The 110,620-nt window shown below is 37.3% G+C and overlaps 1 protein-coding gene and 1 long non-coding RNA gene across 4 annotated transcripts; one reads left to right on the forward strand and one right to left on the reverse strand.

Annotated features, from left to right (window-relative positions):
- Positions 1-31,213: 31,213 nt before the first annotated feature.
- On the reverse strand, positions 31,214-32,061 carry LOC122155224. The gene is made up of 2 exons (XR_006167177.1): positions 31,943-32,061; positions 31,214-31,824 (listed from the first exon to the last, which is right to left on the reverse strand). It is a non-coding gene; the product is annotated as an uncharacterized LOC122155224 (long non-coding RNA).
- An 8,987-nt stretch (positions 32,062-41,048) lies between these two features.
- Positions 41,049-109,525, forward strand: ZNF236 (zinc finger protein 236). 3 transcript variants are annotated; one of them, XM_042837668.1, is made up of 33 exons: positions 41,049-41,128; positions 49,625-49,767; positions 51,139-51,303; positions 52,931-53,109; positions 56,464-56,588; positions 59,177-59,349; positions 60,639-60,785; positions 61,973-62,044; positions 65,654-65,857; positions 67,340-67,700; positions 69,607-69,879; positions 71,713-71,916; positions 74,794-74,938; positions 76,087-76,347; positions 76,539-76,789; positions 77,199-77,300; positions 82,063-82,214; positions 83,340-83,446; positions 83,540-83,691; positions 83,805-84,017; positions 84,530-84,809; positions 85,316-85,419; positions 87,506-87,871; positions 89,164-89,309; positions 90,429-90,672; positions 91,069-91,248; positions 92,147-92,299; positions 92,534-92,724; positions 94,832-94,963; positions 99,116-99,313; positions 100,735-100,864; positions 107,074-107,250; positions 107,724-109,525. In XM_042837668.1, the coding sequence occupies exons 1-33, from the start codon at positions 41,068-41,070 to the stop codon at positions 107,849-107,851; spliced, it is 5,919 nt and encodes a 1,972-aa protein (XP_042693602.1). In that variant the 5' UTR covers positions 41,049-41,067; the 3' UTR covers positions 107,852-109,525. The 3 variants fall into 3 exon arrangements, with proteins under 3 accessions (XP_042693602.1, XP_042693610.1, XP_042693621.1); XM_042837676.1 differs by having other exon boundaries at positions 89,194-89,309; XM_042837687.1 differs by having other exon boundaries at positions 67,340-67,568.
- Positions 109,526-110,620: the final 1,095 nt, after the last annotated feature.

Below are 110,620 nucleotides of genomic sequence, written 5' to 3' on the forward strand. Positions count from 1 at the left end.
AAAGAAAAGAAAAGAAAAGAAAAGAAAAGAAAAGAAAAGAAAAGAAAGAGTATTACTGAGGTAAACCCAGCCACAAATGTATGACTCAGCCTCTCAGTGTCACATCTGTATTCACAACGCACACTGTCCATGAAAGGCTCCCTGAGCAAGGAGGTCACACATCTGAGAACTGTAGTTGCTGATCAACAGACACTACACAGAGAAGCTAGGTTGCTGATTTTACTGGAGTAACAGTATTACTGAAAGATGTCAATTTTTTTGGCCAGAAGAGGGTGAATAAATACAATACAGTGCAGCTTAGACACAGTTAATCTGCAATTAAAGTGTTTTTAGTAGAATAACACCTTACTGGAATTACTTGTTCCAATTGTTCCATTGCTACAGTGAAAACTGCAACAATTCCCCCTACAAGTAACACTGAGAATTTTCTACTGCCTTTGTATTGCTAAATCAATAAGAGACGAGATTTATTCCTGGAACTGCTACAGACATTTTTGAATTCTAATTCTGTTCCACTTGGGAGAGAGCACAAAACAGACTTCAGGTATTTCCAATACTAGCTGGGGCAGGAGACTTCAGGAACTGAGCACAAAATCCAGTTTTTATACAGTTCTACTCACTTTTCCTGCAATAATACCCAAAATACAGACTAGCACCTCTAATTTCACTAGATTTTCAGTTCTCAGATCTATAGCCCAGCTCATGAGGAACGTATGCTGTGATGCAAATTTCAGGATTTTAGCACAGGGGCTCCTATGCATGGTCAGTTGTGATGGTAGTATGGCATGAAGAAAGCTCTCAGAGCCCCAACAAACTCATTTTGTGAGCCTCAGGCATATTTGATCCTTGGAGACACTCAAGGTCAGACTGGATGGAGCCCTGGGCAACCTGATGTAGCTGTAGGTGTCCCTGATCATTGCAGGGGAGCTGGACTAGATGACCTTCAGGATCCGTTCCAACTCAGTCAGTTCTATGGTTCTGTGATTTCCTCATTGCTTTTAGTTAGAAGGAAGAGAGCTAGAATTCGAGCTGCTTATTGCTCAAAATGGCAGCTGAGCAAATTGCTGAATCCTTCTGGACAAATGTGCAGGGCAAAGCACCGTGTGGCTCAGGAGATTTGGTTTCTTCCAGCACATCTCAGAGCTTGATATTTCTCATTAGCTGCCATGCTGCTGCTGTTACAACGTCGCTGGGAAACAGGGTTGATTTTATATTTTTTTAATAAGGTTTGTACCTGCAATATTTAACACTCTCCTTGCAGCAGTCATTCAGAGGCAGCATGGCAGCTAGTGCACAAAATTCTGAGGTGGGCCTCAATTGAGGAGCGTAGAAGTGGGTCAGTTGTCTGATCTGAACTAGAGTGGCAGATTTCAGCCTGGGTGTGAATCCATGATTTCCAAATGAACTTTGCATCAAACAAACAGACTAGGTAGTCAGAATATCAGAATATTTCTCTGAAAAGCATGCCATAGTCATTCAAATGTATGCATTTCTGCATGTCTTTTCAGAGAACTTCTCAGGGATCTTGTCAATTCATCAAAAAAGTCTGAATGGAGAACATAAAATAAGCACTTTACATCAAGCTGACATATTTTTTTCTTGTGATATGCTAGGTTTCAAGATAAATAACAAAAAGTGGGTGGTAAAGCAGAACCCTACAGTTTTATTAAGCATAAATGACATTAAGTGTTGGCGTAAACTACAGAGTGAGTCAGTGCTGCTAACTGCAATTCATTATAACCATCTCGTAGTCATATGATAGAATAGGAATGCTGCTCACAGTGCACACAGAAATGACTTGTCTTGGCAATGCTAGAAAACGCACAGCCCCAAGACATTACTGTGTAATAATTTCCCCAGCAAAGGAACGAAAAGTATGACTGAAACCTTTCCTGACCTTAGAAGTCAAGTCAGTTGGTTAAAGCTGATCTACTCTGCACTTCCATTTTAAGCTTTTAACCAATAGCTTTTGCTCTGTGATATTGGTTTCAGGTTTGAGATTTGTTTTTTTTTCCATTCATTTTTGTTTTTCTGTTTTGTCTTGTTTGATCCAAAGAGCAGCAGTTGAAGGATAAAGTTTTTAAGCACATTAGGAGGTGAGTGGAGAAGAATTTGTCTTCATAGATTACATGTTTTCTTATATCATGCTTATTTACTAGTGAATTTATCCTAAAGATGGCAGGCAGCACATTTCCTTTATTGCCTATAATACCTGTCATATAAGTTTGTGAATCGTAATACATATGAGTGAATCCCTAAGTAAAGAAGAAAACTGAATTGCCGTAATGGTTTGTGTCACTGTAGGGTGCCTCAATCATGTAACAGCCAGGTATTATACAAAACCCCAAGTATTAATTCTTATTATTTTACCTGTAGATTTTAAAGCTCTTCAAAATAAATCAGAATGTTATTTTTCAGTTTTTATAGAAGAAAATCAGGGCAGCCTACACTGTACAGTAGCCAAGGTTTTTTCTAACCACCCAACACTGTTGTAGGAAGATAGTTTAGCTACAACAACTGGGATATCCAGAACTATAAAACTCCTTCCTGGATTAGAGAAAGAGTTCAGAGTTGTATTCTCCATCCTGCATTCCTCTCTGGGAACAGGTTGCCCAGGGAGGTTCTGAACAGCCCCTCCCTGGAAGCCAGGATGGGGCTCTGAGCAACCTGGTCTAGAGGGAGGTGTCCCTGCCTATAGCAGGGGTTGGAACTGGATGATCTTAAAGGTTTCTGGCAACCCAAACCATTCTACAATTCCATGAGCTTTGTGAATGAAACTGCTATAATTACTCAAGGACATTTCTAGAGAGCACTACTATTCAGCCTTTGGAAACATGAAGACTTGTGCTTCAGATGTGAGACTCACTCACCAGTCCCTCACTTCCCACACTTCCACTCTGGGACTTCCTTTGTATACATGCAGCCAATGACCTTTTAACCAGCTGCATCTGGAGCTGAAGGACACTGTGGTGGAGTGTTAAACAAGGACCAAGGAGTAAGTTTCCTAGCAATTCTGGTGCAGCAAGGAGCCCCCTTAAAGGGTGTGTCATTCAGTCATAGTTTTACAGCAACAAAATTCTCTCTTACTAAAAAAAAAAATAAAATAATGCCAGTAAACATAGTCAACTGTGACTAAGTTCTTTTCCTTCCTCCCTGGCTTGTGTTAATCGGAGGACACAGCAAATTCAGCCATATTTAAGAGCTTCATATGTGTCACTGTAGAGACTGGTGACCTGATATCATCAAACCTAGAGACAGAGACAGATAAAAAAAGTGCAACTCCCACCTACCACCAGAAATGTTGCATAAATACTGCTGTCCTTATAGCGTGGATATATATTATGGATATGAGGCTAGCATTTGAGCATGAAAATCATGCGTACTGCCAAAAAAGGGGGAGGGCTGTCACCTAGAACAGGCATAGAAACCCTGTAAAAATGAGCAACAATGGTCGCCTTCTTATGGTAATCTGAGATACCTTGAGCAATGCTGGAAGACACTATATAAATATTTCTGTTTGCAGTATGCTTCATATGGGTTAGCAGCCTGAACAGGATTTGGAGCCAGGCCATTGGTTCAGAAACTGTGCCAACAAAGGAGCAATAGCAATGTTAAAGGCGCTGAACCAGCCGAAGGATGGTTACCTCACATCCATACCAACCACCTCACAACTGCTGGCAGGAAGAGAAGTGTCTTACTGAGTGCTATTAACAGCTCAAGGTAGAGCAATTACAAGCACTGACTGTATCAGCAGTTCGATCAGTTACTAGCTTCACCCGTTGTATCCTTGTGCGAAGAGTAAATCTACATGTATTCATAAGGAGCTGCAGTAGGCACAGATGAGCTAGGTCCATGCTACAGGCTCAGCACTCATGCTTTGGATACTTATGCCTACACCATATATATAAAAAAATACATATGCATGTATGTATATATATATAAACCAACCACTGAAGGCTGCTTTAAAATTTTTTCTTTCTATCAGTTTGCAAGGCTGGAGAAAATGAGAAAGAACAGGTACCAGGGAAAGGTGAGGGTTAAATGCTTCTCTCCCAAAATGTGACTTTTGGTTTGTTCCTTCTATATTTAGGATGGATAGTGCATTAAACTTCCACCAGATAAAACCAATCCAGCATTCCCCATGCTAACATAGACTGATTTGTTCTTCTGTTTCTACACTAGAAAGAATTGAGATCCTCTGGAAAGAAAAGTTGTTTCATGACTAATATTTGCATTCTCTTGTCCCATCACTGTGCACCACGGAGAGAACTCTGCTTTTGCCGTATTCTCCCTTGAGCTGGCTGAAGAGAGCAACATCATCCCCACTTCACCTTCTCTTCTTATGGCTGAACCAGTCTTTCTTACTATGTCATGGTTGCCAGACCTCAACCATTTTGGTGGCCCATCATAGGAAAAAAACTGGACACAAGCTTGATTCACTTTAAGCATTATAAAATCTAGAAATGGGAGAGGCCCATTGAGAATAAATCAGTCAAGGGACAAGATTGGAGTCTGTTAATTACATGAAGATGTGATTGTACAACTTTTCATGAATCAGAAATACCTGTGTTTTTTTTTTTTTTAAAGGATTTTAAAGTTTAGCAACAGGATTCTCCTACTGGATATAAAAGTCTTTGAACAAGAACAGCAGGACTTAATAATTTAAAATAAGATTATGGCAGAGTACTGGGCAGAAAAGCACTTCTCTCATATGCTAGAAGTGCTAACATGCAGTAACTTAATGAGGACAGAAGGGTGCCAGGAATCTGTATGGTCTGCAGCACTTTCCACAGTGCATTGTGAAGAGAGGAACAGGTCCCACCGACTCATTATGTATTCTCCTCATGCAGGCAAGCAGGAGCCTGCAGGTAGAACTTAAGGCTGGAGGGAATTTTGCCAGAATCCCAGTCAGTGCATCTTTTTTTACTTGGCATTGAGGCATTTACCCCTTTTTGGGACTGTAGGGGAGTTGGAAGGGGTTTTCCAGGAGGAGCACGGCAGTATGTTTCTTCTTGCCCTGCACTGATCGTAGAGCCCTAAGTGCTGTACATATCTGGTGTGGTCTCCCCAGATGGCAGCTCCAAGTTCATGCTGCAGTCACATCTGAACTCTGCATAGCTTGAAACCACATTTCCTGTTCTACTTTCAGGTCTGTCCAGAAAAGCGAGTTATGTAGCCTGGAAGTTGAGGTGTAGGCACCTACCAGCTTGTTTCTTAATTGGGAAAACCAAGACCAGGATACCTGCCTCACAAATTGGATGCCACTTGTGTAACCCAAAGTGTATATCTGCAGTCTCTAATAAGCAATGCCTATACAATTTACAGATCATTTACACTTTATTTAAATACTCTTCTACTTTTCTTATTGAAATATATGTATATTCATAAATAAGAAACCAAAATGTACTAAGAACTTGAACGCAGTATTAGGAATACAGAATAAGATAGTGTAAAACTTAGTTCTATGTTGTAAAACTCAAAAAAGTATTCTTTTACTATAGAAAAATCAATTCAGTCTCTTTAGTTCTGTTCAATATTGTCTGTAACTATTTCACATGACAAATATAAATATTAACATATTCATATTCATATTCATAACATATTCAGTGCATAACAACCTTAAAGTAGATAATTTGGTGTGGATAATTTAATGTGATTGGAAAAAAAAAAAAAAGCCTAGGATGTGCTAATGAGTAAGCATGTGACCTTATATCTGCCCTTTTATACCACCACTAATTTTTCATGTGCAAGACACTCTGCATAAAAAGTGACAAGCAGTACTTTGTTTTAGGTTTTCAGCAACAAGTACTTTCTCTACTACCAAGGGACATTTCAGAGAGTCACTTCAGAGAATGCAAATTAAATCACAGAGTAAATGTCTTTCATCTTCCTTCACGTCAGAGGAAAAGTGCAGTCCTTCTAGCAAATATTCTATTTTGGCATCATTTGAAAAGAAAGCTTTAATTAACGGTACGTTCAGTTTTCTGATGTTGAGTACTATTCAGAATTGTAGGCATCTGCAGCCAGCTAGAGGCCATTAAACAAGCTTTTGCGCTCTGTTGACAGGGTTTTGCTTCAGTACAAAAAAAAAAAAGCTTCAACAAAGGTCTCTCCAGCAGCTACAGAACAGTGAAAGAGTAAGAGAAGGCTAGGAAAGCATGTTAATATAACAGGTAATACGTAAAGATGATAGAAAATGAAATTGTGCATAGATGTACTTAAGGGTTTATGTGAAATGAGTACAAAGTAATTAATTTCTTTATTTGCTGACTGAATGATGTTTACTTCAAAATTAATGTTGCAGAGTTGTTAGATAGGAGGTGCAAAGCAAATTGAAACACTAAAACAATCCATGTCATCTCTTAAACCAAACAAAATTGCTGATGTGCCGCTGTACCTTTTCTGAACAAATGTTATCTGAAAAATAAAGTGCATACATCTACATTACAATCAGTTCAGTCCCTGGTGATACAGGGGACTAGCCACTATCAAAATAGGAATGAATATGCTATGAACTTGATCCAATAAAGTGATCCAAAAAATCCTATAGTGCCTAAATTTGAAATGACCCACTTAATCTATCAGACAAGTGAGAACATTCTGAGCATCTGCTGCAGGCACTTGTACAATTGCATAATTCTCATGAACAGGAACCTGAAAAGAAGGGGGAAATCTCCATGCTGAGCATTCCATGTTGTGATTCTTAGTGTGTTTTTGTTGTTTTTAAGACAGTGCTGAAAACGGTTTTGTGCTGAAGCTTGGTATCCCCAGTGTTTAACTCTCTTCCAATGAAATGCTTTGTGCGCCACTGGAAAACTCCCATGCAGTTTTGAACGATCCTAATGCTTGTGCATGAGCACAGTGCAGTGCTGGCAGGCGGTTGCTAGGACTTCTTAACAGATTCAGCAGCAGCCAGGGATGCATTCACAGCATAGCTGATTCCATTGCTATGCCTGCCAACTAGTGGACAGATGGGCAGTGAGCTCCTTAATTAGCAAAATCCACATCAAGAGTACATTTTCTGCATCTTTTTTATTTCCCCTGCATATGATTAGGATTGATATGGTGCTGGTAGAAATTTGATTTTTTAAAATTATTTTCTACCTTGAGGTTGCTGCCTGTTCCTGGCTACATCTCTTCTATTGAACTTGATAGAAGCTGCAGGTGCCTAATTATCCAAAAACCAGGCCATTTATTTGAGTGCTTATGGGCAGATTTATGAGTCTCCTTATATATCATGATGCTTTAATTTTAAATTTATATAGCACAAAATTCAACCACTGTGTAAGATAAAAGTCTAGCAATATATCCAAGGCCTGCTGACCCCATAGCAATTGTAAAAAATTAGTCTGATGTGGGTAATGGTTAGTAACATTAGACAGAATGATAGCGTGTCTTCACATGTCCTGCAGTATTTCTGTTTGTGCCACTCATTCTTTACAAAACAGTTTTTGGAAAGCATTAAGGCAGGAGCAGCTCTCCAGCAACACAGGGTCAGAAAGGTGTCTTCAGTTAGTTCCAGAAGGTCCCAGAAATGCAGGTTCATCTGTGGGCGAGAAACACTGGGGTTTTTGGTACGTGTATTGGAGAGGGTTGGCACAGTGTGCAGAACCAGCTTTAGGACTTGCATGGTTTGCTAAATCTGCAGGGACATGTCAGTGTGACTGCAGTGATCGTAAGTGCAAACAGAAGAGGCCTTAGAACATGTAGGAAATGGCTGTCTCTCCACCCATGTCTCAAAGCTTCCTTCTTTTTAAATCAGATCACATCTTTTAACACACATGAAATAAAAGAAAAATATATGAATTTGAGTATCTGCTGCTATGAACATTAATACAAGAGCGGAGGATATCAAAGATGAGAATTTTACCAAACATACCTCATGAGAAAAGAAGTCATCCTCAATATCAGTCATGTACAGATTGCAAATAATGACACTGAGAGCCATTTGGAGATGTTAGTTCAACTGATCCAACCAGCACAAACAGGCCTGTGTCCTAAACAACAGTCTGAAGACATGAAGCTTGCTACGATTATATCCTTTAATGAGGAGCAAAGAGGCACTCACCTGACTCCCCAGGGCTCTGATAGCTTGAAGTGGTGGAAAAGAGCAGAAGGCTGTTTCGGCTTTTTTTTCTCCACAAATAAGGTCGCTGCTGTCTTCTGGCATACAGCATACACATGTGCCATTCCACAAGAACACTTAAAGAGAAGACTATTGTAGGAAGTATGTGAAATAATCTAGAGCAAATCCAGCACAGCTAACAGTGATGAAATTCTGAAAAACTGCCACACCTATTCAAAATAGTTGGAGGATGTGAAAAAGGTGTTTAGGACAGTTTTACGAGCATGTCTGACTGTGTGAAAACTGAGAAAGAAGCCAGATAAGTATGGATGATGTGACTTATTTGGAATGTAGGATGAGAAGAGGTCCGATCAGACAGGAACTGGCTACACTGGAAACTAACCTGCCAAACGAACACCAGATGCTTCTTCAGGACATTATTCCCTCTCATGGTAAATGCCTATTGCCTAATTGCCCAAAAACCTACATTAAAAGCTCAGAGGCATTTTCTGTTTGGGGCAATACAAGAGGTGATCACAGACCACAGCACCTTGCTGGGGATATTTCATCACCTATAGCATGAGTACCAAATCATGCTATAAATCTTTAGAAATACTCATTCTATGTTCTTCATTAAAGTTATTTGAAAAATAATTAAACTCTAATGATATACAAAAAAAAAAAGTGAGTGGAGCAAAACTCTAGAGTTATCTGTCTATGTCAGATGCTCTGTGATTAATTTTGTGACTGCCACATAGTTACTTTTATTAACACAGGAATATCCTTTTTTGTTTATATCACATCTACTGATCTCCATTGTCCATCCTGTGGACAAAAATTTCCCACCTAAGCACACTGGGCAATATCACTGCACTTCAGTTGAACAATAACTGGATTCATAAAGTAACGTTTGTTTTCCTGGATTCATTCTAGGCAGCACACCATTCAAACATGTGATCACCACTCCTAGCCAAGAGAGACATCAGAAACCTCTTTCTTTATCATATATTCATTTTTCTTGGACAGGTGATCCCTGATTTGAAGCCAATAAGAAATTTCCATTTTAAAATAAAGAAAAAAAATCCAGACCTAAACATTTATTTATTTTTTTTAACGCAGAAAATTTCCAAAGCTCCAGCACACAGCCCAGTCTTCATTCAGGCAAACTGCTCAGTAACATCATAAGAGGACATAAAAACCATGCAAAGAACAACTGTAAAAATAAGAGAACTGACTTATCATAAAAGAAGTTATCTGCCACGTGAATTAAAGGAAGCTAAGCATGCTGTTTCAGATAACACAGACAACATAGTACTTTCTAATTAAATATTCTTTCAGTGGATCTGTTACTGGGTGCAGGTAAAGACGGCTTCCTCCAGGAATTTCAAATATTTGCAAAGCGTGAGAGATAAAAAAGAAGAATTCAGAGAGGAGCATGACTATGCGAACACATATAGCTGCAGGGTTCCACCACTGATCTGTATTTAGAGCACATCAAAATTGTTTTTGTAGTAGATAAAAAGAAAAAAGAAAAGAAGAAAACCACCGCCACGAACAAAAAACCAAGAGTGCCTTTATATGTTTTGCTTGTAGAAAGATGAAGTGCACATTAATTGTCACATCTCAATATACAGAGGACCCACAGGCCTATCTATACCTGCGCTGAGATAGAGGTGCACCCCCTAAACATGCACCCCTCATGTTTCTTTTTCTTTTTTTTTTTTTGATACAATTTCATTTTGATAAAATTAAATTAAACAAGCAAACCTTCCGTATGTCAAGATGGGAAATTTTACCACTTGTACTTTGTACTTTACATTTCTTCCTCCTGACTGAAGTAATTTTATCAACATAATACAGGCAGCAGGGCAACACTTCATAAGCCAGATGTTTATTGACCTGCATGACACTCCAAGTGTTTTCCTCCAGCTTATTTGTGGTATGACCATAACAGATAACATCTGAAGTAATGTGGGAAAATAGGTCTATAAATTCAGTTGCTTTTGATTTTTGCTTCAGATCATTTTGATTTCACTGGATTTTGTTTCTTGCAGGTAAGAACCATAATTGAAAAAAAAAAAAAAGATCAAAAAAACCCAATTGATCTTTCAGATAGTCCCCGAATTTCCCTGTTGAATGCTAGAAGAGGGCATTTCAAAAGGGGGTGAAACAAGAAAAATGTCAGTAATTCAATGAAAGTAAGGAAGTTAACATAGCAAAATAAATGCTATGTATTGTATAATTATCATTTTATTGGAAGATATTGCCATAGTCATTAAAACATTGTATGAAAATAATTGTTCTGAACTAAAAAGCTGGAAGGCTAATTGGTATGATGCTTCTGAAGTCAAAGGTATTACAGAATAATTTAGGCATGCCGGAGGTTAAGGATGCATAAACATACAGGAGAACCCTTTGGAGAGAATTATGCCAAACAGTAATTAGCAATGACCAGAAAATTGTATTTTTCTTTCTGTCTGTCATCTGAAGCCTCTAAGATCCCTTAAGCTACAAAATGAACACGGAAAGGAAACACAGAATAGATACGAATGGTCAGGCTTATTTGAAGAAGGATGCTCAGATGCATCTGCTTTTTTGAAACAAGCAACATGCAGCCTTTGGCTGGGAGCTTCCCAGTTATTAATAAAGTGACTGCTGTAGAAATAACTGCAGCATCTACTCTTATTCCCTTACCCCCTGATATTTGAATGACTCTTTAGCTGGAAACTGTTGGCTGTACAGCTGATTTAGTGAAATGATTTGTGAGCGCCCCTCATTCTGTTCAGTGCAGTTACCTGGATGCCATGAAACTCAACAAGGCTTTAAGGGGCAACTCCACTGGTATTATCCTGAAACATTCATAGAATCATGGAATCACATGGTTGGAAAGGGCCTACAAGATCATCCAGTCCAACAATCCTCCCATTGCCATTGCTAGAACAAGCCACTAGACCATATCTCGTAGCTCCTCATCCAGACACCTCTTGAACACTGACAAGGACATCAACTCCATCACCTCGCTGGGCAGGACATTCCAGTGCCTGACCACTCTCTGAGAGAAGCTGTTTTTCCTTATGTCTAATCTAAATCTCCTCTGGTACAAGTTGTGGCCATTCATGATAGCGACCAACAGACCTGAGTCATCCGTCTCAGATGAGGATGAAGCAAATGAGCAGAAAGATGGTGAGACTCGCACATTTTTGACTGGAAGATATTTCTGAATTTGGTATGGCATCAGGCTAATCTTTCTACTACAGAATGAGGCTGTGGAAAATTTATGTTATCCGAGTGATGCTTTGTTGCAGAACAGAGCTGTCCAGCGAAATTACCTTTCTGCCCTCTGTTGTTACTCCTAGAAAATAAGTTTCTGTATGATTTTTCAATGTAAAAGTAACATAAGTTAAATAACTGACTTGCTACTAATTTCTTTTTCATGCAAAAAACTCAGCTGAGATTTTTTTTCAGCTTACCTCAGAATCAGAGTATTTCTTGAATACTGAAACAAATTGCCCTCAAGTACTATCTTTTTAATATTTAAATTGAGAGCACAGGGTTAGGCTGAAATATTTGCTTTGCCCTGTGCAGTGGAAATGCTGAGTCATGGCCAGAACCAAATTGAGCACCTGGTGGGAAGACAGGGCCAAGTCAGGAGAACTCAGGTGCATGCAATGCAGCTGAGTGATGGGAATGGGGTGGAACCAGGACCTGCCCCTTCCCAGACCTCATTTAAGGGTTGGCAGTGCAGGTGAGGGTCTCTTCTGCTGGAGATCCTTGCTTACTGGAGGTCTTCTAAAGGTAAGCAGTTCTTTTTTCTTTGTGTCTGTATGTAGGACAGCTGTGTTTGGGTTTGTTCTCATCTGCTGCAACCTAGGATTGTACTCCTATTACTAGATTGTACTGCTATTACTAGTGTACTTTCCATTGTGTTATAGTATTATAACCTGATTCTCATAGAAAATTTGCAAGTCTTTGATAAACATTTTCAAATGCTATGCTCCTGGGGCTAGAGAAGATATCAATAATTAATTTCAAATTTTATATGAAAAAGTATCTCCAATTTACAGAAGAGGTTTCTGTGATAGTGTTTACCAAATAACATCTGACCTCACTTTAGGTGACTGTGTTTGACACTGTTTTTGAAGTTATATCTTTCTCTATCAACAATACTGTTAATTGTTGGCTCTGTTATTAGCTTAGGACCCTCATCCAGAATATAGGATGTACACCGATGAAGGAAGGCATGTATTTAAGTAGCCTGTGGTGTGATGCTGAGAAGAGCCACGTATGAGTTAAACAAATTCTTTCAAGGAATATTTCACTATTTATATAAAGTAGAAGTGGGCGCATCATTTCTTACAGCTTCCAGTTCCTTCAGGCACAGGAGGAAACTAAATAATAGAATCATGAAATAGTTTGAAGAGACCATTAAAGGTCATCCAGTTGAATTCCCCTGCAATGAACAGGGATGCCTACGGCTATGTCAGGTTGCTCAGAGCCCCATCCAGCCTTACCTTGAATATTTCTAGGGATGGGGCATCTACCACCTCTCTGGCCAACCTGTGCCAGTGCCAAAATTTAATCTCTCTGTGTATCTTTCAGTAAGTAATTTGGATAAGAGATAATCATTCTGTTCTCTGATAGCTTTGGGTCTCCAACTCCTTAGAGATCCCCAGTGAAACTGTTAGCTGAAGTCAGAATTTCAGAACAGTTGCACTTTTTAAAACTCTATTTATTGCCTAAAAAAGCACAGCTCTAGATATCGTCTATTGGCCAGTTTTCACATAGGAAAACTGTGCTGTGTCCTTTCTACTGTCCTCCTTTTATGGATCTGAATAGATCTGTCTTAAAATGATGTAAACTGAATCTCATTTTTAATGATTGTTTCCTATTTTATCTTCAGATGGTTTAGAAATACCACTAGTGTTTCAGTCTTTGGTACTTAAATTGGATATAAAGAAAGGCAACAGTATATCTTAGTTAATTTCCGCAGATCAGAATTACTAATATTTCTTAAATGAGGCATTAGAGAACTTTGCCTGGGGGATGTAATTTATAAACTTCTGTAGCCAATAAAACTAGGATTGAGAGAAAGCTTTAAGTGAATAAATAAAAGTAGTAGTTGGAATTCTTGTTTTAGTATTAACATATTTAAAATCAGATTATAGATAACATGCAGAGGGATAGAAACAAAAAGCACTTATGTTGCCACAGAGTCTCTGTTCTGCAGCGTGACTTCATGCAGGTTACAATGTACCCCAGTAATGTAGCAGCAAGGCACAGTTGTGAGATGTGTCTGAAAACGCCAGATGGGCTCCAGAAAACTGGTCTTAAAAAAGGATTAAAGTAGCATGTGGGGGATGGGATGTGTCTAGTGGATAATAATAAACATTGCAGTGTGAGTGCTGCTTTGAGTTGGACAAAGTGTTAGCAGCTCAGGTGGTGTAACTCTTCTTGCCAAAATCCAAATGCATGGTGCTGCCTGTGGGTAAGAGATATTTTCTGTATAAAAACAATTATTGTATGACAAATGCTGAAGTTGTTTCTCCTACATGGAGAACTACCTCTTCTAAAGTCTCTTCCGTGTTTGTTTGATGTCAGTTGTTTAGAACAATAAAGGGAAAGGAAGCAAAGCTTGGACTAAAGCCTGTAATGTTTCCCAAAATGTATGTATAAGGAAGTACCAAAGATACTTAATGAGCATTAACTAAGCTGGAAAGAAACTGAAAAGAATGAACAAGAAAAAAACAAAATAAACAGCAGCTTTTGACTGTCTTCAAAATTTCACTGCAACTTAATGGGATTTAGAGGTCCATGTGATGTGTGCTATCTATCTGATTGACAAGAAAAATACATTTACATTCTTCTTGGTTATTTGATTTCAAGAAAAACATTAAATGTTATTCAGCAATGATATGTAGAATATATAAACAAGCTATTAAATATTCATTTGTACAAGCTGGAGTGGTGGCTATCCATTTAGTATTTGTGGATTCCTATCTGTGTGTGTAGTTACTGTGAGCTTCATGAACAGAGAAAATAATATTTTGTTCTTTGCAGTAATGATCTATCAAGTAAATGTTTTCAGGTAACTTCACCTCTGACACAGTACCAGTCTCTACGAAAGAGTTATGCTGGCTACCTGAGGTCTAAATGTGTGAGGTCTTCTGAAATTCCTCACATTTTGTTATTTGTCTATATTGCTTCCTCCATTGGTGCAATATTATAGAATCACAGAATGGTCTGGGTTAAAAAGGACCTCAAAGATCACCCAGTTTCAACCCCCCCTGCCACAGGCAGAGTCACTAATCACTAGAGCAGGCTGTGAAGAGTCACATCCAACCTGGCCTTGAGTGCATACAGGGGTAGGGAATCCACAACCTTCTTGGGCAACCTGTTCCAGTTCTTCACCATAATCTGTTTAGTGTTTAATTTTATTGTTGATAGTTTTCTTCCACTATGATGAGTGGTAACAAAATCATGAAATGTTTATTCTTGCAATGAGGCTTTATTTAAAGAGATGCAAGTAATGTAAAGTTTTAGGGGGCACAGATGGTTTAGCTCTAACTCTTCCTCCAGTCTCTATTAACTGCTCTAATAGGACATTCCTAATGCAGATGAAAGAAAGGCTTGCCTCAGGCTGCTTCTGATTTACCTTTATTTTACTCAGTTTGGACAGTTTTAAATGTTGAATGTACGTTTATGTCTTACTAAATCACATGCACAGCATTTAAGGGCATTATTTTAGTCCATTGGCTATACTCAGTCTACATCAAATGCTGTCTCATGCATTTCAGGTTCACAAGTTGCTTGAAGAAGACCCTTATAGGTTTCATCTTATAACTTAAATATGTTATTCATACCATTTCTTTCCTGGGCAATCTAAGAAGTCCCAGAACATCTGTAAATATACCTAATTTGCCAACCATGGTAATTTCATGCTCTCCACTGATGTCTGAATGCAGTGGTGGTTCTGACTCCCTAAAATTCATTTCACATACAAGAAGAAAATGACAGCTCCATTCCTTAGGATCCAGAGCTATCTGTAGGACCTCACTCTTCTGGCTCCATCAACAGAGGTGTACAGAAACCTACCGGAATGCTTGACTGCTGAGTGGCAACATGAGGGACACAATCCAAAGTCTTGTGAAATTCACCTTGAGTATTGTCCCAGTGTCTCTACCAACTTGCTTGAAATGCTTTGTGTATATGCTAGGATCATTGCTCTTTAAGACAGTAAAATTAATAGATTTCTAATATTAGGTCCCTTCCAACCCAAATCTTTATGATTAATTTGTCTTCCTGTGCATTCACCATAGCATTTTCAGTTTTAAACAAGATTACCTCTTTTTCCCCAGTTAAGAAGAGTAGTATTTAGGCTCCCTCCACTACTACCATTTTTTACTAGTAAATTTCTATTTTCGCTTTAATACACTTAGATTCATCTATAGTCCCTCTCTACACATTATATTTTATTTTTAGTAAAACCATGTTTCATAGCTACTGATTATGCATTCCTTTATAATTGCATCAAACATGACAAACGCAATTCCTTCTGATTAATTGCCAGATTATTATTATTATTATTTTTAGGAAAACAAATCCTCTGTTTCTATAGAGATCCTTAGGGAGAAGGGTGTATTTTTTTACAAGAATTAATTATTCAATAGGCTGAATATCAACTCAGTATGAAGATGTCTTGTACTTTAGCATTTTTGCTTAACGTTTACAGTTGCATCAAATTTTCAACAAGCAGTGAATTAAATACAGAAATGTAATGTTCTCTACTTCGTATGTTTCCACATTCATGTTTACTGTGGGCTTCACATATCATAGTAATTTATTCTGTTATAATATTATAATATTTTAATATTTTTTTCTTTATTTTCTACTTAGTTACTCTATGGTTTCTTTTACACTGAAAATCTAAACAGGCATGCAAATACAACATGCACAAAATGACTTGTTTTAAGCTTCAGGGTATGTGGTCACAGAATCAAAAGACAGCTGGGTTGGGAAGGGGTCCCATCTGGACTCATCCAATCCTTAAAGCAGGGCTGACTAGAGTAGGTTACTCAGTGCTATGTCTAGCAGGCTTCTGAGTATCACAAAACAGGAGGACTCCAAAGTATCTTTGGACAGCCTCTTTTTGGATTCAACAACTTAAAAAGGATTTAAAATGTTCAAGTGTTATTTCCTGCATTTCATTTTGTCCCATTGCCTTTTCTCTCACTGAGTATCACTGAAAAGAACACAGCTCCACAGTTTTTATTTTCCCTCTTCAGGTGGTCACGTACATTGGTAAGGTTCCCCTGATCCTTCTCCAGTTGAACAATCCCAGCCCTCTCTCTCTCCTCCTATGTCAGATGCTCCAGTCCCTTTGTCTTTGTGGTCCTTCATTGCACTCCTTCCTGTATATCTGCGTTTCTCTTGTACTGTGAAGACCACAACTAGATACAACACTGTATGCTGTCTTCTCACCCCTACTGAGGAAAGGGGAAGGATCATCCCCTCTTGACTTGCTGGTAATGCTCCCTTTAATGCATTCAGGGATGCTTTTAGCAACCTCTGCTGCAAGAGCACAATGTTAACTCATGTTTACTAGTATTCCCTCGTCCTGCTCTAGGAGTCTGCTTTTCAGCTGTCCTAAAGTTATCTTGTCCCAGGGCAGAATATTATTTCCTTTTGAAGCACTTGACCTGGTTTTCAAGTTTAAGGCCCTTTTGGTATATCAGAAACTCCTATTGGTTTTCTACTGCCAGCTTGCTGAACATGTGCTGTATCCAATCATGCAGCTGAATAATGAAGTTAAACAGTCCTGGCTCCAGTATTTGAGGCCTAAGTTATACCATTAATGATTGACCTCAGGATGGAATTTGTACTTCAGATCACAATTCTGAGCCTAGTGGTTCAGCCAGCTTTCAACCCATCTCTCTGTTCCATGTATCTATCCCATACTTTATTAGCTCATCTATGGGGAGGCTATGGAAGACAGCATCAAAAACTTTTCTACAGCCAAGACAAACCACATCCACTGCTTCCTAATCCACTCAGCTGTCTTATTGCAAGGCTAACCAATCAGCTAAGCATGCTTTCCTCTCTGTGAATAGCTGCTGGCTACTCCCAGTTACTTTCTTATCCTTCATATACTTGGATATATCTTCCAGGATTATTTTCCCCAACAGCTTCCCAGGAATTGAAATGAGGGTGACTGACTTATAGCTCCTGGTATCTTTCAAGTTTCCCCTTCTAAAGACAAGAGTGACATTTGCTTTTTTTCAAGTCCTCAGGAACCTCTCCTAGTTATCTTGATGCTTCCAAGATTGCGTGTGCCCATGCAATGACATCAGATCAACTAGTCCTTGTGTAAAGCCTACTGAGTAGTCATTTTTTCTGCCCTGCCAGCTGCCAATCCATTTGTAGAAATGATCTTTTTTTTTTTTCTCTTGCTGAGGTATCCTTTTATCTTTCTGCTCAGCTTGTAGTTTATTTTTTGCTTTCTTCTTGGTTGTCTTTATTAGGTCATGTTTATAACAAAATATTACTATATCAAAGGTGAAAATTTACTATCTGGTGTTATAAACTTCACCAGTAATGCTCAGTCATTCTTCCTGAATAAATGGAAGTCTAGGTATGACTTTACTTTTGATCTACATTTCATTCTTTGTAAAAGAGGCATGGGATTTAAAGGAAGAAAGAAAGCCAAGATGCTGAAGTTGATTCCTGTACTTGATATAACCATAAAGTCCTATTAATATCAGGTTGTTTGCTGAAAGTTTTATTTATAGCAATAATAACTAGACAATACGACAGGATTTTGGGAGTGAGAGTCTGTCAATTTTCTGTATAATCAGAAACTTCTTAGATATGAGTAGTGCTTTGATCAGCTATAAAATAACTTGTGAGGCATGATAGCATCACTACAATATCTTCTGCCTGGAAGTTTTTATGACAAGTATTTATACTGAGCAGCATAAAATTTAATTTCTGAGGATTTCAAAGCTTGAATTTACTTTGACTATCTTTGTGTATCACACATACAAGGTGCTGTTAGAAATTAAATGTTTTAGTAAAAAAGAAACACTAAAACAAAAGGACATGCAGCTGAATATGGAGCTAGATGTATGCTGGCACTGGTGGACACAATCTTTACAAAAATTAAACCCAGTTAATACATACCTTGGTTGCTTTTGCTGCAACTTTCATCATCAACTAAATTGTTACAAATGCTCTTAAGTCTTCCCACAGTCAAAATCTCAAGAGACAGTCACTGTAAGTCTGGCTCACCAGTGACTTCAAGAAATGAATGTACAGTCAGTTCAACGTAGAGAATAAAAATATAACAAAATATCAGTTTAAAGTCATAATGCTTTGACATGCGAAAGTAGCATGGGGCCATAAGTTGCCATGTGTCACCTCCCGTGAGGTGATCTCCACATGCACATTTGCAAATGTAGCACATTTATAGGTAGTTTTCCTTACAATTAAAATGTGATAGACTAGTTCATTTTTGCTTGAGGTAAAAGACGCACACTGAGAAGTTCACATGGAATTGAATATCCACCGGATATAAACAGATCAGGTATAGAAAATTTTTTTCTCAAGAATATTGCTCCTCCTCCAGAGAGCTGCTGGTTAAGCAGATCTTGTGTCAGTCTTTACTTAAAATCACAATGGACTTATCCTTAAGTTTGTCCAGTCCCTTGTGTTTAATTCCCTCATCCTCCCAGCTAAATACTCAATTATTATTAGAACTGATAAAGCAAGCTCAGCAGCTGGCATGCTTAATGTGCAGCACAGTATGTTAGTGTGATAGCATCAAGATACACGTGAAAAGAATGGGTGTTCTATCCTCCTCATTCTGCTCCAACACTTAGATAAGGGCTAACAGCTCCTCCAATGTAAGTGTGAGGACAATGAACAATGAGTCACACTGTTCATTTATGAGAAAAATGCAGAATTTTGTACTTTAGATGCTGATAATAGCTGTTTTCTCTGTGATATAGGCAAGTAAAATTAGAAGGGGACATAAACTAGCTTTTGAACAGACTAACTGGAAGGAGCAAGCAAGAGCCTCTTTGGGGAATGGTAACTAAGTAACTAACTAAATAGGATGCAATTTAAGAAGATGAGAGAGATGGAGAAGGTCTCCAGGGTGTTGGGAAACTGATTACCATTGTATGTAAGAAGAGCAGAAACACAGAATAAAGCAAGAGATGTCAAGAGCATACCTATGAGAGAAAGACATGTAAGGTTATTTGGGAGCAAAATTTCTGGAGAGCCAGGCAGGCTATGATTTCTAAACAAAGAATATGCCTCATGGTGACTTTCTAATATTTCCTAGAAAGTGAGATGATGTTTACTTTCTTTTGAAATACCAAGGTTGCTACTAGTGGACTGCTCTCCTTTTCTTTTCCTGATGCAGTGGTGCCTCTCAATACAGCTACCCACCTCTTCCAAAGGCAATGAATTTGCTTTTTACAAGCAGCATTGGAAAAAATCACCTTTCAAGTTTTTACAGAACTACTGCCAAAGTAATATCTGCATATTTCACAATACAATGAATCTTTTTTTTTTTTTTTTTTTTGTCATAAGGTTCCACAGTGTGATGTAATGTGAGATTTATACAAAGATGTTAACTCCTGAAGATTTGCTGCCTGAGTCAGTCTTTCTAGGGCACCGTTTAAAAACTAAGAATGCAACTATGCTTCTAAAGTGAGAAAGGATCATGAAAGTACAACTACGTGTTAACAGTTTAAACTGTGGTACGACAACTGTTTGTAGTATTTTTAACCCCATGCCTTTCTAAAAAATCTATTATGCCAACTGCTTTTATGAAACGTTTACCCCAATCTGGATATGTTTGGGCAGTTCACCCAAAATGATCTACTCTATGCACTGACTGATAATCTGATTAGTTTTTCCCCCAAACACAATTTACCTTGTAAAGTGCCAAACATGCTTTGTCTGAGACAGATGTGGAGAAGTATTCATGTTCTTTACAAAAAGAAACAAGGACAGCTGTAAGCCCAGGCTGTCTGTCACTAATCCCAGCTCCTACACACTGGTTCCTGGCATAGTTTAGGCTGGTTAAGTTATGACTATATCATGGGGCTGCTCTGTGGTTGGCTGAATTACCTGAAATCTCCACCATGCTGAGCGCTGCATCATTCTTTACAGGGCATCCTGAAGGTGAGGCTGTGGTTGGGTTTAGGATGTGCACAATGGTTTGTCGTGTCCTTAAGCCATTTTTGATGTTGTATAGCAGGGAGATGACAAGGTTTTGGTAGTGGGTGGGTCACAAGGGTGGACTTTGTGAGAAAAGGGTAACCTCATGTTGTTTCCAGCCAGCTTCACCACAAGATGCAGCTTAGCCCATTGGGGTTGGAGAATCAGTCAGAGGAGTTTGTGGTGCTCCTGTTAGAATGTGTTTAGAAATGGCAATAAATGCCAGAAGGAAAAAACACCAGGGCCAGAGGAGCATGCAGTATTCCGTCATGAGCATAGTAACATCCCTGGATGAACTGTGGCCCATGTTACTACCGTGCCAGAGCAGGTACCCCAAAGATCTGCTGCCCCATGAATAACCCATGCCAAAATTGAGCAAACAAGAAGCAGTAGAAGAAAATAGTGAGAAGGAAGGCATGGCGATAAAGGCATCTGTATATCCTGACCCCAACCTCCTGCGCAGCCCACTGCATCACCAATGGAACTGAGCATAACCAGCTGTGATAAAAAGGGTAGTGGAGATCAGAAGTGGGGAGGAGAAGTAACTGGCAGGAAACTGAGCCTGGAAAAGGGAGGAGAAAGGTGTTTTCCCAAAGTCTTTAAATGCCTGCCTCCTTTGTTTCCTTCCTAATACCCAAATCAGTAACTGAACATTTTTAATTAAATTCCCTATGCTGAATCTGTTTTGCCCACAACAGTACTGGTGAATGATGTCTTTCTGGGCTGGAAGCAAGCAGCTGGGTGGTGCTTGGCTGACAGCCAGGGCCAACCTGCTACAGAGATTCCCCCCCAAATGTTGCCTTGGCATTTTAAACTAGCAACTGCTCACTTCATAGTGCTTTTGTACCACAGTCTCTACTTCAGAAGCTCAATTTTTCCGAGCTGCAAAAAGGCAATGTGCAACTTAATTCAAAATGAAAAGTATACAGAAATTATTGTTCGTCTCTTATTAAGATACAAAACACTCAAGAAAGTAGGGTTATGTTTATATATTTTGTTTATATATTTTTTATTTATGTAACAACAGAAACTGATGTAGTGCCAGAAAGCTTCAGTTTCAGGTGTCTCTAATGTTACGGTAAATCTAGGTTTCTACTACCCAAACTGTGCAGTACTACTTAATTTATTTATTTATTTATTTATTTATTCCCTTCTCCTATTACTTTACTGAAGCAGTTCCAAAATAACATTCTTCTGGTGGCCAGAATCCTGACTCAAAATTTCTCAGTTCGAATTTCATTATGATCACTTCACAGATCCATGCTATCCTTCCAGCACTGCCCCTTAGCTGAAGTTGGATATGAGGAAGAATTTGTTCTGGTAATGCAGTGGCACAGGCTGCCCAGGAAGGTGGTAGAGTCATCATCCCCAGAGGTGTTCAAGAACCATGTGGATGTGGTAGGTGGGGATGGGCTGGACTGGGTGATCTTAGTGGTCTTTTCCAACCTTGATGACTCTGTGATTAGCTACACAGTTCTTTTTTCCCTCTCATGATTACCTCTTCTTATACATTTATGTCATAGCGGTTAGTAAAAGAGAGAAAAAGAACAGTACTAGGATGGAATCTTTCTGGGGCCTGCACTTCCAATCAGTATTAGTTACTATTTTCTTCAATGATTATGGCAAAAGCAGCATAAAATGTGTTGATTTCAGACACTTGGGAAGCATCAACACTGCAAGGCAGGACTAGAAATATCATTTAAATGTATGATTTTATGGAGTGGAGAAACGGTCGTCTAATGAAATGTAAGAGCTTAAATTGCAGGATGCTGTGCTTAACGACTTTCCTCTAAGTTGGGTACTTGTAGTTGAAAATGTATTGATCACATTTGGACCAATGGATAAAGGGAAAACAACATGTGAGTAAAGGTACTGCAAAGGTACTGACTATCTCTGCCATCTCAGAACAGCATTCTCAAGGATTTTATTGGGATTGCAGCTGAGCAGTGTCTGGCACTATTTCTTTAAGGGAGTACAGACAAGGCCTAGTAAATCAGAGAGTAAAGAACACATTTTCTGAAACATTTATTTGTTTAACCTCAATCTGTGTTTTCTTTTCCAATTCCCCATGCAATTACCAAACGATATACTTCAAATCTACTGAAAATCAAATGTAAGGGTATTGAATAAAGTTGTTCTGATTTAATTTTAGTTTTTCTTCCCAACACAGCGTCTTTATTTTTCTAATTTTCTTCTTCCTCTGTACTTCTGCCAAGTATGGAAATCAACACGAATCTCCATGTTGCTGCTCTCCTGCTGTGCAACTTCTAAACATCAGGTTGAAGTTCATAAGCAAACTAATCTTGTGCTGCATATTGCTGTAGCCAGGCTGCTTCCATGATGTGAAATAGTATATGTACAGCAACACTGCTTTGTAACTAACACACAACACAGATTTAGAGCTTTTATTTTAAATCCAAGCTGAGCCATGACATCACCCAACATTTAAGTGGAGTTCACTGGCAGTGAAATTCCTCTGCTTGAAAAACTGTTCAATGACTGTGACTGAGCACTCATAACCAAAACTCTCCTCTAAAAAAAGCAACCTTTAAGATCTGTTTGATTTTATTGCTTTCATGTATCACAGCCTTTCCTCTCAAAGGACTAAAGAGACTTCCCTGTATCCTTGTGGTGATAAAGGCTAACCACATCCTTTGTTGTACTAGGAATGGTGTAGCCAGCAAGTCACATTTAAGTGATTTTTCTTCATTATTTTGTAAATATGAGGCCACATCTTGTGCCTATGTTCAGTTGTGGTCCGCCCAGTAACAGAAGGATATGAACATAATGGAATGAAGGGAATGATGACCACAAGGCAGGGACACATCACATTCAAGGAGGTGATGAAGCCATGTTTCTTCAACCTGGGTAAAGGAAACCTAATGGGGGCCTCTGCTTTATTCTTGTGTAGGGTGAGGGGGATCATTTCTTAGTATACAGTGAAGAAGTAGGAAGCAATTATTCTAAATCACAGTAACAGAAGTTTTGTCCCAGTCTTAGAAAAGATGCTTTCATGAGAGAGTAATCACACACTGAAGTTAATTGCATGTGCAAGTTCCAAAATCTCCATTGTTAATGCTATTAAAAACTCAGCTGGACAAGGTCCTGAGCAATGTAATGTACCTTCAGATTTGTCCCTGCTTTGACCATGCTACAGACAACTTGACCAATGGAACTCCTTTCCAATCTGTCATGATTCCAGCCCAATTTGGCCTGCTTCCATGAATAACAGGATGCAGGGACCCACTCCCTGGGAAAGGGGAAGATAGTGAGATAAGCCTAAAAACAACAGTGGCAGTAAGCTAAGGGAAAAAACTAATTTACTAAATATGAGCACGGAATGCAAGATAACACAATACAGTACAATATAATTGGAACTGAAGCTAATGGATTAAATGAAGGAGAGAGAGTGTGTCCAAAACCAAAGGCCTTACTCTAATGTTGAAGGTGAGATGGCTGGAGAGCACAAAAGCACACACCACAGAGATGAGCAGATAAAGGAGAGCCAGTTTTGTGACATCCAAACAGTTTTATACTTCCCTCTGAAAAAAAAAGAAAAAAAAAAGGCACAGTGAAGTCTTCTGGAAGCTGGACTTCTCTTCTGAGAAAGGTACCTGGAACTATTGACAATCCACAAATCTGGAGCTTTAACTCTCTAATTCCCAGTGCACTACATGATGTCATGATGAGGAATATCACCCCTTATTCCACATCACAAACTATGACACAACCTAAATTAACCAGTGATTCTAGCACAGCTTGCCACTGTAACTCTTTGGAAATCTATGAAAGAGTCTGCTAGTGTTATTTGTTTTAGAAGCTGATGAAGAGATGCTTCCCATCTAATGTCTTACCTTCATGGAGGAGGGCTGTGTTTTTTTCTTTTTTTTTTTTCCCCTCCAGACCCACTCTTGTGACACACCAATCCATTCTACTTAAAAAGGAGACTTCACTCATGTAGACCTCTCTCTTTCTGGCACTGATATTAATCTTCTGCTCTTCCTTTCCAGATTTTAAAATCACTGAAATGCCATCTGGGGGTGACAGAGGATGCCAAGTTGTCTCCGCAGGAGAAACAACAGTAACCACCTGGGCTGCATTAAGAAGTGAATGGCTAGCACGTGAAGGCAGGTTGTTATTCCCCTTTAGTTGGTGCTGGTTAAGCAGTACCTAGAATATGGTGTCTTGTTTCACCCACTCCACTTCCTGGCTGTTGAGAAACCATGGCAGGGGGGCATGAAGATGGAAAGGAGCCCAGGGCATAGTTCCTCACATATGCAAGAAGCACTCTGCTTGGTTTTGTAAAGAAAAAAACGTGGTATGATCTGATAGTGGACTACAACCATTTGAAGGGGAAGTACAAAGATGACAGAGCAAAAAAAAAAAAAAACAACAAAACACCAAAACAACTTGGTGGATGATACTGCAAAGGGCAATAGCAGCCATGTGCAGCATGGGAAGTTCCAGTTGGGCATCATTATAAATGGCTTCACTGGTAGTGCAGGACTGGAGCTGTGAAATTGTGCAAAATCCATTCTTGGAGGTTTTCAAAACTTGGCTAGACAAACTCGTTGCTGACTTTATCAGTTGTTGAAAAGTTCTGCTTCAATACAGTAGGTGAACAAGGTGACTTCCAGAGGTCCCTCCAACCAACACTTTCAGATCTCCAGATCCTAGTTCACAGATTCCTGTACTGCTTTGTTATCCATCCTGTTGCATTCCCTGATGGTGTTTCCACTTCCCACCTCTTCCCAGAAACAAAGCTTCTATTTCTACTTTTTTTTTTTTTTTTTTTGCTCTTCAGTAATTTAAACTTGTTTTTCAGCTGGGCTCTTCATCCACTGGTGATCTCTTTCTCCATTCTGACCTTTTGACATATGTGTTTTGGGTCATCCAAGTCACACAAGCATCTCTTCTCCATGTCATCTCATTTATTAGGTGTCTGTAAACATCAAGTTGTCTGCACAGCCTCCTCTCTCCTTTCCTTTGCCCTGTATTTTCATATCACTCTTTCACTGATCCTCCAGGTGCAGTGCTAATCCTCAGATCTTCTCTTCTGTCTGGCACCACTTCATCAGTAGGTAATTTCCATCAGGTACCTATTCAAGATTAGAAAATATATCCTACTGCTTCTGTATTGAATGCCTTTCACATCTGTTCTATTTTCAGTCAGATTTTCTTGCATCAAAGACACTATTTTTCTATCCCTTGCCTGTTTTTAATAATAGATCATGAAGGTTTTTTTTTTTTTTATGTTGAGTCAACAACAATTTACGTGAACATGAAAATATACAGTAACTTATGAAGGCTACTAAGTTTCTGATCATTTAAATACATGTGGTGTTTAAATTTTTTTCTGTGAGTAAAAGATCAATTCAGATCAAATTTCCTAAAATGTAAAGAGAAAGTTGTGCCTGCTTCAACTCACTCTATAAAAAACCAAAACCAAACATTTTTAATACTCTTTCTTTGATTTTATAGTCACTGTACTTTCCCCATCATCCACTACTTCCATTGTTAAAGCTCAGCAGTTAATTGTCCATTAGCTGCAATTAAAAGCACAATGTTTCAGCTACATGCTGTCTTCTTTACTTAGCTCCCCTGGAGCAGACCGTAAACTAAAAACTGCAACAAAGCACAGGTGACACAGACTTAAACCAAGCCACTTACCACCAGCCATTGAAACCTCCTATCTGCTTTGAAATTAGATGGGAAACAGAGAGCATGCTGTAAGTTTTAATGTTAGTTGATGTTCTCTGAATCAAGGATTTCTGGACTTTCAGTTTTGGAGGAGGTGGTTCAGTGGTAATTCAAATAGAGATAAAGCATCTAAAAATAGAGTCCTCTAATCATTATTCCTATTTGCCACGTAATTTTATGTCTCTTGTCACTGTATTTATATTCTGCTGACAAAGAAACAAAATCACTTCTGACAGGTTATTGGCTACATCAGGTAAAGTGTTCACAGGTAGGCTAATAGTTGCATATAGAAAGAAGAGTTGAACTCACCCAAACTGGTGAAGGAACTCTCACAGCATTCCTTCTTAGGAAATAGCATAAGTCTAAGAAAACTTCTCACTTTAGTGGCTGGCTCTTATATGAGCCCAGGGTGGTTCCATCGTGGGTCCTCCCTTTCTGGTCAGGTGGGAAGCACAGGAGCAAACGATGTGTCTGTGCTCCCTGGGCCAACCACACCCCTTCACTGGGTGCTCAATTACCACTTCATGCCATGACCTAACTGTTGCTCTACATTGATGTTAATATGCAATATTTTGCAATATTTTGGAGTAGCACTAGAATAGGGTGTCACAACATGGAGACTGTTTAGTAGTAATGCTGAAACAATGAGGAAGTGCAAAGAAGAGTTTCAGCTGATGATCAGATATAGTATAGCTGAAGAATAACAATGTATTTTAGTGCTTGTTTCTTTAGCTTTGTTTTTATTACATCACTTTCTTTGGATTTTCCAATGCTTGCATTAATTCATATTTAGTCTGCTTTTTTGTTTGTTAGTAGGTGCAATGCTATACAAACAGTGATACCACCTCATCTAGTGTTCCGTGCCTGTCCCAACAGTTGGGTACCATAAGGCCTGTTAAGAATATGCTGCAATAAAAGCAGCCATTTTCTTCCTACTGTGACTTCCTGTTATTGCCTCAGCACGATTTTATGCACTAATTTTCTGTAAATTTTAGTTTTTGAAACATGCAGACATCATTCAGCCACAAAAAGTAAGATAATATCCTACAACAGAGCGTCCACAGGCTCCTCAGAGGCTCCTCTTAGGACCTCTCTCTTTTATCATAATGATTTGAAAAAAAAAAAAACCAAAAACTAAACATAAAAAGAACAAAGCAACACGTGCAGGTTATCAGGGCTTTGACAGAAGTTTTTATCTGACCTTTTGTGGACTTGAAGGGATCTAAATTAGTTCTGAAAGTAACAAACAATCCAAATATAGAGATTTTTGAATGAATGAGTAACTTGGAGTAAAAGAGAAACATTTTATTCAGGTTATAGTTGAATTTTTATTTTATTTTATTTTTTTATGTCAGGTATATTTTCTTGTGGGAAAGAAAATGATACTTGATGAGGGTAAAAAAAAAACAAACCACAAACAACAAAAAACAGAACCTTTTCCTCTCATGGCCAGAGTAAAGGCAAGATTTGCAGTCACATTTCTATCAGAATCAGAAAGAGAATAAACTAAAGGTAAGAACAGTTCAGTTATTTTCCATGTTCTGGGTGATTACAAACAGATTATAAAGTTTATGGTGGATTATCCATTCCTTTTTAGCTAGTCTAACAGGGTGCAACAAATGAATTTAGTGAGCAGCAGGAAGTAGGAATTATCAGTCTGTAATGTGTGGCAATTAACAAATTAATATATGTAATCAGATCAGCAAGTATTTTTATCTACAGGTATTAATGACAGCTACAAATAAAATGCTATCCAGTGCCCCAAATTAATGCCCTCTAAAGGTAGCTTTACAATCGTATCATCTTCTAAATAAGAATGGTAACAGGCACTAATAGCTGCTGTAGAGAATAGACACTGAAGAGAGCTTTTGCATGTTAACAATGACATAGAATACTGCATATTTAAGTATCTGCCTCTAAATTTGCCCAGAAAGTCTCAAAAATAATCCAGAAACCAGTAGACTTCTTCAGGATGTTTTATGAGTTTCTATGACTCATTAAAAGGTTGGCTGTACTAAAAAGAGAAATACCAGAAATCCAGGACCAAGCTATAAATCTGTATCTTTCAAGAGTTAAAATCTCACTTAAAATGAGTATTTGAAACATTTTAAATGGTTCCTCACCAAACATAATCAGTATTACAGATAATTGGAAGGGACCTTGAGAGATCATTGAGTCCAACCCCCTGCTAAAGCTTGCTCCCTACAATAGGTCACACAGGTAGGCATCCAGACTGGTCTTGAATATCTCTGCAGAACAAAAGCAACCTGCTCCAGTACTCCATCATCCTTACTGTAAAGCCTCAGGCTCCATCTCAGGGAATCAGACTGTGTCTGAGTGTTCTGAGGAGCACGAATTCAGCTGCTATGGGATTTGGAGTGCAGTTGCCAGCATGCTTCTGGTCTGTACAAGCAAGCTGTCTCCCAAGCAATCCCCAGGCGCAGGCTAGGTGTTAGAGCATCCCACAGCCCATTACTGCCAGAGGATTTGCATTCAGGCACCCTCCTCTGGAGGCTGTGTTTGTTTACTGCTCCACCAGTGAGGCAGCCTGTGCCAGTTGGCCTCCATGCCTGGGAACTGCTTAATTTGCTACCAGAGAAAGTCATGTCCCTTCCCCACCAGGAACCGCTGAGGGAGAGCAGTAGGCTTCAGGAGGATAAATACCAAATCTGTAAAGCTTCAGTCAGCTGGAATCACTCTTGACAAGTTCATAAAGATAGTGCTTTTTGCATTCTTTTTACAGACTGCATTCCCATTTCTTTAATCCCACTGCAACACAGGCTGCACAGTGTTCAGCTAAAACCTGAATGCAGTATGAGGTGTAGCAGGCTTTTATTCTGTATCTTGATTAATCCCATGAAGAATGTCCGGTGTTATGTTTCAAGGCAGCATACATCAATATCCCATATTTTAAGTCACTTGAAATCACTACCCACCACTTCCAGCACTGTCCTGCAAATCACAAGAGCACGTTCATTGAACATAGAATGGTTTGGGTTGGAAGGGACATTAAAGCCCACCTAGACCCAATGCCCTGTTGTGGGCAGAGCTGTCTCCCACCAGCTCAGCTGTCCAGGCCCACATCCAACCTAGCCTTGAGTGCCTTCAGGGATGGGGCACCAAAGCTTCTCTGGGCAGCTGTGCCAGCGCCTCACCGCCCTCTGAGTAAAGAATTTCTTCTAATCTAAATTTCATCCAACACAATGCATTTAACATGCTTCCCTGGAGGTAAGGCTGCAGTAAGGCGATGCCCCAAAGCAGACCACCCAGTAGTTTACTGTTAAGGCAGCCTTAGAGGTGTGCAGACTTTAAGAGCATCTGCAGCTGAAGAGAGACAAAATGGAAAGCCCAATGCCACCTGACTCCAGACTCCATGTTCTAGCCATTGGGCTGTCATACAGAACGTACAGCACTGACTTGGTAAGGAAGTATACTTTTGCAAGGCATACTTGCTTGTAAGCACTGACTATCAGAGAAGTCCAGATTCTTACAAGGCAGTCTTGCAATAAATCTGTAAGTCCTAATCAGAATGAGTTTTCAGACAAATCTATGTGTTACCAGTATATTTCCAACAGTTTTAAGTGAATAATTCTTTGGGACAATTATTCTAACTCTGCCTAGTACCTATACTCTGCTTTGGATTCCGCTCTTCAGACCCCGTCTCACAAAATTTAGTTGCGCTATGATGATATTATGGATGCTTACCCTGCCTGCACGTTGACTCTTAGTATGATTCCTGCCTGGGAAGAGTTGTGTGCCTCTCCAAAAAGGGAACCTGGGGTTGAGAGCCGGACTGGCTGGCACCTGAGCTCCCACTCCTCCAGGCCATACAGATGCAATTAGAGCCATTTGGATCTTTATATTCAAACACGGATTTCAAAGACATTACAAAGTACTACCTTATTTCCCCATGGGTAGCATGGGGTGTAGCAGAGCTTTTCTACCTTGCAGCTGTTGGGAAAGTAACACTCACATTTTGGAGTCGCTCAGACCGTACACTGTGGGAGCCACACCAAAACATGCAACCAAAGAGATGAAATGTGCTTGGCAGTGCAGACAGGGCAGAAAGAGGGAGTCAGTTATGGATCATTGACTCTCGGGACAGACATACCCTGCCCTACATCCCGAAAGCTTTATGAACACCAGCTGAGCATATAGCCTGGGGCAAGGTGCTCTCAGCTCTGCAGCACAGGAGCGGAGCGGGACAGGAGCCAGCAGTGGGCTGGGTGCCAGCTGAGTCCCCCAGTGCCAGGGGAATTCTCAGCTGGGAAAGCCTGGCTGCCTGCCGGCCTTCTTCCTCTGCGGCTATATATATACATGCATGTATGTATAGCAGAACTTTTAAAGGAATAATTATCTTCCATATGTCTTCTGATTTGACTAAGATTTTTATTTTTTATCTGGCCTAGTACAGAATAAACCTGCAGCTGCCTGATCTGTGATTACCCTCAGCTTTCATACAGACCAGACTTTTAAGCCACCATGTGGACAAAAATAATCTCTCTTCTCAGAAAAATGCAGCATAAATATCATGGTTGGAGTACATACACGTGAAAATATATACAGATAGGCACTCCAAAGTTTGGCAATAACAGAAAATAGCTTTCTGTATGCAGCACAGAAACAGGTGGCTGAAGATATCCCCTCCCAAAAGCAGAAAGGGGGAATACCTAAATGGATTTCAAGATAAAATTGAGTGTTCATTCCTTTCTCTATGGAAAAACAAAACAAGACCAACCCATTTTATTTGTTACCAGGTGTTTCTCACTTAATTCATTTCATTAACTTCTTATAACTTGTTCAGCCAGCTCTGCAGACAATTGATTTTTATTACTATATGCTTCAGTGCCTTTCTATGTTAGATTTTTCCATTTACAACACGGCTCTACAAATCTCTTTAAAATTATATTGCCTTGTTTCTCTTTTCAGAGCTTAGACTGCCTTTTCAATCAACCTTATTTATTTAGCACAGTCTTCTACAGGGCAAATATAACATAATATCAGACATTTACATGTATGGTAGCTGCTTTCACAGGTTTGATTTTGAAGTAATCATTAGGATACTGCTGCTGGTGAAAATTGCTGACAAATCAGAAAAAAAGCATGATTATGATACTGTAACTGATAGATATGAGATCCGAGACAATATTTGGAATGTACTTTCTAATGACAAATCAGCTTTTAACATATACAACCCAGGATACCATGTGAGAGCACTAAAAGTTGTTAATCAGATTATTTTCACCCTTTATTACACAGCTGGAGTTTACACTGATACCTGATGTTAAGACTGCCTAACTTTTCCCATTATAAAGACATTTTCAATCTCATTGCCAACACAGTAGGTTGACCTTTTCTGGGATTTATGTCATTTTGAGGTTTATTTCAAAGAAAAAAATATGAGAGTTTGGTTTTCAGACAAAATGTGTTTGTGATTTTCAAGAATGACCCAGTGAGGTAACAGCTACTTACTTTGTATGGACTCTCAGTTGCTTCACTTAAATAAAATGTCAGTTACCTGTGTCTCTTGAAATAAGAACTTGAGAGCTAGCAGTACCCTTGATGAGGGCCCACAGAAAAGCATCCACAGCTGGCCAAACTACGAGCCCCAGAAAAATCAGAAAATGCTCACTGATATAAATGGCTGGATATTACAGTTTTGTAGCTTTCTTCTTTGAAGATTCCATATTTACTCCTGACAAATTGCCAGGCGTGAAGAAAAAGATCGTTGGAGAATGCATACGTGGACCAAACCAATGCAATGGGGAACGTGAAACTGAAGAAGGAAATACAAGGAAATACCAGCTTGGCAAAGCAAAAAATGCTAGTGGGCACTGAAAAAAAAGAAGAAATACACATACATGTTAATAAAATAAGGATGAAGTTCTGTGCTGATGACTAAGAGCCCCAGCAGTCAACTCTCCTGAAATATCAGCATGCAGCTGTTCTCACCTTCCCCAGGAAAAGTCAGCATCAGGTTTCCATGCAGCTCACTACATAACTAGAGCCTCCATCCAGATACATGCCATTACAAAATCATTTGCTCTTCTCATAGAAGCGATATTACTCAGTTCACGTTACACAGGAAAAAATTAAGGCAACAACTCTAAAACACTTGTAAAAGAAATATGTTTTAAATTATTGACATTGCTAAAAACATTGTTGCAGAGTGTTTGTTTCCTAAGACTTATGTATGAAATTATTTGGTTTTTAATTAGGAAGATTTTATACTTTTTTCTCTCCTCTTTCCTTCTCACTGAATTTGTGATCAGGCTTGGGTTTTAACTCTGCATTTGCCACCATTTTTTTGTTTTGCTTTTGAAAACTCACAATTTCCATCTGCCTCTGCTGTCTACAGCAGCTGTAAAACAGACTTAAATGGATGTGACTTACTACTAACATACAGACCTTTCTGCATATACATTAGCAACTACATTTTGGTCCAGCTCAGCAGCTGCTGAATGTAGCAAAGACTGCAATTAGCATCAGTAAAGGACAATCCTCAGTATCTGCCTTTGATGAAACACAGCTTGGCATTCTCACTTTTCTTCTCTTGTACTGACAACTCGCACAACCCCAACGTTTTATGGTCATCTGCCACCTAACTAACACTTCATTAAGTAGAACACCTACAGTGATTTTAACTACAGCCAAGGTGATTTACTCACTAATGATTTACATTAGGCCAGCAGCTATAATCTTGTTGCCTCTGTCCTACTGTTAAGATGGAAAATAGATGAATAATTGATTTATTTTCCTTATTTAAATGAGGAAGGATATTAAATTCTTGTTATGATGTTGACTGATGTATTTTCAGGCTGATATATTCTTCAAATTCTTATACCTATAATTATAGAGAATAATTCATTCATTAATAGCAACTCTTTTATGGGTTTAGTTCAAGGTGCCAGAAAGGTATCCAAAAGCTTAATGCGAGGTTGGACTCTGAAACAAATAAAAAGCTATGTGATTATTATTTGCATTTCAACAAAATAGTTAAAAGAGAGGAAAAAGAGTTATATCAGAAAAAAAACAACAACAGCAAGAAACCTATTGCACTGGCAAACAAAAGCATAAAAATAATGTAACTATTAAAAAATAATAATAATTCAGGCTAGTGTTAGAAGCTCGGTTGTGATCATAGGTCTAGCTATGTCTCTGTGTACAGAACTGCTGGGCAGCATTCACCAAGTCTTTGGATGCTTGAATCATAGAATCACTTAGGTTAGAAAAGACCACCAAGATCAAGTCCAGCCATCCACCCAATACTACAAGTTCACTGCTAAACCATGTCCCTTAGCACCGTGCCCTCAAATACCTCCAGGGATGGTGACACTGCCAACCTCCCTGGGCAGCCTGTTCCAATGCCTAACCATCCTTTCTGTAAAGAAATTCAACCTAGTATCCAATCCCCAATGGAATAATGAGTGCCATTAAAAGGAATTCTTCTGAGCATCTCAGTATCTGCAGTTTCCTATTTCTGTTGTTCTACCCTTTGACTCTTCATTTGAATCTATTTTTCTCATTATTTTTTTCCTTAGTAATAATAAGTTAGTTTCTTCCTGGATCATTTTTCTGTAGCTTGTCCTTTACTATTAAAATAATCTTTCAGGCTAGTTGTAGCTCACTTATTTCTCATATAGAATTTACTCTATATCTCTCTGACCATCCTTCTTGCCCTTCCCAAACTTTCTCCAGACCCTTGTCTTGTTTAAGACAGTAAGGAGGGCTAGGCCAGAACTGTACAACATATTACACATGTGGTAAAATCAGAGATTTACATATTGGCAGAGCGACATTTTCTCTTCTTTTCATTATTCTCTTAATGACTCCTAACATTTGATTTAGTCTTTCAATCACTATTGAGCACTAAGTGATGTTTCTGTGTGACTATCTATCATAACTCCCAACTCTCACTCCAGTCAGCTCAGAGCTCATGTAAGTGAAATTAGGAGTTCTTCTTTCCGTTATGCACATCACTGTTCAATTACCTGCACCAAATTTCAGCTGTCATTTTACTGCTCTGTCACTAAATTTTACTACCCTGAATAAATTATATAATCAAATTTGATTACCTCATTGCTACTGTGCTTTCCAGTCCTTTATGAATATGTTGAACAGCAAAGGTCCTAACACAAATCTTATGGAACCTTGTCTGTCACTGCTTTCCACTGCGAATACAAACCATTTAATCTTCCAACTATCTAACCATACAAGGATCTTCCCTTTTATGAGGTGGTGCTGAGTTTTCCTTGCTGGACTGGGTTATAAAAATCCAACAGTATGTTTTTTAAATTTTGGATTCAAGTTTCAGTGTGTGTGTATTCATAAGTTTGCTTGCCAAAGTGGTGAGTTTTTTAGCATAATTAGGTTATTATTTAAAAAAAAAAAACTAAAAAAATACATATATATATAGCATTATATCACCACTAAGAAGGCTTACTTCTTCTTTCATCCTCTTTGAATTGTTCTGTTATTGTTTTGTTATTACAGTCTTCCATGGATTATCTTTCTCCAGTCAAGCTTCCTATATCTATACATTGTCACTTCTTTCATTTAGGGCAAGACTCACTTCCCTCATGCAGGATCTTACATTTCAGGAGCTTGTATCTGACATGATTTCTTCGTTAACTGACAGTCTGCCTCCACTTCCTCTCTGACCGGTTTCTTTCTGACTGATGTATCAGAAATCCCATAATTGTGTAAGGTTTCATTTCAAACTATCTTTTTCTGCACCTACTGGCTTTCTCACTACTTTTTAATTTAAAAGCTCACTCATGATTTTTGTGATTAAAGTGCCCAAAGCCTGCTTTCCTTAGAAGAGGTCCACCCCTCTCACACAGCCTGAGTGTACTGAGGCAGATTCCCAACACTTGATAAATGTGACTCCCTGATTTTTTGCACCTACAATATATGGCTGAGGAGATGACGTTTGTGTTTGGCATCAGAATTATTATGCTTGCAAAAAACACATCAATATATACACTCTAAAATTGGGTTGGTACCATATCTCAATTGTAGTTCCCTCCTTCCCACAAGGATGTCAGCATGACCAAGGGTCACAAGCTGTAGGGAGAGGAAAAATCAATGACAGAAGGGTAGGGAGGGAATTTCTGAGTGAAAACAGCCATCAGATGACTCTGCAGTGTGCATTTACAACATCCTGAGTACTCTGTAAACCACAGTGCACCTGCACATGAATTAACACCATAAAAATGCAGAAGAGTAAAGTCCCATATATTGTTTGTAATCACAAGTTTTGAAAATTACTAGGTTATGAATGCGAACATTCAGCTAAATATACTGACTTACAAAATGTCAGGCTTACGTTTAAAACAAGAATACTATTATCAGATTTTTATAATAAAAATAAAACGTTTCTGCTTTTTTAGGAAATATTATTGCTTACTTTCCTCATTTTACCTTCCCCTGCAAGCACATACATACTTCCTTTTTTTTTTTTCCCCTCACTGTGGGTTCATTTATATTAATAAATACCATACGTGACAGTGTGACACTGTCATAAATAAGTAAGAAAAATATATGTCTGTGAAACTCTAAAAATCCTTTAGCTACCTGTCTACATAAATTATGAATAAGCACTGTTTGCACGCTGCAGCTACAATCTCCCCACTTGCTCACTGATGCTGGAAAATATTTGTTTTCTAATTTGTTGGGATTAAAATGTTTATTCTGAATTCCTATTTCAGAGCAACTCCCACAAATAGTGCTGCCAAATCTGGAAGTTTGCTTCTACTGAAAAAATTTTTGGACAACTCCTGTGCACTTGAGTTGTCAAGCTTCTGCTGTCTACACAGCATCTGGATACAAAACAGAGCTCAATAATGTGTCCAAACGCAAGTCTTCTATTAAAACAGAAAGAAAGAAAGAAGAAAGAGGAGGAGATAAAAACAAAAGGCAACATAAAATAGAAAACATCAACTTCAGCCTATCATAAGACATCACGACAAGGCAGCATAGAAACAGGAAATTAAATGCCAAATACACAGCAAAGCATCAGTAGGTTATGAAGACTCCTCTATTATTACTTGAACACAGAAAGCAAAATTGCAGTGACAAAAAGATTTAAATTACACTGTGCATGAACAAAAGCCACAATGATCGTGTAATTACAAAACAATAATAATTCCACGCACAAAGAAAATATACAGTAAAAGCTTAGAGGCTGGAATTTGTGCTAGGACAGATAACACAAACTAATGCCACCATAAAAAGCATGAAAGTTAATACAATAAACTTTTAGTAAGTAACTTTAAGCTTAATCAAAAGGAAAACAGAACCCAAACTCTGTACTGTCTAGTGTAGACAATACACTTTGGCATCTCTGCAGCAGAGCTGCTGGAAGTCCAGAAGAACTGGAATGTCTCCCAGGCACGTTACACCAACAGCCAGTGGAGTACGTGCACCACAAGATGGAAGCAATGAATGCAACAGAAATGGCACACCTCTAGTCATGAATCCTTGGACTCTCTTGGCAATAACTGAACATTTAGAAAAGCTGGTCAAGTGAACTGTGATGTCTTGCTCAGTTTCAAAAGCCTAACAAGCCTTAAAAAATCAGTGTAGGACCCAACATAGATAACTTTTTTGTAGGGACACATAGCCATCAATTATATCTCCAACATTGGTAAGGAACTGTTTTTGTCTTTTTGGGTTAATCAATAGCAGGTGAAAGTCATAAAAATAAACATATCTAAGTTTAGCTGCATACATTAAGAGACTGCTAGATTTTATGTTCTTACTGGATCTCTGTCCCAGAATACACTAAGATTTCAGCTGTCATACAGTTCTACCACCTCAGTATTGCCATATACCATATCTCAGTATTCTAATTTATTTTCTCTCAAAATACTGAACTGTGCATGCAGCTTTGTAGCCAACAACGAGAATTTCATGGATATTATTCAAGTGGATAAAGTATTTTCAGTTACCTCTTTAATCATCATTATTTTTTTAATGAGTATGAACATTAGATGCATACCAAGTATTAATTTTTTATCAAAATATTTTCCACTTAGCACTTTCAGAAGCAAGTTGGCAGGGCTGGAAATCCAAGTCCATTATCCAAGCAAAAGCAAACCAAGAAAGAGTAGGAGGCCTCTGTCTTTGATAAATGAACAGAGCATCTCAGCGAAGCTGAAAACATTAATCTTTCTTTGGGAATTAATATATTACTACTGAAAAACTGGTTCTTTAGTGAAATTCCTCATACAAAATGTATACTGCAGTTCTTGTAATGCATAATTTCAGCAATTACCTACAGGCCAAATGTACACCGTGTCTTTCTATTTCTTTTTGCTGTTTTATCAGTATGAAAGAAGACTTAATGGTATTTCCACATTACCGCAAATTCTAGATCAGACTACGTCCTATAAGCATAAAATTTGTCTTTTTGATGCAGCTTATTTCATTTTGGTAACGCATATAAAGTCCTAACTGCATCCACTGCTTTGTGTCCGCAGTAGGGAAATGTGCTGGTATAGCTATCAAAAAGCCCTTGTGTGGAGGCCTGGCTATCCTGGCTATGTACGATATGGTGCTGGCCTTTATTTCTGTCACCTCTGGCTGAGCAACTAGTATTTCTGTCTCTGAGATTGTTGTGAAGCACTGTCTTGCTGCTGCTGCTGCTGCTGCTGCTGCTTGGAAAATATGGGCAGAGATTTGTTACATAACCCAGTTATTTAAAAAGAAAAAAAAAATCTTTATAAAGCATATCAAAACACTTTCAAAAGGATATTTCTGATTGAAATTTTCATGGAGAGATTAATGGACTCGTGCAAATTTAAAATTTGTGCCAGAGAGAAAACTTGGTGTCACTGCTAAGTACTATATTTCTTAATACAGCCAGTAATTTTCCATCTCCTCTGAAAAAGAACAGCTGAAACATGATCTGACAAATACAAATGATCTATTCAAATTAACCAAATCCAAACTGAAGTTAGGCAGCATGCAAATTTTAGCCCAAACAGTTCAAGTACATAAGCAACTGGAGACAGCATGTTACAATGGTAAAGGACCTGACTACTGTCACACTAAACAGCACTCTACCTCATAAATAGCATTACTGAGATGTTTCACCAGATTTCACATTTGCCTTAAAATTTAGTAAAACCTAAAATTCAATTTGTTCTGGGGCCTTGTGTCAACCTCATGCTTTTTGTAGCCTTTGTATTCTTCATCTGTAGTCAAAAAAGCAAGCATAATTTGTGTGTGTGTGTGTGTGTAATTTTAGGTCTGACACTAGCTGCTTTCCTTCCTAGAAATTAGCAACAGCAGATAAAATTCATGATGGAAGGAGTTAAAGGCCAACCATCTGACTAGCACTCTCCCTGTATTACATTACAGATTCCCTCCGGGGAACAGACCCATGTTTCCTTTGCATGGAAAGCAGAGCGTGACTAATGGTCTGCAAGGCTCTCACCTGAAAAGGCACTGGCTTGTAACACTAGGGCACATCCAAAACCTGAAAAGTTCTGTGCAGCACCTCCAGAATAATGCAACAGACTTTAAAGAGAAACTGCTGGGGGTTATTTTATTCTTTACAAAATGCAACATTTTAAAAATACATTGAAATACCAGCATTTCTTCAAACAGATTCACTCAACACGAAGAGCAACAGTTTCAGTTACGCATTAAGTTCCTTTCTTCCAGGAGCTGCAAAGCGCAGCTGGAAAATATGTCAACCATATAGACTAAGAAAGTAAATCACACAGATTAAATAGCTTCGGTAGACTGAAAATGGCTGTAAACTCAAAGACAGTATTTTAGACATCTGAGTTAGCACTTCCTTATTAATAAAGTTATTTTTATATGCCCTTCAACATCTGTTCCATATATTCTTCATAAAAGTGTTACTTTTCTCTTTCAACACCAGGGGCTCCTTGAAGGTCTGAAGCAAATTTTGATGTATCTTCAGCTGTTATGCAAAGCTAATTTTGCAAGGAATGAAAGTGATGCTGAACACTGACAAGCACCAACATACCACATAAATTTGGGACACACTTTTGTGTGTACAGGCTTTCGTGGTACAAAATTAACCCTGATTGTATGTACTAATTCTGAACACTAAAATACATGCAGGGAACAGTAATGCTGAAAAGCCAATATAGAAACTTACCTTTTGCATTAGATTTGAAAAATGACATACAATTTTTGCTAATATCAGTCCAGACAGAAGGTGCTGCATATACTGTCCTGCTTTCTTTCATGTGAAGTACATTTCAGTTCCATGCAAAACTGCGACAGAACTCATGATTCAAAGTGCTTAATCCTAGTGCAGAGCTCACGTAAAATACAGATAATCCTACAGCTAAGTTAGAGCAGAAAAAAAACTAGTAGTTGGAATAACGAGCTTGTGCAAAGGGTTTTTAAGATAGCAATTCAGTTGGGTTTCCTTGTTTGAGAATCACGTCTTAGGGTCTAATTGAAATCTTGTGAACAGATGCTGCCTTATCCCATGGAATTGTAGGCTGTATTTAACTGCTGAAACGACCAACAACTGTAGTAACGTTCAGCATAGAACAAGCCTACCACCACAAGAGGCCACTGCTGCTCTTCGCGTTTTTTCGACGTGCAGCTGGGCTCCGAGCAAGCAGACAGCTGCAAGGAGCCCCAGGCAAAAGTCACAGCAGTTGCAACCCTCCTTTTCCTTATTTATGCATCAATGCTGCACTTCTGCAGAAAAAAATTGAATTCAGTACTTTTTTTTTTTTTTTTAACTGGCAGATAGAAGAAGAAATTTTCTAAATGCGCTTATCCAATCAGCCTTCAGGAAGAAATGAAAACTTGCATTCCAAAATGCTGATTTCTCTCCTTGATATGATTAAATCGTGTAGCTAAAGGCAAGTATTCAGATATAATTTAATGAGATATTTGAAAAGCATTTAATTAATCGCTGACAAAAAAACAGCTCCTTACGTTTCCAACAGAAGATGATAAAAGAATTATGAAGGCGTTATCAATATTTGATGATGAAAAAAAAAAACACCAGTAAATAAAATTCTGTTGCTACAGTTTACAGGTACCAGTACCTTGCCTACTATTTAATTTTGATCAATGACTTGAAGTACGTATTTAATTATATTTCCAGAGAAATACTGAAATACAGAAAATGAAATAAAAGCAGTAAGCAATGAAGACAGGGACATCGAACTTGCTTGATCAACAAGGCCCGTGCAATATTAAATGCATTTTAATAGAGGACACTGAAACACTACACGGGCTGAAGTAAAGAAACTAGCCATATGTTGGCCGCGTGGGGTGGGGGGAGGAAAAGAGGGATATCCTAGAATGTAGCAAGAAGAATTTGAGCATCTCAACAGCTGAGTAACTGAACGGCCTTGAGCACCTCCAGGGATGAGGCATCGCAGCTTCCCTGGGCAGCAGTATCAGCACCTCACAGCCCTCTGAACGAAAACACACCTATTTTGAGTACTTGAAATTAAAAGGTGCAGAAGGAAAATCTAACTCTGAAAGCCTTAGGATTTGAAAGAGGCCACGCTGTTCAGATAATGAAAAAAGCTTAATGAAAGCTTTATGAACTCTAACAGGGAACGCAGCACTTCCATTGGAAGCAGTGAAAGCCACCAAGAGCTAGAGCGAGATACCAGCGAAGCATCTCCTCCACGCGCCCACCACGCCCACCCTCTACAAGCCGAACCCCACTCAGACCCCAACCGCTACGCCCTCTACGCATGCGCCCCCTCCCACCGCACTCTTTGTTCCTCGCGCATGCGCGTCTAGCTCCCCTTTCCCTCCCTCAGCGCGCCTGCGCCGCTCGGCCTCGCCGTGAGTGCGCTCCTTCTCTTTCCTCCGTTTCCCACCGCAGCACATCCCCAGCGGGCCCGTGTGCGCCTGCGCCGCCCGCCCGCCTCGTGTGCTCCCAGGGCGCCGAGTCCCCACGGTCGGCGCTCAGGGTCGGGTCCGTTCTTCTCTTCCCCGCCCCCCTCTTCCTCCTCCTTCCGCCAAACGTCGCTGCGCGTGGCTCTGTGTGTGCGTGTCGTGTGCGCGTGTGTGCGTGCGCGCTGGGGGGGGGCGGGGGGAGGGAGGGGGCCGCCATGCCGAGGGGGCGGCCTCCCAGCGCCAGCGGGGACAGCGGCACGGCCGGCGCCCGGGCAGGTAAATGGCGCGGGTGGGAAGAGCGGGGCGCGGCCGGGAGCGGCGAGGAGAGGGGAAACCTCCGCGGGTTGCGCATATAGTCCCCGGATATGGCGAGGGGGGGAAGGCCGGGTCTATTGTGCGAGTGTATGGGCGAGAGGGGAGGGGAAGGAGGCAGCGCGGCCCGGCCCTGCGGAATGATACGGAGGCGGCGGAGCCGTGGCCTGGCGCCGGGCGGGAGGCAGGGCCTGGGCGCGGGCCTCGCACTGCCTGCCCGCCGGCCGGGAGGAGCGGGCCAGGGCGGGGGGAGCCGTCCGTGCTTGGTGTGCGTGGGGAGAGCTGAGGGAGGGCTGCAGGCAGCTTCATTCCCGAAAGGAGGCCTTTTTTTTTTTTTTTAGGTTTTAAAATTCTTCTTTGTGAGCTCGTGTATTAAAGCAGACCTTCTGTGTTCCCAACCGACTACGAGTTTGTCTCACGCTTTCCGTCGTTTCTTGCTTGTTTTATTGCCGTGTGGACGCCCCGGGGCAGGCTCGCTGTGGTGGCTGTGCTGACAGCGCCTCAGGGCTGAGAGCTGGGATTCGGTGGGGCCTTTGTGTGGTGCATCCTGCCCGCGTTACGGGGCACGGCCCCGCGCTGTGAATCGGCCCCGCAGGCTGCTGGCAGTTGTGAGCTCCTGCACTGATGGCACGGGCTGTGGATGGGGGAGGATTGAGTCTGAGGCAACCCACCAGCACCTGGTGGCTGTACTTTGCTCGTAATTGGGCCATGATGTTAGACTTCTCCAATGTTAAGATGTATGCTTATAAGGGGTTGCCAGATTGATGGCTAGTCTAGTCATACGTTGTATTTTCAATGTTTTAAACAGAAGAAACCTGCTAGCTTATTAATGAAATTATGTCATGGGGTTGTTTGCAGGTGTCAGTTCAGAATTACAGGGTCTGGGGCTCCCACAGGGATTCGGAAACATGCAGACTGCAGTTGCAAGGACTCTGCCCCACATAAGCAAATATTCTGGGTTCTGTAGACTTCAGCAGTCTGCAAGAATCAGTAATGTCAGTGTTGTCAACTGTAGTATGTTCTCTGCCTTAATGTTTGGCTGAGAAAAAGGCTTAAATGAAGAAACTGGCTAAACAGGACAGCTTGAATTGAGGTAAATGATATTCCCAGGACAGTTGGTTCCTTGTCCCACTCAGGAACAGGCTAACAAACTTGGAGAACTGATTGTGAGTCCCACAGTCTTTCACTTGAGTGGGAAAAATTTTATTAGGAAAACAGCTGTTTGCAAAATAGATGCTATGTCTTTTGCTTAGGAAACTACATGTGTAGGTTTTCTTCCTTGTCAGTGTTGCCCAAACAGTTCTTATCCTGGTACTCGAGTGTCTTTCCCGAAAGAGAGAAACTGATCTCTGTAGTTGTGCAGTCTGTACGTGTATGGCAGTATGGCGTCGTTTGCAAGGAAGTGAAGGTGGATCAGTCATGCTTTGTTGTACAACTTCTCTAATTACTTTGAGTTCATGGGTGTCAAAGATTAGCCAAGCTCTTTGTTCCAGGAAAATTAGAGGTGATAAATGGAAATCTGAACTATATGCAGAAATAATAATAAGTACCAAATCTAAGCTTATGCATGAGGGCATGTGTTGTGTTTTTGCTGGAAAAAGACAGCCTTAGATTGCCCTGGTGTTCTTTAGTTCCTCACTATGTTTGTAATGAATCTGTGCCTTTTCCCCCAGTAATTGAAGCAGTTCAATAACCTGCGTTTAAGTTCTGTCTGTGTGTTAACCTAACTACCATGTTCTGCCTTTCTCTGTATCTTTCTGGTGCTCATTATTTTGTTCCCTGTTGCAATTGCACTCACACCTTCATACCTCATTCATTCCTATGCATTAAGTGTTTTAAAGAATGATTAGATTTCCATTTCAAACCTGTCAGATCTTTTTTCTGCTGTGATTGGGTTGTGCTTTCTCTCAGGGAGAGGGAAGTTCACCTAACAAATTACTTGGTTCATTCTTAAGTTTCTGTTGACAGAGTAGTGCCTGGACATAGGTCAGGGTCTGAATCGTGTAAAAGCAAACCTCTGAAAAGCTCTAGCTTGGTGTCAAATATGCAGCTATCCAAAAAATGTAGTTTCTAGTTTAGAATATTAAGCAATAAATGTAGCAATATTTACCTGAACATCTAATGAAAGTATCAAGTTTGGTTAAGGAAATGTCAGTTTTTGTATACCTGTGTAGATTGCGGAAATGTGGGCTATTTATGTTATCCTTTTTACCTTGGCCTGCAAAACTCACATTTTCCCTTAGTTCTCTGCAGAATAGAAGAACAGAAGTGAGAAAAACCTTGTGGCTTGAGATGAGGATACCTCAGTAAATGAAGGAAGATAGAAAAAAAGAGGGGGGAAAAATGCTATGAAAGGCAGTCACTTACTGCTCTCACCAGCAGACTGATGCTTAGCCATCTTGGAAGGACTGTCCTGAGTTGGTTTTTTTTCTGCTGAGCATGCTGTTGGATGGCATGGCCATCCCCTTGGCATTTGTCCCCTCCTGGCCTTCTGTTCACTGAGGGGTGAAGAGAGAGAAGCAGGCTGCATTCATGCTCTACCAGCAGCAGGAATGAAACACTGGTGTGTAATAAGCACTGTTTTTTGTCACCAGTCTAAAACATGGCACTATACAGGCTGCTTATGACAACGTTAACTCTATCACAGCCAGACTAAGTGCTGTCTAGGTTGCACTGAACCAGATACAACAGAGCTGTTCATTCTGTGTCCTATCAGGCTCCTCTGCCACCTGCAGTGTGGCCATGAAACTTGGGGAGGCCTGGGTGCTCCAGAAAGAAAGGTGGCTGCTTCGTGTTGACAAGCAGGACAGCTGGCATCTGAACATCCTTCTCAGCAGAGTGCCTCTGGGAGCTGAATGTCTGCACTGGTACTGCTTAAATTCTGGGTTGAATATTGACCAAAAATAACAAAAACTACCTTTTAAAATATATAGCAGGTCCTTATTGGTTTCTGTATTTTGGCTCAGTGCATGGGCAGAGAGTTGAGCGTTCTTCCTGCTCCTCCCATCAGCAATTGTGAAGAATTACTATTTGTTGCTTTTTGTTGAAGAAAGTGCTGAGTTAAGTTTAAACAAATCCAGTTCTTTCATGATTGCAGAGCTGAGCAAAATGTTTTAATGATCTTATGTTTTAATGTTTTAATGTGATCTAATGTTTTAATGATCTTATATCATTATTCATTATTGTGATTTCTGACGGGGCATGAGGAAATGTCAATATTGCTGTCCCTGTTTTGGTCTTTTGTTCTACCTCTGTTCTCTTTCTTTTATTTTTTTTTTAATTCATAAATTCAGTAATAAGCTTTGATAGGGTCAAACACTTGAGTCTCTAGACTTGCCAGCTGCTGGGTAACTTCAGTGGTAGATTTTCATCAACAAATTCCATGGGCTGTGTTGCATGGAATTGTCTTCTTAACCTGATGCTGGCAGGCTATTAGAGATGTAATAAGGCTGTGCCGTGTTTACAGCTGAATGAGCCCATCTGTGCCTTGCACAGAGAGCTGTGTTCTGCCATGAGGCACAGTGCTGCTTATGTATGGAAGAAATGTTCAGGAGTGCTCTAATTCTGTCTTCCTCCATCCGCACTGAGGTTGTATCAGTGGCTTAGGGCCGAGGGCACCTGCCTGCTGACTCATCCTGAAGTCCATTGTTCTGAAGGCACTGTCACAGGGATCTATAGCTGAGCTTATCCAAAACTTCATGGCTGATGCTCCACGAGGGGCAAAACGTTTCCAAAGAACTTGAAGGCAGTAGCATTCAGAATGCTCAGATAGAATCAAGAATCCTTAGAGTTGGAAGGTACCTCTGAAGGCCATCTAGTCCAGCTCCTTTGCAATGAACAGGGACACCACAACTATATCGGGTTGCCCAGGACCTGATCCAGTCTTGCCTTGAAAGTCTCTCGGGATGGGGCATCATCTACGACACTAGGTAACCTGTTCCATTGCCTCACCATCCTCACTGTAAAAGACTTTTTCCTTATATCTAACCTAAATCTACCCTCTTCGAACTTGAAACCATTTCCCCTTGTTCTGTCACCACAGACCCTGCTAAAGAGTCCCCTTCTTTCCTGTAGCTCCCCTTTAGATACTGAAAGGCTGCTCTCAGGTCACCTCACAGCCTTCTCTTCCATCTTTATGCCTGTCTTTATGCCTGTGTTGTTCTCTTTGATACTTTCCAAGTCTGTTTTTTTTTCCTACCATTGCACTATGGACAAAGTGCAAGAATACAAACAGAAGTCTTTGGTGGTAGCGCATAATGAACTGGGTGCTTCCTATTCAGTTTGATTGTATTGATAGGCAGCTGTCTGTCTTAAGTTATGATGGAATTGATTTACGTTATCACTAGAGAAATATTGAAATTGCATTCATGCCTTAAAGTTTTTGCACTGTTTCTATACAGTTAATAAATGACAGTGATTTAAACTTCAGTCTTGCTTGGTAAAGTTTATCATCTGTTGAAGTATGCAGACCTGAGAGCAACGTTTCAGGGCATTTCTTTAGTCTGATGTTCACTTTGTGCCTTGTGTGTGTATGTGTTTATGTTTATGGGATGTCAATAGATAGCAGCTCTCTAGCAGGAGAATGCCACGTCTTCATGTGATTGTTTTAATTGAAGTAATATGCTTAGTGAGTTCACCTATTCTCTGTAATATATTCAAGGAAATCAAACTTAGTTCTTTGTTGTTGAGTTGAATAGTGTTCTCGTATCTTTGTTAGCACACAGCAGAATTGTGTTGTCATCTGGACAGAGTATATCTAAGACAAACAGATGGCTTAATCTCTGTACCAAATATTTACAATTTTCTGGGAGCTTAGGCACCATATTAAGTATTTATGATAGAGTTGCTAATTGTGACAATCAGATGCTTTATCATCTGCATCAGTATTTGTATTTTTTTTCCTTTGGTAAGCAGGGAACTCTATCTGTATGCTATTGCTGACTTGCTGAAATAGCATCGTCACTATTTTTGGGTTTTCAAAGCTACAGACCTTTACATTTGGTTCAGTAGTTGTCAGCATTGGCCTTGTTTCATGGCCCATGATGCATTTAAAAGTGTTGCTGCTTTGAAATAATTCAGTAAACCTGGATTTTGTTGAGGATTTCCCAGAAATATGGTAATGCAGGTTAATACTTTGACCTGCTGTGAGGATGACATACCAGCATGAATATTGTCTTTATCTTGTTATTAACTGTTTGCACAAAAAGTTGTCAAGCTGTTACTTCGTTTTCATAGCCATGACAACATCCCCAAACCATACCTGGAGTCTGTGATGACCGACAGGAAAGTTATGGTCTGTCTCACTTGTTACTTCTTTTATTGTCAATGTCTTCTCTGCTTTTGTCTTTCTTATTCAAAATACGTAACATTTTGTCCTTGCTGTTTTCAAATCTCTGGATTTCTGTGGGGATATTGTTTCGAATGCTTCCCTTATTACTAGAAGAATGAAATAAAAAGTCACGACCTGTGTCTTTAATAGAAAGGAGCTATGTGGCTCTTAGAATATCCTGTGTTTAGCTGGTTACAGAGAACAAACAGGATTTTTGTGAGAATATAAGTGGAAAAAAGATTATTATAATTTCATAGCTTTCCCTTAAGCTATTTCAGGCAGAGTGATAAGGAAGAAAAGAAATGAGTATGTTCTAATTCTAATCTGCGTTACATCTCAGTCCTATCTTTGGCTGGAAGTGGAAACGGAAGTCCCAATGGGGCTGTTTTTCTGCTTATACTGGCTGTGACTACTTAGGGCAACATTGAGCTCATCTTCAGTAGTGGAGATGTCTGAAATTGAACCTAAGTTTGTTTGCTGTACCTTATCCCTAAGGCCTTCTGGTGCATTTCTGCAGTAGGAGCCCTCTGCCAAGCAGCCTCCTTCAAATGTATTGTGCAGTCCAGTCACTGAGTCTCAGGCCCAGTCCTGACTCCCCAGGCTTCTTCCTTTTGCTCTTTGAGGCACTGTGAAAGATATAAGATTGTAGGATTTGGCTTTGCAAAGAGTTACAAAGGTTTCCTTTTAAAGAAAAATGCTTGAGATGTTACATGATGAAAGCAGTGAGTTTTCTAAGTGGGTGCCTTCTCTCTCCTGGGAATGTTAGGGCCTCTAGGGAGCTGGAAAGGTTTCCAGGCAGCCTTGGGTTTGTGCTTGCTCTTGAGAAATTCTTGGCACTTCTGTGTGGGCTGTGATACACTGAGCTGCTGATTTACCAAAGTTAAGGCCATTTCTCTATTCTTTCCTATGAAATTCTGCTGCAAGATGTTCAATTTTTAATTAATATATGGTTCCACTGAAATCTTTAGTGAATTCTTAAAGAAGATGCCTAGCCTGTAGATTAATTAATGTTCTGCTTGATGCAGATATGATGCACACCTTAATAAAAACATAAAGCGTATAAATATTATTGACCTGGAAAGTAACTAACCAGGTATCTAGTTACTAGTTACACATAGGAATGAACATGTTGCTTGCTTTGACTCGCACTGCAGGGAAGTTAGTACCTTTGGTTGTATGAAAGTTACATTTCTGCTTGCTCAGTTGCTGCAGCACTGTTTTAGTCTGTTATCTGCTCTCTTTGATCTCAGGAGTGAATGCTCAAAGGTAGTAATCTCTTGGGTTCACAGAGAATTTTTTCAGTCCTCAATTAAGAGAGAGGTCAGGCCTTCATTGGGTTGAACAATTATTCCAGTTTCCATAGGACAAAGTTTTCTTTGTTAAGTCTCCATGTTGTCCACGTGTTGGAGTAAATTTTCCTTTCATTCCTCCTTTTTTTATTTTCATTTTCTGTTTTTTTTCATGTCATGCCAGTATTATTGATACTGTCTGCATGTACTCTGAATTTACAACAGGGATTTCTTTAAAGGATGCAGTAGAAATACGCATGCTTAAGTTCTGTGGTGCTTGCATTATCATGTCTGTAACAGAACTGTGTGAAAACTAACTCTACAAAGTGAAAGTTAACTGGGTGATTTGGATAGCCCAGCAATGGGAAATCTAAGTTCCCTGGCTGCGGTTTTCAGTTATGATTTCTCACTGATGCTGTCGTGTTCTGAAACATTATGAAGAGCCTCCTTAACTACAAGCTTTCTAAAGTTATTTTTGAGGATTTTAGTGGGAAGAAAAGGTAGTCAGGGTGTAAGGTACTGTTTTTTTATTTTTTCCCCATGTGAATGATGTGTTAAATGATAGGGGGCTTGAAGGTGGGAATAGTACTGATCAGAAGTTCACTATGAATTTGCCTCTTAGAGGAAATGTAAATGGGATACTGTATGTTGTGTTGCTTCTTCCTGTGCCTCATACTTATGAACATGGAGAGAGGCGTTGGCAATTTTAAGGGAAAGCGTCATGTCTTGCATGACAAGATAATGAAATCAGTGCTCTTTTTTATTTTTTTGTCTCGTTGCATTCTGTTGTTGATTCACTTTGAGTTGTGGCAGTGTTTGAAGCAGAATTCTGTGGTTCTTTTTTTTTTTCTCTTTAGTGTCCTCAAGCAGCAGCGTGAGTCAACAGAGTTTATTTTTGTTTTATTAATGCTGTTTTGAAGGACCTCTTGCCAGTTTTTCCTTAACGTTTTACTTGCATAAAGATAGCTTACCTTGCAATATAGTATGGTCTCAAGTGTAAAATCTGTTCATGTTACTTGGAACCTTTGAGTTTTCGATTTAGTTGGGTTTTTTTCCTGTTAAATATTTGAGATAAAAGAAAAACATTGATAGAACTGACTTCTTCAATCTGAGAGAATACTGACTTATGTATCAAAATATCAACCTATGTATCAAAAGCTGTATTGCACTGGGCATTCAGAACAAGAAAACTGTATGTGTTTGGACCAAATTTATTAAAACTGTTTTCTTTGAATTCATGTGACTTGCATTTTATTACATCTTTCTCAGCTTCTTGAAACTTTAGTGTTGGTTTTACAACAATAAACAATATTTTATGTTGCCAGAAATATTAGAGACAGAAGATACTTAAATGATCTGAAAGAGGGAAAAGAAAAAAGAAAACGTGGGGGGATCTGGGGGTGAGGAAAGGTGCAGAAATACAAGTAGGCAGAAGTGCTGACTGTTGTTGCATTTTAAACATGTGATATAATAATATTGAAAGTAACCTCTGTCAGTGTTTTTGATCTCATACCTAGTGCATTTGTCAGCATTTCATTTTGTTGCGAAATTGATGGGTTTTTATGAAGTACAGAAGGAAATAATTATAATTACAAGGAAAAAGGTGATTTTGTCCTTGAGAACAGGCATTTACAGGGATGGTTGTATTCCTGTGATGTGGTGTGAATGGAAATAGCAATGTGCTTTATGCTTGAGATCTTCAAGTTCCAGTGCAGTTACAATCTTGTCAAAAACTTGCAGGAATTAGAATAGTTTCTTCTTTGAAAAACTCTTGTTTTTACAGTACCTTATAAGTAAATGGAATGGGGCTCCATACGAAATGTTTCCATGCTTGCTTTGTAGATGGTGTGCTGACACCGAATATAGAGAACGGTGATTTTCCCTACCAAGTACCCAGCTTCCCTAAGTGTGAGATCTGTTTGCTGTCTTTCCCAAAAGAGACCCAGTTCCAGCGCCATATGAGGGATCATGAGCAAAATGACAAGGTACAACTTTTATGAATTGCAAATGTAAACTTAAGAAATATTAGCATGTCTTGATACTTTCATATACTGACAAGTAAAGTAAAGATAGCGTTTTCAGGTGGTGTTGTTATGTCACTAGTTATTACTGTTTAGAAACCTGGGAGTTTTATGAAGCTGTTCTTTTCACTCTGCATGTTTCCTTTGAGATAAGAAATTATTTTCAGTTCAGTAATTTTTATTTTTAGCTGTTCTCTTCAATTTATAAAATACATAGGTAAGAAAACATGGGATCCTTTTAATTGAATCTGCAAACTGATTCTACACATTAGCAATGAAAATAGAATGATTGTATTGATTATCTGGACCCAGCCAGACTCTTGTGTCTGTTCTTAATAGTTAGGCTACCTACCCTAGTATGTATAAATTAATCAGTAGATTAATTTCATAATGACAGCTGTTTCCAAATGAAATGTGGGAAAAAAAAAAAAATAAAAATCTGTGATTAAGATTCTGCTTACTTTTAAATTGAGCTTTTGCCACAGGTTTCATATATAAACTGAAGCATTTTATTTAATTTATTTGCCTTGCTTCCTATTATACAAAGCATGAGATTGGAAAAATTCTTGTACTGTTTAAGATAGTTGCAGTTGTAAATGAATTCTTAGGAAACATTTAACTTAGGGATGTTAATGAATATATGGTGAAAGCTACTTATGTCATCACAGCATCGTAGAAAGTCCCGAGTTGGAAGGCACCCACAAGGATCATTGAGTCCAACTCGTGGTTCCCCACAGGATCCCTCAAAATCCAAATCATATTTGTGAGGGTGTTGTCCAAACGCTTCTTAAAATCCAAGTTTCCATGTTACAGAACTAATCCATAAAAACAGGAAGTTCATGTGGTTAAAACTATTACATTCCACGCTTGCAAAAGAGCTTTTCTACCTTCACTAACTGGAAGTGGTAGTGCAGATAGCAACTGAAGAGCACTGAATCCTAGCATAAGCTAAGCTTCTCCGGTTGAGAAATTAATCAAATTTAAGGAAAATTCCATATCTCAGTTTTAAAGCAGGGAAACTTATCTGTCTCGTGCTCATTCTTTTCTCATGCTAACTTCATTGCCCTTAGAAAGACTCAATTTTGAGTCCCTGCTTTCTTTAATTCCTAGGCTTTCTTTTCCCAAACACAATGAACACAAAGCACTAGCTTTTCCAATTGTGAAACCCAAAGAAGAGGAAATATTTTAAACTGGTGCTATTATATGTTGTTACTGCTATATGTGGGGGTCTTAATGTTTTTTAAAATTTTGAGTTCTAGTTATGTGTCATCTGTATTATGTATAACTTCTGGGATGATTGAATTTTGTCTTTATTTTTGGGTTTCTAACAAACAGCCTCACCGATGTGACCAGTGTTCAATGTCATTTAATGTTGAATTCAACTTGACACTTCATAAGTGTACTCACAATGGCGAAGATCCTACATGTCCTGTGTGCAACAAGAAATTCTCCAGAGTGGCCAGCTTGAAAGCTCATATAATGCTGCATGAAAAAGAAGAGGTAATACATTATATTTCATCACTTAAGTTTTAAGAAGGTGAAGGTGAAGGTGGTTGTCCTTAATCTCTCAGCTATATATTTTAGATCGGAAGACTGAATGATGTAATTTATAAGAACCACAGCATGTTTAGCGGGGAAACTATTTTAATAGTAGTAGGAATTAACATATCAGATATAAACAAGTGTTCCAATTGTGCATTCTCCTACAGAATCTGTGCACATTCAGTAGTATTCATATACAGTCAGTGATCATTAATTGATGAATGCGCAATGGATAAAACTAATCCTACCTAACCATTTGTCTGAGTTATTTATAAATACTTCCAATTGGAGTGATTTTGGTCATTTTGTGTACATTGATAGGCCCACGTGTAATAATAGCCTGTGTGATCATTTCCATGGCTTATGTCATATTAGATAATTCCTAGTCTTTGTGAACGTTTCTGTATTCTGTTAGTGTATTTTTATTACTGCTGAGACTTGTTCACAATCTCTTGTATCATGAAGCTGTTTTTTGAGACCTCCTATTTTTTCTTTTTGTTTAAGTAGTCACTACTGAGTTAAAATGAGAGGACTGTGCAGTTTGGGGTGTTAACATGTATATAACACCAAACAGTTTAATTTACTGGGGGAACTTGATTTTTGTGATTGCCAGCAGCATTAGGAGAAGAAAATTGAACAGCAAGGAAGATGCTCAAAAGTGATTTCTGTTACTCATTTCTACACTTCAATTACTCTGATTTTCATATTAGGTGCATATGTCAGAAGAATAGATTGTGATGCCTCCCAATTTAAAAAAAATCAGTCTGCAGCTTAAAAATTAAACTTAGAAAAATATCAATGCTTTTCAGTTGTAACGAATCCCTGCTTATAACACAACATAATTCTGTGCTAAAACAGAAATGAACATAGTAATTAATTTAGAGAATTGCAAGAGTGACTTTCCCAGTGATTGTGCATGTGGACTTGTCCTTGGAGAACTGGAATTTGAACTTTATACCCTGTAGTTCATAGAACGTGGTCCTGGCATGTTTTTCCAGATGAGCAGTATAAAAACTTAAATTAGCAGTGGGGTGTGTTTCCCTTGCTGTGTCACTGCTCATTTCTGTTGTTTTGTCTGTGGGGATAGCTTAAGGTAAGTCAGTAGTGACTGCGGCGGGTTTACTTTTAAAGAGTAAGTGATATTCTGTATCTTTTTAACAGTAAAAGTGTAAAATCTTTACATCTGCCGTTAAAGTATTTTTAGTTAGGAAGTATTTTGGTGGTGGTGTTTTTTTTCCTCAAATGTTTATGTAGATTTCTAGCATTGAGGTAAGTCATGGTGTATATCTTGAAAGATGTGACCAAAGAAACAGAGAGCAGAGATGACAGTACTGAACTGTTCGTTGCTGTTACTTACAAACTCATACGCAGTTCAGTTCAGGTGGAGTTTTCTAGAAGATAAGTATTACCGTAAGTGTGCAGTGGTCCATGATTTATATTACATGGCTTAAACTTTTTTCACTTGTATACTTTTATTGGTGTTTGCTTCTGGCTGCCAAAGTCCTTAGAAGTATTCATGCACCTACTTGAGCAGAACTTGTATTTGTGAATCTTTTTAAAAACCAGTCTCTATTATCTGTTTCAGAATCTTATCTGTTCAGAGTGTGGAGATGAATTTACGTTGCAGAGTCAGCTGTCCATACACATGGAAGAGCATCGTCAAGAACTGGCAGGCAATAGGGTCCACAGCTGCAAATCTTGCAAAAGGGAATTTGAAACTTCCTCACAACTGAAGGAGCATATGAAAACTCACTATAAAATAAGGTGACAATCACAGTTTTGTATCAAAATGAGAAGATGTTACTTTGAAGGTAGTAGCTAGGAAGGCAGGAGTAGCATTTCCAGTCATTAAAGTACCATAACCTGTGCTGGTTGTTTCCTTTCTTTGGTATGCTGTTCTGAAATAGCACTGGTTCGTAAATCCTTGCTAAACTATGTGATCATTTGTGAAAGCTGTTTTTGTATTTGGAGGCCCATACTAAGCGCAGTTCTGTCTGCATACAGGTTAAGCATACGGGTTTGTGAGGTGTTTTTTTAATACAGATTGCATTCTGAAGTGCCTTCATGTGATTCTGAAGTCCAGTAGCAGTACTGAAGCAAACCTGTGTAAACTTTATGTAGTTACTGTAGTTTTTTATAGTTACTGTAATGCAATCTTAATGCTTTCCCTTGTCAAAGAAATAAACTGTTCCTTGCAGTTTAGTACTTTTTTCCTAGTAGCTCTTTCATGACCTTCCCTGAGTTTCTTGCAAATCTGAAAAAGCACATAATGAAGGGAAAGAAAGAACCCTAGTAAGTGTTGCTCTTGCTTTAGGTAAGTATTTGTTCAATAACTTCTTTCAGCAGTATAATTTGATTCCATCTTAGGAAGGTGAAAATTAAGTTAGTTGAAAGAAACACTTCTGTTGGTTCAGTTTAAGCTAAATTGTATTAAGAAAGTTTATATATAGTTTATATATAAACTATGTATTAAGAAAGGCTAAGGTTTTTTATAAGAAATCATCTGCAGGAGAAATGAAAACAACAAAATGAGAAATGTCAGGTATTTCCTATTCTGCTTATAGGCAGCTTTTACAGGTCGAGAGATCTTGTTATGTTTCAGAGGGTTTAAATAAGAATTGCAGTTTCTCTGTGCAAACTGTAAATTGAGAGTTTGAAGTATGGGGTTGCTATGTTTGTACTGAGTCACGTAAGTGTATACTATGAGTCAAGAAGCAAGTTCTTATTGTGGATGTCTCCTTTATAAGTTAGGATAATGAGAAAAATACATGAATGATTATAATGGCAACTGTGATTTTGAGAGAGTATTATGCATCCTGTGTTTTGATGTGAGATATATGAGTAGTTTTAGTTTACTTTTAAAAATGAAGATGGAAAGTTTTGCTTGACAGAGAGGGACAAAATTGATAACAGCATCAATTTTGACAGAGTGGTTAATGGCAAAACAGGAAGAGGAGTTATTTCTGGTATTTTCATTCAGATTCTTTCTTGAAGAGTAACTCCTTTGGTCTTGCAGGAAAGCACAGCTCCATCAACGTTTGTTAATCTTCATTTTCTTGAACAGAATTTTTGAACATAATTCTGTTTTATGTTATTAAGATCTACTTTATTTATCAATTCAGATGTGGAAACATTGCATTTGTGTTCCAGAAATTGTTTACAATAGTTATTTACTGTCCTTTTGCCAGCAGTTCCAAAGCAACTTGAGTATGTGAACCAGTTTAGCTAGTTGCAGGAGTTACTTCATCGAAAAGCTAGCATAGCTCTGGTCTTCTGTTCTTCAGTAGAAATTCTGAATTTTCATTTGACTCAGTTCTCTCATATTTTCAGAGAAAGTATGAGAAGTAAATGTTTCATCTAATTAGCTTAACAGTATACAATATAATATTTATTTAAAGTTCAAGGACCTACATATGTAGGTAAAGATCTTATTATTTATTTCCTGCTTTTCATTATAAAATAAGCTTCAAGGATTTTTTAGGAGTTAAGGAAGCAAGGCTTTTAATATTTTCAGTTTTTTCTTTCCAGAAATAGAATGTAGTTCCCCTTCCTTAGAGGTATCTGTTCTGTCTCTGAAATGTTTGAATAATAACTATTACAAAATCCATAATTTAAAATTATCGATGTATCTGTAAACGCTGAAATCCCTTCAGCTGTCTTCAAGTTGGAGGCATGTATTGTATTTCCTTGTTAAAATATCACAGCTATAGTTTCAACAGATGTAATTTCTCCTCAAAGAGTGTATCAGGCTGATGTACATCTATTGTCCTGAGGTGAAAAGAAGTATGGTTTCTAAAGTCTCTCCTGGTCATAGAATTGTGGCTTGGGTTGGAAGGGACCTGAAGGATCGTGAAGCTCCATCCCCTTGCCGCAGGCAGTGCTGCCAACCTCCACATTTAATACTAGACCAGGCTGCCCAGGGCCCCATCCAACCTGGCCTTGAACACCTCTAGTGGCAGAGGTGTGCTGTCTCTACTGCTCTTCAGTCTTCAGCAGATTTTATTCTGCATACTTCAGTAAATTTTAGTAGATACAGTTAACATGTATCAGTAACAATTTTGTCCAGACTCTGCTTGTTCTGCAAGAATATTGAAAAGAAAAAGTTTTAAAATGCATGTAAAAGTTCGAGTAACTAGAAAAGAAAATGTACTGCCTGTTAAATTGACATTGTATTCTTTTAGAGGAGAAAAAATGCATCATTTGAGAAGTGTAGATTTCCTCCTGCACAGACTGTAACTTCCCTGCTGTTTTTCATGGTGTTATACCAGCTTGTGCTTCAAGGTGCTTGTATATTTTTGCACATCTGATCCATATTAGCTAATTCTTATTTCTCTGGTTTTCACGAAAACACTGGGTATTTAAATCTGTAATTTTGAGCAGAACTGCCAAACTGAATTACCATATATAGATATAAATTTTCAGGCATTATGGAAATTGTGGAGCACTGTAGATGTCGCATTGATTTGCTTACTGCTTCTTGTTTCCATTGAGTTGTTGTAATGGTCTTTAGGGCCACCTGGCTTTTTGACTTTTTTTCCCCCCCTCAGTAAAATCAGGTGTTCTTTTTCTACATTATTGATTAGTTTGATTTGTACAGAGATCAATTACATGTCTATGTATCTGTTGCTGTAGCTTTGGAGATCATGATACATACTTGAGATATTAAATCCTTAACATGTTCTTGTTAGACTTAAGTAACTGTGTTTGTGCGGTGGTTCATAAGACACTTGTAGTTAAGAACAAAGATTTTGCTGTGTGCAAGAAATAGAAATGAGTTGCAATGTTGAAAGTTCCCATAGAAACCATAGTTGTGAAGTCACTCTAGATGAATTTACAGTGAAATTCTCTAGAGAACCTGAAAGATCTACCAATTTGGTTGCTGAAATAACTGTACAATTATTTGTATTATCTGGGTAGGCCTAGAAAAGTACTCCAAGTACTTTCCATTGATCATTCAATATTATTAAAGATTTTATTTTCACTGATGTGGCTGATGCTGTATATATTGTCATCACTTTTCAAGTTTGTTTAAAAAAAAAAAAAAAAAAAAAAAAGCTTTAAAATGGGCTCCTTCAAAATAAGACTTTGATGTTAACTTTTTTTTTTTTTTAATGACAGGGTATCAAGTACCAGGTCTTATAACAGAAATATTGACAGAAGTGGATTCACCTATTCATGTCCTCACTGTGGAAAGACGTTCCAGAAACCAAGTCAGTTAACTCGACATGTTAGAATTCATACAGGTAAGACTGTAGAAATAATTATTTCACAAAATTTCATTAACCTGAGAGACGCTGAATACTTTTGTATGTGTGGGGATGTGGAAGTGCTGTTAATGTGTTTGGCTTGTTATTATGAAAAATTTAAGTACTTCATACTATTCTTTTTATTTATTTTTTTTTACAGAAAAAATTTTTGGTACCTAAAGTTTCAGTGGGCCAGAAAATTTTAGTCCCTAGATCAAGGGACTGTTCTAATTAAGATCTTAAATTGCAAACAGATTCTGAAAGTTACCATCACAAAAACAGTAGAAATTTAAGACAGTGAATAGTACTTCTAACATAGTGGCCTTGCTTTTTTTTTTTTTTTTTTTTTTTTTTTTTTTTAATTGATGTGTTTAAAGTTACTGCTATATGTATTCTGAACTTACTGTAATTGACATGTTCAAGATGCCCAAAGTAAGCTTAGGAGGTGGTAAGCTTAGACTTCAGTTTTGATAATTAAAGAAAATATTCATTGTGGAATGAATAGCAGGGTTTTTGGCTAAATTACTGTAATAAATATATGTATTTGTTTAACCCTTAAGCAATATTAATAACTGAAAGTGTGCAGTAGAAAATAATGCAAAAGTTTAGGATGAAGTGTTCCTGGAACTGTGGTATTAGTTCTAAAGTTTTAACCAGCCATACGTTATATAGTATGAGTTTGGCTTTAAACCAAACCTTCACAAAAGGTTCTCCAGTGATGTAAAACTTGTTTTCTGTCTTGTGAATAAATTGCTGTTTGTTTAGTTTTTTGCTAATATAAGTAGTAAATTAGGTAAGTGCATAATGTTCTTTGCATTAGCCATGTGTGCAGGCAATCTTGTGAAGAGTCACTCTATGTTATATTAACACTCTATGTTATATTCCCATAGAATTCGATTGTGTTACCTTATCATAGGAATCTTTTCAAGTTTTATAGATTTTTAGTCATGATACAATGACACAGGAGGTCACTCTTGCACCTGCTTTAAAGGTTACATCAAAATAACATTCACAAATGTCATTGAAAAATGGTTTTACTGTTTTAGAGTCTGTGTAGATACATTGTTATACCTATTCTAACCAGAATTGAAGAGGCAAAACTACAGTTGGTTGAGGATACTTCTGTGAAAATGTAAAAGTTTGAAGAGCTTTTGTAGTTCATTTGCAGAATGAAACGAGACAGAAAATAGATTGTCCCCATCTGCGCATGACCATAGGTCACTCTAAGTTTCAAGCAGTTAGGAAATAACAATTTAATTGAAAGTATATTATTGCTTTGAATGCCAGACAGACTGTGAATTTAGTTACTTGAGGTACTAAATCTTTGTGAGACTTTAGAATATGTGTTCCTTTAATTTTGAAAAGAGCATGCCTGTGGTGCTATTACAGTGCATACACTGGTGTTGTAATTGCATTACTTTTTTTCTTATACCTATTATTTGGGGCCTTTACATGTTCAGTATTTTAATCTGTGTTAAAAATGCCATACCAAAACCCATAGACTTGAAAGAAATCATCTGAACTCAAAGGCAATAGAACAGAAAATGTATATTCCTTAAGATTTGATACTGTGGTATTCTTTTTAATCTGTTCCAGAAAACTGCCTTTTTCTGCAAACAGTGAGATTAATTAAGAATTAATCTTTTTAAACTAGACCAAATTATAGCTCTTGACATCATTAGAAGTAATATAAAATATTCATTTAAATTATTTGTATCTGATATTTATCGCATGCTGTTACTCACATCTTTTAGCTAGATGTAGCATGTCTGTAGTGATTTTGCTGTAGAAGTATGCAGAGCAAAGTAACAAATTTTTTCAGGGTCTTGGAGTTATCATTGTTGAACTGTTTCATTAAAAAATATATATATATATTAATGCTGAGTTTACAGTGGAGATTTCTAGGAGTCAATTGAGACAAAAGCTGGCAAGGTACTGGATTTTGTGCTTTATGTCAGTGTATAACTGCTCTGTAATGAGTTAATGTAGGTCCATTACATTTCGTCACTTAAGATTTGTGGGGACTATTTTTTATGTATAATCAGTGTGGAAATAACTAAGTATATACAATGTTGAACACACTTAACGTCAGAGAATAGCAGCAGATTCTCAAATATCATTAACTAGGATTTTCTCTCGTGTTTTGTACTAAAGAAATATTGAAAGAGAACATTCAAAGTTTTTGATTTTTGAGCAAGTCTATACAATATCTTGAATAATAACAACATTTGACTTCACTTTTTGGGGATAGATGGTTGCAAAGAATTGAATAAGTGTTAATACTCACTGAGGGTGGAGGCTATACATCTTTCTCAGTGTTTCTGTAAGAATTTTTTATGGACAGATTTTTTGCTTTTTCACATTTCTTTTCCTCCAGTGCATTTGCATAGTAGCTTTCTGAACTAAGGAAAGCTGTTCTGAACGCTCTTCACAAAAATATCACCTAATAATGTGTCTGTTTTAAACCTGTAATTACATATATGCCTTTATCTGTATGCAGTACTTTATTTTAGCTGATAAAATTTCATTATACGTACAGGAAACTGCTAAGACGTTGAAATCCCTTAAACTTTTTTTTCCTTTAGGTGAAAGACCGTTTAAATGTAGTGAATGTGGAAAAGCCTTTAACCAGAAGGGGGCGTTGCAGACCCATATGATCAAGCACACTGGTGAAAAACCCCATGCTTGTGCCTTTTGTCCTGCTGCCTTTTCTCAGAAAGGCAATCTTCAATCACACATACAGAGAGTTCATTCAGAGGTAAATACAATTATTCATAAAGTGGTTGGTGCTAATATACTGCGTATTGGTTTTTAACCTTTTGTTTTCAGTATTTAAAATGTCCTGTTTGCTATTCCTGTGCACGCTGGTGCTTTCTGCAGCCAATGCAGATTTTCTGTTGTAGTATTGCTATTGGTTTGTTGGTTTTACCTGCAAATTCAGCTTTCCTAGAATAGCTTAATCTGCATAAACAGATTCTTAGGATAAGTAGCAAAGCCTTCATTTACCATTGCTTTTTCAGAACATTCGAAGATGAAAACATAATTGTGATTATTTTTTAATGGCTAAAAATGGCATTTGTGGCAGTCTCAGGAGATTGAGGGCTAAAATCAGATCAAAGTAAGCTGTAAACAGCAAAGTAGAAAATGTTGAGTAATTTCAATCCCAATAGCAACCTGCTTACTCCAACATAAAGCACAGTTCATATTTGTCTTTGAATAGTGTATCCTACAGCCCCCTTTAGAAGCTTTTCCTTTTGACAGGAAGAAGGAAGTTGCAAAATAAGTTTTGTTTTTAAAGCCACAAAAATCATAGACCTCTTTATGCTGATACTTTTTTCTTTGTGACAGACAAGTTTTAAGATACTGAAGGCACTGCTGTAATATTGTAATGTAGTCTTCTGAGCAATGTTGACTGAGCAATCTTTTTCAGTAATTATCTTTCTGATTTCAGTGTTTCATAGATGGCAGTACTCATAAACAGAGACCTAGCTTTGATTTTGGAGGTATAAATAGGTAGAGGCAACTGTCTTTTTGCTGCATATAGAATATCATCTTTGTTAGAGGAAAAAAAAAAAAAAAGGGGGGGAAAAAAAAAAAAGAAGAAATAAACAGAAGATGCATTTTTTTTAACTTGCATTTTTTTCCCCTTGTTTTCCCTAACTTGAATTTGCATTTTGTATGTTAAATTTTCAAGCATGTCTTATTTGATAAAGATGCATTTTGGTTTTGTTTCGAAGTATGTAATAGTAGCAAATATTAAGGAAAGAGAAATCTTGAGGCCTCAATACACCAGATGACATTTGTTTTCCTCTCTGGTGCTTTTAAACATTGAAAAGCAGTAATAGGTGAGTAATGCAGGCAGATTACCATTAACTTTGTAGCAGGAAGATTCCAAACTGATTGTATAACAGAATATCAATAAATTGGGGAAATAAAATATTTTGTCTCTTATAGTGGCAGTGTATGTTTGTTAGTTGGATAAATAATGATTAAAAAAATTAGATAGTTTTAGGGAAAATGTACTTCAACTTTTTCCTTTTCCTGAAGGTGAAGAATGGCCCTACCTACAACTGTACAGAATGTAGCTGTGTCTTCAAAAGCTTGGGTAGTTTAAACACGCATATCAGCAAGATGCACATGGGTGGTCCACAGAATTCTGCAAGCTCTTCAACAGATGTATCTCATGTTACAGCGGTAAGCTTCACTTGAATCACAAAAATCCCCTTAAGCGTTTAAGTAGGTCTGTGTTTTAACCAGTAATTCTTCATATGGTTACAGCTGTTTTTAGTTTTGACCTCTCTGATGTCTTCTGCTCTTTCTAAGTTTTGCCATTTTAAAAAAAAAAAATTGCATATTGAAACACCAGCATTTATAATTTGAGGGTTTAGATGAAAACGTGACAATTTTATTATACATCTAATTCAAGTATAGCTTTGGTACTTGCAGGTTGTATGGGAAAGAGAAGTTTTCTCTCTATGTAACAAAACTAATTGGAAGAATGGAAAAAAAAACTCTTACTACCAAATATTTCCTTTCTCTGGCCAGCTGTGATTTTCTTGCTTTGTTTAGCTTGATCAATTATTTTCCTTTTGAATTGCATATTGATATTAGAGAAGTGTGTTACCATAATTTTTGCCTCATGTGTCCATCTTTGCTTGCATGAAGGCAATGGAAAGGAATAACTCTATACAATAGTGTAAGCAAAATAGAAGAGACAGAATTCGTCTTAAAAAGCTTAACAAGTAGAACAAAATTGACTGATGTATTGCGAGAGTGTTAAACTCTTTAATTTAGTATCTAAAGTTGCAGAGGTTTAATGATGGATTTTTTTATTGCTGTAGAAAGGTGGTAGCACTGGTGTTCTGAGATAAGAACTGTCTTCCTCAGTTTGGTCTCAACTTGCAGAGCTTCTCTAACAGCTAATCTCCATTGTACTTGTCCTGTGCTGAAGTCTGTGGTATGTCTGCCATCCCTTGATATGGATGTGAGGATGAGCAATGATTGTCCTTAGTATATACGTTCCAAAACTTGAAGTCATTTGATTTGTGGAATTCATATTATTCTCATACTTAGGTATATCTTGAAAAATATACTTACTACAAGGCTGCTGTTGTCTTCTGCAGCATCTGTGCTTATAGCTCAGGTGAAACTGATACCAGTTCCTGTAACTTGTGTTTATTTAATGTATATAAAACTATGAAGCAACACCAGTGATTACATGCACAATTGCATTTTTTTTCCCATAGTTTTTTTTTTTTTTTTTTTTTTCCTTAGCCCATATTGTGGGGAAAATGAGCTGTGGAACTGATACTTCTGCTGTTTTTCTTTTTTTTTTTCCTGGTGTTAAAAGTCTAAAAATGCTTTTTAAAATTTATTTCTAGGACTCTGTCACCCAGCCTTTAACAACATCTCCTGCTAATCTTTTGCAACCTGTTGATAATAAGTGGAAGAATGTAAGTATAGAGTTTTTGTTTGTCAAGGCTAAAAACAGGTGGAACTTTCACAGACTTTTGTCAGCTTCTTGGTGAAAAAAAATTTGCAGTTGTCCTCTGTGATAGATTTGTCAACTAATAGATGAAGACAGACTTCCTGATCAATGTAACTGGGTATTTAGGAATTGAACAGATCTTACATGGATTGTATTCCCACATTTGTTATACAGCTTTAAGCTCATAATTCTGATAAAGCGTTTTAGTTCTTCAGAATGGTGGCAAGTGTTACACTGTTACACTGATGTTACACTGTTACTAATACACAAGATGTTACACTGTTGTGTATCCCATTGATAGATCCATTGCTCCCAACAGGGACCTAACTGCTCCCTCCTCCAAGAACTGCCTGATGTTTTTGCATAGCAAGTGAGAGTGCTGGCTCCAATTTCATTTTTAGTCTTAGGGTCTTCAAGCTTGCATCTTTACAAGAGTATGCCTTAGTAGCTCCTGGGCCACCAAGTGTTTGTATGCAATTTTGCAGAATCAGCTTCAACTTATGTGTAGTAGTTCTAGTAAACCAGGGAGGGAAGAGCCTGACTCTTATTCAGCAGAGACGAACCTGGAATTCTCTTTCCCCTTGCCAGGGTACCTTCTGTTTTTAAGAAGTAATGATAAAATGTAACATTTATAGGAATTTTGAGGAAAAGGAACATGTGAAATCACCTGAAACTTATAAACTTCTAAACTAAGATGAATCAACAGTAATTTTGCGTTATGTTTTCAAATATTCCTCCTTTAATGTCCTTCAATGTAAAACCTGTTTTTTCCATGCTGTCAGATGCACAGCTTGCTTGTTTATGTACAGTTCCTGTTGATTTGTTGACCTAGGATAAATGCTCTGATTCTTCCATGGAACTGTATGATGTATCATACATGGCTTTAAAAAAAAAATGTGTAAGTGCTTTTCTTGTATGTAGCATCTTTTTTTTTTTTTACTTTGTAAGTAGAGCTTGTTTTCTTGTTGCACCCTTAATGAGTCTACTTTTTCTTCTTCTGCTGAAGCTTATAAAAAGCAAAAATGTTTTCCACTTTCAAATGGAATGGTACATCATATTGAATGTTACGCATTGTGAGTAAAACTTCCTGAAAATTTTCAGTAGGATTTACAGGGAGTCACCACTGTTACTTTGTTTCTGATTGAGTCCCTTAATAATTTTCACTACACAAGTTAATATTTTATCAGCAACCTGGATATAAAATCATCATTGGTCTGTATGATACGAAAGTTGTAATTTATAAAGAAGACAAATCAGTGGATTACTTGGTGAATTAGGGTACAAACAAGCAATATGTGTTCTGAAACAAGAATAAAATCGCACGCTGTAGAAAAAGCAAGCAGGCCATATTCAAAGGATATAAAATCCCATTAAAATAGGGATTGAATAGGTCATAAATAATATGCCAGCTAAAATTGAAGTTTTCCTTGCCCACAAAGTTTGGGAAAAGTCTTTTAAGTCAAAGTGAAAAATTTATCTGCAGTTTCTATTCCATTCTGACAATTCTTGCTTTTATCATGTCTGTTTATAGTGTCCACTTCTTATGAACTGTATTCAAAAATACAAGAGGCATCAGACCAATTAGAATTCCCAAAGTTTTGCACAATGTGTTTTTTATCAGAAAGATTAAAGGAGCTCTATCTACTTTGCCCATCAGATGGAAATATTTAATAATCACTTTATTTTCTGTTTTGCAGAAAAGGGAAAAATCTAATCCTTTTTATTAAAAGAGGAAGAAAAAGAATTTGAGGACCTAAGCTAGACAAACTAACTAACTAAACTACTTAATGTATAGAATTTAGTATGGATGATGTACTGTTGGAGTAACTTCCTGAAGTTTGATAGCAATGGAGAAAGCTGCTGCAGTGATTATAGAAATTATGGTAGTTTTTCTTAGGGAAGTAATTGACCCAGAGCGTGTGCTCTGTTTTACTCAGTGGGTCAGACAGCCCAAACGTGATCACAAGGTTCATTATTCTAACTGAAGAAATGTGGAATTACAAAGTAATAATATGACACTTTATACTGTTTGATACTTAGATATTTAAGTATTCTGAGGGGGACCTAGAAAGAGACCACTGAAAACATATTATTTTTCAAAAAAGATTACCTTTGTGAGACTGGATATAAAAGTGCTGTATAATATGTGAACAAACTGGCTGAAGTTATGTGATGCTGTAATTTTCAAGATGATGTCAAGCAGTTCCTTATTTTAACACTTATTTCTTGTTTTAGGGTCCTGGAAGATTTTACAGATCTTTTAGTCTCAGCTTCCCACTGTATTAGAGCTTCTCTGTTTTAGGGAGAAAAGTAGTTTCTATAAGGAGTTGCTACATGCTTTGCTTCAGCGTTGTTTCAGTGAAAATGTCACATGATGTGTTTTATTTTTGTAAAACAGATAGTGAAATGTTGATTGGACTTCTGCTAAATTGGAATCTGAAAAGACTCCATCTTTTCATCCCTCTCACTAGTGAAGTGAAAAAGACAAACTAATGGTAAAAACAATCAAATAGCAAGTGCCATTCTGCTGTGTGCATGCAAGAGTAATGAGATAAGGGTGTGCTTTAATACTCTTGTCCAAAAACATAAGTATTTAATGATATACTCAGGATATAACAGATACAAAGCTAACTTTTCATTGTTCATCCTCAAATAGGGTGGCAGTGTAATTTTAACTGTCCAGTGTAATATATCAATATAAGGAAAATATCTGGGAAAGATAAATACGGAAATACAATGTGCAGAAAACCTGAGATTTCTTTCTTGTCAGAAATGATCCAGAGGAATGTAGTGTTTTATATATATAAAGTGAATGTTAGAAGCAGATATCTGGAGTATTATAAAGAGTGTTACAGAGAAATGGAATTCCAGTGCCTGTTGATATATAAATACATCTTTTTTTGCAGTAGAATGATTAGAGGCAATTCATTCGATAACAGTAGGCTCTTGTGGTCTATTTCTTATAGAAAAGAGAAGTATATAAATGAGAGGGAACAGAAAGTCTTCATTTGTGATTTTTAAAGGAAATACTGTTTTCTTCTGTCTTTTCTACCTGTTCGTTACTAAGGTGGCTAAGATACAGTGATCTAATCAGTGCTGAATACATTTGATTTCAAGAGTAGGATTTTTTTGATTATTTTGATACGGCTCTGTGTGTATTTGAACTTTCAAAGTATAAACGGATCCACTTAAAGCTGAGAGATTTTGAAGGTTGAAAGGTGAAGGAATACAAGTTTGCTCTTTCTTTGGTCTGAAGTGTTTCAGTGTAACAATACTAATGACACCATACAAAGCATCTCAGCTAATAGAAGGTTACTTGTTGAAGGGACTTGTTTCAGTAGAATGTAAATTACGAAAAGAATCCCGTGGCAGCATTGTGCGTCTTTCTTGTGGCATATACATGTGGAATTCAGTAGTTGATCTCTGGGTTCTGTAAACTGGTTGAAGGTTCTTTTGTTATTACATACATAAATTTCAGCTTCTTCCTTGATTATGCACGTTGATAAGGAGCCCAGCAGGCACTGTTCATGTATATTTTCATCTTCCTTTCAAAATGTACTACTATATGTTTCAGGCCACACATTTCCGGTCTCCACTACTTCAGCAGACAGAAAACCAGGTGTCTTCAGCTACTGCTAATCAGGGACAACAGGCTGTAACTGATGTCATCCAGCAACTCCTTGAGTTATCAGAACCAGGTGCTGTAGAAAATAGCCAGCCTCAACAACCTGGTCAGCAGCTCAACATTGCTGTGGGACTCAACAGAGATATTTTGCAGGTAAGAGCCGTGTATGGTAACAGCTTTACATTTCAATAGTTTTACTCATCATTTTTATTTTAGTGATATTTGGCTTCAGCATTTTCAAGGGTAGCATTCCTTCAGCATTTTTAAATGATTTATTGGTTGAGAGAGAATTGTAAAGATCTATTGAATAGGAATGGAACATGCCAAGATACAGCTTTATATAATATAGCAAAAGGAAGATTGCAGATATTGATTTCATGACAGAAGAAAGCTGTGGACGCACCCATATGTGGATGTTTTGGTTCCTTTTTCTTGCCTAGAATCAGCTTGTCATGCAACCATTGGTAATGATTCCTAGAGTTAATATGGGCTATTTGATTCTTTACTGTCTGTGCGAATTCATTCCTAGGTTGAGTTTTGTTTAGCCCATCATATGTCCTTGATGTTGGCAGTAGGAAATACTGTGTAGTGTAGTGGAAGAGCTGTAGGGCAGTAGTTCAACTATGTGTTTGTTTTGAAGCCTCCATTGCATAAAGATGCAAACAGGGTGGAGCAGGTGGAGTGTATTCATCTGTAGCATTGCTGATATCCTGCAAACCTTTAATCTATTCTTACCTAGCCTGTTAAACACCACTTGCATTTCTTTTTTGGAAGACCCGTATGTTTTATGTTGCTCTGTTCAGGTTCTGCGTGTTATCTGTACTAAATCTCTAATGTGTGGAAAAATTGTATGTAACCATACAGAATTACAACTGTAGTCTTGATAGCTATATTGAAAAGAAGAGAAAAAGTAATGTTTGAGGCATGAACATTTAGTGTACTACACATATTGTACAAAATAAAAAGAAAATGGTTTGTTCCAAGTGATTAAATATTTGTGCCATCCTATTGAAATGAATTCTTGAGGTCTCTAATCCAAGATCTTCTCAGATGCAGTAGCATCCATGAAGGTATCCTCTCTGTTTCTTCTGATGTACGTAAAATGGGTGCATTGCTCTTGCCTCAGTAAAACAATTATCCGTGATTTGTTGATAGAGGCTTTTGAGCTTTTCCAGATCTTTTTTTGATGTATCACATCATAGAATCACCAAGGTTGGAGAAGACCTCTGAGATGATCCAGTCCAACCGTCCACCTATCACCAATATTTGCCACTAAACCATGTCCCTCAGTACGTCTAAATATTTCTTGAACACCTCTAGGGATGGTGTCTCCCTAGCTACCTTTTTCATTATAGCCATCTTCCATTTTCATTATACCAATTATGGCTTCTCTCCAAGTTGATGGGCTTCAAATTTGAATGTTAGTGGGAAACTGTTATCTTACGTAGTGGGTATAAGACTTAGCTATATATTCCTGGCAAATGCCTGACTCCATAAGACTGCTGGCACGTTTTTGAAAGGTGAGTCCTTTAATTATATTTGCGTTGTACTTTCTGAATAGTCATTTCAGAAAAATTGGTGCAAGTGGGGAATGCTTCTTTTCTAGTCTGAAGATTTTTATTTTCCCTCATCTAGCAAGCTTTAGAGAATAGTGGATTGTCTTCAATTCCTGTCTCTGCACATTCTACTGACTGCAACCAAGCTAAGACTCCTGGGACCCAGGATCAGAACACGGATGTCCAGACTCTCTCAAATCATCAGGCTGACTCTAATAATGCAGAACAAGATAAGGAACAAGAGAGCACAGATAAACTGGATAAAAAAGAAAAAAAGGTTATTAAGAAAAAATCGCCATTTTTACCTGGTAATGTTGCTACTGTTTGCTATTTTTTGTGCAGTAAGGACTGCAGTATTTCTGGGGATGTTGATGACTTCATAAAGGGATTTCTCAAAACATATTGTGGATCATCTACGTTATCTAAAATACAGTGTTTGTGTAAGTTATGATTAACGTCATTTATGAATTTCATTAGTTGACAGAGTAGCAATAAGTAAAGTTATACTATGAAATCTTCCGAAAGTTCTTAGAATAAAACAGAAAACAAAAGACATAAAATTATAAAATACAAATTTTCCATACCTTTTTCCCCATTGTTCTTTGAGGCTAATTGGGATTTTTTGGTATCTCCTGGAGCAGAGACTTGTTGCAAGCTCTCCTTTTTGTCTTTGCAAGTGAGGCCTCACATAGGTAAAGTGCTGCTGCTTCATACAGGTAATGGCTACTGATACAGTCTGTAAAAGGAGGAGTAAAGATTGGCATTGTGGATAGAGCTTTTGATGAAAACTATGTTTGGGATGGTAGTACTGATGTGATTATGCCATCGTAGATACAGGTTAATATCCTGCCTCCACACTTTATTTTGTTTGTACGAGTCTATATTCTCTCACAGTGTGCTTCATTGCAGGTTTAGTGTTACGGTTGCTTGGACATTAAAGTTGCTAGAAGTTCTTTGTTCCAAGTATGGCTGCTGTACTTCAGAGGCTGGCCTGTTGGAGATGGCCAATCGTTTGGCTGTGTCCCTAGTAACTTCATAAATATGTTCATTATGCATTTTTATTTTGCAAGGGATGTAGAAGTTGATCCAGAGTAAAAAAAACAAAACCAACCAAACAAAAAGCAAACAAAAAAACCCCTCAGCTTGCCCTGCGTAACTGACAAAAATCAGCATTAAATTTTCCCACTGCCTATAACAACTGTTTTATTCTGTGTGTGTAAAGATAACAAATACCTTACTGCAAACAAAAATATGTCTATGCTATACAGTCAAACAGGAGTCTTTATTTGTTACTTTAAAAAAAATAATTGTGCCGGCACAGTTCACATGGTGTGCCTATAAACTGATTTAAATGAGTAAATATCTCATATATTAAACAGCGTATTTGAATTTAAAAGAGAGCAAAGACATAATAGTATTCAGAAGCTTCCATTGTCATTGTTTTGTCATTTGTCAGCAGCAGAGGTATGTTGTTGCTTTGTAATAGAATTCTTGGATCATCAAACAACTTTTGTGAGAAATAGCCTTAAATTGCATTCAGAGCAACTCTTAACAGAATTTTATTCCTTTAAAAATGACGAAATTATAGTGCAAGTCTGTAACCTGAAAGTAGTGATTTAGTTGTAAATTTATGTTCTCCGTAGCTCTATTGGGCTAAAGTGAAATCCTTCCCTACCTGCCAAACTGTAAGCTCTGCCTTTCATATAATCCAGATGCTGTTTTCAATAATAGTAAATACACATCATGAACTTGATTAGAAATGGAGATAAAAGCAGAACATTGTACTGATAGTTGAGAACTGTGAGGGATTCAGAGGATTCACAGCATTACTGAATATTGAGAAGATCCGTATAAAATATCCTGTGAGTGTCTAGTAATTTAAGTAGTTTGTGGGTGTGGCTATGATTCTGGAGTTACATTCACTGCTAGATAAATTTGTGTTAAATGTGATATTTCTAAGTTAACCGGTATATTGGATTGCATTATGCTTATATTCAGAGTGGCCTGTGAACTGTTTCTTGCTATTCTGTGGAGTTACATTTTTAGCTCTGTTTTTCTTTTTTTGCCCTTCATTTTCAATAGCATAACAATGTTTGAATTTCAAAGTTTCTTGGATTTTGATTTCTTGGAGTTTCTTGGATTTTGATTTTCTCATTATGGCTCATTGCTATTGAATGTATCTGACAGAGAAGTGAATTATCCTACAGAGTGTTTTTTTAGTAGCATCTGTAAAATGTTTTCACGTTCTTTCAGATTACTCAGTACGATAGTGACAGTACAGTGAAATTCAGAAACAAAAAATGGTTAAAATCCTTCAGTCACAAATGTCTTTATTTTTTTTTCCAGGTTCTATACGTGAAGAAAATGGAATAAGGTGGCATGTTTGTCCATACTGCTCTAAAGAATTTAAAAAACCAAGTGATTTAGTGCGTCACATTCGCATTCATACCCATGAGAAGCCATTCAAGTGTCCCCAGTGTTTTCGTGCATTTGCCGTTAAGAGTACTCTCACAGCACACATAAAAACACATACTGGCATTAAAGCTTTCAAGTGCCAATTTTGTATGAAATGCTTTTCCACCTCAGGGAGTTTAAAAGTTCATATACGTCTACATACAGGTAAGGTCTCAAAGCTACATTTGTGTTTTTATAATGTGAGTGAGGCCTCAAAGGAAAATACACAATTTTAATTGCTTAATTACAGATGTGCTTATCGTACCATCTACTGTACAGTAAATAACTTCTAGTGTCTTATGATGAACTTGATTTTTTTTTCTCTAGCTTTCTAGTGTTTAGTTTTCTGATGAATCAGCTCTTCTTTTAATGTTGATATTGTGAGTGTATTAGATTCTGTGGAATACATAATCAACTCGTACAATTTGGATTCTGATTTAGCTTAGTCAGTTATCTTAATCTGCATATTCTTTTCTCTACAGTCTTCAATAAATTCACTATGCCACTCATGGCCATTTGTTTACTTCCTGTTTTATCTTCTGCTGTAAGATGTATGGTAGTTTTGCTGATTTAGATACGTTAAAAACCTTGCATTGCATACCCTAAAACTTGGGTGCTGATATGATTTTTATTGTTTATATCATATACAATAGCTTCAAGATCTCTTTTTCTGTGGATGGTCTTCTACTATCTGCATAGATTAAATGAATTTTCCACTCCTGATGAACTGTCTTGTCATTTTCCACTTTTTGTTTTTTATTCATATTGCTACACAGGCTTTCAACCAGCTATCGTGATGTGATACTCATGTAAACAGGAATGAAAGAATTTCATGTTTATATCTGTATTCTGTAAAATGCATTTTCTTGCTGAATTCGGAGTTTGTGGCAAAACTTTTCCTGTGTCATTCATTGGTTATATATATTTGGTGTTCACTGTGGTCTTAGTCTGCCTTTAGCCCATGAAATATTGAAGTTGAATCCATCTGCAGAACTTTTTTTTTTTACTTTAAAATTGTAAACTTTTGTCTATTGCTTTAAAGTAAACATTTAAGAAATCAGACTCATTCAATCATCCAAAGCACTGTTTGGATTGAAAAATATGTAGTTCAGTGCTTGTGGAGCTTCACCATATAACTGTACCACTACCTCTCAGAAATGGGTATTTGCTGTTTTTTCTCTGTCAGTCACGTTAGGTTTGCTGAATTGGTTAAAGGTTCGTCTTGCCCTCTATGTTGACTTCCTCTTGCATTAAATATTCTGCCCGGTAGTTTCATTTGAAATTTCTTATTTATTGTATTATGAAGAACAGTACATTCTTGTGCATTTTTTTCCATTTATGATTTTCTTCGTGGTGTACCTAGTCATGTTTGCAAGCCTTGTAAATTCAAGATTTCTTCTTGGGCAGAAGTTGAATGCATCAGCTTTGCCTGTCTCTATAACTTACCAAGTTCTCCAGTATATATTCCAAGAGCAAGTGCCCAAATCTGAATATTCTGTTCAAAATGCTACTGGATTTTGTAGTGGAAAAAGTCTCACTTTAAAAATTGTCGTTGGCGTGCTTGCTTGACTGCCATCTAACACTGTTGACATTGTCAGAGACTGATACAGAATTTCTTTAACTATTACATCTCCATTCATGTTTTTTGTCCTATAACATTTCATTTGTCTTTTTCTCACAGTTGTCAGCGGGTTGTTTTGGAAGGATATTTGACCAAAGCAATTCTTTGATAGCTTCTGGCAACCTTTGAAAAACTGCTGTCGCTTCTTTTTCCCAATAATAAGCTTGCTTGAAGTGTTAGAACCAGTTAGTAACTTGGCAGTTTTTTATTTGCTGTTGATTACATTTTATTGATCTCCTCTGAAAACATATTTAACAGTGAACTCCCAGACAGAAACCAAAACAGAAAATAGAGAAAAGAGAATCTATATCCCCAAACTGCATTTCTGGGAAGATGGAAATAAAATTTGAAACTAATTTTTTTTAAATCTCTTGCAGGTGTTAGGCCTTTTGCTTGTCCTCACTGTGACAAGAAGTTTAGAACATCTGGCCACAGGAAAACTCACATTGCTTCACATTTTAAACATAGTGAACTAAGAAAGATGCGACATCAACGTAAACCTGCAAAAGTTCGAGTAGGAAAGACGAGTGTTCCTGTACCAGATATCCCTTTGCAGGAGCCCATACTCATCACTGATTTAGGTAAAGAGTCAGTAAACCTCTGCCTACTTGTAAACATGAAATATAGAATATATGGAAAATAGAGGTCACAGTTGAATAAAGCAAATGCAGTCAGGCTTTAATGAGAAGGATGTGCTTTGAAGTAAGTAATCAGAAATCAGGCTTCAACTAAATGCGGTATTTCAGTTTGCTTACATTAGAACTCTTCTGTCTTTTCAGAATTACAGAGTCTTTTTTATTTATGCAGGAACTGTATAAGCCTTACGAATAAGAAATATATTAATTTTTACATTATGTAAGTTAGAGCATTTTAACTATTTCTGGATCCTTGGTGTTGAGAAGATGATGTACAATTAATGTCCTAGGTTTTTCTTGAGCTCATCACATTTATTCTAATTACTGTATTAAATGAGTCAGTATTACATGATTTTAGTACATTTAGTATAATTATGATCCTCTGCTGAATTAGTGGTAATATTTCAATAAGGGGCAGAATAATTCTTGAGCATGCTATAGATAATCAATGTAGTTATTTTAGTTCTATTGTAGAGTAATTGTTACATTACATAAAACCACTTTTTGGAACAAGATGTCTCACATCTCAATTAAGATAATATATTACCTAGCAGAGGTCAATGCAGTGGGCAGGATCTTTACTCTTTATTGGCTTTTGACTCGGTAGTATTTTAACTCCTGCTTTGTCTATTGTGTAGTTGTCTTTATATGGTAGAACACCATATTGATAATAGATCTATCCTAAAATCTTTCTCTCTCTGTAAAATTCCTTTTGCTTACATTGCAAGAATTACTGTATGCAAGAGTAATTGTTACTTGAAGAAAACTTCTTGTTACAGTGCTAAGGTAGCTGACTAGGCAAGTCTGCTTTACTAACAATTGGATTTGTTACTAGTAAAGAGAGAGGATCCCATTGGATGAAGTGATCACTCTGTAATTGAGTTTCAAATTTTTTGTGGTAGCAGAACTGCCAGTAAAACTTTGAAACCTGGAAAACAGAGTTCAGGCAGCACGAGAAACTAGTGAGATGCCCTTGGAGTCTGCTGTTGAAGGTACTGGGGTTCACATATGCTGATCATGCTTTAAGAGCTGTCTCTTCAGAGTGTATGTGGCAGACAATTCCAAAGTACTAGAGGTAAACTAAATGTGTCTTGACTGGATTCTAGAGTTCAGATGTGAAAGGAATATGTATGAATACTGGAGGCAAGGTCAGTTATGTGGGAGAACTACAGAAATGTTGTTTGACATTGTGGGAAGAAAATCCATGCAGCCAAAACTCATGTATTGTCTACAAGTACATAATACATGGGTAAACAATCGGTTGTGTTCGAAGGATTATAGTAAATGGTGTTAAGGATTGTCACTAGTGGGGTTCCCCAGGATTCCACTTTAGAGGCAGTTCTCCTTAGTGTTTTCACAAATGATTTGGACACAGGAGTCAAATGTATCCCAAGCAAGTTTGCAGATGATACTAAATTAGAAGGAGCTGACGCCTCCTTAAGGTAGAGGGGCCTTACAGAGAGACCTTGATAGATTAGAGCTGGGCCAGGTAAGGCACTTATCAGCCTTATGAAATTTAATGAGCAAATGCCAGATTCTGCACCTGGGTTGGAGTAATCCTGCTTGTATGTACAGAATGAGAGACGAGACTGGAGATCATCTCTGTGGAAAAGAATCTGGGAATTCTGGTTAATGGCAAGTTGAATATGAGCCAGCCTTGTCTCCTGGCATCCAAAAGGGTCAGCCGTACCCTGGGGTGCATCAGGCCTAGCGCTACCAGCCAGATGTAGGAAGAGATTGTCCTGCTCTGTCTTAGTGCAGTCTCACCTTGAGCACTGAATGCAGGTTTGGGTGCCACAATATAAAAGGAATGTAAAACTATTAGAGAGTGTCCAAGGGAGAGCAAGAGGTATGAGAAATAGCTGAGGTCACGTGATTGGTTCAGCCTAGAGAAAGCAGAAGGAAAGTCTTATGTCAGGCTATAACTTCCTCACTATGGAAGCAGAGCAACAGGTGGTTATAGTGATAGGACCTGGGGGAACAAGTCGCTCTTGCTTTGATGTTGTCATCTCTCTCATTTCCTCTCTTTATCTTTTCAATTATATTTGAAAGAAAGTCAGCAGAAACCCACTGGACTTTCGTTTCTGAATATGAAGGGGTTTGAAAATGGGTTTTGTTTGCTGATTATTAAGTATCATAAATGGATCTTTTGCTATTTTATTGAAAATCAGTTTGTTAGTCTTTCGTGCTGGTGTTGTGATGAGTATTTTTGTGTTCAGATGCATGAATGATGGTAAGTTCATGAGCGAACTCTGCTATTGTCCATGTTTTGTCACAGCATTTGGAATGATGGGCTTCTGTTGTCTATGTCTGAGACAGAATACTCTTGTATCAGTGGTTGGATGTTTATTAGCAGAAACTCTTAACTGGTTTTCCAGAACTATGCTTTTAACTGACTTCAGAGTACAGTGCATAACAAGTTTTATATATGTCATGACAAACTGTAATAGACCAAATGCTTTTTAAGTATTTGACAAGATACATATTTGGTACTTGACTAAATGTGAAGCACCTGTTGGGCGGTGAATTCTTAACTGTTGACTTTCTTGAAAGTTGGTGTGTTGGATACTCTTGAGGCTCAATATAATGAGGTTGACCTAGTGATAATTTGTATCTATAAGATAGCACACATGATACAATATGTATAATGCTAAATAGATACATGCAAACCTTTTAAATAGGTGGTGAAGATGTGCTCTTTCTACCATATACTAGCATACTAAAAGTCTAGCCATTGTTGTTTTTCAAATACTACCTTTTTAGATAACTGCAAATATCTCTAACAATGATTTGTTCCTTTTTGTGTGTGTGTTTTTTGTGCAGGTCTTATCCAACCAATTCCAAGGAATAGCCAGTTCTTCCAAAATTATTTTAACAGTAATTTTGTGAATGATGCAGACAGACCGTATAAATGTTTTTATTGCCATCGAGCCTATAAAAAATCTTGTCATCTTAAACAACATATCAGGTAAAACAAACACAAAGGAGAAAGGAAATGTACAAACCAGTTCTTAATGAAAAGCATGAAATTTACAGGGTGCTCTGAAAAAGAGAAGCTTGAAGAGGCTGTTTTTGTTTTTATTGTCTTTTAAGGAGTGAACCAAGGATAAGTGATTTTTCTGGTAGTGTTGAAAGAGATTTTGGAATAACTTGTGACTGCATGTAATCCTGGCAGTACACATGGTTGTGTTTGCTATGCAGCTCATTAACAGAATTGCACAGAATCAGAGAATGGCCAGGGTTGGAAGGGACACTTGAAGTCTTTTTTTTACTGAATGATTTACAGAAAATTGCAGGCGTTACATGCAAATTCTTATAATAGTTTTTAATAGCATACTCCAGATAATTTGCTTTGTATGTAACTGCTGTTATTTGGGAAGGAAATCAGCTTTTCATTCTGTGTCCATTTTTTAAATGTATTAAGTCTAAAAATTTAAGTTTGTAGAGCAGTTGAGTATACTTTTTTGGGGTCATTTTGTTGCTTGAAGTTCTGTATAAGTTCATAGAGTGGGTGTTCGTTACAACCATAAAATCATAAAGTTGTAGAAAAACTACAGTTGAAGGAGAACCAATGGTAGTAACTAATCCAACTCTGTGTTAGAAAGGAATGGATAGCTTCAAAGTTAGATCAAATTGCTCCAAGCCATCTGGCAAAGTTTTATAGCCCACAGCCTCTGCCATTAGTCAGGTTATCAAGCACTGCTTCCTGTTCTATAATCTATGAATAACTCAAGAAAAAAATATGGGGAGGGGAAGATTACTATGATTTAAGTAAAGAATGTTTTATTCTGAACTTCTGTGGACACGATTTTAGCTAAAATGAACAAATTACACGTGAATGGTAATATCTTAATCTAAAGAGTATATTTGTTTCAACACAAATTTTTTTTAATTCAGGCAAGTCTGACAAGAAAGCTCTACTTCTAGCTCTGCCATTGATGGTAGGCAGGGCATATATAAATTATTAAAGCTTTAATATCCAGATTTTTTTAACTGAGCCTGCTTCCATGCATGCAGCCTTACTGTCTATATTTTACTTTTTTTTTTTTTTTTTTAATTTAATATCTTACTGTCTCTTAGAATCAAGCAAATTAACTTTTACTTTCTCTTAAAAAGGTCGCATACTGGTGAAAAGCCCTTTAAGTGCTCTCAGTGTGGAAGAGGTTTTGTGTCAGCAGGAGTTCTGAAAGCACATATTAGAACACATACTGGACTGAAAGCTTTTAAGTGTCTTATATGCAACGGGGCCTTCACTACTGGTGGTAGCCTCAGGCGGCACATGGGGATCCATAATGACCTTCGGCCGTATATGTGTCCGTATTGTCAAAAAACATTCAAAACCTCATTAAACTGTAAAAAACATATGAAGACTCATAGGTACGTTTATGATTTTTGTATGTATCCTTCAACAGTCCTTCCTTAAAAATACTTTGAGAGGCGATTTAGTAATTGCTGATAATCAAAAAGGATACTTATGGGTAACTGATGTAGATTATTGTGTATAATAAAAATTCTGACAAAAATTTTGTGTCTAAGCCATAAAAAGACTTTGTTGCCTTTCATTGCAGGTATGAACTTGCACAGCAACTTCAGCAACATCAGCAGTCTACTTCAATAGATGATTCTACAGTAGATCAACAGGGCATTCGTGTTTCTGCACAGATGCAAGTAGAGATTGAAAGTGATGAGCTGCAGCAGTCAGAAGCTGTTGCAACAGATCAGCAAGCAATTTTAGAGTTAGACCAGCAGCCAGTAGGAGGCACAGAAGAAACAGCGCTTGAACAACAATTGGCTGATCAACCTTTAGAGCAAGATGAGGGTGAGTATATGAAAATAACCAGAGCAATAAAGGGAGTAAAGGCTCACAACTTGATATATTATACAGTTTAGGTATGCTGTTAAAAAGATAGTGTATATTAAGCTTACTAAAATTTATCTGCATCAAATAAAATTACTAAATACATAGGAAAAAAATACTGGCGTAAAACTTGTGCATATCTCATATTTTTATTTGGTGTTTTTCATTGTGTAATTGGTTAGTAATTAATAAAGCCTGCAATAATCAAAGGTTTATATATGTATTCAGCTAATTTTTTTTTAGTTTTAGTAGAGGAAAAGTTTGGATTACTATAAAATTCTTAGGAACAGATGAATTGTCCTGTTAATTACATCTTTTTTTTTTTTCTGTTTTTGTTTTCTGTCCAATTCCCTTCTCTCCCCCATTTCAGATAGATTTGTGACATCGCAGCACGCTTTACAGGAAAACATGACTCAATTTGAGCAACAATCTATAACACAGCAGTCATTTGATCAACAGGGCTTATCACAAGGTTAGTAATAAATAAAAGTTTTATAAAGCTTTTGAAAGTAATCTTTATAAATTTTATTCTGCAGCATAGCTATCATAAGGCATTTTGAAACAGCATCCACAATTGAAGTAACTGCAATATAAGGAACCTTGCAGAAATATTTTCTTAAATTATGGTTTTGAAGCCATATCTGGTAGAATATTTTGAATACTTAAATATAGTTAGCTTTTCCTTTTATGAGCTGATATTTAGCCATAAAACTATGAAATTTGTAGTCAGGCATTTTATATTCCTTCCATGATTCTGTCTGTAATTACTGTGAAAGCTCTAGCTGTACTTGTTCAGAACCTGTGATGATCAGAAGCAGTCTAAGATTTGACTGAGTAGTTGCTGAGATTCGCTATAGAAAAAGTGTAAAATATATAATCATGTAAAAGGTCAGCTAATGACAGCAATTTCCTTTGTATTTCTGTAAAGCTACATGCATGACAAATGAAGAGATCATAAACACTTGGAAACTTCTTTGTTTTAGCTATAAAATACTCAGAAATGTGCATAAGGAATGCTTATGCATTATGAAGAAATTACTGTGTTGCTTTGCTTTTTGCTGTTGGCTCTGTTGAGTTGGTGCTCGTATGAAGATAGTAGTTTTTTGGTTGGGCGGGGATGTTAAGTTTACAGAGTTTTATTTGTTTCTGACTCCAGCAAAGAACTTTATGTAACTGGTAATCAGTAGTTGATATCCCTGCTGGCTAAACTTCTCTATTCTTCATTTCATTCCCTCTTTAATTGTATGGAGCCTTTTATAAAAATATAATCTATTGCTAAGTTGCATGGAATTGTGAAGAAATAGGATAATTTGTTGCAGATTTCAATTCTCTAGGTTATGCTACTCTGTGTGTAACTGAGAAAATAGATTATGCTCCTCTTTTATTAAGCAGGACTGAAACAGATTCTATTAAAACCCTATAGATTATTATAAATTACCTTTTACAGCTGTCCCAATGAGCAATAAGAGATACAGAATAAAGGTGAAAACTTTCACCATCAGTGTTACTTTCAGTGTGGTGGTGGTTTTTTTTCTTTTGGATTTGTACTGTTTTTTTGAATTTATAAAAAAAATTATTTAAACCTTGTTTTGTTATTTTAGACTTCAGTTCCTAGCATGTTTGTCTTCTTCTTTAAGTAAGTGTTGAATACTTAATGCTTTTTTCAGGAAAGGAAATTGTTCTAGATCCTACAAAACAATTCTTTCATCAGAAATATACATCAGCACAATTGTAAAATTGGTACTGGAGAATCAAAACGTGTTTTTTTTTCCTAAAGCTCATTTGTATAAGATGTTTCCTGTTCTACTTGGAATCTCATCCACAGATTCTCAACTCTTTGAAGTTTCCTTGAAGATCCTGGAGCCCTACAAAATTTTTGAATTTCAGGTAGGTAAGCATTTGCGCGGATGCATGCGTTAAATTGGTCGACCCTCTCCCTATGTCTGCATCTGTGCTTCATGCTCCTGTTTTCTTTTTCCTATCAGCTAGACAGATCATTCAAGTTCTAGACATTTTTTTTTAATTATTTTCTTGGCATTTTTAGGCTGTATTCTTATTAAAATATTTTGGCTCAGTGTTTATTAATAGAACAGCATCAGAGTTCCTAGAAAATCTTCAGGTTTTATTTTTATTGTTTGCTAATTTTAAAGAAAAGGGGAATACATGCATTTCATACAGATGGCTGATGCGTAGGTCTGCGTGGACCTCTCAGAACTTGTTCTTTCTTTCAGGTTTGTTTGCAGTACTTCTACAGAATTTTTGGTTTGTTGAGATAGAGTTTCTTTTTGATATGTTCAGACCTGTTAAGAAGTGCATTTTGAGCGCGCTTCTGATTTCATCTGGGATTTGTTTCAGGTAGTTTTGAAGGACAGTAAAAGGACTGCAGTGTTCTGTCTGGTCTTACATATCCAGGTATACTCATTTTTAGTGAGGTCAGAACAACTGAATAGATCTTTTTTATCAGGACATGTCTTTGGGTTGTTGAACATCATCTGTCACCAAACATGTTTTCATATAGATTATGTCACCCTTTCTTCATTTGAAGTCTCCCTGGAAGCATGGTTGAATGTTAATGATTAAATTAGTGGTAAAGGGGGGAGTGTTTTTGACATACTACAAGAATTTCAAATACTATTATTCTGTAGCCCATGTGAATACCCCCTTGCCACCAGACTGCTGTTCTGCTTTCTTAAGAACTTGATTTACAGACTTAGGACTTGGTACTCCTGCTCTTTGAGTAACTGTTTACACATGGATTCCAGTGGATGCTGCTCTCTTGGTTCTAGAAGTTGCCTAAGTAGCCAACTTGCAGAACATTTGATTGCTAGTCACTGATCTCCACAGGGATCAACAAGTGCATGTAGATGCATTTGTGATATTAGAATTTACATGACCAGTCAGTTCAGAAAACAAAGACTTTGAGTTGTCAGAGCAAACCAAGATAGTGTATTTTCTATGAACCATTATACAGTTTGATTTCAGATTCTGCTCATAAACTGATTTACAGAATATTCTATATTTTCAGTAAATTCTGTCAGTGTAGAAGAGAGTAGGTTGGGTGATGTTACAAATTACATTGCAATTGATGACTTACACTGAACATAAAAGGTCTTTCGGAGTTTAGAAGACTGTTGTATGAGACTCCTGTTATTAACTTTGGTGCTGAAGTTGTTTTCTGTTCTTTGCTTGGCAAAAAAAGGTTAGGCAAAAGTTTGAGGAAAATGATAGGTATTGATGGGAAATAAGAGCAGAAATTAAAAGCTCCAGTTATACTTCTGTCTCCTCAGACTTTTTAAAGTTGTTCTGTGAAAATGGTGTGGTGGTGGCAATTGTCGTCCACATATTCAGAGTTGTCAGATCCTTTCAAATTTTGAGTGGACATTGACCTTCAGCCTAGGTGCTGAGCAACATGATGTGTATGTATTCCTGTTAAACATTTGGTTTGTATTTATCCCTGATCTGCTTTCAGAAGTAGTATTTCTTTCTTCAGTTTGTCCCAAAATAACTCCAAGTTCAGAACTTTGCTTCCTAAGCACTTTGGGAATTTTTTAAATCTCTGGATAAAAATTGATATGGAAAATGACAATTATTAAAACAATTTAAGTGTGTATTCGGTAAAATAGCTTTTTTCCTTCTTTGTTAGTAAAAAATAGTGATGAAAGTATACGTATTTTTTTAGGTTGTTGTTTCTTTTTACATTTGATAGTTATGTCCAAGTTATGTCCATTTCTGTATGGAGGGTATGAAAGTGGCATCTTTTTTTCCCCTAGTTTCTTGAGGCCTTTTTTGTGCGTGTATTCTTACCAAATGTAGCAAAAATACTACTTTTCCATAACAATGCTTCTAACATTTTGTTTGAAAACAGCAGTTAGTGGCCATCTAATGACCATAAAGCTTTTCATGGCTGTTCTTCATACCACTCTTAGTTTGTCATTTCACTAAGTGTAGTTCAGCTACAAGATTTAGTCTCTAGAATCTTTTTATTTCCTATAATCTTGGCAGTTATAAGAGAGAATCTAATACATGAATTGCAGCATTAGGTTTTGTTCTAAATCACTACCTAACTAATGATGCTTTCAAGATTGGTTTACATTTGTGACTTTTCATTCTATGGTATAAGCAGTAGCACATAAGTAGATTACTTTTCTCTATAGACAGGTGTTCTTTTGCTGTGAAAAATATCTTTTGGGGCAACTTCTGATTATACTTAACGCATCCCAGTGTTTGATATTCTGTAATTCAAAACATTCTCCAAGCGTTGCTTTTTTGGCCTCTGGTGCTGTGATGATCTGATATGGGTTTGTTTCTACCCTGTTTTCATAACCTTCACCCTTTTTGTCCATTGAAGGCAAACTGCACAGAAATAAGAAAATTACTACCCTTATTAATTATGAATACCTGTGGTTTCTCCTTTTTCCCCTGCATAACATTTACTTGTCTATTCATATATGTTAAAAGTATTAGAGCTTGGAAGGGCTGATAAAAGAGCGTGTCTATTAGTATAAAAAATTGCAATCTGAGCTATATTTCCCTGGCTTTGGATGAGTTATGCAGTCCATTCATTCGTTTGTTCAGAAGACAAGGTAATAAAGATCTGATGTTCTAGAAGAACAAAACTAAATAAATGTCAGATCTTTGTACTGGAAATGTGAATGAAAATGTTTATTTTTACTTTGCAGTTTGCCTTTGAGAGGCCATACTTTACTATTATCTAAAGAGTGGGAATATGTGGAGGAGATCCAAAGTAGGAGACAGTGGGGTTACTTTATCAGAAACTGGAGTTCTCCTATTGGGTCATCTCCTCCACTCACCCGCCATCCTCCCCACTGAGCTTTGCATCCTTGTGATCGGCTTCCAGTGTAGTTAAGGGAGCGTGGTACCAACGTGGATAAAGGGAGATGGGTCAACCTGTTTGACACATGCATGCTTACATACAAGAAATTCAAAATTTCAATGGCTCTAAGGTAATTGTGGCACCCTGAAGAAACTTCAAACAGTGTTTTTCTGTGGAGGAGATTGTCCAATAGAATTCCAGCTAATGGTAAGTAACCCAATTACACAATTATGCCAACAACAGTTGTGTATTTTGCCACTCAGCAGTGAAGAATATAAAATGAGTATTACTGTGTGGTAATACTATTTTATCTATTTTGAAGGTAGTCTTCATTAATGTGATGTTATTCAGAGTTCAATTCAGTGTATTTTCTGGTCTTGTGATTTTATATTTCTGGCAGGATTTGCAGTTAATGAGAGCTACAATCAACAGACTCAGTTTCCAGCTGTTCAGCAGCTGCAGGATTCAAGCACACTTGAATCTCAGGCTCTTTCAACAAGTTACCATCCACCATCCCTTCTTCAAGTTCCTAATACAGATGCTATTAATGTAGTAAGTACTGCTAGATGGCACTGTGTTGGGCTCAGTGAGGATTTTCTTGTGAGTTCTTCATAAATAATTATGTGAACTGAGAAATTGGGAAAGTTTCAAATCTTTCCTAGGTTGCTTATGTTAAACTGCTGGGAAAAAGGGAGTGTGGCTTGTAATTAGTTCTTGTTTCATCAAGAATTGTACACTTTGCTCAAGACTTTTTACTTCATAGCATTATATCCTTTTAAATCATAAATCTGGAACTGAGGAACCCCTATGAGTCTTCTCATGTGACTTAGTGTTATAAAATATCTTGCATTATTGCATTGTATTATTTCCTAATTCCTAAATTATTAAAGGTATAATCAAGTAATAAAAGCATTACAAATATGTAAGTCATCATTCACTGAGGTTACATAGTATGTTATTCTTTCATGGTTCTCATCTGATTAAGTTTGTAAAGCAGATCAGTTGCTTAAAAAAACTTTGCAGTTTAAATTTCGCATTTTATTATAGTAACAGCAGATAGCATGAAGGCCATATCTAGTAATGGGGACTGTCTTTACCATACTGAAGTGCATGAATTAAAGCTCTTTTATGCTTTTTGGTAAAAGACAAAATCCGGTCAAGGAAGTGAGGTGGGTTTTCAGATCTGAAGAAGTTGGAGTAAGTTCAGTCTCTGAAGTTTTCTTTAAACATTACAACATGTTTTGCTGGAGGGTTTTTCTGTAGTTGTTTCTCAGAGGAAAAACTTCTCCAGAAAATACTAAAGACTGTCAGTACTAATGCGTATTTTGCTGCTCAATGTAGGTCTTCTATTGCTTAGTAAGTCTACTTTAGGGTTAAATTTAATCCTTCAAACACCATAAAATTTAGGAAAATGTGAGACTTTTTTTTCTAGACTTTTAAGAAGGTATAAGTGCACCTTTGACAGTTTATTCTGACTCAGTAGATGTATGTTTTTCAGCTTTTCCCTATGAAAGAGCTAAGGTATTGCATTGCACTCAATTTCTTGTCATGAATTTGTGAAAGAATAGATCTCTGGCTTTGTGTTTACTTCTGTAAATGCTTGAATTTTTCTTGCCTACTTGCATGGCTTTGTAGTAGTATTTTGTTGTGAAATTTACTTGAGGCTTTGATTTCTAGACTACTCGCTTGATACAAGATCAGTCATCACAAGAAGAGCTTGAATTGCATACCCAAAGGCCTCATTTTCTTGAGGACAGTGAAGATCAAAGCAGGCGTTCATATAGGTTTGTTATACTTTACTTTTAGGTTCAGCCGTAGAATTTCCTGGATGTCTTATGGCCACTAACTGTATGCAACTAATAATTTTGTTTTAATAGATGTGAATATTGCAACAAGGGTTTTAAGAAATCCAGCCATTTGAAACAACATGTACGATCGCATACTGGTGAGAAGCCTTATAAATGCCAACTATGTGGCCGTGGCTTTGTTTCCTCAGGAGTTCTTAAGTCACATGAAAAGACTCATACAGGTAACAGAGTATGCCAGCTCTCCGTTTTCTTAAGTCAGAGTGTTTACTATACCCAAACTTGTGTAAGTAAACAGAACAACTGCACGTTACTTACTTGTTTCTGTTACTTTAAGGAGTTAAAGCATTCAGCTGTAGCATTTGCAATACATCCTTCACAACTAATGGCAGCCTTACAAGGCACATGGCAACTCACATGAGCATGAAGCCTTACAAGTGCCCATTCTGTGATGAAAGCTTTCGAACAACTGTTCACTGCAAAAAGCATATGAAAAAACATCAAGCAGTCTCCTCAGCTGTAGCATCAGCTACAGAAACAGGAGGGGGAGGTAATTTCATTTTTACTCTTATAGTCCTTACTACGTAACAAGTACAAATGTTTCAGTAGGTTACATGAATGCTGTACCAATAATGCTATAAATTAACCTTAATGCATGGGTAACATGTAATGTCCAGGGCTGCTGGAACTGCTTTTTTGTCTAAGTTGTTGTAAGAAATCAGTCTGCTAGGAGGCTATCCAGTGTACTCAAGGTATTGTATGTTACATAATGACTTTTTGTGCCACTAAAGTAGAAGTCTTTTGTTCTAAATTTATACCTGTATTCAATTATTGTAAAAACAAAAGTAATAAATCTAGTGTTATTTTAAAGATATATACATAGTTACATCTCTTAAAGAGAGATTAAGTGGAAGCACGGGCTGCACAGTGGCCTTGTATTTAATAATGTATTTGTAATAAGCGTTATGTTTTTGTAATTTCAGCTGACAGATTAAACTAAAAATACGTGTGTGTGTGTATATATATATATATATATATATATATAATTTTTCTTTTTTGTAGTTGCGTGTGTTGAAGATGATGATGAAAATTCTGAAAGAGCTTCCAGAAAATCTCGTCCTGGTGTCATAACTTTTACAGAAGAAGAAACAGCAGAACTGGCAAAAATTAGGCCTCGAGAAAGTGCTACTGTGTCAGAAAAAGTTCTTGTTCAGTCTGCTGCAGAGAAAGACAGAATTAGTGAGATCAAAGATAAGCAGGCAGAATTGGAAGCAGAGCCTAAATATGCCAACTGTTGTAGTTACTGCCCCAAAAGCTTTAAAAAGCCCAGTGATTTAGTCAGGTAAGAAATGGAAAACTTCTGTATCTTTTCAATTTTCCAAATTCTTTAGCAGACATTTGGTAGTAACAGATCGTTTTAACTTTTTATGCCTAAGCTAAGGCTTGACTCATGTTTATGTAAATTTATCTTTTTCAGAATGGTTTAAAAATACGTATGTATGGTTTAACAGTATGTATGAAATTGTTGCTTGTTCTGTATCTGAGTAGAACAGCCTTTTCATGTTTCCGGTTTCCTACGCTATTAGAACCTTTTTTACAGTTTCAGAATAAATTATTTTTCCGTAAAACAAGACTTGCATATAAAAATAAAACAAAAATAAAATAAAACAAGAATATTCTTTCAGTTTGACAAATTGTGCAAGTTTGAATTGTCTTCCTTAGTTGTTCTGCTTACTGTAAAGCTGATATTAATTGTTGAGGATTTCTAAAATTAATAATGTAGAAAATATTCATAGAAGCTGACATAAGGACAGAAATTCACTTGTGTGTGTATTTTGGAATTATTAGGCATGTTCGTATCCATACTGGAGAGAAGCCGTATAAGTGCGAAGAATGTGGGAAGAGTTTCACTGTAAAATCCACTCTAGATTGTCATGTTAAAACACATACAGGTCAGTATGATTTTGAATGTCTTTGTCAAGAAACCAGTTACTTTCGTAGCTGTGTTAGCTTGAAGGTTTTGGGAGGGATTATATATTTCACTATGATGTGGGGAAAATGGCATGAGTGCCATGGCTAGGTGGCATTTGGTGCTTGCAGCGTCATCGAGTTTAATCGTATGGTTTATTCAAAATGCCATAATAATGTTCGTGGAGAATATATATATATGTATCTGCACTAATTTAATCATAAATTAGTGGTAATATCTCAGTGCTAAATGGTTTTCCTGAGCAAGAGGGTGGAGTTAAAAATAATAATAATAATTTATAAAATTAAATGTTAAAAATTCTTTGAGTTTGTGGTGGTCTTTAAAAATGCTACATTGTTTGCAAAAGCTTAAGATTTGAGGTGATTGTTTTAAATTTCTTTGAGCGAGCACTTCAATTATGTTTCTTTTCAGTTATCTTATTAGAATGGTTTGGGTTGGAAGGGACCTTTAAGATCAATTCCAATCCCACTGCCCCAGTCAGCAGTATCTCCCTCTAGACCATGTCCCATCCAGCTTTGCTTTGAATACTTCCATAGAGGGGGCTTTCTAATGGATGCTGTTGACCTTTGTTCTGTGGTTACTATACATAGTTACACTTCATTGTTATACATAAAACCAGGTCTCAACAACCAGGTTGTGAGATTTGGTCCTTTGGCTAAATACTTACTCCCAGCATCTCATTTTGATTTAGCATATACAGCGTGGTGGCATAACACACATTATTATAGTTCTGCTTCATTGCTTATTGATTTCTTGTGTATATAATGGTTCTTTTAATAATTTGATTGGATAGCAAGCAGTATGACATAATCTTGTAGATGCAATAAAGTACACTTAATTACACTTTGATACTCTTTTGACTAATACTTTGATGCTGCTTTAGCATTTGGCATTTGTATATGTCTTTTCATGCCAATTTGTAATAGTCTTCCCTCTAAGTTTCGTTTTGACCATTAGATCCCTGTTCATAGTTGAAGTTCAACATTCCAGTCCATCCGTTCTTCTTTTCACTCTCCAGAATTTTGGCATTTTAATAAAAATCACATCAGATCTTAATTTGAATATTTAACCTTCTGTTTAAAGAGGACTTCAGATGTTGAGTTCACTTTTCACTCTTTAGAATAAAGTAGTTCACTTGGAAGGGACCTACAAAGACCAAGTCCAACTGTCTGATTGCTTCAGGGCTAAACAGAAGTGAAAGCATATGATTAAGGGCATTATCCAAATGCCAGTTGAACTGTTTTGATGTTGTTAATTCATTTGCTGTTCCCTTGTTCTCTGTTCCACCCTGCCTTTTTTTTTCCCCAGGTTTGGTTTTAGAGGGAAAGACTGGAAAATGTTTTTTTCCTTGGTATTCTTAATGGGGGAGATGCCTGTGCTTGCAGTCTGTGCCTCTGTTGTCTTCATGAACTACATTGATTTGTTATTCTTAGGTTGTTTCTGCTGAACTTGAATGCTTCCAGAGATTTTGTTTATGTTGAGCAGAATGTGACATCAGTGTAACCTCAATCTATAATCTGAAATAGGTTGAACTATAATTCAGGAATTTGATGGGAAATTCTTCTGAATAAACGAGACTTAGAACTCAACAGGAGAAACTGCATGCCCTGATTCTTTTTGTGATCTCATTATCAACTGTAAATAATAAACATCACCAGGTCATAGGAATACAGTTCTGACCAGAAAGTAGGTTTTTTTTTTTTGTTTTGTTTCAAACTGAGGTTTTTTTGAAACTACTTGGTTAGTGAGGAATTTGAGAGATGTTAATGAAGATGAGTGGCCTCAAGCTGACCTATTAAGATTCTGAATGAAAAATAAAATGAGTTTCAGAAATTAAGAGGAAGTAAAGATAGACTTAATTTAGGCTACTGGTTCATTTGAAAAACAGCCAAAGTTATAAAGAAAAAGGCTACTTATTTCAATTTCTTTCTTTTCAAAATAGTTTAGAATCAGTATTTTCTTAAATTCTTGGCACAGGTCTGTTGAATTTTAGAGTTATTCTCATTTATCTGTTTGTTTTTTTTTTTTTTTTTTTTTTTTTTTTCCAGGTCAGAAGCTCTTCAGTTGTCACGTGTGCAGTAATTCTTTTTCTACAAAAGGAAGTCTAAAAGTCCACATGCGTCTGCATACAGGAGCAAAGCCATTTAAATGTCCACACTGTGATTTACGGTTTCGTACTTCTGGGCGCAGAAAAACCCACATCCAGTGTCATTATAAACCAGAAACAAAGAAGGTTAGGAAGCCTGTTGCCCGCACTTCAGCTGAGGGATTGCAGCCAGTCAGTCTTCTTAATTCATCTTCAACAGATCCTAATGTTTTCATCATGAATAACTCTGTTTTGACAAGTCAGTTTGATCAAAATTTACTTCAACAAGGACTTGTGGGCCAGGCTATCCTGCCTGCTTCCGTGTCAGGTAAAAATGGATGACTTTTTGGTGGTGGTATTTAAATCAAGTACTGAACTTTGTTTTCTGTTAGAGTTCAGAAACTTATACCAAACACTACTTCCAAACAGGTAAGCGTTGTATTGCATTGATAACTTGATGCACAGTCATGACATAAATAGAAATTTATTTTAGAATGAAAGTGAAAATGTTATGGTAGTCACAGTTAACCTGGAAGGTTCTCTTCAGGTCTGCTGTGATGTTGAACTATAGAAAGGAAAAAAAAAATGTTGATAATAAATAGGTAGACTACTTGTATTCTTTTTGTAATATTCTTGCCTTTTCCTAATAAGGAAAGAAGCAAAATGATTATTAATACCACATTTATCACAAATCAGACTTTTCAAATAACATTTATCAGTATCTTCCAAGCTCATTTGGCTGGATTTAGATAACTGTTTAGAGTAAGTCATAAGATGAGCTCAGATTACTGGAGTTAAATACCAGAGTGATACATTGCTATGAAACTACCTGATGTTTGCTTGGAATTCCGAGTGAACAGAATGAAGCATTTGTTATGTTCAGAAATCCTAGGAAGAGGCAGGAAAGTTCTGAAATCCAGGCTAGTGGTTTGTATTTTGCCCTGAGTAGATATTTTTTGTGAAGATGTTTTTATGCTAAAGATACTTATTCACAAAGAAGGATGATTTTCGGGCATCCACTAAAGGATGCTGGTTGATCATAATAAAGGTGTTTTTGGAGATTGTATGTCAAACACGAGGTGATCTTTACACATTTTGGGAGCTTTTGTAGAGGTAGTGTCTTCGATTTTTAACATTAGCTTTCTAAATTGCTAAGATTTCGATTTTCAAATGCTAATGCACTTTTTTTTCCCATCCATGTGATTACATAGGTTGTCCATAGTTTCCTTGAACAATATTTATGTGCTGTGTATAAATATGGTAACAGCTCTCACGTGTGCTAAGGGTCAGAATGCACATACCTTGTGTGTATAATTGCTGCTTGTTTTTAGGGGTAGCATACACTTAGGAACACTTAAAGCAAATTTCTCCAGATTTGTCTTGGTAGGTGCTCTGGAGTGGTTCTTATTTTGGAAGATGCCAGCTACTGTTTAAATAATAACTATCCCTAAATGACATGGAACTTATTAAATTTTAAACTAGCCAGCCAGAATGTTGAAATGACGCACAAAAGTGTGTATGTGTAGTTTCTGTATTGATTTTGTTTATAAAAATAAGCAAGCTAAAAGAGGCGGTCAGTAATGATAAAGAAAAACATAATGCAACTGTTTTCTTTGGTAGCTGGAGGTGACTTAACTGTGTCCTTGACAGATGGTAGCTTGGCCACTCTTGAAGGAATACAGTTACAACTTGCTGCTAATCTGGTTGGACAAAATGTTCAAATCTCTGGAATTGATGCTGCTAGTATCAACAACATAACATTACAGGTAGGTTGTTTTCAGTTTATTTGATTTTATAGAATCAGTTTGAAGACTGAAGGAAGTTTAATGAGTATATGTACTTCTGAAGTAGTACTTTTGAGTGAGACATCTGACAGCTCCATGCTGTTTCAGTTGTATCATGTTAGAGCTTAGGTTCATGGTGGGATTTTTGTTTTGGCTTTTTTCTCTTCAAGTTTTTCGGATTTTTACCTCTCTGGGATTTTGACAGATTTCTTTAAAATCCATTTTTTTTTTTTCTTTTAATGGCGTTTTGTCTTTTCATTTTAAAAAAACATTTTAAGCAACATCTCCCCTCCCAGTCACCCTCCTCAAAACAGAAGAACCCAAATGTTACTAAAAATTTTCCTTACCATGACACTTGCGTTGTCTAGTTTCAAACATTTAGACTCATAGTTCAAATGCCATTTGAACTTGTAAAATGAACAATAGAAATACTTTACATAAAAGAAAGTGAAATTAATAAATTTGAGAATTCAAAATGACATGAAAGAATCGTTTGATGAAATTGGTTGGGTTTGATTAGTTTCAGAGACTTGTTTTGAGGAAAAGACTTCTGGTGACTTCTATGTCCAACTCCTAGGTCAAGGAAAGATCATCATCTGAATTGCATTGGTTCATTTGAAGTCTGTCTACTTAAAAAGTTTATAGCTAAAAGTAAAGGAAACTGTAGCTTTGTTTCCCTTAATTCCCAAACACTCATCCCAAAGAAAACTGTGTATTTAAATATTGAAAACAGATATTTTCTGGTGAACTGGAACTTCTAGGACCCATAAAGACTGAAAAAGAGATCATTTCTGATGGTCTTTTTCCCTTCTGCTCCTTTCAGTGATTTGTGAGCAATAAGCCTTGCATGCAAGACACTACAAAATGCCAATATAGTAGATACCCAGTATGCCTATTTGTAGCTGTGATCATGATTTCCTGAACCTGGACGTTGAATAGGCATCCTACAAATAGATACTTCAAAAATTTTAATTTTTTTAATAGTAATCTTAAATAGTATATATTCCAAATGCACCTTTCTGAATTCTGGATTTGTTATAAATATTCATGTAACCCAGATTTATTAAGTCAGATTGATCAGACTGAGAATTTGTTTTTCAGATTGATCCAAGCATTCTACAGCAAACCTTACAGCAGAGTAATATACTTGCTCAGCAACTAACTGGAGATCCCAGTATGGCTCCACAGAATCCCTCCCTCCAGACAGCGGAAAATGCAGTGCCAGCTAACGTGGTTATTCAGCCTGTATCAGGCCTGTCTTTGCAGCCTACAGTAACATCTTCAGCTAACATGACAATTGGATCCCTATCTGAGCAAGAGTCTGTGCTGACGACCAGTGCTAGTGGTGAGTAGTGCCACTAGTCTTATGCTTTGAATTGTTTAGCATTAACTTTTCACTTTTTTTAATACTTCGTTTAGTAAGTTGGATATATGCTTCTTGTAACAGCGTATTTGTCAAATTCTGCAACTTTATCACTTTTGAATACAAGGTTTTCATAATGTGTACTACAAAATTGAAGAATATGTATAGCTTTTAGGAATATAAAAGCTTTTTAAGTTGTAGAGGAATAAATTAGACTGTGGAAATAATTTCTCCTTTAGATTGCAAGTTTTAGCATCTTACCTTGGCTAAGTCTTTCATACTAGTTCAAAAAATAATGTTGTAATTGTAGTTTTACAAAATATATATTGTAAAGAAAGGATATTCATGGAAATTTTTGTTCTACCTTTTTATATTTAGGTACACAGGACATCTCTCAGGTCATGACTTCACAGGGTATGGTGTCATCTTCAAATGGACAACATGAGATAACATTGACCATAAATAATTCCAGTTTGAGTCAAGTTCTAGCTCATGCTACAGGTTCTACTACTGCAAGCTCATCAGGAAGTCCTCAAGAAATCACTCTTACAATATCTGGTTGGTATTTCTAATTATTTTTAGTGGTACCAGATCTCTGTTTCAGAGGCTAGCTGGTACGGTATTTGAGCATATTTTTGCTGTCATCTGCATTCCTTTTTATATTCATCAGCTTTAAAAGGTATTTTCTAAATCTACCTTTGAAAGCCAAATGCAATTGCAGTGAGTACAAATGTAAGATCAGTTCCCTGTTTTATTCATGGTCTTATTTCAACAGATATTTCTCAGGGGGAAAGTTTGTGTAAGCAGTTCTTATTTCCTTGCTGTGACTCATTTGGCTTAGTGCAATTCCTGGGTAATTCCTGGTGGGATAGGAGCAAGCAGCTCAAGGCAGGCATTGGGGTTGAGTTTATTTAATATAAATTCACTTCCATACCTGTTCCAATACATATTCCAAAAGATGTTCTGACCATCCTTGCATGTGTACTCTTCAGTCACTGTAGTAAGTAGTTAGTACTCTAGGTGTCTTTAAACACATTTAGACTATCTTTACTGCCTTTAGGAAACTGATTTTATGTACAATATAATTAGCAGTCCACTTTCCTCAAAGACATGTTTGTTTAATTACATTTCTTAAGTGGATCCAGTGTTTTAACTATTAGTCTTCAGTTTGCTAGCTTGTATAGTTTCATGAAGTTCTTGTGCCTTGAATTTAAGATCTATCAGTATTCGTCTAAATATTAAGAAGTACAGGTATTTCTCTGTATATTGCCATCTGAACCTATATTAAGAATATGTTGAAGTTTTTTGTAAAAATATGCATGTGAAGAAGTGAATCTTGTTTTGGTTTTATCTTCTGCTTTTAATTTATGATCACTTTTTTTTTTTTTTAAATTGAGTGTAGTAGTAGAATAATGTTGAGATATTTCTGGCTGTAATAGGACTAATTTCTTTTTAGGTCAAGATCTTATTCAGCACAATTCTGGAAGCAGTGATCTGAATAGTAGCTTAAGGTTGACAGCACCAACCATCAACAGTCAGAGTACAGGTGCAACATTAACTATAAGTAATGACCACCTTCTTTCTCAGGGCACTTCACTAAATGCTCCAGGTATGCTTCCAGTGATTTTCTAACAAGAAATAAGTTTGTTAAAAAAAAATAAGCTTTAGGCAGGAATAATACAGTCTTGCACACTACAATTAAGTAACAACAAGATTTAGATGTTTTCTCAGTAGTTTTAAATTGCTGTACCAATTTAAATTATCCACTCCACAGAACAAGAAGGAAATGCCTACCCCTAGGATATTCTGTAGATTGTTTGTTTTTGTTTTACATATATTCCAGAGCTTAATACAACAACTGGAACAAACCTTCCTTCAACAACACCCATATCTCAATCTACAGTTTCTGCCCAGAATTTGGTCATGTCTTCATCAGGAGTTGGAGGAGATGGTAGTGTCACTTTGACCCTTGCTGATACTCAGGGAATGTTGTCAGGTGGTCTTGATGCAGTTACACTTAATATCACATCACAGGTAAGAAGTGTTTTTCTGAACTGACAGATAAGCTAGCTTTATTGTCTTAGAGGGCTGGAATTAGGATTTTTCTTAGAAAATAATTTTGAGATGAATTTTTTGTGATAAACTGGTTTTATATATGGGTGCTGTAATTTCTTCTTTAGAAGGCAAAAGCTGTCAAAATACAAGAAACGTAATGTCTTCTAATTGTAGCTTTTTTTTTGTTTGTTTTTTCCTCTTTAAATAAAAAGGGGGATGAGTAAAGAGTATTTGCTGTGGGTACCTAATGGTAAAGCTGGTAGATATTATTTTCTCAAGGATTGGCATAAATGTTACAGTAAAAATGTTTCAGAGATGTTCAGCAAATCTACCTAAGATAAGGTACATGCAGGATAAATAATAAAGAAGATGATTATCTTTTTGCTTTGTGTTTTTTTCTGGTTAAACCTTGTCTGTATCTCTGCCTTTGTTGTGAGTGAAATTGTTTTGTTGTCGTTCTTAATGAGTTGTTGGTTTTTTTTATCCCTGCTTTTCAAAAGATAGGACAATATGATCAAAACAAGAAGCTGTGTTGGGGAAAACTGAAAAACAATTTTAAATTTATCTGAGGAGGAACAGTTAATCTTTAATAATAGGACACGTTATGGAGACTGTGGTGTAGTACCTTCCTTGAGGTTTTGCATCGTGGAGACCTAAATAAGATTGTTCTTTTACCTTGAGCGTGCTTGAGAACATGTGAACTGAAGAGAAATTGGAACAGGTCTCTTCACAGCAACATAAGTGTTTAAATGAATTATGTTGTCTGGAAATTGGTCTAGATTAGGGCCATGGAGATGATTAGAGAGCTGGAGTGCACCCATCTACGGAGAGAGGCTGAGAACTGGGGATGTTAAACCTGGAGAAGAGAAGGCTTTGGGGAGATTGTATTGTGCCCTTTCAGTATTTAAAGGGGGCTTATGAAAAAAATGGAAACTGACTTTTTACATGGCCTAATAGTGAGAGGATAAAGGGAAACAGTTTTGAAGTTAAATAAGAGATTTAGATTACATGTTGGGGGAAATTCTTCACTCAGAGGGTGAATGAGGCACAGGGGCTGCCCTGAGAAGCTGAGGGGGCCACATTTCTGGGGATATCCAAAGCCAGGTAGGCTGGGGCTTTGATCTCGTGGAATATATCCTTGCCCATGGAAGGTGGGTTAAAAGCAGAAGGCCCCTTCCAACCCAAGACATTCTATGAATAAAGAGGTAAACTTACAAGAAGTTACACAAGAATAATGCCGTATGACTATTATCTCTCAAGAAGCTTCAGTATTAATTTCATTCTTATCATAATGTAAGATTTTTGTAGTGTTGTCAAAAGCTAAAGTCAAGAAAGGGTTGCGGGAAGGCTTGCGTGATTCTTGTGAACTGTTGAGAATTTTTGATGTTGTGGAATAAAGAAGCAACATATATTTTCATTTCAGAGTTTGTAATAATTTAAACAATGTAGATTTAGCAGTGTTGATGTTTATTAATAAGACACTACTCTTAATACTAAGTCAAGTAAGAAATTGGATGCTGCACAAGTACGCTGTACATAGTATGAATCTTGATAAATGGGTTGGTAATGTGTAACATACATTCACATGTAGAGATTCACATGTAGAAGTTCTAGTGGTAATGTAGAAATAGAAATAATGTGATTTTAAAAATTCTGAAACTTAATTTGTTATTTTATATTTTGACTTCATGTACTTTGGAAATATGTTTAATTAGTAGATTTAAAAAAGGAAAGATCTGTGGAAAGACCACACAAAAAAGCAAAAGATAACATTATGGAGAGCATCATCTAAAGAGGCAAAAGATGAAGGCTGAAATGTGCAGCAATTGATGCAAGATGGGGAAAAATTAGAGTTTTTGCTTTTTTGGACTTCCAATTGTTCTTACACTTAACACCTTGGTATATTTAAAATCAGAGGAGAAGGAATGCTTCTAGCAGTTGTTCAAATAAATTGTCATGGTATTTTTCAAGGAAAAAAAAGAGGTAGTTTTGAGGTATAAAAATAATTTGTGTGACTGCAATTAATTGTTTAAATGTAGTTACTCTTCTTTTTTTTTTTTCTTTTTTTCCCTTCCCTCTTTGACAGGGTCAGCAGTTCCCTGCTATACTCGCGGATTCCAGTCTCGCTAGCCAAAGTGGGTCAGGCTCACAGCAAGTCATACTGGTGAGCCATACACCCCATTCAGCAGCTACAAACTCTGATGAAATAACGTATCAGGTAGATATTATATATTTCTGTATCTCTTGTGGGTAAAGAATGTTATTAATAAAAATATTAGGATAATTCCTTTGTATACTGAAGCAGGAAGGCTGATGTCATTCCTAAGAGCACTGGGAAGAGATTCATTGTGACTTCCTAATCACCCAGATTGTGTTTAAGTTTTGAGCTGAAAAACAAAAGAGAAATATGTTTAATAATGTGTTTTTCTACAAACTGTAGCAGTGGTTACTCAGCAGTTTTCTCCAAAAAAAATCCAAGTAAATTTGTTAGGTAATAAAAATAAATGAAGTTAAGAGCTGTGGGGAAAAGCAGCATCTATTGCTCTATCTTTTTTTTTTTTTTTTTTTTTTTTTTTTTTTTTTCAGCCAAATTGGTTTAACAATGGAGTATAAACTTTTCAACTTAAGTGTTTTGAGTTTCCACAGGCTGTTACACATGAGTAATGTCAGTAATATTATCAGAAGGGGTAGCTCAGATTTGTCTTGTTGAAGGTAGGATTAATAATTTCGTTAAGGTAACATGATCTCTAAACTGGGAAATACGGTAGAGGCAGATGATGACTAACAGTCAAAGGATGTGGGGCACTGGATTGGCAAGCAGACATCAATATGTAGGCAAGTTGTGACTGATGTGAGTGAGAGAAACTTTTGAACATAAAAAATGCTTGAAAAGAGCAGACCCTCTTCAAGTTTATGCTCATAAGGGTGGTGAGATGACAAAATAGTAGAGGAAACTCCCTCAAGCTTCTTGGAAAATTGTCAGAAATGCATACCTCTCTGGCATGTCTGTACACTGATAGATGCAACTGGAGGTAGGCATACAGTCTGCAATCTGATGGGAATCACAGAAAGAAGGTAGAACACACACAAATGAAGCACAGATATGATAGGATGATGGCTTTTTAGGACAGGACAACAAGACCATAGTAGGATTACATGGAGGTTTGCATAGGAGCTGGATGGTGATTCAGCTGTGGCTTTATGGGGGAATGATGTCTGGAAGATCAGGCTGTGGTGAATACTAATCATTTGCTTCAGATCACGTGATTAAGAAGAATCTGAAGATTTGTATTTCATCAGACACAGTCTTGGGTTTCCTGCCCCTAGCTCACACTTTGAGTAGAGGAACTGAACTAGATGATTTCAAGAAGTCTCTTCCAACCTAAGTAATTCCATGATTTGCAATCTCTGGTTTGCATATACTTCAGCCCACCTAAGATCATCTGAAAGGGCAACAAGCCAGGGTGCAAGGAATCTAGGAAACTTCTGGAGTGTATCAAGAAATTCCTGGTACAGGAGGTTGAAAAGCCAGCAAGGAAAGATGTTCAGCTGGGCTTCATAATTGCAAACAAGGAAGAACTGGTCAGAAATATGAATGTCAGGAACACCCTTGGTAGCTGAGACTGTAGATGATGGAGTTCAGGCACCAGAGAGAAGGAAAGAAACAAAAAAATGATTGGACTGCTGCATTCAGTGATGATGTTACCTGTGCAACAATGTCAAGGCCATTTGCTAGTGGTGTACCTCAGGGTTGAAATACTGGGATGAGTACTATTTAACCTCTTCATTAATGACCTGCGTGATAGAACAGAGAGCATGCTCAATTGATTTGCAGATTATAGAAAACTGTGAGGAGTTTTGTGATGGATTGGATGGTTGTGCTGCCATTGAGAAGCATATTGATAGGCTGGGGAAATGGGCCAACAGGAATGTCATGAAATTCCATTTAGGGAAATGCAGAGTTCAGTCCCTGGAGAAAAATAACCCCATGCACTGGTATGTGCTGGAAAGCAGCTTAGTAGAGCAGGACTTGTATGTGGAGGGGGTGAGGGGTACTAGTGAACAAGTATTTAACCATGAGTTAGCAATGTGCTCTTGCAGCAGAGGTGGTCAGCAGCATCCTTGGATTCATTTAAGAGCAGGATTGGGAGGGAGGTGATTGTCCCCCTCTATTCAGCTCTTGTGAGACCCCATCTGGAGTATTGTGTCCAGGCCTGGGGCACCCAGCAGAAGAAAGACGCAGAGTTCTTGGAGTGGGTTCAGAGGAGGGCCACTAAGAAGATCAGAGGGCTGGAGTACCTTTCCTGTGAGGAAAGGTTGAGGGAACTGGGATTGTTTAGCTTGGAAAGAGAATGCTCTGGGGAGACATCATTGTGGCCTTCCAGTACCTTGAAGGGAGTGTATAAACAGGAAGGGGGATGACTGTTTACGTGGGTGATAGTGATAGGGCAAGAGGGAGTGGTTTTAAACTGAGACAGGGGAGGTTTAGGTTAGATATTAGGAAGAAGTTTTCTTCTCAGGAGGTGGTGATGCACTGGAAGAGGTTGCCCAAGGAGGTTGTGGATGCCCCATCTGTGGAGGCATTCGAGGCCAGGTTGGATGTGTCTCTGGGCAGCCTGGTCTGGTGGTTGATGACCATTCAGATAGCAGGGGGGTTGAAACTAGATGATCTTTGAGGTCCTTTTCAACCTAGGCCATTCTATGACTATAATTGCCAGCAGGGCAATAGGAGATGATTCTTTCCCTTTACTCAGCACCAATGAAAGGACATGCTGTGGAGTGCTCTGCCCAGTCATAACTCACCAGTAAAATAGGGACATGAACATATGGCAGGGAGTACAGTGAAGGGCTGCAGAGATGATTGTGTTAGTGTCTGCTGCAGGAGGAGAGACAGAGTGTGGGGATTGTTCAGCCTGATAAAAGCCTTCGTGGTGGTTGGTGATGGTGAGGTTGTTCTTAACAGTGTGCATGGTATCTGATGTGAGGGAATAAAGCAGACAGAGCCAGTCTGATTTCAGTGGTGCTTATGAAACGACAGCAGGCTATAACCCTTGTTTTACTGTGAGTGAAACAGGTGGTTGAATTCTGGACAAATTTTCAGGAGAGTCTGGAGTCTCCATACTTGATATTCAGAAGCTGTCTGGGCATGACTGTGAGCCTGCTCTTGGGAATTTTGGAATAGATGATCTCAAGGCATCCCTTCCAACTTGAACTATTCTATTAATTTCCTATTTTTACACTTTCATATGGTTGAATGAGAATTCTGAACAATTTTGCAGGGTTCACATACTCTGTGAAAATGGGTGGTCTAAAATTTTACTTGCCCATATTGTATCTCCTCTAAATTTAGGACTGGATTTTGTCTTTCAATTTATATATGCTTTCATAAATCAGAGTAGCATTTCATAAGGCTTACTAGAATGTCACCTGCAAACTGTGACAGAACCTGAGAAGCCATACGGTAGCAGTCAACATGTAACACTAATGAAGACCACTTTCCTTTCTGGTGACTGTTAATTTACCAGTAAACATTTCAGCAATTTCTTGAAAGGTTCGAACTAGTTGGAAATGTATAAATAAGTGTGTGTGATAAAAGGTTTTTTCTAATCCCTTCTTTTAGTTGTTTTGATATTACATCATTACTAATTTTGTTATATTCCTGATTTTTACTATGGGTAATGTTCTGCACTGCTTTGTACCTTTCTCGAGTTTAGTTCATCCTGAATTAGTCACTTAGCACTTAGTTTCTTTTCTGTATTTTCATATATTTCTTTTTAAAGAAAAAAATTCCATGAAGTTGAACAAGTTTCATGTTGCCTCCTTTGAGGAAAGTGAAACACAGCAAAACCATGCCCAGACCCTGTCAGCTTTTCATTGTTATTTCTGAGACTGTGTTAGTAGCTCAAAAATGCTTACTTAAGGTAACTGAATCCCTAATGAATGAATTAACCACATGGAAAACCATAAACATTCTCCTTTGTAAATGTCAGAGATGTTTTCTCTCTTTCTCTCTCTTTCTTTTCTCTGGAACTTTGTTTGGCTTTGAATTTTGTTTGTTAAGAATCATTTGAGATCTCAGGAATATAAAACTGGATGTAAAAAATTATTTATGTACTCAGACACATCAGATTTTACTGCATAAATGAATTTGAGCATAGTTACTCTAATCTTTTTGTTTCCTTAAAATTTGGTTATTCTAAGAGCAGTGAAATACATGGTTGTTTACATACAATTTGTCTTTCCTTTGTGTTGATAAGGTGCTTGCAAGCACCCTCAAAAAATTGATCACATCAAAGCAGCATCCAGAACAACCACCCAGTCTGCTGTGAGTGTACTTGATTATTTGACTGTGTTTTATAAATCGTTATAGGTGACAGAGGTTTCTCCTAATGTGACTAAAAGCAATCAAGCAGAAAAAGAAGGTCGTGTGCACCAGTGTTTTGAGTGTAGTCAGACCTTTTCTTCAGCCACCATGCTGATGCATCACAGTAAAGAGGTTCACGGCAAGGAAAGAATACATGTTTGTCATGTCTGCAATAAAGCCTTTAAGCGGGCAACACATCTCAAGGTATTTGGTAATAACAGTGGATTGTTCTGATAACTTGTTCTTTTGTTTTGGAATTGTTGTCATGTTACTGAAAGATACCTGTTAGCCCTTTACTTTTTCTGTTCATGCATAGTTTGTGAAGTGCATGATGTCTGTGAGGGGGAACTTAAATGACAGCATATGCTGACATAACTCTTCCATTGAGCATGGAGAAGTTTTTAGTGTTTTAATGTATATGTTGTCCACAAAAAGAAAGACGTGGATACCTGTCATATAAACAGTGGTGTCAGAAAAAGGTGTTTATTCTGTTCTCTTATATATATATTATTGCTACTTATCTTCTTTTCCAGATACACTTTTTGTAATTGTAAAATGCAAAGCAAAATCCTTGCTCTTATTTGATTTTTGGGTGTTCTGTTTTGTGAGTACAAGTGACATCTTCAGAGCAAACATTTGTTTTAAAATCCCCTTATGTTGTTGCTGTTCAGTACTTAAGAGAGTTTTTCAGAAGATTTCTTCTCACTGTAGTATCATATTTTAAGGAAATATACTTTGGTTGTGAAGCTTGTGCCTTTTGGGCGAGCACATGTGACAAAAAGATTATTGGTTCTTGGGAAAACACAAAATGCTGTGAAACTCAGTTACCTATATTTTATGAGAAAGTTTTCAGCAAAAAAAAAAAAAAAAAAGAGATTTGAATACAGAATTAGTAATTGTGAAAATGAAGAAATCAGACACCAATCTCCTAAACTTCTTTTTGTGGAAGTAAACTTTTTGAGCCCAGTGTTAGTGAATTAAGTTCACTGATGGTAAATTATTAATACCTAGTAAAATTGTGCTGTCTTACCTTTCTGAGCTTTTTAGGATGTTTCTTAAGAACCTTAGTGGTTTTTTTTTTTTCTTTTTGAGTAATTCAGCAATTGGTTGTAAGTGGTTCCATTTGCATGCTGACACTATAGCTGTGTGTGTAGCAGTGCTCTCCTTTGAGGCCTTTACTGTTTTAGAATGATCTTCATTTGGGACCTGGGTTCAAATGCCTGTGTATCAGGCAAGTGATGGGGAGGTGGGTACTGTAGAAAGGGAGAAAAAGCTAGCTTATGATACATAGTTGACAAAAATCTATGTTTGTAAGTGATAAAAACATTCAAAGAGCACTGGGTTTTCATGAGTAACGTTATATTATCTTCAGATAATTTGTGAAGGTACTAACTTATGCAAAATAAATATTTCTTGACAGAGGCTTTCAGAAATGTAAAGCTACTGATGCCTCAGCCCTACAAAGAGATGATATACAAACAAGTCTCTCTTTTAGAAAAAAATGCAGGGTTCCATCTTCTGTGTGTTTTCTATTGATGACTAAGATCATCTGCTTTTATCTTCAAAAGTGAATATGTTTCTATGCTCAATGGTTCTAAGATGTCATCTTTTCTGTGCTACCTTAGGAACACATGCAAACCCATCAGGCTGGACCTTCACTGAGTTCCCAGAAACCTCGGGTGTTTAAGTGTGATACCTGTGAAAAAGCTTTTGCGAAGCCAAGTCAGTTGGAGAGACATTGTCGCATTCACACAGGTAACATCAGAAATGATCTTCATCTCATACAATTTTCTTATGCATATGTGACTGTTACATTTCAGAGTGTTTGCTCTTAGGTTCAGGTGATTGCATTTAGATAACAAAGAAAAAAGAAAAAAGAAAGGTTAAAATGAGAGCAAACTTGCAATCTCAACTAGCATGATATTCTGTTTAAATCTATGCTTAGTAGTGAGACTAAGAATCTCCATATATTGGCACTCACTGTACTGCAGCAGTGATGTGAATACACAAGCTTATGTTGAAAATTTTGTCATTGAAATAGATTGATAAATGGATTTTTTAAGGCATTGTTTGAAAACACTGGATATCTTCAAGACTGTAGGAGAGTGTGCAAATGTATTGGTGTGTTCAGTGATGTTAAAGAACAGTCTTAACTGCTGAAGCTGACTGCTGTAAGTGATGCTTGGTGGTTAGTTCAACCATCAGTCAGTTCATCTGTCTCTGCTGCTAGAATACAATGTTGTATTCTTTACTGCCAAATTATTTTCTTTAACTGTTATTCTGTAATTATACTACACTGTCTCCTCCTGGGGGGCACATATTTCCCTTGATAAAGTACTCTTCAGGCTGCAGTTTGTGGCCCGCCACAAGGAGAAAGCTATGTGTAATAGATCCCATCTGCCTTCCCCTTCACCTTGTGTGTGTTAACGACATGAGTTTTAAACGTTGGAGTCATTCTCTGAAACAACTACTTTCTTCCATACCGCTGCTGCCAATTAATGGCTGTCGTGTCTGCTAGAATTAAAAAGGAATGGATAAAGTTATCCATGTTGCTTCTAAGCTGCTGAAGACTAAGGAATATAACTGTGTATGCTGTAGCATAGGAGGACTTCCAGTAACATGATTACTGTTTCCTTCAGTGAGTCAGCTGGAGCTTTCTCTTTCTGTGGTATTTTCACTGTCTTATGTAGCTTTTGGCTACTGTTCATGGATTTAAAGCAAAATTTCTAATCTCTTCATTTAAGCTATCTTGTTAACCTTGTCATTTTGCCATAGTTGGCATCACTTGCTTGTCTCATGAGGTATAATCTGAGTTTCGTCTTTTGGATGGATCTTTGTACCCACAGATTCAGTCTTGTAATTCTAAGTACTGTATCTCTGAAGAATAGGCTTGCCCAAATACTCGACTTTCTTGTGTATGCTCTCATATCATATATCTTAAAATATTAGAATTTCCTCTTCTCTGACTTCAACAAGTGAGTGTCTTATTCAGATGCATTTGAACTACTTTGGCTTTTCTGCAGAACTCGCTGCCAGATGTCTCTGTATCGTGCTGGACTTCCATTCATATATACCTTTGTTCTCTGTTGCACCAACTGCAAACTGTCTTCACGCTTAAGTGACTTTGAGCCGCACTTAATTGTGTTCTTTCAATCTCCCTGTCTCCTCCTGTTACTTCCCTTATCTGTATGTCTGTCCTTCCTTGTTTCCCTCTTCCCTCTCTACACCAAATGACCCACACTGAGCTCTTTATTCCCGTCTCTAAACAACATGTGATCCCTGCATTTCTCTCCCTGTTCAAAATTCCACACATTTTCATTCATTCTAACATGGCTGTGCCAAATGTTGAGGGGAATGAGTATGTTCCTTGAGTGTTCATAGAGCAGCATCTTTAAATTCTCTTTTTTGTTGTTTATGTGACTTCTGGTAGGCTGTTGATGTGTGAGGACCATTGCTTTGTACTAATTATTTAGATTATCAGATTATCCCATTGCACACTTGTTATCTTTTCATTATTTTCTCATATTTATAGCAGATTCTTAAAATTTCTGTCTGTCTCTGCTCTTTGTTCATTAAGGACTTAACATGGTGGGATTTCAGTCTACATGTAAGACTGCATTGTGGTGTTATGAGTAATAAACGACATGATTTCCAATGGAAGATGGGGGAAGTAGATGAAGCTGGAAACATAACATTGCCACAGGGAATTGCTTTAACTTGCTGTGTAACAGTGATACTATTTAAAAAGAAGATAAAAAAGATTGTTGGGTGATGAATGACTCTGATTAGGGTTAGAGTACTCCATCTTCACCATTGTTTATAAGCAGTTACTGAGATCAAGGCATACCTTGTCTGTCTGTGCTTTCCTGCAGGCTTTTGGCGTGTATCATGAAGTCTGTAAATAAATGAAAGTAGCCTGTGACTTGCTTTTTACCAGGAAAAAAGAATTTGAGGAGAATTATTCAGGAATCCATGTGTTTGTGGATGAATTAGATCAGACCTATATAATGTACAGCCCACTGTGACATTGCTTGAACTGTTACAATGAGTTTGGCTAATCCAGTTGACTAATTCAGCGCTTATTCTGTATACTGTCAAAAGTAAAAAAGGTGCAATAATTGCAAGAATTGAGTTATTAGCATTTATCAGGCAGCTAAGAATCAGAAGGTCCAGGTGTTGCTTGTGTCTTTTTGCACATCTCATTCTGTTGCTGCTCTGCTGAGAACTCTAACAGAAAAGGATAGGAGGATGGAAAGAGGATTCATGAACATGTTAATTTATGTTTCAGATATTTTTGCTAAGAAAATGTTGAGATTTGGGAATCCTAAGAGCAGCTTCAGAGATTGTGCAGTGGCAGGGTATGGATAGATAGGGGTGTAAAAAGGAGATAAAGAATCAAGGGTGTGTGTTGGGTTGGAAGGGATGAGATCCTCCTTATGTCAGTTGAGGAGTAAGTTTTCAGTGCAGGCATAATAGGATAGACTTCAATATTAGTGGGCTGAGTCATTCACTTAGAGCAAAACAACTCCTGGCAAATAAGCATTAAGTCCTGATGAGGACTGATGGGTAAGCTGATATGGTACAGCTGATCTCATGTTTTAGAGATTTCTGCTAATCCTGTACATTCTAATCTAATGGGCTGCCTGCTTTCATTCCTCCATACCTTACCCAAAGAGAATATAAGTTATTGTGAGTGACAACTTTCTGATAGTAAAACTAGAAGAAAGGGAGTACAGCTTCTTTGTGGTTACTGTGGTAGAAAGAAAGGTTCTTGTTATATTGAAGGCAGGTAGAGAAAGGCAGGAGTTGCAGTCAAAGATGATTAACTGCCTTCAAAATTCCATAATAACTTGCTTTCTGTTTAACTGGCTTAAATAATTCAGATGTTATTAAAAGGCAGTGCTGTAAGAATCCCACAAATAGTCTGATAACAGGAAACAAGGCAGCTTCCTTCCTGCTTTGGCTCATGCTGTCCATTATAATACATAATGGCACTTCAGGAAGGCTTTGAAAAGACCAGAGCCCCTTTATACATCTGTTTCTAATAAATCTGCACCGTCATAGAAGAAATTATTTCTATTTTGGAATCGCTTGTAATTTACTCAGTAAATCTTCAGATATTTTTGGGTTTCTTGTATATGAGCACTCCGGAGCTGGGAGTGCCCGCAAGCTACTAAGTCCTTGCTGAATTATTTTCTGTCTCGTTTGAAGTTGTGGGCTCACCTGTTGCTGAAACCTGGTAGTCATTCCTTCAAAAGGGGATGTTCTAAAAATCTCTGAAGACCAAGCAAGTGAAAATGTCCTGCAAAGAAGTCTTTAGATTGATTTAAAAAAAGCCTAGTAAGAGCAGCTGAGGTTAAGCCTAAACCAAATGGCTTTCCTAAAGGAATGATCCTTGCCTGTGAGAAACTGAGATTCCTATCTTGATTAAACACAATAATTTATAATACACAGTGCCTACTGAATTCATGGTCCAAAGAAAAAAACACATTTTCTTCTCTGAGTAAAATTACAGAATCGTCTGAGTTGAAAAAGACCCTGAAGATTATCAAGTTCGTACATCATCCTGACCTACTGAGTCCCATCACTAAACCACATCCTTTAGAGCTTTCCACACTTCCCTTAAATACCTGCAGGGATGGAAGCTCCACTTCTCTCAGGGCAGCTTCTCCCTGTGCCTAACCAGCCCGTCTGTGGACGAATTCTTCTTAATATCCAATTGAAATCTCCCCTACACAACTTGAGTCTCTTTGTTTGCATCCTTTAATCAATCTTATACATTCAGGACTTATCAGTGAAGAGCAGTTTGGATAAACACTGCAAAAATTAGAGGGAAGTGAATGATTCTATTTCTGATAGAAGAAGCCATATGGCGTAATCCCTTACACAGCACCGAAATGGCTGCTTATTTTAGAACAGAAAACTGAAAGTGTTGGTGGAAACATTTTAAATTCAAATTAGTGAAATCATGCTTAAAATAAAGAACATGCAAAAATAAAGAACACTTGTGCTGCAGTTCATCTTTCTAGATCAAGAACCCCTTTTCTTGTCTATGGTCTAATCTTATGAAGAAAAATAATGACAGGCTGCATGCTGTACATGCAGAAAAAACGTCAGCATCTTTTCTGCAAAAGCAGAACTTTGAGTGAAGGGAGGAACTTAGCTTTTAAAGTAGTTCCTTTTAATCAGAGTATTGAAGTGAGTGTGGCTTTGACCATAATTTTGCACTACACTGGAGATTTGTAATGCTGTGAAACTTAATTTGTTAAGTTTTCCTTGAAATAATCCTTTGCATGCAGACACTGTCAGCCTTGTTGGAAAGGCTGTGTAATGATCACTTTCTTGAATGGATTTATCAGAACAATCTTCCCAAAATCTTTCTTATGGACCACATCTGAGAATTGCTTTAGTAGGCAGGTGAGTGGAAACAATATTTTGCAAGCCTAGCTGATTTTTCCCTGGAAATTCAAAGTAGAAATACATTTAAAGCTTTGTTTTCAAGATGCAAGAATGTATTCCTGTACTTGTTAGCTGAATTGATTTGTAGTCTGAACAGTAATCTTCCCTTTTCAGCTTGCCTGTTCCCCAGGTATATCTTCCTTTTGCTTATCTTAAGTAGCTGAGTATTATTTGCTTCACTGTAACATAAGCATCTGAGGTCCTCTTGGAGTGACATCCTAATAGAAATATGCTTCTGTTAGGTCTATATACTTCTATTAGATGCCTTCTATCTCTCCAAGTGTGCTTTGAACTGAAGTAGTGTTTTCATCCCTTCAGAAAACAGGGAGTAACTAGAGATGATGATGAGAGCAAAAGGAATAGTATCCAAGCCCAGGAAGAATTTTATGCTCATTTTGGTTTCATACTTTTTTCGTATTAAAAAGGAAGAAGAAGCAGAAGTAACTGTAGTGATCTCCTTGTTATTGCTGAAATTCTCTTGTGTTTCAGTTTGCCAAGAGATCTGATTTCTATTCCAAATGTTGTGTTTGAATTGAGTCTGAGATAGGTCCAGATTATTCTTACATTTTTTGCTTGTCATGTTTTCATTCCAGCAAGTAGATCTTTTGAGACATATCTGGTAGCAAAAGAATTATTGAATGAATTTATACATAAATCCTTTATTTATAAGTAGAGGAACTTCTGTTCCTGTTTACTTTCTGCTGCAGCTGTACTCCCTGGTAAGAAGAGCAGTGACAAGCAAGATAAAATGAAAGGCCATTGTCGTAGGCAGCTTTTTTTGTGCTCAGAAACCTTTCTCCTACTCTACTGTTGGTGCTGTTTGGTGTTTACAACAGTAAGCGCTCTTTCTGTTACTGTTTGACCTGTAGCTCTAATTAGTTAATACTTTTAAGCTTACTTAATGATTTACTAGTATTAAATATTCTTTTACTGATTGCCTGAGAAGCTACAATATCTGTGAAGCGCAGGGGTAATGAAAGAAGAGCATTTGTGTCATTTCAGATATTTGTTGAAATACTGTTATGATGATGAAGTTGTGGGGGCTTTACTAAAAAATTACTAATATTGTGAGTCCTTTGGAAAATTACCAGTGTTATTTTAACACATTCAGCATTCTAGTTTCTTACAGACATCAGCTTTGTTAACTTTAGAATATTGTTTTATCTCTGTTACTCATAAATGTTGTAAGACAGTGATGGTCCCCTCAAGTACAGAAAAGTCATACTGGCTAAAAAAAAAAAAAAGATTTTTAGAATCTCTATTAAATAGTTTGCTTTGATATAATTTGAATATGAAATTTAACAGTAGTGATGAGTTAAGATTCATGTCAATATTCTGATATTTCATTTAGGATGTTTTTCTGATTATGTGGAGTTACAGCACTTTGAGGGAGACACGAGGAAACAAATTGTTTGTCTACTTAATTTCTAGGTGGTCTTAATTATTTTATTGAATTTGGAACTTTATATGTTTAAATGAACATTAATTACGTTTTTCTCTTTTAGGGGAACGGCCATTTCAGTGTACGCTATGTGAAAAAGCTTTTAACCAGAAGAGTGCTCTTCAAGTTCACATGAAAAAGCACACGGGAGAAAGGCCTTACAAATGTGATTACTGTGCAATGGGATTTACACAGAAAAGCAATATGAAACTTCATATGAAACGGGCTCATGGTTACACTGGTATGTAGCGCAGTGTTAGCAGTGGCAAGTACAGGAAGCTGCATGGTTTATTAGGAAATCAGAAAATGTTTCCCCTAAGTCACTGAAGAATTAGACATCAATAAGCTGAAGAGTTGGTGAGCTAATGGTTGCACACGACCAAATTACACTTTGAAACAAATGGGTAACTGCTAATGGCTCCGTGGTTGTGGTGGAGCCTTCTGTTGCTAAAATAGAAAGTTCAAAACCTAGTATAGGGGAATAATTGCTTATATTGGTCTGTAGCTTTTGTGGGTAGCTTTTCCCAAAATGGTTTTTTTTTTTTTTTAATAGCATCTGTAGAATCTGTGATATTAGTATGATGCCACTGTTGAAATAGTTGCATAACAGATTTCCGAGTGTAATTTTTTTATTCACATGTAATAATTCTCAGCGTATTTCCATTTGTCTTACACTGCCCATCCAGTCATACTCATTTTCTTTTTTTCTTGTAGGTCCTGTGCAAGAACCTGCTAGTAATCAAGAACAAGAAGGGGAAGATATTAGTCGTGCTCTGAATTTAGAGGAAGTGGTACAAGAATCGTCAAATGAATGGCAAAATATAGGCAGTGTTTTTCGATGACACCTTGATGTCTGAAAGCTGACTTTTTTTTTTTTTTTTTTTTTGGAACTTGGGTTTCTCTAAAGAAGTTTTCAGAGAAGGGAAAAGTTGGATTTTACAGTTGAAACTTCAAGCATTGGAAATATTAACAATAAAATAATATATTATAGGATTTTTTTTTAATTATTTGCAAAAATTACCTAAAAGAATCGATGTCCTTTTTTTAAGCTTGTAGAAAAATATTGTGAAATCATCACTTAATCTGTGCTAAGTTGTCTGTGAATGAATGAACTCAGGTAATACTGTATACAGTTTCATCTTTTAATTCACAGCCAGTATATCTATTTGAAAAATGAACTGGAACTTCATACTAGAGTAGAATTTTTAAAGGAGGGGAATAATAACTTCATGGGAAAACCATGAAGCTGTTAGCTTTCTTTTTTTTTTTTTTCTTTTTACCTATTTAAAGAAATAATTGAGTTCAGAAACAAAATGTTACAAGTAGGTGCATGCAGTAAAAAGTAGTTCTTTTCTTTTTACAACTAGATGCATGCAGCAAAAGTAGTTCTTTTCTTTTTACAAGGCACGTGAAAAGGCTCTATTTTTGTTTTGTTAGTGCATTTTCAGAATGTTGAAATAAATTGCCATGAATGCATGGCTTTTCTTGAGTTATGCTCTTGAGAGAGAGCATGTTCATTTCCATTCCAACCACAGAGGCAGGTGGTTGTTTCTACATAAAAGTGCTTGAGGTTTATAACTCAGCAGTTACTATTTAAAGAGAATTCAAATCAGGAAGGGTTGCAAGGAAGGCCTCTTTTATGTTTGCTGTATTGGATTAGCAGGTACGTCTCCCAGTGTCTGTGAAAGGCACAGCCAAATGCTAAATTTGGGAAGTCAACATAAAGTTTTATGTTAGCAGTCAGAAAATGTGGTGCACGCTGTTACCTATGTTATACAAAATTCCCAGTGCTGTAAACAGTTACTTCAAATCTGTAAATTACTCATTGTTTTCTTTGTGGATTTTGGAAATATGTTACTTTTATTTGTTGTTTAAGTCATTGTTTCATCAAAACTACCTAGATGACTAAAGCAATGCTTTGAAAGGTGCCACTTAAATCTATTCATAGCAAAGAAACACTGGAGTAAAGACATAGTCATCTTTTAGACATTCCAAAGACAAGCTCTTTTCTTATTTTTACCTTGTTCTTTTGAATTTTATTTATATGTTACATATATATATAGATATATATGTGTGCTTGTGTGTATATATATATATGTATATTTAAAGTTATATGAGCCTCTATGTGGCTGATCAGTATATTTTGTAAATACTAATCCTGGTTGCAGGAAGTTCATCTTTTCGGTTTGCTGCAAGTACTCCTAGATCAGTAGTGGTTTCACTGTACTATAATACAGAGCTGAATTTTAATTTACATTCTGAAAGATGATTGCTCTCAGATCCAAAAAGCTCTCTTTTGTAAATATTGTCTATACTTTGTCTATGATACCAACTAGTTATTTCAGATTGCTGAAGCAAGAAATTACTGTTTTTTCAATAGGGCATCTCTTGATTCTTTTGTTAACTCTTTTGGCATATGTATATAAGTAATATAGTTGTTGACATGAAAATAACACTTTTGTTATGTGGAATATTTAATTCAAAAACATGTTAAATAATATTACTCTTTTCCTAAATCTGTTTTGTGTATTTTTTATTCCATCCTGAATTCTGGGAAACTAAAAGCAGTTTAACAGAAGCACGCCTTTATTTTATTTAAAGAGCGTATGTGACGATCTTCCAGCAGTGCCTTCCTTTCCAGACAGCAATAGTGTTTCAGCTATACAAGAAAGATATCTTTTACAGTTGCTTTCTGAAGGCCTGCTGACCCCTTGCATAGCAGGCTTTTTATGCATAATTGCATAGAATTAGGAGCTGTGTAATCCTGAATCAGTTCTGATGGGCTGTATGGTATATGGAGTGTATAAAACCATTTTGCTCCACTTTCAGAGAATAGCTTGTAAATGCACAGCAAAGTTGAGTGGAGCTGGTTTGTTGCATAGGTGATGACAAGATGATTTACAGCTGGTCGCAGTTCCATACTTCCTAATGACAGTGTGATTGCTGACTGCGGGGGGGTATTCATCCTGCTCTGGCTGTGATTGCTTTGCCAGCAAGTAACAAATGGTGGTGACTGATACTAAGAGAGCATGTACTAAAAGCAGACTATGTCATGTATAAAGTTTTAAAGTGGTCACTCCTCAAAGTGTTTTGGCTTGATTAGGGGCAGTGAGTGTGTGCTCCAAATCCTGGAAGTGACAGACAGCATGAGCTGTGTAATCCCTGACACTTTTCTTCAGTGCAGTCTGCTTCTCCTTTAGTGTTTGCACTCCTGTCAGTTAGAGTAAACAGACTTTCTAAAACCTGTTTTGTAACATGGTATTTTATTTGCTTCCCTCCCCACCACCCCACCTCTTCGTTGGTGAACTTCAGGAATCCATTCTCAAGTATCTTCATACAGAGATTTTTCATTGTTGAGGCTACTCAGTGAGATTGAATTGGAAGGGTTCCAAGCAGACCTTCAGTATGGATGCAGACACTAGAACAAACACATTACTAATGCTTTAGAAAACATTGAGTTAGATGCATCCTGTTTAGGAAGCAGAACTCTTATCCAAGGACTCTGTTGAAGAATCAGGTTGTGTTGTGCATAAGGGAACAAGGCATAGGAGTGCCTCAGTTCTTTCTGGGTTGTTGCAGCAGTAGGTTTGTGCTTACCCAAGGATTCCATT

Source organism: Centrocercus urophasianus, unplaced genomic scaffold (genome assembly GCF_019232065.1).
Source record: "Centrocercus urophasianus isolate 14NV4802_14NV808 unplaced genomic scaffold, USGS_Curo_1.0 seq_11, whole genome shotgun sequence".
NCBI lineage: Eukaryota > Metazoa > Chordata > Aves > Galliformes > Phasianidae > Centrocercus > Centrocercus urophasianus.

What these genes read in the sequence shown, in the direction of transcription:
- ZNF236 (XM_042837668.1), top strand. Translation starts at nt 41,068, where the DNA reads ATGCCGAGGGGGCGGCCTCCCAGCGCCAGCGGGGACAGCGGCACGGCC. An exon ending in AAAACTCACTATAAAATAAG is followed by an intron (nt 53,110 to 56,463) that starts GTGACAATCACA and finishes TTTTAATGACAG; the next exon opens with GGTATCAAGTACCAGGTCTT. An exon ending in TCATGTTAAAACACATACAG is followed by an intron (nt 85,420 to 87,505) that starts GTCAGTATGATT and finishes TTTTTTTTCCAG; the next exon opens with GTCAGAAGCTCTTCAGTTGT.